This window comes from Pecten maximus, chromosome 3, assembly GCF_902652985.1.
Source record: "Pecten maximus chromosome 3, xPecMax1.1, whole genome shotgun sequence".
NCBI lineage: Eukaryota > Metazoa > Mollusca > Bivalvia > Pectinida > Pectinidae > Pecten > Pecten maximus.
The window spans coordinates 41,085,558-41,207,453 of record NC_047017.1 but is presented as its reverse complement, the minus strand read 5'-3'; the positions used below and the strand labels follow the sequence as shown (position 1 = coordinate 41,207,453).

At 34.9% G+C, this 121,896-nt stretch overlaps 5 protein-coding genes across 55 annotated transcripts in view; 2 read left to right on the top strand and 3 right to left on the bottom strand.

Annotated features, from left to right (window-relative positions):
* Positions 1-3,616: 3,616 nt before the first annotated feature.
* On the bottom strand, positions 3,617-7,056 carry LOC117324190 (protein dpy-30 homolog). The gene is made up of 4 exons (XM_033879930.1): positions 6,972-7,056; positions 5,240-5,331; positions 4,530-4,672; positions 3,617-4,160 (listed from the first exon to the last, which is right to left on the bottom strand). The coding sequence occupies exons 1-4, from the start codon at positions 6,979-6,981 to the stop codon at positions 4,094-4,096; spliced, it is 312 nt and encodes a 103-aa protein (XP_033735821.1). The 5' UTR covers positions 6,982-7,056; the 3' UTR covers positions 3,617-4,093.
* Positions 7,057-22,882: 15,826 nt separating this feature from the next.
* On the top strand, positions 22,883-37,719 carry LOC117324189 (GTP-binding protein 2-like). Of its 2 annotated transcripts, none has more exons than XR_004531934.1 (12): positions 22,883-23,108; positions 23,890-23,916; positions 27,879-28,063; positions 28,739-28,853; positions 29,300-29,497; positions 29,638-29,812; positions 30,526-30,742; positions 31,033-31,168; positions 31,477-31,535; positions 33,279-33,451; positions 34,418-34,582; positions 35,816-37,719. XR_004531934.1 is itself a non-coding variant. In XM_033879929.1 (12 exons), exons 1-12 carry the CDS (start codon positions 23,040-23,042, stop codon positions 35,978-35,980), a joined length of 1,674 nt encoding a protein of 557 aa, XP_033735820.1. In that variant the 5' UTR covers positions 22,883-23,039; the 3' UTR covers positions 35,981-37,719. The 2 variants fall into 2 exon arrangements, 1 of the variants encoding a protein (XP_033735820.1); XM_033879929.1 differs by having other exon boundaries at positions 33,279-33,441.
* Positions 37,720-37,838: 119 nt separating this feature from the next.
* On the bottom strand, positions 37,839-65,529 carry LOC117324188 (kinesin-like protein KIF6). The gene is made up of 21 exons (XM_033879928.1): positions 65,403-65,529; positions 64,563-64,672; positions 64,201-64,275; positions 63,790-63,832; positions 62,157-62,261; positions 61,708-61,817; positions 60,369-60,498; positions 60,005-60,123; positions 50,585-50,672; positions 50,261-50,404; positions 49,825-50,015; positions 49,495-49,600; positions 48,498-48,639; positions 47,485-47,700; positions 46,730-46,888; positions 46,082-46,132; positions 44,365-44,443; positions 43,006-43,141; positions 42,223-42,536; positions 41,824-41,930; positions 37,839-41,516 (listed from the first exon to the last, which is right to left on the bottom strand). Exons 1-21 carry the CDS (start codon positions 65,460-65,462, stop codon positions 41,500-41,502), a joined length of 2,502 nt encoding a protein of 833 aa, XP_033735819.1. The 5' UTR covers positions 65,463-65,529; the 3' UTR covers positions 37,839-41,499.
* A 184-nt stretch (positions 65,530-65,713) lies between these two features.
* On the top strand, positions 65,714-111,680 carry LOC117324187 (disheveled-associated activator of morphogenesis 1-like). 50 transcript variants are annotated; one of them, XM_033879918.1, is made up of 29 exons: positions 82,413-82,571; positions 86,797-86,886; positions 88,664-88,720; positions 89,676-89,764; positions 89,939-90,074; positions 90,619-90,816; positions 91,107-91,217; positions 93,834-93,937; positions 94,713-94,779; positions 95,210-95,327; positions 95,625-95,760; positions 96,033-96,159; positions 96,278-96,400; positions 96,566-96,782; positions 97,012-97,115; positions 97,656-97,700; positions 98,186-98,437; positions 98,985-99,091; positions 99,539-99,627; positions 101,071-101,285; positions 101,484-101,545; positions 102,265-102,325; positions 102,623-102,757; positions 103,068-103,241; positions 103,655-103,739; positions 104,126-110,646; positions 110,706-110,730; positions 110,823-110,872; positions 110,969-111,680. In XM_033879918.1, exons 1-26 carry the CDS (start codon positions 82,413-82,415, stop codon positions 104,257-104,259), a joined length of 3,195 nt encoding a protein of 1,064 aa, XP_033735809.1. In that variant the 3' UTR covers positions 104,260-110,646; positions 110,706-110,730; positions 110,823-110,872; positions 110,969-111,680. The 50 variants fall into 50 exon arrangements, with proteins under 50 accessions (XP_033735769.1, XP_033735809.1, XP_033735808.1 ...); XM_033879917.1 differs by having other exon boundaries at positions 110,773-110,872; XM_033879924.1 differs by having other exon boundaries at positions 110,706-110,755; positions 110,848-110,872; positions 111,161-111,680.
* A 5,768-nt stretch (positions 111,681-117,448) lies between these two features.
* LOC117324186 (stress response protein NST1-like) overlaps positions 117,449-121,896 on the bottom strand; it is a 12,191-nt gene continuing 7,743 nt past the window's right edge. The window contains exons 3-4 of the mRNA XM_033879877.1: positions 121,473-121,896; positions 117,449-121,369 (exon numbers count right to left, since the gene is read on the bottom strand). The exon at positions 121,473-121,896 is cut by the window's right edge and continues 5,824 nt beyond it. The gene's annotated coding sequence lies outside the window, so the exon portion shown is untranslated. The remainder of the gene's footprint in view (positions 121,370-121,472) is intronic.

Below are 121,896 nucleotides of genomic sequence, written 5' to 3'. Positions count from 1 at the left end.
TTGGATTTTTCTTGGTTTCCTATTTTTAAGGTTAGTAAGAGGTTAATTGTAGATGGTCAGTTTAGTGGTAATAGGGAAGTGGTCTCTAATTGGCCTTGGCGACTGTGAAGATCAGAGATAAGGTTTTAAGTAGTAATTGATAGAGTTAACACCAGTGGAGGTTATTTAAGCCTGTGGTGTAATTATTAGGTCTGAAGTATGTTAGATGTGAATAGTTGTCAGTTCCTTCTGGGGATGATTTATTGTACCTTGGCGGTCATTCTCAGAGGCTGGTGTATATATATTATCAGTCCCCCAGACTGACCAGGCGGCTCTGCATATACCAGTCCTGGAGACTGACCACATGTCCATTTATAAACCACCCATACGGACCTAACCCAGCCTCTGGTTTATAAATATGCGATCATCCAGGGGGCTGCACTGAAATAGATTCTCAGCTCTGGTATAAATAGGTATGTGGTCATTGGGTGGACTGCCTTAAAATAGATTCTCAGGCTGTGGTATAAATAGGTATGAGGTTATGATCTGTTTATAGTCGGTTCCTAGAGGTTGTATATATAGAACTTGACCGTGATGTCATTCTTTTATTTAGACTATGTTGGTGTTTAAGTTTAGCATCTATAGCATAGGTACATATGTAGTTGGGTTTAGTACGTGATGTCACTGGTCAAGCCATATATAAAGGCCTGTTAATTTAGAGTAGGGGCTACTTGTTGAGATTGAGTTGTTAGAAGACTTTTCAGAGTGAGACTTTGGAATAAGGAGTTAGTTTTAGAGATATTTTAGGGTTAGTGTTTGGAGTTGGTCTTATTAACAGAGATACTTTGGATTTTATGGACTTAGTTTAGAGAGTATTGAAATGTGTAGAGTAGTTTAGTCTATGGTTTTGAGTTGTTGTTTAGTTAAATATAATAAGGAACAGTAAGAAACTTTTATTGTGCAGTCATTTTCTTCAATTTGGTCACTTCTAAAAGGAGTTGGAGTGGATTCTATTGGATACTGCTGGAATTGATCTGACTTAAGTCATTTGATATTTATTTGTGAATTATTTGTGAATTATTTGTGAATTAAAAAGTTCTACTCCTGGAGTATATATTGGATTGGAATTTGATATATCTTGATTGGCAAGTACTTTGAATGAAAGTCATATCTTAATAAACCTGAAGGAATTTTATATACCTGTGTATGTTTTTAATTTCATCGATTGACATAACGATGTGGTGTCAGAAGAAATAAAGGGTTAGCAGAAACACAACACATCCTTAAGTACCTGCTTCAATACGAGGCTCACAACATATCAATCATCCCTCGTAGGAATCCTCCCAAATATATTTACCTAAGGAGACTACATACATGTAGTACATGTATCCATGAAAGGTGTGCATGCAGTAATAAAACTAAGAAGTTACCTCGCAGACAATGGGTGGCCACAGTAAATTAAAAGTGTAGACCAGAACTAGCCCGAGTTTCCTCTGGCCCTGATACCATGTCTGGTGTAGGCATGGTGTCAGGGCCAGAGAAAACTCGGGCTAGACCAGAACCTGTTGTGGGACACACCACCTTGCTATTAACATACATATATGCATTTGACCTCATTGTGACTTTGACATTAACATACAGACCAGAAAGTGTTGTGCAGTACACTGCTTTTTTCCCCCTCTTCCTTATAAAAGTGTACTCTTTGCCAACCGACACGCCTATAACATTTTATTGACCTACACACAGCAGGTTATTGCCCATACAATGTTCATGTATAAACAGGGAGATCCCAGCACCAACCACTGTATGAATCTAAGATTCCTTTTATTATCTCAATGGGCCTATTGCTGACCTGGCATTCACTTCTTTGACGATTCTCTGTCTTTAGCCTTAGCAATAGATGGAGAGGATCATGAATATAGACTTTCGGAGAGATCTCTAATGTACTTTCAGAAAAATAGTAGAAACAATCTTCACCTACCAAAATGGCTGTATGTGGGTCATCAAAAGATGGATCAGTAGTGAGTACTGTATGGGGAAAAAAATAAGATACTTCAAACTTTCAAATTACAAGAAGTCTTTTAGCTGGATCTCTGTCCACCATAGTAAGGTCTTTTCTAGACTTTCATCCTCTTGCCTCTAATTATCTGTTCTAATGACAGAATATGACTGTCCTTCTATAAATAAATCTGAGGAAGATGGATGGACAAAGAATGATAACTGTCAAATTCCAAGATAGTTGTCTACTTGCCATTTTGTTTTACTGATCAGTCTCAAAATTGGTCAAACACAACATGGTGCCAAAAGAATCTACAATACAAAATTGAGTGATCCTTCCTGTATTTCTTCAGAAATAATTACTAACGTGTTACCGGTAAATTCCATCATGGCTGCTGTTTTTTTTCCATCAGTATTCTTATAACTTATAACCATTTTATAATTTAAGAGATCAATACTGTTCTTTCAGAAAATAATATAAATTCTTTGTCAAATGCCAAGATGGTTGTCTATTGTCCATTTTACTCATCGTTCAATCCCAAAATCAAACATTAAAATTTGACGAAGATCATTGCAGAACATTCTGAGAAATACATAACTAACTCATTCAAATCCAACACGGCCATCTGTTAATTTCGTTCATCAATTCCAAAATTTGCCATGCTTAACTAGGGTTGGGACTGAGTATTTGCTAGACCAATCTCTGTCAAATGGTTAGACAAAACTAGGACAAGATGAACCCTTAAATAACCAAGGAATCTTGGCATACTCCATCATGTACTACACTAGTTCCATGTACAATGTAACCTCAGGTGAAGATCTGAAGTGTATGTTAGATCCCTACCTAGGGTGGATTATGGTTCTCTTGGAAGCAGAGATCAGGAACATCCTATGATATTTGGCTGTGTCCTTGATTAAAGTGCATCTAACAAAATAATTAAAGGGGCATAACTCATAAGAAGGAAAAACAAATCACAGGCACATGTAACATCAGGTTCTGATCACATTCACCAAGATTCAAAGAAAAAAGGAGCATTATTTGTGACAACTTAGGTAGTGACATGAATATTATATGCCATGTATTGATGTTTGCCCTATAAAAACAAGGTTGTCCGTTTTTTTTTTGGTGGGGGTTCTGATGATATCTCAAGTACAACTGGGTTGATTGAAATTTTCCAGAATTTCTTTGTAGAAATTTCTTGCTTTTCAGACCCAAGGGTCAAGGTCAACTTTACTAAAAATAGAAAATCAGAATATGCACAAATTTCCAGTTCTTTTGGGCAGATTACATTCAGTGTTTACTTTGAGAAACCACCGGATGGGGATAACTTTTCATGCCTGGCAGTCAAAGGTCACAGTCACTTTCCAATACTATAAATAGTAAATCAAATTATGAACATTAGGGCCAATTGCACCTATACTTTATCCATTGCTTCTTCAAACAAAGTGTTTGTGCTTTAGATAGATGTTAAGGCATGTATATCAAAAGCTAAGGTCACTGTTACTATATCAGTTTATGCACAATATCTTATGAGTTCTGTAGGGCCTGGCCATGGTGTTACACACATTTCAGGGCTCTTTCTGATGTGTCAGTACTCTAGTTATCTTGAAAAGAATGAACTACATGAACACCATTAAATTGACATAATAAAATTTATATCTATTTACTAGTCAATATACAACATTATATAAACTGTTAACAATTGACAATACAATATAGAATCACTTATCACATAATGTTGCACTTGAAATTTCCTGAACTTCTGTCGTAAAATCCAGCTGTTTTCATAGAATTATCCACAGTCTCAGAATTATCCATCGTCTCTCTCGATACATCACAGTTGTGTATGTTCCCAAATTTTTCTTCTCATGATCAGCACTATTCCCTTCTGTGACAGAAGTTTTTTTAAAGGAAATTTGAAATAAATGTAGGTGAAACGAAAATGGGATATTCAGCTAATGTGTCCCCTAATTTGACTCTAAAAAATTTATAATGAAATAATCAATACTTTTCTTTTTTGAGGTGACCTTAATCTCAAAACTTATTTTTAACATTCCTAAAAATATCAATGCTTGTATATTAATGAAACATCCACATCATCCAGTCCATTTGTTTTTACTGATCAAACTGGTTCTTGTTTTTTAAAAGGTAGGCAGCAAGGTATTCAATTGGATTGGGTGGCCTGCAAATGAAAAATAAAATAATTGAAAAAAACTCACACAACTCTAAGATACAGATAAAACCATTCAGAGAGCAATATGGTGCACTAATAAACAGAACTGGAGACCATTCTACTTAAGTAGCATCTCTCAAACTGACTTTCAAGTGCGACTCCCTACACTGTATGTAACAAAATTCTTACTCACTTAGATCCCCAATATGTGTTCAACAGTTGAAAATGAATCTAGAGATTTGGCTATTTTTTTGCCACAGTTGAAATTAATAACAGAGAATTTTTTTGCAAACATCACTTTCAGGAAGCTAAAAGCTGCATAAGTTGAACATAAGTTGAACATAAGTTGAATTAAGTACATTTAAGAGTTTCCCTTACCGTTCTTTTGCTAAAACAGACATTCCGCTTAATAATATGGGGACAACTGTTTGGTCAAGGTATGCTCTTGTTGGCAGGGATTGAAGATCTACACGTGGGCGCTTTGCTGACATGTCAATATCTTTTTCACTGCTGATGATTTTCTGGAAGCAAAATTATGTTGAATGTTCAAGTGACCAAGATCACTGTATGCCAAGACAAAAATTCACTGGTTAAATATTAGGAAATGTACACCTAGTTTGGTGAAAATTACATCCATGTTTGACTCCATATTGATTTTTGTTGATGAGTATAGCTATTTGGTGGCTATAATACATAATTATTTAAACTATCATTTCTAAGAGTTTAAATGCCTTTTCTGATTTTTGTTTTGTTGATGCATGTCAGGGTACATAAGCCACTTGTTTACAATTCAAATGACATTGCTAATTTATCCCATCAGTCAAAACTGACAGTGGCACATATTGTCCAAACTAGTTGTCATAGCATCCATTAGACCCTTCAGAATATGTTTTTGACTTTCCTAAATAGACCCTTGAGAATATGTTTTTGACTTCCCTAAATAGGATCTTACTCCTGAAATTTAAGGGACATGTTTTCTAGACTATTTTATGACCCTTCAGATTTCTGAGAAATTGTGATTTGACTTCTGAAATTGCTAAAAATGAGGAGCCAACTGGATGCCCTGGTTATAATTAGAAGACACTTACTTGAACATTTTCTGGAACCTCTGAGGGTGTTGGTGTAGTTGTTTGTTCCATAACTGCCTCTCCTGTCACTGAACCACCTATATTTGCTTGATCTAAAATAAAAATACAAAAATATGAACTTGGCCTTGCCAAATGCCAGGTCAGACCGTCAAGGTCTTTTTGCCTCAATTGGGAACATGGAGGACATTTTCATGAGCCACATGCAAATTTGGCTTACTAAAGTGATTATAACAAAATATGGTTTGTGGTTCATGGTAGTCAACATCATATTGCATCTCACAATACTTCTCATCCTATTGATTACAGGTTGCACAAAGGATGTGTATACATATAGTCTCATGCATCCCTTGCAGAGATTCGAAATTACCACCCTTTACACAAAGTTTTCGACCAATTGAAACAAGTGCACCGTTGCAAACACACATTAAGGCTCATGTCATTTTGATGAGATATGTGATCAATAACTGTTTTTGGAGTGTAACGTAATGATCAGAAGCCTTGACTAGCAAAGATGAGTAACTTGATGGGGTGGCATGGTTGACCCAATGCATATTAAGTCAGGATTTAAAGTATTCAAAGTAGGAGAGTCTTTTTTGTGCAGATTTTTAAAGTTCCTCCTCAGGCTTGGAATTACAGTTGTCAATGGCAGGTAGGACTAACAAAAAAGGGGTTTAGTGATTGCATACTAATTCTAGTTTCTTCCATTTATTTTAATGGGACTTACATATATGTTATTAATAACTTATTATTATGTTAGAGTAGTGTTCTTAGCCTCTTAATTTCATCACTTGCTGTAAACTTCATAACCTTGTAAAAGTTCAAGTAGTAGTAGTGTGCAGCCAGCCGGGATCGAACCCACGACCCTCGGCTTACTGGTCCGTCGCTCTACCGACTGAGCTGAAGGGAAATTCCCCTTAGCCCGAAGCTAGAAAGGCAACCATACAACTATGTACAGTATTTACAATTAAAACCCGGCCTGCTACAATTTAAACTTTATATCAGTTTCATTACCAATAAAACTTTTAGAGTATACTTGGTTTGGTTTAATTTTGTAAAACGTCCTATTAACAGCAAGGGTCATTTAAGGCAGTGCCAGATTTTAGAGGTGGAGGAAAGCCGGAGTATTTTAATAAGCATTTATTTTACATTGATCTGTTTTATCGTGGATTCTGTGGTAATTTACGAATAAGATCTATCATAGTTTATATAAAGTGTTATTTAAAAAGATACCTTCACTGTATATTATTTATGCGTGTTATGTAGGCGCTACGCTCGTTTCAGGCATTGTCTGTTTTCAGATTCAGTTTAGCCTAGCCTAGTGAAATACATCCTTATACAAATTATAATGACTCGATATATGGCGTCAGTTGAAATTATCTCGGAACTATAGCGATTGAGACAGGGAAAACCAGTCTATTAAGTTTGTTTCTGTTTCATGTGAAAAAAAAAAGTTTTACATATATGAAACTACAAAGTTAAATCTTCAGAAACCTGTCATCGAGGTAAAGTTACAGAATCATAACATCGTAGTACAATGTCAACACCCGGCGCGCCAAACGCCATTCTCCCATCTACTGCGTAAGCCTCTAAATAAAAGTCCGTTGAACATTAAAATTCGCCCTGCTATTCAGATCATATTTGATTACAAGTTCTATCTTCCTAATATTGATATCAGTTCAGATTACGTATATATAATGAACTTTCGACCGAAGCAAAACCCAAAATTGCTCACCATCCGCCATTTTGGTCACCAATAGCAATTCACGTATTTCCTCGCGATATTACAAATACCGTATGATAATGAATGAACCGATCACGGGACTGGGTAATCTCCGTCTTTGCGGAAAGTCGCATTAGTCTATTTGTAGACAATTATCAGTATTCATTTTGGTATAAAGTATGATCAAATATATATTTCCGTTAAAATTTTGAATTATAAAATTTTGAATATTAGATTCTAAAACATTAGCACGACATGTTAGATAGGATCAATGTCAAAGAGTGAATGGGATTCAGCAGAGAAATGCCCTAGACGTACCTGTATAATAACATTTGATACATCTCTGATCTAACTCTACGTTAATATAAATATCTGGTATTATTTAAGATGCATTTCTGTGTCATTTAATTAATATAATAATATATGAAAGTATACATTTATATATGTAATATTGAATTTATTCACACCATAATATATATGGGGCGCCGTTTTACTATTTATTCCCATTTGGCGATATCACCTAATGAAACGAATAGGTGATATCACTTATTCGAATAGGTGATATCACTCCTTCGAATAGGTGATATCACCAATTGGAATAGGTGATATCACTTTAAAATATTCTTAAGTGCTATCACCTATTCGAATAGGTGATATCACTTATAAAATTATTAAGTGATATCACCTATTCGAATGAGTGATATCACATATGCGTTTCATTAAGTGATATCACCTATTCGAATAGGTGATATCACTTATAAAATTTGGAAAACTGTATGCTCCCCAATTCCATCATGTGTAACATGTCTATATTGATTCTAAAGTGATATCATTTATTTGAATAGGTGATATAATTTATGAAATTTTATAAGTGATATCACCTATTCGAATTGGTGATATCACCTATTCGTTTCATTAAGTGATATCACCTATTCGAATGAGTGATATCACCTATTCGAATTGGTGATATCACCTATTCGTTTCAATAAATGATATCACCTATTCGTTTCAATAAATGATATCACCTATTCGAATGGGTGATATCACTTAATGAAACGAATATGTGATATCATTTATTCGAATAGGTGATATCACTCATTCGAATAGGTGATATCATTTATTCGAATATGTGATATCACTTAAAAAAGTTCTTAAGTGATATCACCTATTCGAATAGGTGATATCACTGAATTTGAATAGGTAATATCACCAAATGGGAATAAATAGTAAAATGGCGCCCCATAATAATATGTATTAACATATATGTAGTAGGAGTGGGAAAATGCACGGCCAGACTGGGGTTCGAACCCGGGACCTCCGAACACTAGTCGGATGTTCTACCAATTGAGCTACCTGGTCGCTGACGATCGACCCTGTCCAGTTCCGCTACACTCTTCCATCCCTTTTAAAGTCTTCGACCCCGAAGACCTAACAACTCACAACCCAGGTTCGGGTATCCCCTTGTCAAGTATTCACCTCACTTGAAACAAGGTTTGGTCACAGGCACGAAAATGTAGTAGGAGTAGAAAAATGCACGACCAGACCAGGGTTCGAATCCGGGACCTCCGAATACCAGCCGGATGCCCTGCCAATTGAGCTACCTGGTCGCCGACGATCGACCCGGTCCAGTTCCGCTACATATATATCAGATTCTATTTATTTTATTTTATCTATTTATTTATTCATTATATGAAGAAGGAAGACTTTTGTTTATACTCTTGCCTTGGCCGGGCCTCGAACTCACGATCTACGGCACCAAAAATAAAAGTACAATGCAAAATATTGTTTGTGTATATATCTGAGGAGAGGAAATGTCTAGATATCATTTAGAATGTGGTAATTAACCTGACTAAGGTAGAATCAAATACTCTTCATAGATGACAAAACTGTGAATTTCCTGACCCTGTCGTCTCAAGTTTGCCCCTGGGACATTATCTTTATTTTGTCATTAGAATAAGTTAGAGTAGAAGAATAAGGTTGTCAATATTTTATACGTAAACAGGGGCGTAGCTAGGCCAATGGAAATGTGTTAGCTCAGGTGAGGGGTTTAGGGGCCGTTTTTTTTATAATCAGTAAAATATCAGTGTAATGCATATATAAGTTATATAAGGTTTCATGCTAATATATTGAAGGAATGTATATTTCAGAACTTAAATGTCAAATGTTAAACTACAAGTTTGTGCATAATATGATGTTTGTCATAATGATTTTTCACGACAACTGAAATCAGCTCGAAAATTCAACGATGAGAGAATTTATAAACAATCGAGAGTTATGTAGACAATCGACCATACTTACCTTTAATATTTCTGTATTATAGCAGCAGACTTGCTGTTTCTTTGATGTCAGCCGGTAATATTGATTTCCAGGATGTATTCATACACTTCCCGGCAATTTTCACGGCATCTCCAATAACATCGGATTAATTCAAGATAATCTTTTTATCTGCAAATTCCCCAAAGAACCAACAGTTTGCTGTCTTGTAATAACTGAACCAAACTTCGCTGTCTACTTAATACCTAATACCTAATACCGTTTTCATGACGGCATTTGATATAGAAGGAACAAACGGGTGGGTGAATTGAGGGAGAAAATCGTTACGTAAAACTGAAAATAGGATGTTCTTTCCAACAGACGGTCAATAACTGGCGTTGAACTAAGGGCATGTCCACAGATTCCATACTGAAATCAAAGGAGAGAGGTCCAGTTATTGGCGAAGGTGAAATGTTCACTAAGGTAGCACGTTTTCTGGTGGGCACGGTGGTCTACGTAACTATGACGTTTGGTGAGTAGAAACTTAGTAGCGAATGTTTCTAAATTGGAAAAAAATATCTTTACATGTATTCATTATTGAGTTTTTGAATCCTTGTAAGGTTGAAAAGTACAATATTTTAAAACTAAGGATATTCATTTTGATCAAAACTATTCCGGATCTGTGGAAACGAAATCCACCTAGCTTAGTAATTCAAAGGACAACGAACAAAATCCCGTTAAATTGATAAACTGACTAGCTGTATTTTATTGATGACAGTTAAATTTTTTTATTGTGTCTAATGAAACTTATAGAATATAAATTTTCTTAATAATAAATAACTGATAACGAAGAAAACGGTTAATTGAACTTCTTAATAGTGTCTACATGGTAACGGCCTAAAGTGATCAACTGTTTCTTGTTTGTTTTAAGTGATAGTGGTTAAACGCCTTAATGTGTCTGACAACGGTTAACATTAATTAAGTCTAATAATGTTGATGAAGGTTAAAATTGCATAACAATGTCGATTTAAAATGATAACGATGAAAACTCCTTAGTTGTGTGTAACTGACAATGGTCAAAATTACAGTAAAACTCGGATAAGTTGAAGTCGACGGGTCCTTATTTCAGTCAAATTGTTGACGGTCTAAACATTTTTATTGTGTCTATAAATGATAACGATTAAAATTCTTAACTGCATCTAATATTTCCATTGTGTCTAACCAATAACGGTAAGATATTTTACCTGTGTCTAATCAGTAACGGTAAGATATTTTTAACTCTGTCTAACCAATAACGGTAAGATATTTTAACTGTGTCTAACCAATAACGGTAAGATATTTTAACTCTGTCTAACCAATAACGGTAAGATATTTTAACTCTGTCTAACCAATAACGGTAAGATATTTTTAACTCTGTCTAACCAGTAACGGTAAGATATTTTAACTGGGTCTAACCAATAACGGTAAGATATTTTAACTGTGTCTAACCAGTAACGGTAAGATATTTTAACTGTGTCTAACCATTAACGGTAAGATATTTTAACTGTGTCTAACTAGTAACGGTAAGATATTTTAACTGTGTCTAACCAGTAACGGTAAGATATTTTTAACTCTGTCTAACCAATAACGGTAAGATATTTTAACTCTGTCTAACCGGTAACGGTAAGATATTTTAACTGTGTCTAACCAATAACGGTAAGATATTTTAACTGTGTCTTACCAATAACGGTACGATATTTTAACTCTGTCTTACCCATAACGGTTAGATATTTTTAACTGTGTCTAACCAATAACGGTAAGATATTTTAACTCTGTCTAACCAATAACGGTAAGATATTTTAACTTTGTCTAACCAATAACGGTAAGATATTTTTAACTCTGTCTAACCAATAACGGGAAGATATTTTAACTGTGTCTAACCAATAACGGTAAGATATTTTAACTCTGTCTAACCAATAACGGTAAGATATTTTAACGGTGTCTAACCAATAACGGTAAGATATTTTAACTGTGTCTAACCAATAACGGTAAGATATTTAACTCTGTCTAACCAATAACGGTAAGATATTTTAACTGTGTCTAACCAATAACGGTAAGATTTTTTTTAACTCTGTCTAACCAATAACGGTTAATGATTTAATTGTTTGCTGGGTTTATCGCCCCGAGAACAGCTAGGGTCATTTTGAGGCGTTGTAGAAGTTGGTGACTACCTCACTGAAAAAAATATAGGCGGCCCGTCTCATGCCATCAAGAGCAATAAAAGTAAAGTGTCACACGCATGACAGCACAGACATGAGCGAGCGTCAAACCACGCACCTAGGATATTCACACTGAAGTTTAACGTCTAAGCATTAACTGGCAAAATGTCTTTACTACGTTTGAGATCATACATGTTGTTACAGTTGCTGCTACCATCCCCGAAACGTCCCTTACAGAGTTCACGTTTCTCAGTAACCCAGTCTCCTGGAACGACGCATCCACCGTCTGTGAAGCAAATGGCGGGAAATTGGCAAATGTCGAAAACGAGGTCAAGGAAGCGTCCATGGTCAGCTCAGTTAAGCACTTGATTAGCCGAGGTCTCCTGTAAGTAACACGTTTTAAGTATTTACTGATGTCTCATTACTCGATGTTTGAGACAAAGGGATTTTCATATGAACTAACATTTCCATCATCCATCTTGGAAAGGTATTTCATTGCTTAGGGAGAATTCCATAAAAATATTATTTGGAAAATTCCGTTACTCTTATTGAAGAGATATTCCAACGTAAGAATATAATTATTCTAATTAAGGAATGCTTTCATTACTATTCTTTGAATCGGTACCATATATAAGGGTATTTTTATCATATACATGTACCTTAATTTATTAGCTCACTTGGTCGTGGAGTCTGTCTGTCGTCCGTAAATTAAAAAAAAAATTCCAATCGACTTCACTGATTGGAATTTACTGGAAGCATTCCTAGGTGGTGGTGATTAACAATTGTAGAAATAGTGGGGCTGACCCCCTAGGGGACTGAGGGGTGGGTAAAATGGGGACAATGGGAACCGATTTTGTATAAATGTTCAAGCTGTACACCTAAGGGCCTTTAAGGGGGTAGGCTCATGCAAATTCTTCAAAATCCTTCTTCCTTTTGAATAGTTCGATTATGAACCATCTTTTGGTAAAGGGAAACCATTTTAGTATAAACGGTGGGTTTGAAACCCCTGGAGCCAAAGGGACGGGGCCCAAAAAGGGTAAATATAGCAAATTCTTTAAAATCGTTCTTCTGTGGGAATGACAATTCAAAATTATGTAAAAAAGGATACTTCGGACCTGTAGGGATGACAGGGTTTTGGCCAAAGGTCTGAAGAATCATTTTGTGAAAGGGAAGCAATTTTGTATCAAAGTGATTGTTATATAAATAAATGGGAGTGTTTTGCTGTCATCACTGAAATATCCAAGTGAGTGATTCAAGCCCACTGGGCCTCTTGTTTGTATGGCGATATATTGAACTCTTAGCTCACGATTTGCGATATGGTCATCACATGACAATCCTGACTGACAGGCGGAACGTATAACGAATAGATCGTTGTGGCTATAGTGAGTTTGAATGTTGGATTCCTTGATCTGACATTAGAACATGATGAATGTCTCGTGCTGTGACAAGAACATCCGACATATTTCACTAAGTCGCAGATTAAAAGATTAAACAACGGATAGCTGTTATAAATCGAAGTACAAGTATAGACAATCACGGTCTCGGAAGGACATCCTGGGTAATCGACAGGGATTAACGCGCTGTATCGCGGCGATACCATTAAAAACCAGCGTCAATAGATTTATAGTTTTCGCTATCACCATTGTAAATATTAAGTTAATATGTATTGATTGATTTTGATTGAAACTGTGAGACTGGGTATTGCTTAAAAGAACTCCATTCAACCAAACGTATGTATATGAATACTCCATTCCACCAAACGCATGTATATGAATACTCCATTCCACCAAACGTATGTATATGAATACTCCATTCCACCAAACGTATGTATATGAATACTCCATTCCACCAAACGTATGTGTATGAATACTCCATTCCACCAAACGTATGGATATGAATACTCCATTCCACAAAACGTATGTGTATGAATACTCCAATCCACTAAACGTATGTATATGATTACTCCATTCCACCAAACGTATGTGTATGAATACTCCATTCCATCAAACGTATGGATATGAATACTCCAATCCACTAAACGTATGTATATGATTACTCCATTCCACTAAACGTATGGATATGAATACTCCATTCCACCAAACGTATGTGTATGAATACTCCATTCCACCAAACGTATGGATATGAATACTCCATTCCACCAAACGTATGTATATGAATACTCCATTCCACCAAACGTATGTGTATGGACACTCCAATCCACTAAACGTATGGATATGATTACTCCAATCCACTAAACGTATGTATATGATTACTCCATTCCATCAAACGTATGTGTATGAATACTCCATTCCATGAAACGTATGGATATGAATACCCCATTCCACCAAACGTATGTGTATGAATACTCCATTCCACTAAACGTATGGATATGAATACTCCATTCCATCAAACGTATGGATATGAATACTCCATTCCACCAAACGTATGTGTATGAATACTCCATTCCACTAAACGTGTGGATATGAATACTCCATTCAACTAAACGTGTGGATATGAATACTCCATTCAACTAAACGTGTGGATATGAATACTCCATTCAACTAAACGTGTGGATATGAATACTCCATTCCACTAAACGTTTGAATATAAATACTCCACTCCACCAAAAGAGTATGTACAGTTGAATAGTCCACTCCACCAAAAGTATGTACAGTTGAATACTCCACTCCACCAAAAGTATGTACAGTTGAATACTCCACTCCACCAAAAGTATGTACAGTTGAATACTCCACTCCACCAGAAGTATGTACAGTTGAATACTCCACTCCACCAAAAGTATGTACAGTTGAATAGTCCACTCCATCAAAAGTATGTACAGTTGAATACTCCACTCCACCAAAAGTATGTACAGTTGAATACTCCACTCCACCAAAAGTATGTACAGTTGAATACTCCACTCCACCAAAAGAGTATGTACAGTTGAATAGTCCACTCCACCAAAAGTATGTACAGTTGAATACTACACTCCACCAAAAGTATGTACAGTTGAATACTCTACTCCACCAAAAGAGTATGTACAGTTGAATACTCCACTCCACCAAAAGTATGTACAGTTGAATACTCCACTCCACCAAAAGTATGTACAGTTGAATACTCCACTCCACCAGAAGTATGTACAGTTGAATACTCCACTCCACCAAAAGTATGTACAGTTGAATACTCCACTCCACCAAAAGTATGTACAGTTGAATAGTCCACTCCACTCCACAAAAAGAATGTACAGTTGAATAGTCCACTCCAACAAAAGAGTATGTACAGTTGAATAGTCCACTCCACCAAAAGTATGTACAGTTGAATACTCCACTCCAACAAAAGTATGTACAGTTGAATAGTCCACTCCATTCCACAAAAAGTATGCACAGTTGAATACTCCACTCCATCAAAAGTATGTACAGTTGAATACTCCACTCCAACAAAAGTATGTACAGTTGAATACTCCACTCCAGTCCACAAAAAGAATGAACAGTTGAATACTCCACTCCATCAAAAGTATGTACAGTTGAATACTCAACTCCACTCCACAAAAAGTATGTACAGTTGAATACTCCACTCCACCAAAAGTATGTACAGTTGAATACTCCACTCCACTCCACAAAAAGTATGTACAGTTGAATACTCCACTCCACCAAAAGTATGTACAGTTGAATTCTCAACTCCACTCCACAAAAAGTATGTACAGTTGAATACTCCACCAAAAGTATGTACAGTTGAATATTCAACTCCACTCCAACAAAAGTATGTACAGTTGAATACTCCACTCCACCAAAAGTATGTACAGTTGAATACTCAACTCCACTCCACAAAAAGTATGTACAGTTGAATACTCCACTCCACCAAAAGTATGTACAGTTGAATACTCAACTCCACTCCACAAAAAGTATGTACAGTTGAATACTCAACTCCACTCCAACAAAAGTATGTACAGTTGAATACTCCACTCCAACAAAAGTATGTACAGTTGAATACTCCACTCCACTCCACCAAAAGTATGTACATGTATGAATAATCCAATCCACCAAAAGTATCAAAGGCAAATGTTCGGTATCCCTACGACCAAGTAAAGGTAAATAACGACGAGCTCAGGGTCATAGGTCAGCATACACTTGTTAGGTAGACATACGTAAGAGAACTTCATGACACTTCGTCACTCAGAGGTACAGACCCAAACAAAATCTCAGTTGTAGGTGAGGAATTTCCCGAATAACCACAACACACCGACTTGATCGCCTCTTTCAACTGCAGTGTTCTAAAATGACCATTATATAGCTGTTGTTAGGACGATACACAATGTGCGACAAACCTCTCATCTATGTATTTCTGTATTGTTTAATTTTGTTAATATCTTTGCAGCAGTTCTAACCTGGTATGGATAGGGCTCCACAAGGGAGATAACTCTAGTGACTACGTTTGGAGCGACTGTTCTAACCTTACGACATGGCAATCTTGGAATGACACCAATGTCAAAAACACGACTGACCACATGTGCGTCTCTTTGGATACAAACGTAAGATGGAATCCGACCAACTGTTCCGACAGTCTGCCAGCTCTATGTGAATCCTATCGACAATGTAAGTAACCCGATGTAAACAGGCCTCTCGGAAGTATTATGACAATGTAGCATCCCGGGTTTCATACCATTGATGGTATTGCGTGCCAAAATAAGGTCGTTGCGACATTTTGATAGTTAGGGTCTCATAGCTCAGTCGGTGAGAGCGCCGGCCACGTAAACTCAGGTGAAAATCCGAGGTTCGTGGTTCGCCCCTTTGCCCGTGTCGGTTTGTGTTACTTGGGAAGCTGAGAAACAGACTGGTTTGTGCTATCGTGTTTTTTTTTTCTTGGGCAAGACACTGTCTCCAAATTACTTTAGATGGCATGCAACTGGCCTCCCGTATGTTGTTCATTGAGGTAGTAATTGGTGACTACCTCAATGAACAACAGGGCGATAAACTCAGCAAACAAACAAACAGCGATAGTTGAAATCATTATGTAGACTGTTTTATTTACGGACACTTGGTATGAAGGTTCATGCCGGACATGTTCTATGCCATGCTCCAATACTAGGCAATTGTCATATTCTTCGTCTTGCTGACATTCAATATCATAATCATATTGACTTAATTCTCAAAACCAGGAAATCAAGGGTCGTCTACACAGGCAAAATGTTTTCATGTCAATTTCAAGTCAATTTTTACCCGAAGACATTTTGCCAGTATATCTCCCAAACATACCAGACTCGGGTCGTGACAGCCATACGTCATTGTTACTTTATATGAAAACAATGGCTACTGGTTGTCATGTTCGATGTGGAGTCCAGTTTAGTGATGGTGTTTACATTATAATAATGTCCTTCGTTTGTCACCGACTCGGGTTTTCTATACACAGGTGGGTGTAAAATGGGCGCGGGGCCGAACCAATGTGCGGACATGACTAAAACTCAAAGCACCATTGTGGCAACGTCGAGTCTTGGAAAATGTCAGACAAAATGTATGTACCACGTAAACGGAAATGACGAATGCTGGGCCATCACATACTATGCACATAACAACTCGTGCTACCTCCACGAACGCATGACGTACGCAGGTACATGTGTGCCGGAACTGGTATTCTACACAAAGAACTGCTTCACACGTAAGATATTATTCTCATATTTGATAAGAAATTCAAAAGAAAATGCCCTAGATGTCTCCTAGTAGATTGTCTGAATAAGGGCTTCATGTGTTCCATCTAACGAATGCTTGAATAGTTGCACCTATATTTTTTCAGTGACCTTCCCTGGTGCCGATTTTGTGAATCCAATAACTGTAATTGATATTTCATCTTCGCCGAAGAACAACTGTTCACGTGACGTAAGCTTTGACGTCACTCCTATTCCTTGTCTGTACGACTACGATATTTCGACAACACCAAGTGTAAGTGTTACAGTCCAAACTACAAGCTCTGTTTTGGCCTCCTCCACTGTCAGTCCGACGTCAGAACACTGCGTGTGCTACAGAGAAAGGAACACCACACTTGGTGACCGGCTAGAGTGGCTGAAGGCTGAAACCCGGGTCGACAAGCGCACCACATCTCAACACAAGCGAGGAAAGAGCAGTGCCACTGACTACAGGCTGAGCGCTTGTGGCATCGGGGCCGCCGGCCTTGTCATACTCATAATTGTCGTCGGTGGAATCGTCCTGCTTGACTTCGGCAGACTCCGACTTGACTTCAGCAGAGGAAGTAAAAATGTAGCGTTCTGCGTGTCAAAAACTAAGCGATATATCGAGTCTCGACAAAATGTAAACCAGTAAACTTTACGTGTACGTAGATGTTTGCTTGACATTGGACTCAATTACTGTATTCACGTAAAAAATGTAAAGTTTGACAAGGAATTTCTTTGCGTCAATAAATGTATGTAAAATGTTGCTGCTATCAGAGACGTCATTGGAGTAAGTGTTCGGATGTCAGTCATTGTAATCATTTGACCGGTGACGACGTGCCGGTATGTCATTCTAGTAGAATGTCCAATCATCGGCGATGTCATTTTAGTAAACGGATCGGCTGTTAACGACTTCATTGTAAGAAAGTGCCCGTCTGTCCGTGATATTGAAATGATCGGATGTCGGCATCGTCTTTGTCATAAACCGTCAGGCTGTGATGTCATTGTAAAAATCGCCTGTTGTTGGCGACGTCATTTTAGTAAACTGGTCGGCTGTCGGCGTCATAATATAGGAAATTAGTCGGATATCCATGGACTGTGATGTCATTGTTGTAAAGTGTCGATGGCGTCATTGTAGTAAAACTAGTCGGATGTCGGCACTGTCATTGTAATAATCTGAGCCCAAGTTTTCCCAAGGTCATTTGCTTACACGCTTGATTCGTGAGAATCTCGTTTCTCCTTTACTTCAAAACCTGTTTGTGCATTCCTTAAGAATAGACTGACGAGTGTTATAAAGTTTCATTTGTAATTTTAGAGCTGGTGTCTCTTGTAACTTAAAATAAGTAACTAACGAGAGTTAAATGAATACCTTTAAATATTCTACAACCATTCTACACCATTCGTACTGTTACCTATGTAGAAGATGGCCGGTCGTCGATGACGTATTGTAGAAAACTGGCCGCCTATCGGCGACGGTATTGTAATAAACCGCTCAGATGTGATGCCTTTGCACTAATTTTTTTTTTCAATTCCGGCCGTGTGTTCCTTTATTTGGTTCGTACCAGTTGTACTGAATAGGTTCGGTACCATATAATGGGACGCAATATTGAATCTCAAGTGAGTTCCCAAGATGGCGACCGTCTCTACAAAGTATACGCTTCAAACATAAAAAAAAAACGATTTTTTTTCTTTTCACAATGTAACGGATGTAAAATCAATACCAAATAAATTCCATCGTAAATGAAGATTCCTACGTCTCGGAAAACGAACCACGTGAACCGATTCGATTCAACGTGTTCCATTACGAGTACAGCAGATTCGTACCGGTGCAACTGGTACGAATCCGATAAAGGAACGCACGGGTAGGCTGTCGCCGACGTAATCGTAATTCGGCGCCATTCCTTTGTTATATACAATATGATTACTGTTGATTTTGTCCACCTAATCTTTTTTTTTTTTTTAAATGCATTTTTTCATGTTTTTACCTGGGAATGACGTCGGAGAGAGAAAAGCCGTTTGCGCAGGATTCAAGGGCGAACTTGATTCTGACGTGCCGCTTTCCCGGTGGCAAGGTGGCAAAGCGGTAAAATTACTTGATTGTGTCCAGAAAATGCGCGCGCAATTTCGGCACGTGCCAATCGGCGTAAATTCCTGCTGGTTTGGAAGCACTGGCACATCGGTAAACAAGATGGCGACGTGTTCAACCGAATGATTAGATTAAGTTAGAAGTTAAAGAATTTCAACTTGTTTTGAGTCTGTCAGGCTATTTTAGTCATTTATATTGCAAAATAAGTTGATTTTGAATATTCTGCAGCACTCAATACTTACAGTGCTTTTGTAATGTGTTTATTCATGTAAAGATATATAAAATAAATAGAAATAAATGAAAATAAATTTGTTTTGGTCTATGTCTGCCATATTGCAAGTGAGTCGCTTTGCTTGAATGTACGTGTCGTCGGCAAGCTCAAAACCGGCAAACGGCACAAACGGCAAGCTAGAATCAAGTTCGCCCAAAGTGTCAGACAATTCTTAGCACGATCTTAGCAACCGTCATGAAAACACAAACAAAATATGGTTCCATCTACATTTATTCTGTGATATTTTTTGGAGCTATTTTTATGTTTTGAACATTCAAGAGACCGTAACAACATTGGATTTATGTATACAACACTCCTACTGAAAATAGAATGGCGTAGGATTCCAGGTGTAAAAGGCGGGATTTCCCCAGTTGGGGGTTCCCCAGTATGTCATAATTAAATATTTTAAGCAAAAATAAAATTCGATTTCTGCTTAGGCAAAATTCAAAATTATTTTTGCCTAGGCAGAAATAATTTTGCCTAGGCAAAAATCGAATATTGCCTAGGCAGAAATAATTTTGCCGAGGCAATATTTTATTTTTGCCTAGGCAAAAATAATTAATTATGACATCCTTCCCGCGCCCTACTGTAAATGTCAGGGTTACTGTCTTTCGATTAGCCGATAGTAAACCTATACAATAAAAACTTTATCCGATTAGAAAAACTTCAAACTTTAATTTGATATAAATTTCACATCATTTGAACTTCAAACGAGCGAATGAAGAGATGGGGTCACTATTAATAACATATTGTGAATTAGCGCTATAATGTGGAGTGCGATAACTCCTCATTTTTAAATTGCCATACCGTCGTATGCCTACTCAATATCTTATGTCTGGACTAAAACGACTTTATTTCTCTAAAACACCATCAACCTTTATTCATGTTTTTTTGTGTGTTAATTAACTTCATCGAGCACAGAATTTAGATCCTGGTTGTGTTAACTCTCGGAATCTGACTGGTGCTCTCTTACCTGAAATTATAATCAACATTATTTTTAACAATCAAATCATTAAAAACTTCTGTAGCCACAGGCTTCATTCTAACAACGTGTAAAATGTTAGTTTGTTTCTGCATATATCTAGCACAGGTGAGGTAAAGCATTTTCGATAATCTTAAACCTTTTCCATCTTTCCGGTGTTTCTGAGACTACAAAAATGCCAGGCTAAGGGACAGTACGATTAAATAAAATTATAAGAAATAAAAATGTTTTGAAAATCGTGACCTTATCCATTTTGGTAAGATTATTTCCATTTTTTTCGAAATAGCTTATTGTTTGGAAGCCTTTCGACAGATCTTGGATACGTAGTCATCAAATTTCAAACGAGAGTCGATTTCCACCCAATCAATTTACCTGGTCTCCGATAGTTACGCGAGTTACCAAAGATGTTCTCGTCATTGTAAAAACTATACATATTGTGTACGTGAGAGGTTAAAGGTCAATAGATATGTCAATATTTGGTAAAGGTCCTTTTAATACTAAAGAACTTATATATGTTGGTGAACGGAGAGGGATGGAAAAGTTCATTAAGTGGAGTTTGGATGTAAACAGAGATCAGAGTAAGAAGGGGAGAAAGGGTGAAAATAAGTTGAGGTTTTACAAACTCTTTAAACATAATTACGAAACTGAGAAATATGTTCCATGTTTTAATGTTCAAAGCTCATACAAGTGCTCTCGCTAAGTTCAGGAGTGGTGTAGCCACGTTACGCATGGAAACAGGACGGTATGAGAGATTACCAATTGAGGACTTAATTGCGTTTTAATTGTGCAGACCACACATGTGGGTTAATGTTGCATTTATAATTAAAAAGAACAAAAAACGTCATGTTTTAATATAAATTCAATATTTAATGATTTCCCGGTTAGTTCTGTTTGTTTTTTTGATCGGACTACATTAACACTTGGTCGGTAAATATGGCCAGAGCACCCGACCAACGTATTTTGTCGTACAAACAAATATGATACACTTATTCATCGTGCTAAGAAACCGAGGAAAAGTGCTGTACATTCTTCTATTTATTCAAGTATGGTTACATAACGGCGTTATAAACTGGTGTTAATTGAAGAAGTGCCGATTAATTGACTACTTTTTAAGTAATTTTGACGATGTTTGTCATTTTCATAAGAATGTACAGCACTTTTCGTTGTTCTCATACAATTACCTTCACGCTCTTACCTTTTTCATCAGTATTGATTTAGGGTAGTCGGGTGCTCTAGGACGATTCATAGAGCAAGTGTTAATGTTCATTCTCCAATATTGGAACTCTTCAGTGTTTTAAGTATCGAAATCGGCATATAGAAACGAACAAACGTTAATAAACGAATGCAATGGATCTTAATTAATTCAATTAATTATTTATAGATGATTTAAAAAGACATAAGGTATAGTTAGAAGTTTTCGGCTGTACACATGCAAGTTTGTAAATTTGTCACTGTGATGAAACCACCGTCCTCGTCGTTGCCATGACAGCCGATCGAAGCTGCGATCACGAATGCACTGACAAAGTAAAAGTTGAAGTATTTTTCGCAACATGCGGTTTAAACTTAAAATTACATTCACACATCATATTGATTGGGGTTGTTTAATCATACCTGATCAATTGAATTATCAGACAACTAACAAAAACACTAAAAAACACACAATGAAGCCTTCGTTTCAGGCAGTGCAGACACAACGCGGGATCTGTAAACAATGTGACGTCATTGGAATGTACAAGTTGCAACAATGTACAACGATGTATATTTTACATGAATACACTAGGCCTAATGAGCAACAAAACGGGACGCAACATTAACCCACATGCGCATGTAGAATGTGAACAGCATGTTTTATTTGAATTTCCGGTGTATGCTGTCATAAGTAATGAGCTCCATGCCCATGTTATATCTTTTATTGATAATTTTAACTATGATGAATAATACAGATACAATGTCAGCGCTCCTCAGTAATCATAGTGTATAACGTTTTACTGCCAAAACCTGCTATAATATTTTACGTCGACGGAGACAAATTCTATATTAATTGTAATTAATTGTGTTTTGTTATTAAATAATTTTAACTGATGGTGTCTCATAATTCCAATGTATAATGGACGTCAGATTATAAGTACACACACTCTTAGAGTATGTGTAGGACTTAAAGAATGGTTGCTGATATGTGAAATGGTATTGTCATCAGCATTATTGTACAAACTGCAATCTTTTAAAAAGTACGGTTTCGTTAAGAAAGATATTACACGCCGAATTTAATTCAAATAGCAAGAAAATTATCAGAAAATTCTTACAATCTATTCAGGTATATTTGTTTCTATGTTAACAAAGCATCATGGTTTGTTAAATCCTACCGAAACATTGACAAACTTACTCAATGCCTAATGTTCTAAAATGATAATTTCCCGCCTATCGCCTTATAGGCCTAGAAGTGCAACATAAGGTAATTAAGTTAGAGTTACGTCCCTTCTCTGAAGTGATGCAATATGGCGCCGGAAAGTGGTAACAGCTGATTCGATATGCCAAGTTTCCGCGGCCGTTATTGCACAACTAGGGACGCAAACGAAGCAGTTGGTATATTGATGGACACATCAATTCATATACGATAGCTGTACATAGGTAAATATGGACGATCTCGTTGATTTGTTTGGCACCAGCTCTGCAGAGGAGCTACCTGCTTCACTACCGCCGGAGGTAAGAAACAACGTATACGTATTGTTTTGACATTTCTGACAGCCGGTGTCAGCTCAATGACAAATTCCCTCTTAACTTCATCCACTTTTTGCTATTATTGTTTGTATGTGGATGTTTAATACCATAATGTTACAGTTATGCTCATCTACTTAAGTATATTCTTGTTATGTTCACCGACTTAGATAGAAATTTGAACTTGTTCCAAAATATACCGCGTCATCATTTGTTTGTAAACAAACTAGATTCTATAACGGCCAATGAACGATAAGTGCAGATCTGATTTCAGCCGTCCAATAACACCTTTTTTACTTCTCAATATTGTTATTCTAAGTGTTGCTTTGTAATTAATTTCCTGTTGTAGTTTTACACTGTGTATATCATAAATCGGCTGTTATACATGTATCTATATAAGGAAGTATTGCAGCCAATATGTAAGTTATTAAGCCTTGCTGATCAGGTTCAGAGATACCTATAGATCTAGCTATTGGGTGGTAGAGATTGAGTTGCCTCGCTATGTTTTGCTATAAAATGTAATAAACAGAATATCTAACATGTACAGTATCTTCAGTATAATAAATATATTTCACTTGTATACATGTGAGGCTAATTCGTAAAAAATATCAAAATATTAACCCCATTCGTGATATATATTTGGTATTACTGAAGACGCTATTAGATATCCTCAATGTGTCATATATTTATGAAACTGTGTGATAGCTGGCAGAATCTCTGATAATGTGATTCAAATAGATTATGCATGATTTATTTCCTTTATTTGTAGATTGAGGAAGGAAACATAGAATATAAAGTAAGTATATAATGAAGTACACCTGTACATGTGTATAAATCCATTGTTTTTGAAGTTTTTCATTCAATCCATGCAGTGATTTAAATTTTCTTACCCTAATTATACAGGGGCCTGTACCTTTTCCTTTGGGAAAATATAGCCATATCTTTTTAATTTCGGCAAAAATGTACTTTCTTCCAAGCTTAAAAATAATCATAAAGTCAATGGTTTAATATCATTTTGAATAAGCATAATATAGCTATGATCAATCAATTATAGCATTGGCTTGTGAAAACATTATGTGAAATGTTATATGATAAACATTTCTTCATATTTATTAACAAACAAGGGAAAATATGAATTAAAAATTGGGAAAATACAGCAAATTTTCTCTAGGGGAATCGAAGGGGCCTGCATTCGGCCCCAAATCCATGCCAAAAAAATCACTGCCATGTCATAACATTTTTATCATTAATGCTATAATATTTTACTCCAACAAGTGGTGATGGGTTTCTGCCAAATAATTTGAGAACTTTTTTTTAAATTTCTAGTTTGATACAGATACAACTACATACAATGTATGAAGCAATTGCAACCTCTCAAAGGAACCATCCTACCACTATATATATAGCTAGCTATAGGCTGAAGGGAAATTTCCCCTAGTGTGAAGCTAAAAAAAAAGAAGTCAACTGTATCACTATATGTACACCGTACACTAGTCAACAAGACTCTGCTTATAGTTACATGGTCTATTGCTCTATCAACTGAGCTAAAGGGAAATTCCTGCTAGTATAGCCTGAGCTAGTAATTAGATGACCTATACTCTTCACTTTTACAACCTGGTACTGTCAACCCGGGTCTCTTAATACCGCCAATGTGGGATTCTAGTTGAGTGTCAATATGAAAGAACAGGGAAAAAAACATGCCTGCTGATCATGAGCGCCCAACAGGAATAGCACCCAGGTTTAATTTCTGGCTAGGTAATCCCAGGCTTCAGGTGGCTCTACCTCCTGATCATGAGTCAAAGAAGCAAGATCTGTCAGCTGAGTGACAGAGACCATATACTTAACACTATGTACAAGCCTCCCAAGAGTAAGACCATTTGTTCCACAAAGTTACTTAATAGGTGTTTTCTTCTTCATCAACACATTCCAATATAAATGGGTCAATTTCCAAGTTACATCATGTTCTCTAATTGAGAATTCAAGTAACAACTAAACTACCAGCCTTAAAACATGTATTATGCCATATGAAATGTATAGCTTCTTTCAAGTTAGTATGTGGTCTTTCTAAAAAAAAAAGTTAAAATGTATTTGTTTAATTAAATGGTATAACGAGTGAACTAATATTCAAAACAAACTAATTAGCAGATCAAGAGGGTAGTGTTACGTATGTATGAATAACAATGACTTAACATACTGTTTGATATAGTTTACCACCTTGACCTAATTACATTGTGTGTATATACCAAAATACATACCAATTGTAATGCCATTAGATGTGTATATGTACATATAATACTTAAGACAGCAGAGGATTTGATTCTGGGCCATTAATACAACAAATATGAAAACTGACCGAGTTGTTTTTATCAGAAACATAAATCTTCATGCTCCTATAAAATGCTATAGTAGTTTTAGTATTGGGTATAACTATTCGCATGAATTGTATTACAGTCAGACACACACAGTATACGCGTACATCCTTGTACCTACTGATGTTCTATCTCATATATGATATCATATTCTGTTAACAGAAGTTACTAATCAGTTTATCAGCCGATATTAGAGATAGGAGTTACATAACACTATTCAATTCAATTCATTTATTGACTTTAGGTCTATGACCCATCAGTACATAAATTAATATACATGTATTTATATATGTATATATATATATATGAATACAACATGAATTATAGTAAAATTACAAAACGTAATTGACTTATTATAATTTAATACGGAAACCGATTAACCGACATATGTACTATATTATGAGGAATATTAATCAACCATATTGTCTACTGGCAACATCAGCAAAAAAAAAAATACATTGTAACCACTTAATCTTACAAGGGCTGCGCCCAATCACAGAATTGATACTAATTATAATACACTGTTACAGAATAAGGATTCTAGGAGAACTTCTATAACAGTCAGTCAGAGAGACATGGAAAAAAAGTATCAGATAATACCATTTGGTAAACACGACAGACGGACACCGGGAGGTTCAACAATGTATAAGCACACTATTATGCAATAACGTGTTACATCAAAACTCAACACCTACACAAACCGAGTATATTTACACAATTCTGCAACTAAAAGCTTCTTTGATAAATCTTCCTAGCAAATTCAATTCTTTAAGACTATTTGTGTTCAGTAATTCTATTACTTTGAAGACTGAAGGTTTTTTCCAAAAATATTTTTTTATATATTTTCCTCTAAGAGTTGAATATTTTTGACATACGAGTAAAAAATGAAATTCATCCTCAACTTCTAAAGAATTACAGTTAATGCAATACCTATGACACCTGGGAATATTCCTATACCTTCCTGATTCTATAGCTAGATTGTGTGCTGAAAGTCTCAGTTTTGTTATCATTTTTCTCAATTGACTTGGTAATGATTTGGTGAGGTAGAATTGCAGTGTTACTTTATTAACCATATGTTTGTATAGATCACATTTACTCGACATATGTAATGAGTTAAACAATGTCTGAGAGGCCTGGTCATTAATTCTTTCTTTTATAATAGGCATATAAACAAAATCAGAAGGCAACTGACGTAACCATATATATCCAAATCCAAGTTCAAATAATTTGTGCTTCACATGCAAGAGCCAATTCTGTTTTGGATTCTCTTTCTCAATTTCCATGTAGAGCAAGTTGTAAGCCTCTCTTAGTATACAATTATCAGAATTCAACAATTTAAACCAAAATTTTAACATTCTATTAAGTTGCATATTCTTCAGTGGGAGTCGCCCAAGTTCGATATAAATCATAGCGTTACAGGTAGATTTTTTAACGCCCAGTAAGTTTTTACAAAATTCTAAATGTACCTTTTCAACTTCCAAAGCATTATGAGTACTCCATACTTCACAGGCATAGCAAAGAATACTGCTAATATAAGTATCAAACAAATGCAACATAGTTTTTATATTTAAGTTCAAATTATTACACTTTGAACGTAGGGCAAAAAGAGCTTTACGAGCTGATTGAACACTGATAACAGTAATCATTGCTGTTAACATTACTAATGTTTCTAAATCTATGATTTCGAGTTCGGTATAAGTACCTGTATATGTAGTTAATTCTGGGTTTTCCACACATCATTTTGGGTGGGAATTTTCAATATGTAAAACATAATTACTGGTAATGAGTGGCTTGTTTTTCTTTAAATATTTTAGTCTAAAAGGCTGTATGATTGATTAGTGACATGGGTTATGTAGGGAAATGGTAGCTTCAGAAAGTAATTTGATTACTCTTATTATTATTAATTAGATATAATACACTAGCTTACCGGTAATTGAATTTGATGATGGTAGCCAATCTCACTTCAGCTTATAATCATAGAGCAGAAAACAAAATCATATATACAGAACAAGTGCTCTGATTCATGATGTGACAGCTGGTCAGAAAACGCTTACACAGAACAAGTACTCTGATCATGATATGATCACGGATCAGAAAACACTCCCACAGAACAAGTACTCTGATCATGATATGATCACAGATCAGAAAATGCTCACACAGAACAAGTACTCTGATCATGATATGATCAAAGATCAGAAAACACTCCCACAGAACAAGTACTCTGATCATAATATGATCAAAGATCAGAAAATGCTCACACAGAGCAAGTACTCTGATCATAATATGATCAAAGATCAGTAGATACTTACACAGAATTTTTTTTTTTCATTTTTAGTTTGTTGTACGCGTATACGTACAGTAGACTTTATTTTTGTTCATTTTTTCACAGCTAAAGCTAGTCAACCCGTCAGACTTTCGATTAGAACACTTAGTAACTCAAATGAAATGGCGACTAGAGGAGGGACATGGGGAAGCCATTTACGAGATAGGAGTAGAAGACAATGGAATGTTGGTAGGCCTTACAGACGTGGAGCTGGAGGCTTCAGTACGGACTCTCAACAGAATGGCGGACAGGTATGCAAACAACAAAACATGGTGTCATATGGTCATGTAGCTAGCAAATGTACAATGCAGAACTATACAGTTTTTATTGATCATGATGTTTTACAAAGAAGTCATGATCACAACCTTGCAAATTTAAGTTGGTAGGATAGAATTTAAAATGGAGATGGAATGTTTGCATGTATTTAGTCATAGTGTGTGTATTCGTACCACAACGAAAATTTAACCATTGGATATGATAAGATTCCATTTGAAAATAAGTTACCATTGTCAGCAAATATCAACATGCACTTCAATTTATGAAGTAGGATCTCACTTACCACCTCCACTATTCTTTTGTAATAGCTATGTACTGAAAAAATATACATGTGTAATATTTACATTCTGCAGGTTAGAGATCACAACACAGTATGATAACTTAAAATGGTTGTGATCCTGTTCTGTGTACAAATAAGGGCTGCAACACAGTGATGTATGAAAAATGGTTGTGATCCTGTTCTTTGAACAGGTTATAATAAGGGGCCACAACACAATGTAAAACAAATGTGATCCTGTTCTTTGTACAGATTAGGGGGCCACAATACAGTGTTTTAATGTAAAATTGTTGTGATCCTGATCTGTGTACAGGTTAGGGGCCACAACACAGTGTTCTAATGTAAAATAGTTGTGATCCTGATCTATGTACAGGTTAGGGGCCACCACTTCGGTGTTGAGGGAGAGACTGGTGGACAGTGATGAAGGTGCTGGATGTCGTAAACGGGTGTTAGAAATCCTTGTTAGAAAAGTCCCAGATGACCAACAGGTAAAATAACGTGCCTTGTATAATTGTAAAATCTTCATTGTCGTAATTACATATGTATATAAATAAGAGCTAATTGGTACAAGTTGTTGAAGTATGTTAATATGAACTTGTACTGACCATCCCAGCCCCATCAAAAAAGATCTAAAAGACAGACTGGAAAGTATTATAGGATAATGCCCTTGATTTTCAAAAAGATTTTTGGTTTAGGTTCTGTATTTTACCTTTTCTTTGGGATATAAGATGTGTTGTTCAGTGATTTTACAGTACTATTTTAGCAGGATTTGTCAATAGGTGTGTTAAAGTGAAGTGCAGTTCAAAGCTGAACATTATTTATAAACATTTTTGCAGTTATTTTTCAGTTCTTATATGCTGCCATAGTAAATGAAGTTTATTCCCCAGAATCACTTGAGCTGTATTTCTATATAACCAAATATTTTTCTGTTCAGTTCATTGACCTGCGACTGGCAGTCCTAGGGAATGTAGATGCAGGCAAGAGTACACTGTTAGGTGTGCTTACTCAGGGCGAGCTAGACAACGGGAGGGGACGCGCCAGACTCAACCTCTTTCAACATCTGCACGAGATACAGTCTGGGCGAACCTCCAGCATCAGTCATGAAATCCTTGGGTTTAACAGCAAAGGGGAGGTAAGTCTGCCATATAGATCTGAACTATTGGTGTTTTGGACTGTTAATTGTTATGTTGATGTTGTACTGGGTTGTTGGAGAAATATCTAAGATTTTATGATTATAGTGTGAATTATGATAACGGATGATTTTTTTTCCAGATTGTGAATTACAGTGGATCTCGAACTGTAGAGGAAATTTGTGAGAATTCTTCCAAGCTTATCACTCTTATTGACCTTGCTGGACATCACAAGTATCTGAAGACCACTATATTTGGACTGACCGGTCATGCCCCAGACTTTGCCATGTTAGTGGTCAGTGCTAACACAGGAATGGGTAAGTTTCAAGGTGTCTGACCAAACACTTCCACACAGTTTGATTGGAATTACAAACTAATACTGACATAGAAAATTCATAATAATATTCTAATAAGTTTCTTGTGGTGTGCACTTACAGTTGATAAATGCAGGGAAAAGAGTACAGTACTATCACCAAGGAAGTATAGTCTATAAGTGTTGATTTTATAATCTCTGTTATAAACAATGTGATTTGCAAAAGGTCAAAATATGTTGGGTACCCAGGTACAGGTTGGGTTTTAAAATTTAGGTACTCTGGGATAAAATTCTCACCCATAACAGTCCAATTATTTCATTTCAGGTTGTTTAAATTACATGTTTTTAATCATGTCAAAATTGAAATGCCAAAATATAAATAAAAATACAATTACCAATTCAGTACAATAAATTATTTTTTCCACCAATATACTTCAAGTTAGTTCTGGTAGTGTATATTTGGGAATATTCACAGGGGATTTGATCAATTAATTTAATATTGTGCCAAAGTATATATCCATCGATTGTTTATATATACAAACAATTGCGTAGAAGTGTTAATCGCAAAATGGCTTGTTTATATGAAATTTAATACCTACGAACTAAATCTGACTGGGATAATCGCGAAATATTATCCCCATGTAACTTAACAACCATACAGTAACTGAATGATTTTGTTATATATTAGATAATTGGTATTCTGTACTGTGTTTGTAGCTGGGACGACAAAGGAACACCTTGGGTATGCCCTGGCCCTGAACGTGCCGATATTTGTTGTGATCAGTAAGATTGACATGTGTAGGAAGTACCTGATGGAGAGGACAGTATCTCAGCTAGAGAAGATCTTAAAGTCGCCAGGATGTAAACGAGTTCCACTGCGGATCAAAACTGAGGATGATGCTATCACAGCTGCCACAAACTTTGATACAGACAGGTAATATTGAATATCACAATTGATACAGACAGGTAATATTGAATATCACAATTGATACAGACAGGTAATATTGAATATCACAATTGATACAGACAGGTAATATTGAATATCACAATTGATACAGACAGGTAATATTGAATATCACAATTGATACAGATTTAATTGTCTATTTTCTGACTTGCCATAATCTGCATTACATGTTTGGGAAATAAATAGGCTGAGTATTTATTCCTGAAGAGATGTGGATTGTTGTTTTTAATTTTGATGTTTTTCATTTGATATTTTTTCAGAATAACTCCCATTTTCACCATATCAAGTGTGACAGGGAAAAGCTTAGATCTGCTAACAACATTTTTAAATGTACTTCCTTCCATGAAAAATGTCAAAGAACGAGAGAAACTTACACAAGACCTAACAGAATTCCAGGTAATGTTCCTTATAATAGCTAGTTTATAGTATAATCATGGACATAGAATGAATTCTTAAAACATTCAGCCATATTCCAGAGTGGCTTATATATGATTAGTTTAGGGAAGATAATTACTCAATTGTTATAAATTGCCTTGATCTGGAATTGATTAAGAAGAGGAGGCCTTATTACAAAAAACATCAAAAGAGCGAAGAGTACTTATAGGGGAGGGGTGATATATACAGCAAATATGGTAATCTTTTTGTGGAGTGTGGATGTTCTTATTCATGAACTGTAGCAATGAGGAGTATTGGGTATTTTTCAGATTGATACTCTGTTTTCGGTGCCAGGAGTAGGAAGTGTTGTAGGAGGAACAATTCACAGGTAAGATTGATAATCATAAACTATCACAAGTAAGATAGACAATCAGAGACAATCACAGGTAAGATAAACAATCATAGACAATCACAAGTAAGATAGACAATCATAGACAATCACAGGTAACATAGACATAGACAACACAGGTAAAATAGACATAGACAACACAGGTAAGATAAACAGTCATAGACAATCACAGGTAATACAGACAATCATAGACAACACAGGTAAGATAGACAGTCATAGACAATCACAGGTAAGATAGACAATCATAGACAACACAGGTAAGATAGACAATCATAAACAATCACAGGTAAGATATACAATCAGAGACAATCACAGGTAAGATAGACAATCAGAGACAATCACAGGTAAGATAGACAATCATAGACAGCACAGGTAATACAGACATAGACAACACAGGTAAGATAGACAATCATAGATACTCACAGGTAAGATAAACAATCAGAGACAATCACAGGTAAGATAGACAATCATAGACAACACAGGTAAGATAGACAATCATAGACAACACAGGTAAGATAGACAATCATAGATACTCACAGGTAAGATAAACAGTCATAGACAATCACAGGTAAGACAGACAATCATAGACAACACAGGTAAGATAGACATAGGCAACACAGGTAAGATAGACAATCATAGACAATCACAGGTAAGATAGACAATCATAGACAACACAGGTAAGATAGACAATCACAGGTATAAACAATCATAGACAACACAGGTAAGATAGACAATCATAGACAACACAGGTAAGACAGACAATCACAGGTATAAACAATCATAGACAACACAGGTAAGAAAGACAATTATAGACAACACAGGTAAGATAGACAATCATAGACAACACAGGTAAGATAAACAATCAGAGACAATCACAGGTAAGATAGACAATCAGAGACAATCACAGGTAAGATAGACAATCATAGACAACACAGGTAAGATAAACAATCAGAGACAATCACAGGTAAGATAGACAATCAGAGACAATCACAGGTAAGATAGACAATCATAGACAATCGCAGGTAAGATAAACAATCAGAGACAATCACAGGTAAGATAGACAATCATAAACAATTACAGGTAAGATAGACAATCAGAGACAATTACAGGCAAGATAGGCAATCATAGACAATCACAGGTATAAACAATTATAGGTAAGATAGACAATCATAGACAATCACAGGTAAGATAGACAATCATAGACAACACAGGTAAGATAGACAATCATAGACAATCATAGACATTCACAGGTAAGATAGACAATCACAGGTAAGATAAACAATCAGAGACAATCACAGGTATAAACAATTATAGGTAAGATAGACAATCATAGACAATCAGAGACAATCCCAGGTGAGATAGACAATCACAGGTAAGATAGACAATCAGAGACAATCACAGGTAAGATAGACATTCATAGACAATCACAGGTATAAACAATTATAGGTAAGATAGACAATCATAGACAATCAGAGACAATCACAGGTAAGATAGACAAGCATAGACAACACAGGTAAGATAGACAATCATAGACAATCACAAGTAAGATAAACAATCATAGAGTAAACAATCATAGGTAAAACAGGTTCATTGACGCAGACCAGCATCACGTTTCGGATTTTCAACAGTACACCATTATACATGTTGTAACAGTTATAAGTTAGAGAAGACTTCCATAGAATGCTAAATATAATTCTAAGTGGTAACTGTTTGTTTGTGTAGGGGATCCATCAAAGAGGGAGATTGTCTACAATTGGGGCCATTTGAAGGCGGAGAGTTCCGACATGCTGTAGTCAAAACTGTTCACAGAAACCGTCTGCCATGTCGCTTCATTCAGGCTGGACAGACAGCAACAGTGGCCCTGGCAAACATAGAGAGGGAAGCAGTTACGTAAGGTATGTCCACCAAAACAGGGAACATACAATCTTTTTGTAGCGTTGAATAGACTAAGTTTTGATGTATAAGACAAAACTTGGTTTTATGAGAGTTGATTGGAACACCTGGTAATTTGTTATAGTGCAAGACTGACTAAAGGATCTCGGAGTCATGCTTACCAGGGTTCATGTTGTAGGATATACTTGACCATGTATGATTTGTAGGTAATGGTTGACCATTTAGGATATGTAGGTAATGGTTGACCATTTAGGATCTGTAGGTGATGGTTGACTATGATTTGTAGGTAATGGTTGACCATATAGGATTTGTAGGTAATGGTTGACCATATAGGATTTGTAGGTAATGGTTGACCATATAGGATTTATAGGTAATGGTTGACCATATAGGATTTGTAGGTAATGGTTGACCATTTAGGATATGTAGGTAATGGTTGACCATTTAGGATCTGTAGGAGATGGTTGACTGTATGATTTGTAGGTAATGGTTGACCATATAGGATTTGTAGGTAATGGTTGACCATATAGGATTTGTAGGTAATGGTTGACCATTTAGGATCTGTAGGTGATGGTTGACTGTATGATTTGTAGGTAATGGTTGACCATATAGGATTTGTAGGTAATGGTTGACCATATAGGATTTATAGGTAATGGTTGACCATATAGGATTTGTAGGTAATGGTTGACCATTTAGGATTTGTAGGTAATGGTTGACCATATAGGATTTATAGGTAATGGTTGACCATATAGGATTTGTAGGTAATGGTTGACCATTTAGGATTTGTAGGTAATGGTTGACCATTTAGGATGTGTAGGTAATGGTTGACCATATAGGATTTGTAGGTAATGGTTGACCGTGTGTGTTTTCATAGATTTGTGGGTTATGGATGATGGTGTACATTTTGTACGGCATAGTCAACATTGGATACTGTAGAGTTTTTGACCATCATGATCATTTACATTTTGTAGGGTATGGTGCTTGTTAGTCAAGAGATGAGCATCAGTGCTTGTGAGGAATTTGAGGCGGACATTTATCTTCTATACCACTCCAAACAAATCACGATTGGATTTGAGGCCACCATACACGTGGGCAGTGTTTGTCAGACCTGTAAGATCATTGAGATAGAAGGAAAGGTGAGTATCAAACATGTGGACAGTGTTTGTCAGACCTGTAAGATCATTGAGATAGAAGGAAAGGTGAGTATCAAACATGTGGACAGTGTGTGTCAGACCTGTAAGATATAGACATGTGGGCAGTGTGTGTCAGACCTGTAAGATTACAGAGGTCAGAGGAAAAGTGAGTACCAAAACATGTGGGCAGTGTATGTCAGAACTGTAAGATCTTAGAGATAGAAGGAAAGGCGAGTACCATTGAAACATGTGAGCAGTGTTTGTCAGACCTGTAAGATCATAGAGGTCAGAGGAAAAGTGAGTACCAATACATGTAGGCAGTGTGTGTCAGACATGTAAGATATAGACATGTGGGCAGTGTATGTCAGACATGTGAGATATAGACATGTGGGCAGTGTATGTCAGACCTGTAAGATATAGACATGTGGGCAGTGTGTGTCAGACCTGTAAGATCATAGAGATAGAAGGAAAGGTGAGTACCAAATATGTGGGCAGTGTGTGTCAGACCTGTAAGATCATAGAGATAGAAGGAAAGATGAGTACCAAACATGTGGACAGTGTGTGTCAGACCTGTAAGATTACAGAGGTCTGATGAAAAGTGAGTACCAAACATGTGGGCAGTGTGTGTCAGACCTGTAAGATATAGACATGTAGGCAGTGTGTGTCAGACATGTAAGATATAGACATGTGGGCAGTGTTTGTCAGACCTGTAAGATCATAGAGATAGAAGGAAAGGTGAGTACCAAACATGTGGGCAGTGTTTGTCAGACCTGTAAGATCATAGAGATAGAAGGAAAGGTGAGTACCAAACATGTGGGCAGTGTTTGTCAGACCTGTAAGAGGTTGGAGGAAATAGAGGTACTTATGATCAAGGGGAAGCTGGTCATCTTACACATTAACATTATGTCTGTGGTGAGGGATTTCATGCCAAGTAATGTTTATTTGGACCAAAAGTTTCTGTCACCTGATGTTAATGTAATTATGCTAAAGCTTAATACAGTGACTGGAAAGTTCGTTGTGTAACACTCCAAGGTCTGAATGACAAAGGTGAAGGTCATGGCAAGAGCCCAAACACAATTACTCTATGTGGATGTCATTGTGGTGTGCAGCATAGATGTTTAAGCCTTATATATGTACTAATTTAACATTTAAAAAATACTAATGCTTTTTTCTGAGGGGATACAAGCTCCTTGTTCTCTATTTACCTGTATGGATAACAGTGACTTTTGTTTACAGGAATCCATTAAAACCAATGAGAAGGCCCGTGTCAAGTTCAGGCTGGTGAAACAACCCGAGTATATGAGAGTGGGATCGCGTCTTCTCTTCCGTCAGGGCACCACCAAGGGTATGGGGGAAATCGTCAAGACTATTCCATGGCAAAGTGAGGAGGCCATGCGATAAACAGAAACAAAGATAAACAGAAACAAAAGTGTCTGTAAATGTGAAACTTACATCAACCCAAAATCAAATACAAAAGTGTAGAGTGTAGTAACAAATACATTTTCCTGATACAACTTTCTCATGTTCAGCTCAAGTGTTAGAGACTTGTGTGTTATTTCGGCCAGTCACCAGCTGTACAGACACTTGTAAGATACTGTATGTTTATATTTCTCAGAAAATTTACTGATTTTGGAGTATCATATATCTAGTATTAACACCATTTTAAAACATTAGATTTTATCCAAATAAGAGAGCATTCTACAGTTTTAAATAATACCTTATTTCATGAACACCACTTTTAAACTTTTACTTCGTTTGCATGAAAATTGTATAAAACAAGTTTGTAATCAAAGTTTGTTTTAGGAAGTTGAAACCATTCCTTTTGTTTTTTCACAGTTATTGTTATTGTTTATACATTATTGTTATCGTTGTTGACATGTTTAAAAAGTTTAATCTATATATTGTTTGCTTCTATTGTCCGCCATGTATAGAACTATTACTAGTTTAATATTCCTATTTGCTTGGAGTTTTTGAAGTAAACTAGTTTTAAAGGTAGCTATTGTTTAGAGATGACAGTATGAATTATCTAGAGGTGTGTCCCGTGTTACAACTGTCTCCGTTTTAAGACTTGGGATATACAGATGAAGTTACATGTATCTTTTATACCAGTGCTTTTATTACCCCAGTACTTAAGATACCATCTTAATCCTAATATTAAAATCAGTACTTGTTACTGTTATTTAAATTATCATCAATTCATTTATGCATGCAATGATTTTTTACCAGATGTATAAAAATAAAAAAAAAGTAAACTTAAGCACCTCAGTGTAACTTAAATAAAATATTTTTTCTTTGGAATTTTAATATACCAGTACAATGAAATTGGTATTGATATTTTTATACTGACATTTCATTACTGGTTCTCATATCAGTTAGAATGTAGACAAAACCTGTGCAATAGTAGATCATGAGTAGATCTGTACATAGCTTCTGTACGTAGATAGTGTCCTAAAGCATTGTGGCTGTGATTTTGTATATAAAACGTTTTGCTGATACCGTATTTTGTATGTAGTTAACAAACCTCTGCTGATGTGTGGTTGTTGATTTATTTTAATTTATTGAGTAAAAGGAGTTTATGAATCTGCAGTCTCATGCGTGTAAAAACATTTGAAGCAATATGTTCATATATAGATTTTATTCATTCTGTTTAATCTGTACCATCGTTTAAATTGTATGTTATGTTAGTGATGATTTTTTGTTTACAGCTGATAATGCTGTAATGTATATCTGTCTTTTGGATAACCATGGGATTGTGGGTCTATAGACGAGGTGGAGCTGATCTGTAGACGATGTAGAACTGATCGGTATAGTCCAAGTGTCTAATTATAAGGGCAGAGTACCTTTATTGTCGTAAAAAGAACGAAATCGGGTATCAACTACTCATATATTCAAACCAAATGTAACCCGTTTCATTGTTTTCACATTTTATGTTCCTTTTGATTTTGTTATAACTGGCAAAATATAATATCATACATTATGATATAGTATTATGTTGTGTAATACCATTTTCAATATCAGCAGTAATACCATTTATCACAAGTGTTGCTTTGGAGTGTTTTTGAATTAGTTTTATAGTTCTTTTGTAGTTTGTAGCTGAATGTAATGCATTGATAGCAAAAATATTAAATTGACTAAAACAATGCCTTGTTTTGATTGTTTCTTTCAAAATTGGGACAACCAAGCTGTCAGTTGATAGTGAATGGTGTAGGTCAATCTTCAGACATCACCTATATTTTACAATGAAACAATGACATACAAGGCTCTATTAAAACCTGTTTATTCAATAGTTATATTAAATAGTAACAACCTGTTTACCTGATACTCTGAATTTCATTTTCTTCAATAGCCAGTTTTAAAGCAATACATGTATACACCACTTGCATACCATTAAATAAAATCTACAAATAAGATACTACAAATCATGCATTCTTCATTCCCAGACTCAGTTCTCAATCTTCCACATCATAAACAACATTTCTGCTATGTTGGTTGCGTATACTGTACCAATATCATTTCTGGCTATTACTATTTGTACCTCAGATTTGTGTAGTTGAACACCAGGGTATACAGTATACTTGTTAAATTCCTATTGGTTTACGTATGTACTTGTCTGTGTGAAGATTTAACTTGATATCAATATAAATGTACTTATCTATATACGAGATTACAGAAGTATTTAACTTCCTATCAGTCAGTATTGTTATCTGTGTGAAGATTTAACTTTATATTAGTGAAATCCTTAATTTGATATAAATATAAATTTACTTATGACCTTTATTGGATCTCTGTTAGACTGATCTTTTCTCTACTTTTCTCTTCCACTTAATCATTTGAAAACAAGCGGAACCAACATATTTAATCCGAGAAAGATCCATCAAGAAATCTCTCAAATAGGGTTCAACTAATACAAGGGAATCTTGAAAGAAATTCAAGAAATATCCATGAAGAAATTTCTAAGAAATAGCAATAACTTCAACTATCAAAATTCAAAGTGGCCACCTGTCAGCCATCTTGTTTTCCAAGCAGTCTCAAAATGAAACATGCACAATTACAGACAAAGCGGAACATACAGGTAAAATTTGAAAAAGATCCATGCAGAGTTTACTGAGAAATGGTGGTAACATTAATAGTTTACGGACGAAGGCTGATCATGGACGAAAGGAGATGACAGCCAACCATTATTTGTTGGTGGCTAAAATTTAAGGCTGTCCTTGATTTAGTATCTGTATACAATCCTACTTGTCACTTCGCTTAGTGAAGTCCTTGATTTAGTATCTGTATACAATCCTACTTGTCTCTTCGCTAAGTGAAGTCCTTGATTTAGTATCTGTATACAATCCTACTTGTCACTTCGCTTAGTGAAGTCCTTGATTTAGTATCTGTATACAATCCTACTTGTCTCTTCGCTAAGTGAAGTCCTTGATTTAGTATCTGTATACAATCGTACTCGTCTCTTCACTTAGTATCTGTATACAATCCTACTTGTCTCTTCACTAAGTGAAGTCCTAGACTTAGTATCCGTATACAATCGTACTCGTCTCTTCACTTAGTATCTGTATACAATCGTACTTGTCTCTTCACTAAGTGAAGTCCTTGACTTAGTATCCGTATACAATCGTACTCGTCTCTTCACTAAGTGAAGTCCTAGACTTAGTATCAGTATACAATCGTACTCGTCTCTTCACTAAGTGAAGTCCTTGACTTAGTATCCGTATACAATGGTACTCGTCTCTTCACTAAGTGAAGTCCTAGACTTAGTATCCGTATACAATCATACTCGTCTCTTCACTAAGTGAAGTCCTAGACTTAGTATCAGTATACAATGGTACTCGTCTCTTCACTAAGTGAAGTCCTAGAGTTAGTATCCGTATACAATCGTACTCGTCTCTTCACTTAGTGAAGTTCTGGACTTAGTATCCGTATACAATCGTACTTGTCTCTTCACTAAGTGAAGTCCTAGACTTAGTATCCATATACAATCGTACTTGTCTCTTCGCTAAGTGAAGTCCTTGACTTAGTATTTGTATACAATCATACTTGTCTTTAGTGAAGTCTTTGACTTAGTATCCGTATACAATCGTACTCGTCTCTTCGCTAAGTGAAGTCCTCGACTTAGTATCCGTATACAATCGTACTTGTCTCTTCACTAAGTTAAGTCCTTGACATCCTATTGGTATACTTGGCTGAGTGAAAACCCTAATATCCAACCAGTATGACTAAAGACATTTTAGCAGCTCTACTAGCGACCCAAACATATATACATGTACTGGTATATATTGACACAAGGACATCGCAAATCTAAAAGTAAACCAGAGTGTTGTCCTTTTTATTCTGGAACTATTAGTATCTGCTTCCCTATGTAATGGTATCATGTTTGATGTTCTCTTTATATTTATCATACTGAATTATAATTTCAACCAAATTACTAAATTAGATTTATTATTTTCATAATTTTGATATTAGTTACTGCAGTGCAAGTGCCAATGAATATTTCTATCTGTAGCAATGAGATACTTGTGACATACTTGTGTCCTAAATTACTCCAATGAAACAGTTGAATGACCAAAGAGAACTTAATACAATGTAACTGTGTATGCTTAACCAGATGATGGAATGAAAAAAAAAATAAAAAAAAATAAATAAAAAAACTTAAAAATTAAAAAGGTAGATAATAATACATAAAAGATAATTACATGATTATAAATACAAATATCAGCAAATATGTCAGCAGTATTGACACTTTCATGTACGGTATCGCAGGGATTTGGCAAAAATACATAATACATATATATAATTATTTATATGGACTGTGTGTTATAAATTCCTGCCAAGTCCCTGTGCTGTAGATATATAGAAATATATACATCCCAACTGTATATCATACAGAGATGTCTGTTCACATGTCCCTGTGCCGTACGGTAGATATATAGAAATATATACATCCCAACTGTATATCATACAGAGATGTCTGTTCACAAGTCCCTGTGCCGTAGATATATAGAAATATATAAATCCCAACTGTATATCATACAGAGATGTCTGTTCACATGTCCCTGTGCCGTACGGTAGATATATAGAAATATATAAATCCCAACTGTATATCATACAGAGATGTCTGTTCACAGAACAAAGATAGAGATGGAGACATAAATACAGATACTGAAGCTGGGTAGTATTACTGTACAAAGGCACATTACTGAGTAGTAAGGACTATACATATAATTTACAATGTTAGACATCAAAAAGTGTAAATAACGTCTGTAAATGTGGACATATTGTTGGTACAGTTTGTATCAATCTGGAATGTTTGTTAGTATCAGTTTTATGTCTATGGACGGAATAAATCAAATGCAATAAATAATTTAAAAATAGATGGTGATGGTACCTACCAACTTTTGTAAATTCTTCAAATAACTTTTCAGTTAATAGAAATTTTGGAATGCTAAAACACCATTTTTTCTCAATACCAGGTAAAATGGTAAGAATGGCAGTACAATATTTACATAGTAAAGCTGAAGCAAATCTGGAAAACAAATGTCACATTTAACTGCATGTTTGAGCACTACAATGATAGTCTCCATGATAGCACAAGCTGTAAGGCGTAGTCCATGATGCATCATTCAGCGTTCCAGGCGAGAAGTTGGTATACATTTCAGTAGATCTCACTATACTTTACCAAAGTTTACAGGTTCTAGCCAGAATGATTTTATATGGGACTGGAAACCATTCCGAAATGATTATTTTATGGATGTCAACATTGTTGATGTATATAGACTTTGGAATCACTGAACAGCCTCAGGGAAATCAACTACAGCTGTTTGGACTGGGGAATACTGAAACAGCCTATAGATAATATGAGACAGAAGTGTCTGGATGGAATGGTTACAATAACTAGGAGCCACACACAGCACAGGCTACTGTCATCTGTTCCCATTGGCTGAAACATGAAATAAAGAACCAATAACAGGAAAGTATTAAACATTTGAAAAAAAAATCAGTTACACCAAAGCAATTTGAAATAAATACTTTTATATCCAAGGAAATATCAATGAACTTAAGGTAAATCTGACAATGAAAACCCCAAAGATATCCAAATTCTCTTTTTATTAATTTTTTTTTTAAATATTTATTTCTACCTTAAAACATTTGAAAAAATAATTAAAAATTTTCATAATTTATTACTTGAATAAACTGAGACAAATTTTCCTGTAAAAAGGTAAACAGGTACAAGGGATAGGGTTTACCTTGTTTGAGTATGTTCTGGCGAGCTTTAACAAATGCCATGATATCTGCATCAGCCTTGGAATCCCCAGTTAGAGGTATACCTGCCTTCTGGTCATTCCCAGCTGATCTGAGGTGTAATCAATCAAAACTACATAAGTTCATAGGATCATTATACAAAATGTATTCTATGATAAACAGTTGATATTAAACCGAGTTGATTACATTCCAGTAAAAACTTCTGCTAAATAATATGATGGGGTAATAGTCTAATAGATATATCTTACAAATTTTACTCAATGCATGATTTCTTTAGATTTTTTAATAAAAAACAACATTCACATCAAAGGATGACAATGACCATTTAACGACATACAATAATGGTGATCAAAGTCACAGCGCCATGAGCTTGTCATAGTTACCTGGGTAGCCTATAGCCATTCTTTTCCACTGGAGGCTGAGGTTGAGATGGTGGCTGTGAGTAGAAGCTGGAGAGCTGTACAGCCACCTTCTGTCTATGGTGACCGACCTGTGGAGGTTGTGAGTGTGAGGCTGGCTGGTATGACTGTAGGGGTAGCGAGTGGGAGGCAGGCTGGTATAAACTAGAGGCTGAGGAGGACTGAGATAGCGTAGAATTACCCGGGGATACATGATCTGGGGGTAGGGCCTTCCTGGATTGTTTGGGGGTCGGAGTCCTCCACGCTGACTTCATACTGCCACCCACAGACTGGGTATTCTGTAAAACAACAGTATGATGTGATGAATACTAGCTATTTACAGAAATATTTTCATGGTGCTGATGATACACCATTTTATAACTATACTGACACCAAATCTAGTACATATATGTATATGATTTACGGACACAAGCTAATGTACCTGTACTATGTGCAGTATTTTACTTTAAATTTGTACTATACCATAGTCATATTAAAACATATAACATTTATACATTTTGTCAAGTGTCTCATAAATCAATAATGGCTTGGCACCATTTTGCAAAATCATTACAGTTGTATATATATCATATTTTTTATGATTGTATTTAAATTTAACAATGCATGACACTGTATAATAAAGTATTGTTTGTGAAGTTTGTTTACCTGTGAAGTTTGTTTACCTGTGAAGTTTGTTAACCTGTGAAGTTTGTTTACCTGTGAAGTTTGTTTACCTGTGAAGTTTGTTTACCTGTGAAGTTTGTTTACCTGTGATATGAGAGCTTGCTCCGCCCACCACATTTCAAAGTCCTTCATAAGTTTCACCTTGGATTTCTCTAGTAAGTGTTGTAGGTGCTCTATCTCAGTTTTAAGTGTCTTCAGACGGTTAAATGAATGCTTATAGCTGGAAAAAAAGACGAACCATGCTTCAATAAAGTCCATTTGATGCAAAAGTTTGTCTTTCAGTAAATGGAAAAAAGTCTTAGAGAGTTAATAACCACTGTATATATAGCTGAGAGTTAATTTCACATACAAATAATAAGGTACCCCATATTAATAAACTAGGTTCTATAAACCAAGGAAACAGGACCATCAACAAGTCATGACGAGCCGCGCTATGTACCTTAGACTGTATATCACCTGTACTGTAAGGATTGTAACTTGACAGAAAATATTGAATTCCCCTGTTCTAATGTCAAACAGGTACCTTGACCTTAGGAACAAATTTAAACCTATTGAACAATACAGTGTATCACAAAAAAATTTGGGATTCAAATTTCTGGATTCTGAAAAATTAACATAAAAAACATAAGGGACATTACCACAATTAACTCACTGAAACCCTTAGCTCATCAAAACCCTGAGCTCAATGGTACTCTGATTAGCTAACTATACCCTCATGAGCACATCATTATGATCATCATTCTTCACTACCTCAAAGGCACCATGATTATCTCACTATACCCTTATCGGGGTCACCAGTATGTTCACCACTCTTCACTAGCTCACCCAAATTAGCTCACCAATACAATGATAAGCTCACTATACCTTCATGAGCTCACCACTGTCTTCATCATCCTATGAGCACATCAGTATGATCATCATCCTTCACTACCTCAAAGGCACCATGATTATCTCACTACACCGTTATCGGGGTCACCAGTATGTTCACCACCCTTCACTAGCTCACCCAAAATAGCTCACTGGTACTGTGATTAGCTCACTATACCTTCATGAGTTCACCAATATAATCATCATCCTTCACTAGCTCACCTAAATTAACTCACTGGTACTGTGATTAGCTCACTAAACCTTCATGAGCTCGCCACTGTGTTGATCATACTTCACTAGCTCACCAACACCCAGAATAGCTCACTATACCTTCATCAGCACATCAGTATGATTCTTCACTAGCTCACTGACACCCTGAATAGCTCACTATACCCTCCTGAGCTTACCAGTATGATCATCATCCTTAACTAGCTCACCAGTACAATGATAAGTTTATTGACACCCTGATTAGCTCACTATACCCTCACGAGCTCAACAATTTGATCATCATCCTTAACTAGCTCACCAGTACAATGTTTACCTTACCACTACCATAACTGGTGCTTCTGTCCTTACCTATCCTTTTCCTCCTCCATATCTGCCCTCAGCTCCTGTTCCTCCTCGTCTGGTTCTGGATTGTTAGGGTCTACCAAGCCTTCACAGGACAAAACATACATGTGACAGACTTTAAGTGCTGGTACTTAACTTACAAGAATACTTCTGCCTTTTTCTGAAACTCTTTCTCAGTTTGCTTTTATTGTTTTACTTCCAATGTTTTTTTTTTACTTAAACCCAACACTAACAAGTCTAAATACAAACAAGACAATTCCAGGATGCATAAGGCTGATGAAAATGAAATAGTTCACCCATATTGATATGTTATAAGAATATTACCTATCACCACCCATATTGGTATGTTATATAGTATATTACCTATCACCACCCATATTGGTATGTTATATAGTATATTACCTATCACCACCCATATTGGTATGTTATATAGTATATTACCTATCACCACCCATATTGGTATGTTATACAGTATATTACCTATCACCACCCATATTGGTATGTTATATAGTATATTACCTATCACCACCCATATTGGTATGTTATATAGTATATTACCTATCACCACCCATATTGGTATGTTATACAGTATATTACCTATCACCATCCATATTGGTATGTTATACAGTATATTACCTATCACCACCCATATTGGTATGTTATATAGTATATTACCTATCACCACCCATATTGGTATGTTATATAGTATATTACCTATCACCACCCATATTGGTATGTTATACAGTATATTACCTATCACCACCCATATTGGTATGTTATATAGTATATTACCTATCACCACCCATATTGGTATGTTATAAGAATATTACCTATCACCACCCATATTGGTATGTTATAAGTATATTACCTATCACCACCCATATTGGTATGTTATATAGTATATTACCTATCACCACCCATATTGGTATGTTATATAGTATATTACCTATCACCACCCATATTGCTATGTTATATAGTATATTACCTATCACCACCCATATTGGTATGTTATATAGTATATTACCTATCACCACCCATATTGGTATGTTATAAGAATATTACCTATCACCACCCATATTGGTATGTTATACGGTATATTACCTATCACCATCCATATTGGTATGTTATATAGTATATTAACTATCACCACCCATATTGGTATGTTATATAGAATATTACCTATCACCACCCATATTGGTATGTTATACAGTATATTACCTATCACCACCCATACTGGTATATTATATAGTATATTACCTATCACCACCCATATTGGTATGTTATATAGTATATTACCTATCACCACCCATATTGGTATGTTATATAGTATATTACCTATCACCGCCCATATTGGTATGTTATAAGAATATTACCTATCACCACCCATACTGGTATGTTATAAGAGTATTACCTATCACCACCCATACTGGTATATTATATAGTATATTACATATCACCACCCATATTGGTATGTTATAAGAATATTACATATCATCTAATATATGAAGTATGGGTAGACTTCAGTCTGCTGATATTATCTATGTACAGAAAAATCACTATTTTAAGCTATCGCACAGAGGATGCATGAAAAACAGTTTAACACACTTATTTTACTGAAGATACAGATTTACCATCTTTTACTCAGCAGGATTTAAAATCTATCCAATCAATGAAGTAAAATAACAATGAATTACTACTCTAACAGATGGTGATTCATGTGTACCTTGCATTGCCAACTGCATTCGATGTTGTTCTATCTGTCCTTTCAAATGATCTACAAGAAAATGTTTAACATCATGAACAAATAAGCCAATGAAACCATGTTGTCAACTGAAAAGTTACTGTTATTGAATACAGGGAAAGTTTCATTGCCATTTAACTTTCATCCTTTACACTCTCTATATCTAGTCTAGAGCTTACTATACACAACATTTCCATTGGATATTAACATACAGCTAATTGTACATCACATCACACTGTGAATGTTAGTACATGACTTACAATTATAATACATGTTTGGTATTTCCTTCTTAAACAAAACACTGAGTGAATCACAGTTTTACCAGTGAAGTAAAAGTGTTTCTACTTCCCAAAGCAGATTAGTAGATACGGCCAAGGTTTAACTACAAATTTTTTTTTACAATATACCCACCCAAACCATTTATCAAATCATTCAGAATGAAGCATGGAATTTACTAGATATCTAATTTACATATTTCGTAAACAGTAACACTTCATCCCTTATTTCAAGAATTACATATCTTGGTAAACATCCATTTCCTGAACCAGCTATCAGCATAAGAGATAGGAACAACCAACTGACACACATTATAGTCTTCACTTTCTCCTCCTCAAGTCAGATAGCACTTACTTATTTTTTTGCGAGTTTTGTTGACTTTTTCTCCTAAACTTTTAGCCTCTGCATAACGTTGTTTGAGATGAACCTTATTCTGCTCTATTGTCTCTTTCTGTGGGTAATCCCGCCGGAAAATCTCAAACGCTTCCTGTCTTCCTTGAGACATATCTCCCACTGAAAAAGATTCAACAATATCCTGAATCATGACAAAATGAATAATTCAACAAAATATTAAATGTTATGGTGTGCGAGATATGAATCGTATAAAAATATGCAACCATAAAATGGGAGTGCTGCTTTAGATTTCACAAAGTTACGGCCCCTTCTTATCCTTACTGAACCTTGTCAGGCCAATATGGCCCCTTTTTATCCTTCTAGAACCTAGTCAGGCCAACATGGACTCTTCTTATCTTTCTAGAACCCAGTCAGGCCAATATGGCCCCTTCTGATCCTTCTAGAACCCAGTTAGGCCAACATAAGTCTTCAGGTCGCCATTCTTAATACCCTTTGCCCTTTTTGTATGTAACAATTATTACATATATCATGAGAATGTATGGTTAAATAAGGTGGGAAATTTAACTCAGTATAGACTTTTCAGAACTATTTCAGTTTGATGGTGACTTAAAAATGTGTAGCAGGAGAACAAAGAAAAAACAACCAGACTGGGATTCGAACTATGTACCCATGAATTCAGGACAGATATCCGATTGAGGTGGCTGACCTCTAGAAATTTACTCTAGTTCTGCTACTAACTGAAATAAAGCACTCACATATCTTATTTTTGGCCTGTTCCTCCCTGCGACGAGAACTATTTGGCCTGCTGTTGCGAGAGCCTGTAGACTCGCGACTCATTGCCACATTGTTGTAGCTGGGTGCTTCTCCTGCCACTGATGATGTTCTAACAGCAAACTTCCCCATGTTGGTCAGTTCTGATTCTGCATTAGATGCACGCTTTTTCTCCTTCTTCAACATATTCACAAGAATGTCTTTGGTTGGTAAAGGATTATTTTGTTAACTTGATATTCATATTGTGTTTAGGACTACTTGGATAAGAGTAAGACTACATCTAATTCCTTTTAGTTTAACTTTATAAGGTTTCAGCCATGTTAGTTACTCCAACAATGTTAGTGGATAACATGGCGCCATGTAACCTCTAACTTCCCAAGGCGGACTTACACTGCACAGAATGTCAGGATTTTGATCATGTCAGCAGCTAATTTACGTTTAAGTGTTTAATGGAGTCATGTTATTACCTCTTTTTCATGAATCCATCACTACATCCAAGTTTTGTGTCAAAGTATTATTAATTTGGTGTGAACTAGTGATTGGACTATTTAAATGGGATATATAATAAACTGTAAGTACACACCGTTGTCACCAAGTTTAGACCGATATTATCGTCTCTTTCTTTCCGCCCTGGAATCAGGTCGGAACCTGCACAGTGTCAAATAGGGTTCAGTTGCTAAAGGTCGGTTGGTGTCAGCACCAAAAAAATAGCCAGAAACCTTTAGCTAGCTGAAGTACCATATTAGTGTGAACACCCCATGCCCTAGATATTTAATCATGGTGTTCTGTTTGAATGTATAATTGCAAACTGACCTCCTGGGCTAGGCCTGACCCGAGAGCTTATCCTGATAGCTTGACAGGTATCTCCAGCTATGACCCAGGGTATTTCTTTCCTAAATATGGTGCCAATGAATCCAAATTACACCTTTTTTATTTGAAAGTTGATAGAGCAATATGGTATCTGATTATCTTTAGACCATGTGACCAAAAAAGATACTGATTTCGTTGTCTCTCTGCTGTACGAGTTCCTTCAGCTTACTGTTCTCTGCATCACTGTAAGGTCCTGTATCAGGGGGCGGGGCCTCTGGAGGTGGAGACCGAATCACTTCGGTCACAGATGGCTTTTCTAACACATGTTTCTGTCAATACAAGACAAAGTCAGAATACACTAGCCTTCTGGACAGCTATATTAAGATTTCCTGCTCAAACTTTCACTTTTTCTCTTCAAGACCAAATCAAATACTGTAAAAGTGGAAATGTTCGCATCGAGGAAATTTTCACTTTAATTATTTCACAACCATTAAATTGCCATGAAATCATCCACACGCGAACATAATAACACATGAAAGTATTGACACCGCGAAGTTTGGAAGCTGACTTAGCGAACATTTCAACAAGCGAAAATATCCACTTTTACAGTATTCTGTAAGTCTCAGTATTGAACATGCACAGCAAGGAAACTTGGGGAACCTACATATCAAGTTTGAGAAAGATCCATTCAGTGACATTCCACAAATAGTAATAAGAAGCTTCAACTGTCAAAATACAAGACAATTGGGTGAAAAATGTGTAGAATTAAAATATGAAATTTGCATAAATTGTCTGCAATATTTCAATATTCAAGAAATACAATTTTCTTGACCTCTGCTTACCCTGTACACACACAATTGACAGTGGCTTTTTTGCTATAATATTTTGAAAAACAGATGTTACTAATTATAGTTAGGCTACTGCACTGAAATGTCTTTACAACAGGGTTGTTTTCATTTATCACTGTTTATCACTGTTTATGCTTATTTTACTTTCTGGCAGTCTGAACGAAGACTTCCAATACCTTGTTTACATTTGCAGGTTCATTCAACAAATGTCCTTTGGTGTTGCTCCATTTCATATTCATTTTGACATTGCATTTTGTCAAGATCTCATGAAGAGGTCTCAACCCACTAGGAGAAAAAAAAAAGAAGGAAAACCATAGTCATGTAAGAATATGTTACCTTTAGAATACGAAAGCATGTCTGGATTTTTCTCATGTCTGCCCCGATACTGAGGATCACATCAGGATCAGTGTCCTCAAGATACTGCTCCACCGCCTTCTGACACCTACAGCAGACACATGTCAGTTAGATATATAGATATAATGTAGCAACCTTCATCTTTGACCCTGAACTTCCAAGATACCATTTATTTATTATCAATAGAAAAACTTCTGAACATAAGTATTAACACAGAACATGAATACTAATTGTCAAAATTACTAAGTGTAACTATAGAATTAATGCAGCACATTTCTATTGTTGACATGTGTACAGCTGTCAGTGTGGTACCTCTCTAGATCCTCATCTGTTAAGTCGTCAGTCCGCTGCTCTCCCGTTGCCATGGCAAGTTCCTCCTTCAGCTGCTGAATCTCCCTTTTAAGTTTCTGAATCATTAACTTTGGATCAAGCTCTTCATTGACCATAACATCATTCTTGATCATGGCAACTCTTTGAGCAAAACGACAAGTAGATATGGATTCCTAGCAACAAATAGATGTAAATTCCATTAATAAACAACAGACAAAGTCCATGCAATAGGCAAAATGCAAACTAAGCAATTAATTGTTGATGTATATACAATTTTCTTTATCAAATTAATCTTCATATAATAATAATCATTTTAATGAAAGGGCATTACTATAGTAAAAAAAACCTGTGCAATAATGCAGGGAAAACAACCTTTATTAACAACATGTTTTGTCACTGCAGATCTATCCTTACTTACATCTAGGTTACGTTTCTCGATGGAGCATGTGGCAATCATGGTGGTCATACAGTTCCCCCCTAGACTGTCTCGAAGGACGGATGTCATCATTGAGTTCCTGTAAGGAATATGCTGTCGGTTCTTATCAGACAGGGCTGTAATCACCTGGAAAAAGTCAGGACGTTTAATAATATGTGACTCGAAAAATAAAAAAAGACAAATGTACACATATCTCCTGTGTTAGGTAGCAAAAACAGGTTGTTATATTTAGTTTATGGTACATATCTCACCTGTTCTAGGTAGTACAGACAGGTTGTTATATTTAGCGTATGATGCGTATCTCACCTGTTCGAGGAAGTGCAGTGACAGGTTGATGTACTTGGCCTCTGTCAGAAGTGTACCAGCAACTCCACTCTTACCCACTCTCTCAGACCTGTGTATAGAATACAGATAATTACCAAACTGCCACAAACCTCCGATTAATAGGATTATAACATAATTCTGTAGTACTATGGTCTACATAAATATGCATCATTATATTCTGTGTAAGTACAGCCTGTATCATTATAGACTGTATTAATAGTCTGAATCAGTATAGTCTGTGTTAGTATAAATCTGTATCATTATAGTCCAAATCAGTATAGTCTGTGTTAGTATAAATCTGTATCATTATAGTCCGAATCAGTATAGTCTGTGTTAGTATAAATCTGTATCATTACAGACTGTATTAATAGTCTGAATCAGTATAGTCTGTGTTAGTATAAATCTGTATCATTATAGTCCAAATCAGTATAGTCTGTGTTAGTATAAATCTGTATCATTATAGTCCGAATCAGTATAAATCTGTGTTAGTATAAATCTGTATCATTATAGACTGTATTAATAGTCTGAATCAGTATAGTCTGTGTTAGTATAAATCTGTATCATTACAGACTGTATCAATATAGTCTGTGTTAGTATAAATCTGTATCATTACAGACTGTATCAATATAGTCTGAATCAGTATAGTCTGTGTTAGTATAAATCTGTATCATTATAGACTGTATCAATATAGTCTGTGTTAGTATAAATCTGTATCATTACAGACTGTATTAATAGTCTGTGTTAGTATAAATCTGTATCATTACAGACTATCAATAGTCTGAATCAGTATAAATCTGTATCATTACAGACTGTATTAATAGTCTGTGTTAGTATAAATCTGTATCATTACAGACTGTATTAATAGTCTGAATCAGTATAGTTTGTGTTAGTATAAATCTGTATCATTACAGACTGTATTAATAGTCTGAATCAGTATAGTTTGTGTTAGTATAAATCTGTATCATTACAGACTGTATTAATAGTCTGAATCAGTATAGTCTGTGTTAGTATAAATCTGTATCATTACAGACTGTATTAATAGTCTGAATCAGTATAGTCTGTGTTAGTATAAATCTGTATCATTACAGACTGTATTAATAGTCTGTGTTAGTATAGTCTGTGTTAGTATAAATCTGTATCATTACAGACTGTATCAATAGTCTGAATCAGTATAAATCTGTATCATTACAGACTGTATTAATAGTCTGAATCAGTATAGTTTGTGTAAGTATAAATCTGTATCATTATAGACTGAATCAGTATAGTCTGTGTTAGTATAAATCTGTATCATTACAGACTGTATTAATAGTCCGAATCAGTATAAATCTGTGTTAGTATAAATCTGTATCATTACAGACTGTATTAATAGTCTGAATCAATATAGTGTGTGTTAGTATAAATCTGTATTATTACAGACTGTATTAATATAGTTTGTGTTAGTATAAATCTGTATCATTATAGACTGTATCAATAGTCTGAATCAGTATAGTCTGTGTTAGTATAAATCTGTATCATTATAGACTGTATCAATAGTCTGAATCAGTATAGTCTGTGTTAGTATCAATCTGTATCATTAGTCTGAATCAGTATAGTTTGTGTTAGTATAAATTTGTATCATTATAGACTGTATTAATAGTCTGTATTAATATAGTCTGTGTTAGTATCAATCTGTATCATTATAGACTGTATCAATAGTCTGAATCAGTATAGTCTGTGTTAGTATAAATCTGTATCATTAGTCTGAATCAGTATAGTCTGTGTTAGTATAAATCTGTATCATTACAGACTGTATCAATAGTCTGTGTTAGTATAAATCTGTATCATTATAGTCTGTATCAATAGTCTGTGTTAGTATAAATCTGTATCATTATAGTCCGAATCAGTATAGTCTGTGTTAGTATAAATCTGTATTATTATAGACTGTATCAATATAGTCTCTGTTAGTATAAATCTGTATCATTACAGACTGTATTAATAGTCTGTGTTAGTATAGTCTGTGTTAGTATAAATCTGTATCATTACAGACTGTATTAATAATCTGAATCAGTATAGTCTGTGTTAGTATAAATCTGTATCATTATAGACTGTATTAATAGTCTGAATCAGTATAAATCTGTGTTAGTATAAATCTGTATCATTACAGACTGTATCAATAGTCTGAATCAGTATAGTCTGTGTTAGTATAAATCTGTATCATTACAGACTGTATTAATAGTCTGTGTTAGTATAAATCTGTATCATTACAGACTGTATTAATAGTCTGAATCAGTATAGTCTGTGTTAGTATAAATCTGTATCATTATAGACTGTATCAATATAGTCTGTGTTAGTATAAATCTGTATCATTACAGACTGTATTAATATAGTCTGAATCAGTATAGTCTGTGTTAGTATAAATCTGTATCATTACAGACTGTATCAATATAGTCTGAATCAGTATAGTCTGTGTTAGTATAAATCTGTATCATTATAGACTGTATTAATAGTCTGAATCAGTATAGTCTGTGTTAGTATAAATCTGTATCATTACAGACTGTATCAATATAGTCTGAATCAGTATAGTCTGTGTTAGTATAAATCTGTATCATTATAGTCTGTATTAATAGTCTGTGTTAGTATAAATCTGTATCATTACAGACTGTATTAATAGTCTGTGTTAGTATAAATCTGTATCATTACAGACTGCATTAATAGTCTGAATCAGTATAGTCTGTTTTAGTATAAATCTGTATCAATAGTCTGAATCAGTATAGTTTGTGTTAGTATAAATCTGTATCATTACAGACTGTATCAATAGTCTGAATCAGTATAGTTTGTGTTAGTATAAATCTGTATCAATAGTCTGAATCAGTATAGTTTGTGTTAGTATAAATCTGTATCATTATAGACTGTATTAATATAGTCTGTGTTAGTATAGTCTGTGTTAGTATAAATCTGTATCATTATAGACTGTATTAATAGTCTGAATCAGTATAGTCTGTGTTAGTATAAATCTGTATCATTAGTCTGAATCAGTATAGTCTGTGTTAGTATAAATCTGTATCATTATAGACTGTATCAATAGTCTGAATCAGTATAGTCTGTGTTAGTATAAATCTGTATCATTATAGACTGTATTAATAGTCTGAATCAGTATAGTCTGTATTAGTATAAATCTGTATCATTACAGACTGTATTAATAGTCTGAATCAGTATAGTCTGTGTTAGTATAAATCTGTATCATTACAGACTGTATTAATAGTCTGAATCAGTATAGTCTGTGTTAGTATAAATCTGTATCATTACAGACTGTATTAATATAGTCTGTGTTAGTATAAATCTTTATCATTACAGACTGTATTAATAGTCTGAATCAGTATAGTCTGTGTTAGTATAAATCTGTATCATTACAGACTGTATTAATAAAGTCTGTGTTAGTATAAATCTGTATCATTATAGACTGTATTAATAGTCTGAATCAGTATAGTCTGTGTTAGTATAAATCTGTATCATTAGTCTGAATCAGTATAGTCTGTGTTAGTATAAATCTGTATCATTATAGACTGTATCAATAGTCTGAATCAGTATAGTCTGTGTTAGTATAAATCTGTATCATTATAGACTGTATTAATAGTCTGAATCAGTATAGTCTGTGTTAGTATAAATCTGTATCATTATAGACTGTATCAATATAGTCTGTGTTAGTATAAATCTGTATCATTACAGACTGTATTAATAGTCTGTGTTAGTATAAATCTGTATCATTACAGACTGTATCAATAGTCTGTGTTAGTATAGTCTGTGTTAGTATAAATCTGTATCATTATAGACTGTATTAATAGTCTGAATCAGTATAGTTTGTGTTAGTATAAATCTGTATCATTAGTCTGAATCAGTATAGTCTGTGTTAGTATAAATCTGTATCATTACAGACTGTATCAATAGTCTGTGTTAGTATAAATCTGTATCATTATAGTCTGTATCAATAGTCTGTGTTAGTATAAATCTGTATCATTATAGTCCGAATCAGTATAGTCTGTGTTAGTATAAATCTGTATCATTATAGACTGTATCAATATAGTCTCTGTTAGTATAAATCTGTATCATTACAGACTGTATTAATAGTCTGTGTTAGTATAGTCTGTGTTAGTATAAATCTGTATCATTACAGACTGTATTAATAATCTGAATCAGTATAGTCTGTGTTAGTATAAATCTGTATCATTATAGACTGTATTAATAGTCTGAATCAGTATAAATCTGTGTTAGTATAAATCTGTATCATTACAGACTGTATCAATAGTCTGAATCAGTATAGTCTGTGTTAGTATAAATCTGTATCATTACAGACTGTATTAATAGTCTGTGTTAGTATAAATCTGTATCATTACAGACTGTATTAATAGTCTGAATCAGTATAGTCTATGTTAGTATAAATCTGTATCATTATAGACTGTATCAATATAGTCTGTGTTAGTATAAATCTGTATCATTACAGACTGTATTAATATAGTCTGAATCAGTATAGTCTGTGTTAGTATAAATCTGTATCATTACAGACTGTATCAATATAGTCTGAATCAGTATAGTCTGTGTTAGTATAAATCTGTATCATTACAGACTGTATCAATATAGTCTGAATCAGTATAGTCTGTGTTAGTATAAATCTGTATCATTATAGTCTGTATTAATAGTCTGTGTTAGTATAAATCTGTATCATTACAGACTGTATTAATAGTCTGTGTTAGTATAAATCTGTATCATTACAGACTGCATTAATAGTCTGAATCAGTATAGTCTGTTTTAGTATAAATCTGTATCATTACAGACTGTATTAATAGTCTGAATCAGTATAGTCTGTGTTTAATAGTATAAATCTGTATCATTACAGACTGTATTAATAGTCTGTGTTAGTATAGTCTGTGTTAGTATAAATCTGTATCATTATAGTCTGTGTTAGTATAGTCTGTGTTAGTATAAATTTGTATCATTATAGACTGTATCAATAGTCTGTGTTAGTATAGTTTGTGTTAGTATAAATCTGTATCATTACAGACTGTATCAATAGTCTGAATCAGTATAAATCTGTATCATTACAGACTGTATTACTAGTCTGAATCAGTATAGTTTGTGTTAGTATAAATCTGTATTATTATAGTCTGAATCAGTATAGTTTGTGTTAGTATAAATCTGTATCAATAGTCTGAATCAGTATAGTTTGTGTTAGTATAAATCTGTATCATTACAGACTGTATCAATAGTCTGAATCAGTATAGTTTGTGTTAGTATAAATCTGTATCAATAGTCTGAATCAGTATAGTTTGTGTTAGTATAAATCTGTATCATTACAGACTGTATCAATAGTCTGAATCAGTATAGTTTGTGTTAGTATAAATCTGTATCAATAGTCTGAATCAGTATAGTTTGTGTTAGTATAAATCTGTATCATTATAGACTGTATTAATATAGTCTGTGTTAGTATAGTCTGTGTTAGTATAAATCTGTATCATTATAGACTGTATTAATAGTCTGAATCAGTATAGTCTGTGTTAGTATAAATCTGTATCATTATAGACTGTATCAATAGTCTGAATCAGTATAGTCTGTGTTAGTATAAATCTGTATCATTATAGACTGTATTAATAGTCTGAATCAGTATAGTCTGTGTTAGTATAAATCTGTATCATTACAGACTGTATTAATAGTCTGAATCAGTATAGTCTGTGTTAGTATAAATCTGTATCATTACAGACTGTATTAATAGTCTGAATCAGTATAGTCTGTGTTAGTATAAATCTGTATCATTACAGACTGTATTAATATAGTCTGTGTTAGTATAAATCTGTATCATTACAGACTGTATTAATAGTCTGAATCAGTATAGTCTGTGTTAGTATAAATCTGTATCATTACAGACTGTATTAATAAAGTCTGTGTTAGTATCAATCTGTATCATTATAGACTGTATTAATAGTCTGAATCAGTATAGTCTGTGTTAGTATAAATCTGTATCATTAGTCTGAATCAGTATAGTCTGTGTTAGTATAAATCTGTATCATTATAGACTGTATCAATAGTCTGAATCAGTATAGTCTGTGTTAGTATAAATCTGTATCATTACAGACTGTATTAATAGTCTGAATCAGTATAGTCTGTGTTAGTATAAATCTGTATCATTACAGACTGTATTAATATAGTCTGTGTTAGTATAAATCTGTATCATTACAGACTGTATTAATAGTCTGAATCAGTATAGTCTGTGTTAGTATAAATCTGTATCATTACAGACTGTATTAATATAGTCTGTGTTAGTATAAATCTGTATCATTATAGACTGTATTAATAGTCTGAATCAGTATAGTCTGTGTTAGTATAAATCTGTATCATTAGTCTGAATCAGTATAGTCTGTGTTAGTATAAATCTGTATCATTATAGACTGTATCAATAGTCTGAATCAGTATAGTCTGTGTTAGTATAAATCTGTATCATTATAGACTGTATTAATAGTCTGAATCAGTATAGTCTGTGTTAGTATAAATCTGTATCATTATAGACTGTATCAATATAGTCTGTGTTAGTATAAATCTGTATCATTACAGACTGTATTAATAGTCTGTGTTAGTATAAATCTGTATCATTACAGACTGTATCAATAGTCTGTGTTAGTATAGTCTGTGTTAGTATAAATCTGTATCATTATAGACTGTATTAATAGTCTGAATCAGTATAGTTTGTGTTAGTATAAATCTGTATCATTAGTCTGAATCAGTATAGTCTGTGTTAGTATAAATCTGTATCATTATAGACTGTATCAATATAGTCTGTGTTAGTATAAATCTGTATCATTACAGACTGTATTAATAGTCTGTGTTAGTATAAATCTGTATCATTACAGACTGTATCAATAGTCTGTGTTAGTATAAATCTGTATCATTACAGACTGTATTAATAGTCTGAATCAGTATAGTCTGTGTTAGTATAAATCTGTATCATTACAGACTGTATCAATAGTCTGTGTTAGTATAAATCTGTATCATTACAGACTGTATCAATAGTCTGAATCAGTATAGTCTGTGTTAGTATAAATCTGTATCATTACAGACTGTATCAATATAGTCTGTGTTAGTATAAATCTGTATCATTATAGACTGTATCAATATAGTCTGTGTTAGTATAAATCTGTATCATTACAGACTGTATTAATAGTCTGTGTTAGTATAAATCTGTATCATTACAGACTGTATCAATAGTCTGTGTTAGTATAGTCTGTGTTAGTATAAATCTGTATCATTATAGACTGTATTAATAGTCTGAATCAGTATAAATCTGTATCATTACAGACTGTATTAATAGTCTGAATCAGTATAGTCTGTGTTAGTATAAATCTGTATCATTATAGACTGTATTAATATAGTCTGTGTTAGTATAAATCTGTATCATTACAGACTGTATTAATAGTTTGAATCAGTATAGTCTGTGTTAGTATAAATCTGTATCATTACAGACTGTATCAATATAGTCTGTGTTAGTATAAATCTGTATCATTACAGACTGTATTAATAGTCTGTGTTAGTATAAATCTGTATCATTACAGACTGTATCAATAGTCTGTGTTAGTATAGTCTGTGTTAGTATAAATCTGTATCATTATAGACTGTATTAATAGTCTGAATCAGTATAGTTTGTGTTAGTATAAATCTGTATCAATAGTCTGAATCAGTATAGTCTGCGTTAGTATAAATCTGTATCATTACAGACTGTATTAATAGTCTGTGTTAGTATAAATCTGTATCATTATAGACTGTATCATTAGTCTGAATCAGTATAGTCTGTGTTAGTATAAATCTGTATCAATAGTCTGAATCAGTATAAATTTGTATCATTATAGACTGTATTAATAGTCTGAATCAGTATAGTCTGTGTTAGTATAAATCTGTATCATTAGTCTGAATCAGTATAGTCTGTGTTAGTATAAATCTGTATCATTATAGACTGTATTAATAGTCTGAATCAGTATAGTTTGTGTTAGTATAAATCTGTATCATTACAGACTGTATTAATAGTCTGAATCAGTATAGTCTGTGTTAGTATAAATCTGTATCATTACAGACTGTATTAATAGTCTGAATCAGTATAAATCTGTGTTAGTATAAATCTGTATCATTACAGACTGTATCAATAGTCTGAATCAGTATAAATCTGTATCATTACAGACTGTATTAATAGTCTGAATCAGTATAGTCTGTGTTAGTATAAATCTGTATCATTATAGACTGTATTAATATAGTCTGTGTTAGTATAAATCTGTATCATTACAGACTGTATTAATAGTTTGAATCAGTATAGTCTGTGTTAGTATAAATCTGTATCATTACAGACTGTATTAATAGTCTGAATCAGTATAGTCTGTGTTAGTATAAATCTGTATCATTACAGACTGTATTAATAGTCTGAATCAGTATAGTCTGTGTTAGTATAAATCTGTATCATTATAGTCTGTATTAATATAGTCTGTGTTAGTATAAATCTGTATCAATAGTCTGAATCAGTATAAATCTGTGTTAGTATAAATCTGTATCATTACAGACTGTATTAATAGTCTGAATCAGTATAAATCTGTATCATTATAGACTGTATTAATAGTCTGAATCAGTATAAATCTGTATCATTACAGACTGTATTAATAGTCTGTGTTAGTATAAATCTGTATCATTATAGACTGTATTAATAGTCTGAATCAGTATAGTCTGTGTTAGTATAAATCTGTATCATTACAGACTGTATCAATAGTCTGAATCAGTATAGTTTGTGTTAGTATAAATCTGTATCATTACAGACTGTATTAATAGTCTGAATCAGTATAGTTTGTGTTAGTATAAATCTGTATCATTATAGACTGTATTAATAGTCTGAATCAGTATAGTCTGTGTTAGTATAAATCTGTATCATTACAGACTGTATTAATAGTCTGAATCAGTATAGTCTGTGTTAGTATAAATCTGTATCATTACAGACTGTATTAATAGTCTGAATCAGTATAGTCTGTGTTAGTATAAATCTGTATCATTACAGACTGTATTAATAGTCTGAATCAGTATAGTCTGTGTTAGTATAAATCTGTATCATTACAGACTGTATTAATAGTCTGAATCAGTATAGTCTGTGTTAGTATAAATCTGTATCATTACAGACTGTATTAATATAGTCTGTGTTAGTATAAATCTGTATCATTACAGACTGTATCAATAGTCTGAATCAGTATAGTCTGTGTTAGTATAAATCTGTATCATTACAGACTGTATAAGATTGATAGTCTACATTAATCTTGCCCAGTACAGTAACAAATCAATTATTTACTGTGTTTAAGAAAATGCTTATGAAATCAACATTGAGTAATATTTAAAATGAGTTCCGAATCTTACCCAGCTAGATCCACCAGATGGAGTTTAGCTCTGCGGATGGTGGCCGAGCCTGTTTCTCTGGATGTCACATGGATGGTGAAGATACAATGTGACCGTGTTGATGCTTGATTCATGGGTGTCTAGTGATAAAAACATGTTTTAGATTCATCAAAATTTTAACTGCATCAACAATGAACTATTTATATTGGAATCTGTGTTGACAAACTTTTAATCTTTCTCTGTTTGGATCACATACAGCTTTAGAATGTATACCCAGTACTTTTTATCAAATCAATAAAATATTTGACATTCTTTATTACTACTGGCAGGGGATTCTTTAGTGATGTCTATAAAACAGCTGCCCACAGGAGACTAGGGCCCATACCTCAGCTATCATCCTGTTGGTGTCTCCAAGGAAGAGCAGGTTGAGGGCTTCCTCTTCAGAACTGGCCTGGTGTACAGACAGATTTTTGAGGTGGATGTTCTGGTCAGAATCCTCCATCAGGCCAACTTTCCTGCAAAGGCAAAAGGCAAATATTGATTATATAACAAATTCTAAATATAGACTGATCTTGCATACATGTACAGTATGATGTTCAGCAATTTTGTCTTCCCCTTTCTTTACCAAGACAAGATAATCTAAATGTAATCACAAGCAGAACTCCATTTATATTATTATGGTATCACTTTTATCAGTTCCCTGCTCTATGACTTTGAATGCAATAAAAATCAACCCCTATCTCTATTTCATACAAAGAGCATTTTGTCATACCTGGTACATGCTTTTCTTCTTGGAAAGACATATGATATTATTCCTCAGGTGTAGATGAATTTTGTAAAAGACATCTTAATTGTTTGCCTCTATTTTCACTAATTGGTGCTATATGAAAGTCAAATGTCAAAATATAGGTTGAAATGGCCAACTTTTAGCACACAGCACACTTTTTGAGTTTAGAAGATGTGTTATTAAGTGTCAGTGACATATCAGGTATTTCACATGTGATGTAATGTTGACATGATGATACAATATGCCGACTTTGGTTACTGTATGATAGCTCCTTCAGCTATAACCAAATATGGCACAAAATTTCCTTTGATGTCAACCACATTCATTGGCGAAACGAAACCCAGAGAAAAGGATTCATCCAACTAAATGTGACTACATATACCTATTCTGAAGCACAGAAGGAATTGACTTTGAACAAGCTATTCCTTGTACCACACCTTTCTATAAAAGAAATAGCTAAGGTCTATTACATAGCTCCTGTGGAGTCTGCTGTATGTCACACACTTCAGTAAAAAAAGGAGGTCAATATACTGAGGAAATATGAACCCCAAAGGGATCAAAAAGGGTTCCTTGATGGAGAAGCACTTCAGAGAATTCCTTCTACACATCTATAATGTTAAAACTATCCTTTAGAACTGAATTTCATACAAAATAAGTAGTTTTTGTTATTCCCAAAACCTGAAGCAATGATTTTTGAAAATTATTACAGCTTTTATTAGGACATCACTATTCATCCCAATTTTTTTTTCTTGTGTAAAATCAATTTGATCATTAACTTTGGTAAGGGTGTCATGGAAGCAATGATAAACTTAAAAGTTATCTCTTTATAATATGTTTCATGCTGCCTGTGGATCATTCTTACACTTGATTCCCTGCCCTTAGACCATCTACCAAATATACCAGGTAAGTTCTTAATATCTTAATGTATGAAACTTACGGCAAATCTTCCAGTTTTGAAGCCTCATGCTTTGGATCAAGAAGATCAAACCCATTTTCATTGTAGATTTCCAGGTAAGAAATGTGTAGATCGTAAGTTCTTTCCGTGTCCTGTCACACAAAAACTATACATTGAATCACACATTAAGAAGCATAGTCATCCTAAATTTGGTTAAATGTACAGATTTAACACCTAAATGGTTAACAATAATTATGTTTACCATACACAAGCTGTGATACAACATTCTCGTACAGGTATGAATTTCTGATACCAGGTATGGAATCTATAATACATTGTACTTATGATGTTATCAGATACAAAACAGTGATTTACAAATGGAATTGATACTATAGCTAATTGATACCAATTGAGAAAATCACTAAAGCTTGTTTCACACATAATAATAATTGGGACTCATCTGAGATCCTGTACATATGAAAACATTTTACCTTTTCAAACTGTTCATACAGGTAGGATATTGATCTGGGTATGATGCCCCTGTCTGCATACCTCTCGGCCCCGCCTGTGATGGTAAACGTCTTACCGCTTCCTGTCTATCAGTGGCAAATACAAATCTCATGTGAATTACAAATTCAGGAATAGTCCAACTTATATCTAAGGCCACTCCCCTTGATTAATTTATCATGTCTTACCAGTTAAAACATTTTATCTGTAAATTATCTTATCTGTTTATGTCTTCTCTGTCTATATGTCTTCTCTGTCTACATATCTTACCTGTCTACATATCTTACCTGTCTACATATCTTACCTGTCTATATGTCTTACCTGTCTATATTTCTTACCTGTCCATATGTCTTACCTGTCTATATGTCTTACCTGTCTACATGTCGTACCTGTCTATATGTCTTACCTGTCTACATGTCTTACCTGTCTACATATCTTACCTGTCTACATATCTTACCTATCTATATGTCTTACCTGTCTACACATCTTACCTGTCTACACGTCTTACCTGTCTACATATCTTACCTGTCTACATATCTTACCTGTCTACACGTCTTACCTGTCTATACGGCTTACCTGTCTATATGTCTTACTTGTCTATATGTCTTACCTTTCTATATGTCTTACCTGTCTATATGTCTTACCTGTCTACATATCTTACCTGTCTACATATCTTACCTGTCTACACATCTTACCTGTCTATATGTCTTACCTGTCTATATGTCTTACCTGTCTATATGTCTTACCTGTCTATATGTCTTACCTGTCTACATATCTTACCTGTCTATATGTCTTACCTATCTACATGTCTTACCTGTCTACATATCTTACCTGTCTACACATCTTACCTGTCTATATGTCTTACCTGTCTATATGTCTTACCTGTCTATATGTCTTACCTATCTATATGTCTTACCTGTCTATTTGTCCTACTTGTCTACACATGTTACATTTCTATATGTCTTACCTATCTATATATCTTATCTGTCTATATGTCTTACCTGTCTACATGTCTTACCTGTCTACATGTCTTACCTGTCTACATATCTTACCTGTCTACATATCTTACCTGTCTACATGTCTTACCTGTCTACATGTCTTACCTGTCTACATATCTTACCTGTCTACATATCTTACCTGTCTACACATCTTACCTGTCTACATGTCTTACCTGTCTACATATCTTACCTGTCTATGTCTTACCTGTCTACACATCTTACCTGTCTATATGTCTTACCTATCTACATGTCTTACCTGTCTACATATCTTACCTGTCTACACATCTTACCTATCTATATGTCTTACCTGTCTATATGTCTTACCTGTCTATATGTCTTACCTATCTATATGTCTTACCTGTCTATATGTCTTACCTGTCTATATGTCTTACCTGTCTATATGTCTTACCTGTCTATTTGTCCTACTTGTCTACACATGTTACATTTCTATATATCTTACCTATCTACATGTCTTACCTGTCTACATGTCTTACCTGTCTACCGGTATATGTCTTACCTGTCTATACATCTGACTTGTCTATGCATCTTAACTGTATAATGTCTTATCTGTCTATATGTCTTAACTAACTACACATCTGACCTGTCTATATCATCTCACCTGTCCATAAGCAAATATGGTTCCATTGTAGCCTGATAATACACTAAAACAGAAAACAAATAATATCCATTAGTATTAACAGTTCATCACTGCATTTTTTAACAATCCATAAAGAATTAAGTTCAATAAACACCGTTTAAAATTACACATTACTAAACCATCACAATTAAAAAAATTCTACCAATGAAATATCTGAATTTAAAAAAAATAAGATTTACTGTTGTATAAGATACATTGAATTCAAAGTGTATTGATGCTATTTATCTGATAAGTTAAGAAACGCAATATAGTATAAGAAGAATTTACATTTTTTTTTAAATGTCATGTCATTATGGTTGGTAATATTAAACTATACAAGCTTTTTTATTCCCCTACAATCATCCCATGTCTAAATAAATATGTTTTTCTTACTTGTCGACCACTGGTTTGGAAACTGCTACAAATATATCATCTTGTTTTGAAGTTTGGTCAAAAACCTGCTTAAATCTGACAATGTAATAAAAACAAAAGAGATTTATACTAAAATACTATGTTTTATAAGAATATTCAACTGTTAAAGTGCCATTATATGTAATAAGAACAATATCAACAATGTTAACTTTATAAAACCAAAGATTTTTTTGTTTATTTTGGAAAATGTACACAAAAACTATTAAAATTGAATAATCACAACATGGAATCGATGTTAGTGATTATCATGGCAGAATTTATTTGAACTTAAGACAGCTAAACATATAACAACTATATGTAGATATCAAAAATCAATACTTTACCTGAATTTGTAATTCTCTTTCTTGTTGTTGATAAAGCCTTTTGCCAAATCACGAGGAACAGTGAATGTCAGTCTTGGCTGTCCATCATCATCATCATCCAAATCATACAACTAAAGCATGAAAACATGAGTTATTATGTAGCGTCATTTGGTCTCCATGGAGCATTTTAAAATGTATTTAACAAATTGCAAAGTGTCTGCTCTCAAACACTGCTTCCCAATACAAGTTGACCAGAGGTCATCCTTAATTGGTATAATATGCATCAGGATGACACTACCTGCTAATTTTTTTGGGGGGAGTGGGGGGATTGTAATATTTCTGGTTTTAATATTGGGAGCTGTCTAATTGTCAACTGTGAGAGTCGGACCAAAGGTAAATTTAGGCTAAATAGTCAGAACCAGAGTTAGAGTATATCATGCCCGCCCCCCCCCCCCCCCCCCCCCCCCCCCCCAAAAAAAAGGTGATAGCTAGTAGTTTAAGGTCCAATAACTACAGTCCAGATATATACGGGAGGTGGGAGCTCGAGATCCAACGCATGTTATAACTTATACCTGAATGTTTGTATTTAAAATTTGTTCTAATGACGACACGCCCAAGTGTCGAAACTAGTCAACTTCTTGATTAAAGCTGATCCTCCCAGAACGACATTTTTATGGTCATCTTTACCCTTTGGCTAAAGTAAAGATAGTAATCTGTACTGTATGTAACCTGTCTCGAGACAGCTAACGTTATACTGCTGACTAAAGTAAACCACTTCTCTTTAGCCTTACGAACAATTTCGATCCGGTCGACAGCGATACAACTAAAGAGTACTCTGATATCAAATATGGGTAGTCTTACCCCTGCTTTCGAGCGAGTAGGTTTCACTCGAGCAAATATCTGAATTGTATGCTTAACCATGTTGTTTTTCACACATGTCTCTCCAACAACAAACAAGATTCCAATGTGATGTTCGCCATTGTTAAACAAAACGCACCGAGTGTTTTCATTGGTCAGATTTTATCCCATCGTGGTCATCAGACTGTTTGGATAGGATTGTCTCTCTTTCCTTAAATTGTCAAGCTTCTGCGTCATGAGAGCATATCATCGGAATTATTTTGATTTTTCTTAATCGCTATAGATAAAACCCGAGAGCTAATGTAATGCATGAAAGTGACAGACGGCAAGAAATATTGGGTACAGGTGCTTCTTTCTTTCAGTCTACTCGGATTTTAAAATGATGTTTCACACCGGTTTTTCCCCAAGTGAAGTATAATTGCCGTAAATTATCGATTACAGATGGTTTTACATACATATATGATTGAAAGGATACATACAAAGACAGGTAACACCATCCCATTCTGATTTTTCTGGTCAGTGTCGAGTTAATCACACGCATCAATAATCAGTCGATATTTTAGTTATGAGGACAATTTTATTTTCTCTCTTTAAATTGACAAATGATCACTGCTATCGTTTTTGAACAAACCCTTTTTTATTCCACTGGCTATTTAGCATATTGTGTTGAACTGTGCATTTTGCTACGGCAGCTGACAAGTGGTTGGTTGCAGTATAAATTAGTGATTCATGCAAGCGTTTCTGTAAGTAGTATAGGCAACACAGAGGTAGACTTATACCGTATATACGTATATATCATTACATTCATGTGTTGGTAATTTTTTTCAGCGTACAAATAGTTTTATGCTGATTTTTTTCAGATAATGTCCAATATAAACGAAAAAATATCCATTAAATATTAATAAGACATTTTACTACAATCAGAAACATGTGTTAGGTATTAAGCTTAGCAAAGAAAAAATATTAATGAAAATGAATGTTATATATTTCTTAGATATATACATGTATATGCTTAAAATAATACATGTATTAGAAATAAATCTTATTTTGATTTCAGAGAATTAAAAAACAGTTGAAAGACAGAAATATATTTATATAGTTGTGAGATGATGAAAAATAAGTTATTCATCAGAATGTGCATTGAAGCTGGAATTAATGTTGTGTTATAATTATTTAACATGATTTAATTTCATTATCATGCTGTTGTCAGTATTTTGTGATCATTCACTATATAGATATGCTCAGCACTGTTGGGCATTTTTTCTTATTTGGTTGGGATAGGGGTATTTTGTCTCTTGGGAGGGGGGAAGAAAATAAGTGAATTGTGTAACTGCAGGAAACATTGGAAATTTGGGAATTTAATTGTCATATAAAATAACTTCATGTGATAATGAGCTTGAGGACCATTGTCACGCCCACAAAGCCCTTTGAGAAAAAAATGAGAAAAAAATGTACATTTTGTACCTATCCAACTTCAAATTTTGATTTTTAATACCATTCATGTTCTCATGTTAGAATTCACTTTTAAATCAAATAGTAATGTTGCACAATGGAATATAATTTATACTTAATCACCGGCCATTATAATTTACATTTGATCATCAGCCGTTCAGGGAATGAGTTTCTTGTATTCATTTGGTTGGAATGTATGAGAATAGTCTAGGGATGGCTAATGATTGACCACACTCTGGCCTACCTGTGGTATATAGCTATAGCTAGCTGGTACTGTTGTACTGGTCCCATCTGACCACATTTGGTGTGATGGACTGGATTACTATATGAAGATGTTCACACCCACCTAAGTAGTTATTAGCTCATATTCTGTGAAATAAACACGCACCTAACCCCTATTTAGTCATCCTAACACTTCTGTCATTAGCCGTCATCTGCCTTTCTTGCTGGACATTTAGGGCCATTTAGAGGTGTATAATGTCTGTGTACTGCCCATACCTGTGCCCCTATTTATTACCCAATTGACAGTTTGATGTAATGACACAGAAAGTCACTGAGGCATGCATTGGTCACACTTCAGTTGTTCACCACCTGTATGTAGTACTGTGCCATACAGATGACCCATTGTGGTTTATCAAGAGACTATTTTCATACATATATACCTGGTATTTAGGTTATCCTATGTCACTGTCAGGTGTCTTTTACTCTGTCAGTGTTAAATTATTTGGAAATCTTTCTGTCATGAATAGAGAGACATAAAAAAATATAATCTACATGTGTGTTGAGTCCTGGTATGGGATTACTGAGCTACCCTGTGTACATGACATTCCTGTGAGAGATGTGGAGCTGACCTAGATGTGAGATACAACATTAAGCCCTAAAACTTATTTACGTTGAGTTCATTTTTCCCAGGGTATGTACATGTTTTGTTAGTGTTTATGAGAAGATTGTTTCTTTTGGATATGACCTTTTCATTGACCTTGTCACAGCTCATGACAGACAAGCTTTATTTTAGTAGCTACTGCTTTAAAAGAAACCTCACATGTTTTTGACATCAACAAGAAACATGGGGAAACCCACACTTCATTACCAGATCTGTTAACACAGCTATTTCCAAAACTGCTCTGAGTCATTGACTCAATGTAAAATGAATACAGAGTTTAAAATAATGAGTGAAATAATAAGTTAACTCGTCAAATAGATTTTTACAGATTATTGAAAAGGGATTTTTCCCTTTTCAATAATTCAATAATAAATAAGTTCATAGAGTAATGCATGGTCAAATTAAGATATATTATGCTTATAATAGGTCAATGAATTCTTGTAAACAAGTTAAAGTGTTTTTTGATTGTAATGTTATACACATTGCATTACGTGAAAAACTATTTAATTTAATATTTTGCTTAATTTGTAATGAATACATTGTAAATTTATACTTGTGTATTTGATTTAATGTCATGATATTTCTAAATGCAACATAAAGTCTTACAAATTCAATTAAATTTCAATTAGAACAAATTCAATTGAATTTCAATTAGTCTTAATTAGATTGTTACAAATGATGACTAGTTCAGTGAACTGAAAAATCATGTTTTCATGTATATGTGTGTAGTTATGAACGTCAAACTTGAAAAATAGTCACCCGTGGTTGTACATATTACATGTAATGATATGTAAATCGGTGAAAGAATTATTTTGTTCTTGTTGGAAAGTAAGATATATATATTTTCTGATACTTTTATGCCAAAAAAACTATTTCTGTGCTTAAATTGGTCAGTATATGGAATGATAATTCTTATGATAAAAAAAAAGAAGAAAAAACAACAAATGTGACAGCAACAGCTACAGAAGAGTTATGACACTGCTCCATTTTAATGTTGGTAGTCAAATATATTACTCACCCATCAATGGATGAAAAAAGGTGAGTTTATGAATTGAGAAAGGTTCTTCTGAAAAATTTTAGTTGAAGGTGGTCCTATTTTTGGGCGTTATCAATAGGCCCTGTCTATCAGGTATAGACAGTTCTTTGTGTTAATGACATGATGTCAGTGACCTGTAGCTAACAAGGTACTAAAATGTTGGTGTCCAGTCAATCATTATGAGCCTTTCACACCTGTGTGATCCTCAGGTAGTCTTATCGATTAGTCTGATCTATGTAGTCTGGCCATGGTCAAAAGGTCAGAAAACACCAGGTTTTTGGCTGTTGGTGTAAAGTCATGAATGCCTTTGTTGGTATACGTATATGTAGATCTGATGTTATTGTTATGTTTTTTTTCCTAGCATTATTCTTTTAGGTATAAGTAAATTTTTCATTTTATCATTGCTTTATGTATCATGTGATCCTGAAACTAATGGTTAGCATCAGTGGCCATGGCTAGTGTGAGGTTATTTATGGCATTTACATTATACTATCTTATCATCAGAGTCATCATAAAAACATAGGGTATGTTTGTAAACCACCGGTCAAACAAACACTAGTGCTCAAGTTTAACTTGTACTTGTCAACTGACTAAGTGTATACGTACCTGTCCATATTTTTAGAGAGAGAATTTTTCACTGGCAGTTTTTACTATTGAAGTTGGTTGACCTCCCTAAATCTTGTTTTTAAATTCATATAAATTTGAAGCCTAAACTATTTAAATATGCAAAAATTATGCTTTTGTCACATTTTGTTCTACTCTATACAAGGCAAAATTACATGTTAATTTGAAAAATTGGCAAGACTTTTGACATACGCTATACATTTTGTATACAGAACACAATAGTATATACCAGCTAGAATTTACTGTTAAATATGGATTTTGTCGAGAGCATACAGTGCTATGGGGTTAGGGGAGCTGTGTATCAAGTGTTCAGAAGATACTTGTTATATAACTAGTAAACATATGATATTGTCACCAATAAAAATCAGTCATATTATTTTACCATGTATACTTCTTGCTAAATATAATTATAATGCCAAAGCATTAACAATTTCCACTCCAAATTCCTGTCTGAGAGGAAATTGAGGCAACAGACTTCCTGTCTCTCTAAGTTTATTGTGGAATGAAGGCAATTCAAATTTCTTTAGCTGATTTAATTTTTGTCAGACATTGATAGTTTGATCTAATCCTTACACTTGTTAGTAAGTTATGTATATTTAGTTTAGTTATGTTTTACAACAGGGATACCTAATACACATTTTCATTGGTGACAATATGTAATGTTAAGCTAATACTAGTAGGATCTTCTAGACATTACCTTAGTTATGGTTTAATGATTGTGACAGACAGACGAGTCACTTTAATAACATTAAAAATTCTAATACATAATACCTTGCTATTGATTTTCAAGTCTCATTTCCATGTGCATGCCTATTTTCTACTGACAAGACCCTCCTAGCACATGTAAAGTATGGTAGAGCTATATTGGTAAATTGATTTAAGTGTCCTAAGGATATTCCGTTTTTAGTTTGAACAAGAAATCGGCACTCTGTGCACTGTTGACTTGGAGCCTCTTTGGAAGTCAGCCATCTGCTGATATATTGGGACCACTAGACACAAACCTTGAATTTTTCAAGTAGGCCTAGCTCATGCAAACAAATACAAACTGAAACTAAGTATTGCAACTAAGTATTACAGTTATTCCTTCAAAATGCATGTGCATTACATGTATTATTGATTTTATCTGTTGGGATGTAATATTATGCTAGGTTGATCAGAGGTATATTATAATCAGTATTGCAATTTAATTCAAACAATATAATAAGTTGTTAAAGGAAAAAAGTCCTTCATATATTAGAAGAATATTCTTACCAAAAATATCACAATTCACCTATTTGACACAAGTATATTCCCGTGTAATTTTGATAGGTTGCATTTGTTTCAGATTGATGAGACAGCCTTAATTTCCGTGAATATATCCATCAAAACAGCAAAAGTTAAAAAGCATTTACCGTAAGATTTGTGTTGCATTGTGTCACAGTACCTGGGCGATGATGAGGGTTATTGATCTTGTGAATACATTATATAATTAGGACAAGGTAGAACCAGCAGGTTTCATTAGACCTTCTGTCAGCAAATATTACACAGCCAGGGGAGGTAGGTGGTTTTAAATACTTCTGCCAAGTTTTCAATTGTTAGACACTAGAACTAGTTTCACAGAAATACAATTATAATACTTAGTAGTACTTTTCTGATATCAATAGAATTAAATGACAGCTGTTAGTTGTTGCATGTTCTGTAAGTACTCTCTGTATACACTGGTGGAGTGGAATGTAGATGACTTTACCACAGTATCATGCTCAGACGATGACTTTATGTTGATTGATAATATATAAGTATCTGCTAATAACATTGGGAATTACAGAAATATGTATGGCACATGTAAAAATATCACTAGACACGATCATTTATAAAACTTGTATGGTTGTATCAGTTAGGTTTACATCGTGGAGAGGAGTGATAGACTTCCTCACGTTCACGCTGTGGACTGACACTGGACTGACGTTTACCAGTACATACAAGGTATATATAGTCTAGTGCTTCACGGTACATGATACCATCCCGGTTTGTGGTGAGGATATTGACAACATGACTATTTGTGGTTATTTTAGATACAGATATGTTCACACCCTATAATTAGATAGTAAATCAACCATTAATTGGATTGATGGTGGTGCCTATTATTTGCACACATTATATAGTCAGTGACTTGCAATTTTTCTAAATATTCATCTATTTATTCAAATATTTGTGTTCACAAATAGACTATTGACATTTTACCTTGTCATCCTTACGGTCGGATTGACAGCATACACTGACTTTGTATGGTATATATATATGCAAATACAAATGTATACATATATATATATATACTAGTTAATTGCGTGTTGCCATTGAAATGTGTTTCCACTAGCTGTGATGATGCGTTAAATCAGGGAGATGATGATTCCAAGGTATATGTCTTCCTTATTATATGTTGTTTGGTATAGATAATCCGGTCGTAAACGTACACCTACCCTGTTATTATTATGTTATTCCTGGTATAGACTTAGTAGGGTATACATAGCTGGTGTATGTGTTGTACATACCTGTACTGGGGTAGCTGGTGTATGTGTTGTACATACCTGTACTGGGGTAGCTGGTGTATGTGTTGTACATACCTGTACTGTTGTAGCTGGTGTATGTGTTACGTTGTACATACCTGTACTGGGGTAGCTGGTGTATGTGTTGTACATACCTGTACTGGGGTAGCTGGTGTATGTGTTGTACATACCTGTACTGGGGTAGCTGGTGTATGTGTTGTACATACCTGTACTGGGGTAGCTGGTGTGTGTTACGTTGTACATACCTGTACTGGGGTAGCTGGTGTATGTGTTGTACATACCTGTACTGGGGTAGCTGGTGTATGTGTTGTACATACCTGTACTGGGGTAGCTGGTGTATGTGTTGTACATACCTGTACTGGGGTAGCTGGTGTATGTGTTGTACATACCTGTACTGGGGTAGCTGGTGTGTGTATTGTACATACCTGTACTGGGGTAGCTGGTGTATGTGTTGTACATACCTGTACTGATACTGTCACCAAGTAGAATTTTAAACAGCTATGTTTATAGGTACAATATAATTATTTTTAGGTGTTAAAATGATGTACACAATACATATATTGTTTATTATTATATTACAAGCTGGTTTATTCATTATACAGTGGATCTCTTATTGTGTTTTTCATTTCACGTGAGATTTATGAAAAGTTTCTGGCAAGTTAAATAGAAATGTAATGAGTTTCATTATTGAAACAGGTGTAAAATTCTGTAAGAAATGAAGACTTAGGAACAAAAAGAAAAGAAAGAATGAAAATCCCATGAAAATCCCAAGCATTGCATGGAAAGAGCAGTAAAGATCAAACTTGGTCTCTTCCATGTAGATCTAGAGAAGACAGAATAAAACCTGTGATATTGCAGAGTTCTTGTATTAGTTGTCTCTCACGTAACAGCAAAGTTTTTTTTATGTCCTTATGTAATACTTCAGATCTAGAGAAACCATTGGACCACCCTCAATTCTGTAGGGGCCCACATTAGTTGTCTGATGACACGCAAGTATAAAATTGCCTTGAGCAATATATAGCATGTATAATGTTCCATATTCCTGGTACATATTTCAGATTAGAAATAATTTAATTTCTATATCTAAAGCCATTATCATCCAGTTTGCTAAGAAATGAATACAGTGTCTTTAAAAGTAATTGGAGTGATATACTTTCTTTGTATATATATATACAATCTTTAATGTCACCACCACTGACCAAATGGTATAGCTGTAAGCCTATCAAAGTTTGATTCTTTGCTTATGTCACACTAAACATTAGTACTGGCGTATGAAAGCTTTTCCGGTGAATTTAGCTTTCCTTCTCTCATCTGCTATGATTAACCAATGGCTAATGCCTTGCACATGTAGATAACCAGCTTTATTTTACTTTTTCATGCTGATGTTTTATATAAAAATCTGGAGTGGTAATCTAAACTGTAATTGGTATGTATTATACACATGTTGTGTATAATCTCTCTAATACTTTTAGAGGCAGGAAATTTTCATCAGGGCTATTGGGTTACATTAGAATATCGTTAAATGTGAACAAAGCATGTCGAGGAAACCTAGAGGCAAAGTCTTTATTAATTGTGTAAGTTATGAGATAAGTATTTATAATCTGCCTCCTTGTACCAGTTACATTAGGTGGTGACACACATTCTCTCGGGCCATTGTTAAGCTACGGAACAACTGGTACAATCTAGATAAAGGATGTGTACGCTTGATTTCTTTCTTCTGTGTAGACTGTGTTTCAGGGTATGTGATTATTGAAGTGGCCACACCTCTGTGTATTGTATTTTTGTTGGAGATTCCACAAGGATGTTGTGTATTTTTTAGAGGAAACCAGGTGTATTGATTGACATTCCTGTTGGTATATGTCTCTATCACTCGTAAAGGAAACAGGTTATAGACTGGATTATTCTTTCAAAATATATTGAATTTATCTTGAGAGTGGCCATGTAGCATTCTGTGTAATAGATTTGCTGTAGACATGGTAAGTACCCACAGAAGATCCAGACCAATACATCTGTGTTTGCCTTTACGTCAACCTGTACAAATATTACCCAATGTTTACCTTTGTATTATGCAAAAAAGTTGAATTGGTTTTTACATGTTTAATATCGGACCAAAAATGTATGTTTGAACTATTACAATAGCTTTGCATTTCTGTTTAATATACACCTCAATGTTGAGCTGTTAATTGCTTATTTTGGGTTTGATATTGGTTATGTAGTAATTCATATGATTTCAATACTTGTTCACCTAAAAGGAGAATAAACTCTCATCAAGTCTTCCCCTGTATAGATATATGACTGGTCCCCTTTTGAAAATTACAAATAAAAATCAGACATATATGTTTTGTTCTATTGAAGTTCTATCTAATTATAAATTATAATCCTACATGAAAGTTTCAAACTAGGGGAGATAATCTTGTATTAGAATTTAGCAGGGCAGCACTTTACAAAAACCTTTAAAGGGGCTGGTATGGCTAGTGGGACTGTATAAAAACTTTAAAGAGGCACCTGGTAGGGCTAGTGGGGCTGTATAAAAACTTTAAAGGGGCTGGTACGACTAGTGGGGCTGTATAAAAACTTTAAAGAGGCTGGTAGGACTAGTGGGGCTGTATAAAAACTTTAAAGGGGCTGGTAGGACTAGTTGGGCTGTATAAAAACTTTAAAGGGGCTGGTAGGGCTAGTGGGACTGTATAAAAACTTAACAGAGGCTGGTAGGACTAGTGGGACTGTATAAAAACTTTAAAGGGGCTGGTAGGGCTAGTGGGACTGTATAAAAACTTTAAAGAGGCTGGTAGGACTAGTGGGGCTGCATAAAAACTTTAAAGGGGCTGGTTGGGCTAGTGGGACTGTATAAAAACTTTACAGAGGCTGGTATGGCTAGTGGGGCTGTATAAAAACTTTAAAGGGGCTGGTATGGCTAGTGGGGCTGTATAAAAACTTTAAAGGGGCTGGTAGGACTAGTGGGACTGTATAAAAACTTTAAAGGGGCTGGTAGGACTAGTGGGGCTGTATAAAAACTTTAAAGGGGCTGGTATGGCTAGTGGGGCTGTATAAAAACTTTAAAGGGGCTGGTAGGACTAGTGGGGCTGTATAAAAACTTTAAAGGGGCTGGTAGGACTAGTGGGACTGTATAAAAACTTTAAAGAGGCTGGTAGGACTAGTGGAGCTGTATAAAAACTTTAAAGGGGCTGGTATGGCTAGTGGGGCTGTATAAAAACTTTAAAGGGGCTGGTAGGGCTAGTGGGACTGTATAAAAACTTTAAAGGGGCTGGTAGGACTAGTGGGACTGTATAAAAACTTTAAAGGGGCTGGTAGGACTAGTGGGACTGTATAAAAACTTTAAAGGGGCTGGTAGGACTAGTGGGGCTGTATAAAAACTTTAAAGGGGCTGGTAGGGCTAGTGGGACTGTATAAAAACTTTAAAGGGGCTGGTAGGACTAGTGGGACTGTATAAAAACTTTAAAGGGGCTGGTAGGGCTAGTGGGACTGTATAAAAACTTTAAAGGGGCTGGTAGGGCTAGTGGGACTGTATAAAAACTTTAAAGGGCTGGTAGGGCTAGTGGGACTGTATAAAAACTTTAAAGGGGCTGGTATGGCTAGTGGGGCTGTATAAAAACTTTAAAGGGGCTGGTAGGACTAGTGGGACTGTATAAAAACTTTAAAGGGGCTGGTAGGACTAGTGGGGCTGTATAAAAACTTTAAAGGGGCTGGTATGGCTAGTGGGGCTGTATAAAAACTTTAAAGGGGCTGGTAGGACTAGTGGGACTGTATAAAAACTTTAAAGAGGCTGGTAGGACTAGTGGAGCTGTATAAAAACTTTAAAGAGGCTGGTAGGACTAGTGGAGCTGTATAAAAACTTTAAAGGGGCTGGTATGGCTAGTGGGGCTGTATAAAAACTTTAAAGGGGCTGGTAGGACTAGTGGGACTGTATAAAAACTTTAAAGGGGCTGGTAGGACTAGTGGGACTGTATAAAAACTTTAAAGGGGCTGGTATGGCTAGTGGGACTGTATAAAAACTTTAAAGGGGCTGGTATGGCTAGTGGGACTGTATAAAAACTTTAAAGGGGCTGGTAGGGCTAGTGGGACTGTATAAAAACTTTAAAGGGGCTGGTATGGCTAGTGGGACTGTATAAAAACTTTAAAGGGGCTGGTAGGACTAGTGGGGCTGTATAAAAACTTTAAAGAGGCTGGTATGACTAGTGGGACTGTATAAAAACTTTAAAGAGGCTGGTATGGCTAGTGGGGCTGTATAAAAACTTTACAGAGGCTGGTATGACTAGTGGGACTATAAAAACTTTAAAGGGGCTGGTAGGACTAGTGGAACTGTATAAAAACTTTAAAGAGGCTGGTAGGACTAGTGGAACTGTATAAAAACTTTAAAGAGGCTGGTATGGCTAGTGGGGCTGTATAAAAACTTTAAAGAGGCTGGTAGGACTAGTGGGACTGTATAAAAACTTTAAAGAGGCTGGTAGGGCTAGTGGGACTGTATAAAAAACTTTAAGAGGGCTTGGTAGGGCTAGTGGGACTGTATAAAACTTTAAAGGGGCTGGTATGGCTAGTGGGGCTGTATAAAAACTTTAAGAGGGCTGGTAGGACTAGTGGGGCTGTATAAAAACTTTAAAGAGGGCTGGTAGGACCTAGTGGGACTGTATAAAAACTTTAAAGAGGGCTGGTAGGGCTAGTGGGGCTGTATAAAAACTTTAAAGGGGCTGGTATGGCTAGTGGGACTGTATAAAAACTTTAAAGGGGCTGGTATGGCTAGTGGGGCTGTATAAAAACTTTAAAGGGGCTGGTAGGACTAGTGGGGCTGTATAAAAACTTTAAGGGGCTGGTAGGGCTAGTGGGGCTGTATAAAAACTTTAAAGGGGCTGGTATGGCTAGTGGGGCTGTATAAAAACTTTAAAGGGGCTGGTATGGCTAGTGGGGCTGTATAAAAACTTAAAAAGGGGCTGGTAGGGCTAGTGGGGCTGTATAAAAACTTTAAAGGGGCTGGTACAACTAGTGGGACTGTATAAAAACTTTAAAGGGGCTTGTAGGGCTAGTGGGACTGTATAAAAACTTTAAAGGGGCTGGTAGGACTAGTGGGGCTGTATAAAAACTTTAAAGGGGCTGGTATGGCTAGTGGGGCTGTATAAAAACTTTAAAGGGGCTGGTAGGGCTAGTGGGGCTGTATAAAAACTTTACAGAGGCTGGTAGGGCTAGTGGGACTGTATAAAAACTTTAAAGGGGCTTGTAGGGCTAGTGGGACTGTATAAAAACTTTAAAGGGGCTGGTAGGACTAGTGGGGCTGTATAAAAACTTTAAAGGGGCTGGTATGGCTAGTGGGGCTGTATAAAAACTTTAAAGGGGCTGGTAGGGCTAGTGGGACTGTATAAAAACTTTAAAGGGGCTGGTAGGGCTAGTGGAGCTATATAAAAACTTTAAAGGGGCTGGTAGGGCTAGTGGAGCTGTATAAAAACTTTAAAGGGGCTGGTAGGGCTAGTGGGGCAGGTGGTCAGTAACTATATAGTACTAAGGTTATATGTTACCTTTCAGTGGTATTTCTCTTATTCAGATGATTTGAATGCTTTATAAATGTCTTGGTGATTTATATGGGTGGATGTGTAATGTTGGAAGTGTTTAATAGTTATTAATGATGATACTGCTATGATGTATGTCATGATGTTTCTTGGTATAGAGTTTATACAATATACAATGCTAGAAGAACCTCAGTACATGACATGGGTGTTTGTGGGAACACATGTTGATACATCAACAAATAGCCTAGCCCAGGCTCCGTAGTAATAGTCTGTGTTTCATTATGTTATTAAATTGTCTTCAGGCCAAACATGTTCACAAGTGTGTTAGGTGTTCACTGTAAATTGAGATGACTCACAAAAACAATTATTTCCACTGTTTTAGTTAACATAAATGATGTGAAATTTCTCCAGGCTATTCTACAGACATTGTTGAAAAAATGTTTTATTCAATTAGATTTGAACTTTTTGCCTGTTAGGCATTGTTGAAATGTTTGTACATCAATTTTTGTAGGTATAGTATTCAGGGTTTGTACATGTTTTGAATATGGATATTGATAATAATGGGACAACACAATTTTTACATTAGAAAAAAAACAGTATGGTTTCCAGGTAAATATATAGGATTACAGGTGAAAACAGAAACAAGATCTAGATAAACAGCCACTACAGACAACAGTGACAGACAGTCTAACATTTAGGAGAAATACAATCGGATGTCCTTTCATTCTTGTGTTCAGATCTGATTTCCATGAAATGTCTCCACAGAAGAAATACTATATGATTATATGGTTGTTATAACCAGTTATTCAGCATTTGCACAAATATACCTGAAAATGTATACATATATGTATATGTATAAGGTATACTCATTTCTCCTTTAAAGCTCCAACCTCTTGGTCATCGTCTCCCTCCAATCAAGACTGTTAATGCAAACCAATATTTGATGACTTCCTTGCTGTATATCTCTAAGTGAAACCTGTGAAAACTGCTTAATGTAATTAGTTCCTGTATCAAAGTCAAGCTGAACCTCTCAGTTAGTGACATACTATACTGTGTGATCTTCTCTCTCCAACTGTCAAACCAAACCTGTCAAAGTGACCCACAGTATTGTGACCTTCTCTCTCCAATAGTCACACCAAACCTGTCAAAGTGACCACTGTATTGTGACCTTCTCTCTCCAACAGTCAAACCAAACCTGTCAAAGTGACCCACTGTATTGTGTGACCTGCTTTCTCCAACACCCAAACCAAACCTGTCAAAGTGACCGACTGTATTGTGTGACCTGCTTTCTCCAACACTCAAACCAAACCTGTCAAAGTAACCCACTGTATTGTGACCTTCTCTCTCCAACTGTCAAACCAAACCTGTCAAAAGTGACCACTGTATTGTGTGACCTTCTCTCTCTAACAGTCAAACCAAACCTGTCAAAGTGACCACTGTATTGTGTGACCTTCTCTCGCCAACTGTCAAACCAAACCTGTCAAAGTGACCCACTGTGTTGTGACCTTCTCTCTCCAACAGTCAAACCAAACCTGTCAAAGTAACCCACTGTATTGTGACCTTCTCTCTCCAACTGTCAAACCAAACCTGTCAAAGTGACCCACTGTATTGTGTGACATTCTCTCTCCAACAGTCAAACCAAACCTGTCAAAAGTAACCCACTGTATTGTGACCTTCTCTCTCCAACAGTCAAACCAAACCTGTCAAAGTGACCACTGTATTGTGACCTTCTCTCTCCAACAGTCAAACCAAACCTGTCAAAAGTGACCACTGTATTGTGTGACCTCTCTCCAACAGTCAAACCAAACCTGTCAAAGTGACCCACTGTATTGTGTGAACTTCTCTCTCCAACAGTCAAACCAAACCTGTCAAAGTTACCCACTGTGTTGTGTGACCTTCTCTCTCCAACAGTCAAACCAAACCTGTCAAAGTAACCCACTGTATTGTGACCTTCTCTCTCCAACAGTCACACCAAACCTGTCAAAGTGACCCACTGTATTGTGTGACCTCCCTCCAACTGTCAAACCAAACCTGTCAAAAGTGACGACTGTATTGTGTGACCTTCTCTCTCCAACAGTCAAACCAAACCTGTCAAAAGTGACCCACTGTATTTTGTGACTTTCTTTCTCCAACTGTCAAACCAAACCTGTCAAAGTTACCCACTGTATTGTGTGATCTTCTCTCTCCAACAGTCAAACCAAACCTGTCAAAAGTGACCACTGTATTGTGTGACCTCTCTCCAACAGTCAAACCAAACCTGTCAAAGTGACCCACTGTATTGTGTGATCTTCTCTCTCCAATAGTCAAACCAAGCCTGTCAAAGTGGCCCACTGTATTGTGACCTTCTCTCTCCAACAGTCAAACCAAACCTGTCAAAGTGGCCCACTGTATTGTGACCTTCTCTCTCCAACAGTCAAACCAAACCTGTCAAAAGTGACCACTGTATTGTGTGACCTTCTCTCTCCAACAGTCAAACCAAACCTGTCAAAGTGACCCTTGTATTGTGTGACCTTCTCCCTCCAACAGTCAAACCAAACCTGTCAAAAGTGACCACTGTATTGTGTGACCTCCCTCCAACAGTCAAACCAAACCTGTCAAAGTGACCACTGTATTGTGTGACCTTCTCTCTTCAACAGCCACACCAAACCTGTCAAAGTGACCCACTGTATTGTGACCTTCTCTCTCCAACAGTCAAACCAAACCTGTCAAAGTGACCCCTGTATTGTGTGACCTCCCTCCAACTGTCAAACCAAACCTGTCAGATTGATGACCCATAATATCATGTACATGTAGTTTCCTCCAACTACCTGTCACAAAACCCTGACTTTTGTAATTCTTCCTTCCAACCAAGACATTTTGATAAAATTATTGTTGAATCAATTGATTTTCCGGGGTTAGTTAACATTTCTGCTCCAGGAAATGTTTATCCAACCTGAGATATGTTGATCCAAAATGAAAAATATTGTTGATAGTTTTTCATTGTGCTTGGGTTGCTTTTGTCTTATTTTGGCCTCCTCATTGATTTCCATCTCTGGTTGACCGGGTCATGTCCTGACCATAGCCACTGATACAGTATAAATGTGGTCAGCAGTATGTTTGGTCCCCAGTGGTTGATGGAGATGTTTTGCTGCTCTAGGTGATGGATCACTGTGTTTACTCCAACAGTGTTTGAATTGTAGGGATCTAACTGATACCAACACCTATATTGTCAAGATAAATGGGAAGTTTTACAGTGATATACTGAGGAATCGTGCTGTTAAAGAGGATCCCTTTGTTAACTCTGCTCTTCCCTTTGTTAACACTGCTCTTTCATGTTTTGCTATGCTACAATGTCATTTTTATTAATGCTACTTGAAATATTCTGTAAAATAACTATTGATTATGGTTTAGTTAACGTTGAGACTTGAACAAATGTCCTTGACTAGAAAATTGAATTATGTATAACCAGTTGATCATATTCTGTATCATATTTATAAGATGTGATCTCCCAGGAATGTCTAGTCACTTTTTCATCAATCATTTATTAAGTTGAACCATATAGATAGAGTTTACTGTGTAGTTGTTCAGTCAAACTGTCCTGATAGTGTGTGGTAAATGTGATTAAATTGTACTTTCTAATATCTTAAAGGTGATTTAAGAATCATGTTATATGAATTTAAGTGAAATACTTTAACATAGAATAACAGAATAATTCAAGTTTTCAAGATAAAAATTTACAGAAATTAATTGACATGATGTGTAATGTTTCAATTGAGATGAATCCTAGTATGCACTGTTTGACAAGAATCAATTTATTATTCAAACACAATTACAAGCGCGACCAATTAAACGTAAACTTGTATAGGCCTGGTAGTCCTTTTTTGTAGCATTATGGTGTGAGCTTGAGGGTAACATACAATTTCAGACATCCTTTAGTACTTAACCGAAACGAAAGTCATAGACCAAGGTCAAGTTTTTATTTCCTTTTTATGAATTAGCCCAAGTCTGCACGTCATGCCCTTGTTTCCTGCATGTCTATGTAGCGTATCTGCGATACATAAAAATATATAGTTGTCAAGTATACAAGTCCAGCATTGCCTCTTTGATACTACATACACAGATATACACAAGATACATCCTGCTTGTGCTCATCGAGGAAGTTAAGTGAATAAATGTGCTGGTCTTCTTTATGTTAATGTTTCTGGTCAACGTGTAATACAGGTACAAAGGTTTAAACGCTTGTCACTCACTTTCTTTATGTTATGAGAGTGGAAAAAAATGTGCAGATTAAATTATGTACCAGGAGTGTAGTTTATGGTCACTGGAATATATTTTTGTTATAGACATAGTCAACAAGGTAAATCTGTTGTAGGTGTGGGTCATTACGATGTGTTTTAGACATGACTAACCTGCTGTCAGTCTAAGAACCAGTGTGAACATTGTAATTGTGTAAGTATTGGGTGTACAGTGTAACTTACACTCGAAGCTCTCCTAGTTCTATTTCGTGGTTGGTTCTTGCAGTCCAAGTCCACAGCACTTTGCAAAGAAGACTGAAGTGTATGTGTTAAAACATTTTACTCCAGGCAACAAGCTTCAATCTAATGAGTGCCTAAAGTTCACAGTTTTCTTAGGAATTAATGTGGTGACCGATTGAAAGAAAAGTATGTAGGAAAGTTCTGCCTGTGGGTCTCTGGGAAACACATACATGAGGAAATATTTTATTGTTGTTAAGTTTGATAACATCTAGACAATATCCACAGACAAGAATACTCTGACAACTAGTACAGAGTTCGGCTAGAAGTGCTGAGTAAGTTTTACTTTCATTGCTCACAGGATTTTCTCTACTTACTGTGATTTCTTCTCCATTTCTTGGACTTGTACTCTCATATATTTAGTAGATACCCATGTACACAAGATTTTCTTGGTACCAATTTTTCAGATACTGAACGGTGAGAAAGTTGTGAACTAGATACCACAGATATGCCAGGAAAGCAAAAGTCCTTCTGTTGGTGTTTTGGAGGACGGCCTCCAGAAATCACATATGGGATAGAAAATGGTGCACCCCTCAAGGCCATGGCCGTGGATGTACCCATGCCAACCGACGAGGATGAACTCAATGCAAAATTTGACGAAATAGTTGTAAGTATATATTTTTTCGATGTTTGTCTGTTATGATAAATCAGATGTATAATTTATCTCTAATTTGTGTTATTCATGCGATCATAATTAATATGTCAATTCTGAAGTTATTTTTTGATATCCATTAAATCAAGACTAGATATATATTAGTTATGATTTCTGCATATTTAAAGAATTTCTAAAATGCTGGTTGTTTTTAGAAAAAGTTGACAGCAAAGATTTAAGGTGAAAAATGGAGTTCATTTTCTTAAAATGTTGAAATTTGATTAATATAGAGTTTGTATGTGTTCATTAGATCACATTGGCCTTTTGTAGACATTCATAATGAAGAAATTAATTGGATAACCATAATCTCTCTTGTGCATGGTCTTTCAGTTATAGACATACAATGTACATAAACTAATAGATATGGATAATTTTGTGTGTCTTTGTGTGATAGTAGAATAGTTCATGGCTGATACTGATGCTTTAGAAAAAATAACAGGCCAGCAGGTGCTCTGAGTAAGTGTGATAAACTCGGACTGTAAACTGATAAGTAGACATTGAGTTTTTCCATACCTAATTGGTTAATATGCATTGATGAGGTACAGTACCCATACTAGGACCTCTAATTAATCTAGCCTGTCTGTTTTCATACATTTCTTGCCTGCAAGTTTTAAGGTTAATTAAATTCCAGATCTTGATGAAGAGTAGATGAAGTAGTCAGATTGATGGGGGCTGAACAGGTGTCAGTATAGATTACACAAAAACAAAAAAAATATTTCTCAGGAGGGCAGTGCACGGCATGGAGTTTTAAACCACAAAATGTTGGTAAATGTCACTGACATGTGTGTGCTGATAAAAACCTTACAGACTTTCAAGGTATCCTTACAATAATTGAAATTTCAGACATTGACAGTTACCGTATGTTTGACGGCTATGGTAGTGACTTTGGCTACATCTGTAACATAAATAGAGCTGAATGCTCTCAAAAATTAAGGAATATTTGTGTATGTTGTATTGTTTAGCTCACATGTCTAAATGATAAGTGAGTGTTATAGATGCCATTCTGTGTCCTCCATCATCAATCCATCCCTGAGGCATCAACATTTATCATTAGAATTATTCTTAGAAACCAGAAGGTTTTAACTCATGACACCATTGGCATGCTAGGATGAATGGCTACCAAGTTTTTTAAACAAATCTGATCCACTTTCAATAACTTATTCTGAATTATCCAAGAGTTCTAGGGTCTATCCAGTCAAATGCTGTGGTGAATGGCCAGCAAGTATGATCAGATATATACCACCTTCAAGGTCACACAAAGCAATATTAGCCAAGAGACGCAGGATCATGATATTAGACCTGTAGTAGAAAGGGTTGAAGCTTAAAGCTATGAAGTTTGTTTCAGTGAATGACCTTGATTCATTTCAAGGTCACATGGGTCAAATGTGTTAAAACTTAATAAGGAACAGACACTGGGAGTTTGCTGTAATGAAGTTTTATCATATTTTGGTATTCAAATGAACTACAAAAGAAATACTTTAAAGGCCACATCAGTAAAATATGTTAATACTTAATTCAACATTGGTTCTAGAAGTGGAGTAATACACTGTAATTGAATTATTATTCAAAATGCAAATTAAGGAGTAAATATACCCTGGTATACGTAGTGTATATGATAGTCACTCTGTCACTATTAACTGTTACAGGCCCTTTAGGTCTCTTGTGTTTTTTAACATCTGTACATTTTTCTTTAAATTTTTACAGTACTTGGTATGTAGTGGCTATCATCTCTTATGTGGTGAAGACAGGATGTCGACTAACATGCAGTTTACAGTAATTTAAGAACATGCTCATGCAGCCAAATTTAAATTACAATATTATAAATTTTTCATTTTAAAAAAAAATACTTTTTCAGAAGTCTGAGTCATTTTCATGTTTTTTGATGCAAAGTAAATATTTTTATTGCTAGGACATTTGACCTATTTTGTGTTAAATTTCACTGATATATAATTAATCAAGGACTGTAGGTACTGCATATATATGCATGCACTGCATTCATGAATTTCTATTTAATTGGAGATTAAAAAATGAAAATATATGTAAGTCAAAAAAAGTTTTAATCTTAGCGAGTTAAAATGAAAAGTTTATGACCGATTTATCAGTCTCATATGACGTGAAAGCAAATGTTTATTTTTCTGTTGATCATATAACCTAAGATTATATTTCTGAAAATTGTTTTCTCAGTCTGATTTGAATTACAAAATATTAGTATTTTGTCTCCAGATAAGCATTTTTCTTTGAAAGCTGTAAAGGTGATAAGTTTGTGTCACATAATTGAAACAATGCACATCTGCAAGATATTAAACTTTTTGACCATAACAGAATTTATGTCAGTGGTGTTAATTATATGGTAAAGAAAATTAAGTTGATTGAGCTTTTGCCCTATGTCTAGATTAAACAAGAAAAGTTCCAAAAAGTGAAGGGCAAAGATGTAAAATTTTTGCTTGAGGAATTGAGATGTAATCAAAATTGAGGGCATGCACTACATGTAGAAAACTTGTCTTACAAATCAGAAGTTATTTAAAATGCTGTAAAGTTAAGGTGATCAAAATGCAAGAACATTTACCATATCACTTTATTGAAGTTGCTATATAAAGAATATTGACCATTAAGTGTTGTAAAGTCTCTCCCTATGGGAGATTCATTCCTCATAACTCAGCCACCTCCATGGATGGAATAGTTTATGGTGGAGCTGCACATCAGTGTATATAAATGTCACTGCCAAGGGTCGGAAGAGCAATAACCCATGGCCTGGCCAGATATCAGTGTTGACTCACGCCTTCAGTGTTGGCATTAGGCTATGTTATATCCTACAAAAAACACTTGAAAATTATACAAATAAAAAGCCCTGTAATATATATCTAGAACAGCTGTTTATAACCAAATCTGATACTAATGTCTGACCTGGCTGGAATCTTATGGTATCACATATCATGTTGTGTTAGAAATACCACACACAGATATATAGATACTTGACCAACAACAGAAATCGGTACTAATTGTTCATTAAAGGAGAATGGTTAGTATAAGTCCCACTAGGCCAGTCATTATAAGGTTTTGGTAAAACATTTCAGCTCAAAGCTCCCTTAAGTTCAATGCAGAAAGATTTGTGGTAATGGGCTAATCAGTTCCGAAACATTGACCTCCAGGAAGCTGAGTTTAACAGCACCTGAAAATACAGCTAGCTGTACATGGAACATTTGTCTTAGATCATAAAGTTAACGCTAATGAGCCTTTAGAATAATGTATTTTACTAAAAAGGATTGGAAAATTGAAAATGAATAGAAGAAATAAAGACCATCCCCTGCTGATTAAAATATATCATTTTATCATTTTTTCTAAAGCCTGTGCAAAAACAGATTGTCTCTATGGAATGTATTGCATTTGAATATAATGAAATGGTAATCTTATGGAAAGATAAGGCATCCTTCTCGAGTAGAATAAATTCTTTTACAAGAGGGATAAAAACTTGACATCAACATTGAATGAAAAATGCAGACTGAAAATAGACAGATAAGAAATTGAATGTAAACATTGACTAGACGATATTGTATCACTTACCTTTTGTTAGGAATGAATAAAAAAACAACTCTTAAAGATGTCTTGTTCAGCCTAAAAATAGTGACCATTGTAGTCGTCAGAGAAGGCAGACACTGTATACTTTATGTATGTGGTCGGCTGCAGACACACCCTCCAAAGATGGAATCAAACAATACCTGTTTATGTAACTGGTATAGCTGTTATCTGTTATTGTCAGACTGATCATTATACAACCCACCACACCATGGTTGTATTTGTTTTACAAAATATTAAATGATATGTAAAAGAAAAAAAAAATATTTTCATTTGATTTTCATTGATTTAGATCAAACTTTAATGCAAATGTAGAGTACTTTGGGTGTTCATTTGATTTTGTTTTACATGTATAGAATTATTTAAGATTATTATTTTTCCTCACACAGATAATTGTGGATACCCAAAGTCTGTAGTTTCCTTCAGTCCGACTTTATACAGTTCAGATGAAAACATCTTTATTGCAGGCACATTAACACTATTTCACTTAGATCAGGAATTAATTTGAGAAGACTTATGATATTTTTGTTTCAAAATAAAGAAATTTCTGAAAAAAGTATGAGAATTAAGTAAAAGATATTGGATATTTGGGATGTTTGTGTTACAGGCCGAGTTAGATGTTGACAAACCACACAGGGATGCCTTGTACAGCTTACCCCCAGAGAAGAAATGGCAGCTCTACTGTAGTAGAGTACAGGTGGGTGAATCTTATCTGATCACTGATAAAAGAGTAGGGTCAGGGACTCCTTATCATATATCTAATGGAGAACTTCAGGATTGACAGCTCCAGCATCTGAGGAAATTATGAAGCTGTAATATTTCTGATTACAATTTTTTATAGATGGCTTTCATGAACTCAACTTGCCTTTGGCATGACAACTAGGAAGGAGATCCGATATCCATAATATAATCCATTTGTGGGACAGATGGTGTATAGAACCTTGAATAATTCCATCCAGGTGTTAGCTTGCTGTTATTCCTGCATCAAGGGGATATTGTTATCATATATGTCTGTTTATTTGGAACTCCAGTTGGTGTATCTAAACAAATCCACATGGACATGTGAGTTTCATGACAATATTTCTCCCAATCCCTGATGCAGGCATTCAAATGGTTTCCTTTTTGAGTAAAAATGCCAGTGTCAGATCCAAGGTTACATTTTACTATTAAATGAAAACAAGTATCTGACCAAAACCTTTTGTGCTGTGGGCCTTTTAAAAATCATACAACCCAAATTTTCCAAAATCAATGCCTGGGATTGGATTGCCTTTCATAAGGTCAAGGTCACTACAAATGAGTTTTTGGTTTATTACTGTAGTTCAGTTAATTTCTTACTTCAGAAAAAAACTTTTTTGTGCTTGCTTGAGATTGTGAAGTTTCTGCACAATACCTTCATTTTCTCTTGCTCAATCAAAAGATTGCTTTTCAGTGTGAAGGACAAGGTCATTGCTACAAGAGAAAGAAAATAAGTTTCCATGCAATATTTTTAGCTTCCTTAATTCCACTTTACACAAAAGTTCACTAAGGAGTTTTCCAAAGTGGTTCCTTTGGATTGCTTTTAAAAAACTTACTATACTGTACGATCATTGGTAATATGTTTCCATGAATACAATATGTCGGTAATGAATACTAAACTGTTTATCAAAGCAATAGAGAATGAATAAGACAATATTGATTTTAATATTACACATCTAATGGTGATCAAATATCAGCTTTATAGTAACATCCATGCATATATACACAAAATGAAATTACAGTTGAAAAAACCTCAGCCTCATTTACATATACATCATGTTATATTGACAATCAAATTACAGTGACCTTGATGATTAAAATTCTCAGTATCAATTTATATATCTGCTTTCGTTGCTGTCAGATATCCATTGATTTGTCTATGTCGGCAGATCAGAAAGGTAATTTTGCAGATGTTTAATAATTGAATTCATTCTAATTATTGATTGACTTTGAAATACTACATTTAATTATCCTAACAGCTTACCATTGTTTGCGGCTATTAAATTTGTATTTTTCATCAACTCTGTTTAATTTCATGTTTCCAGTCTATATGTATTGGTTTTGACTATAAAAATACAAGTTTGCTGCATTTAATTTTGGTGGATTTAATGCTCTGTAAATACAGCCAAAGCTAACAGCAGGGGAACATCAGTAGGTCTACCATATATAAATTAACTTGTAAAAAAATACTTTCTAGCAGTAATCTTGGTTAAGAGATTTTCATGCACTAAATTATAATTGCACTAATTGTAGTTTCTGTAGATTTTTTTCTATGACAAACATCATGGTAGCACCAATTCACCATGGAACTTATGTAATTTGATTGTGGGCTAAAAAACTTAATGCACCAAAATAGGTAACAGTATTTTAATTTGTTTAATAAACTCATGGATTCATGCTCTATAATTCCTTGTTAATTAATTTGCAACTTCAGTCACAGAGATCTGATTGTGTTTTAGGACAGAGATAATATGTCAGCAGACAGTTATGTGGACAAAATCAAGGCATTATCTCCGGTAAGTGTCAGACAAAGTTATGTGGACAAAATCAAGGCATTATCTCCGGTAAGTGTCAGACAAAGTTATGTGGACAAAATCAAGGCATTATCTCCGGTAAGTGTCAGACAAAGGTATGTGGACAAAATCAAGGCATTATCTCTGGTAAGTGTCAGACAAAGTTATGTGGACAAAATCAAGGCATTATCTCCGGTAAGTGTCAGACAAAGTTATGTGGACAAAATCAAGGCATTATCTCCGGTAAGTGTCAGACAAAGTTATGTGGACAAAATCAAGGCATTATCTCCTGTAAGTGTCAGACAAAGTTATGTGGACAAAATCAAGGCATTATCTCCGGTAAGTGTCAGACAAAGTTATGTGGACAAAATCAAGGCATTATCTCCGGTAAGTGTCAGACAAAGTTATGTGGACAAAATCAAGGCATTATCTCCGGTAAGTGTCAGACAAAGTTATGTGGACAAAATCAAGGCATTATCTCCGGTAAGTGTCAGACAAAGTTATGTGGACAAAATCAAGGCATTATCTCCGGTAAGTGTCAGACAAATATAGAGCGGATTGAGAAAGGTGGAGATTTGTCGTGGATCAATAAAATGATGTTGTTTCCATTGTTTGTCTTTTAGTAATGGCAAGTATTCAATGTTAATGAGTATCAAGATATGTACATCTAATTACAGGTATACACAACAAATAATTATTTTGGTTCGATAAATGGTAAACATGTTTAGAGTAAAATATTTGTATCTCCAGATTTTATTATATACAGTGTTGGTTCTGTATATGAACTTAGGCATTTCCTGAAAACTTTTGAAATAGTTTTCATTGATGCTCTGTCTATTAAAGCTACTGTAACAAAGTCACAGTGACACATTAACAAATATAAATTAAAAATTATCGTTTTCATGTAAAATGTTGGTCTAATGTTTTACATTGCCAAGTGTTGATGTACTTTTGACAGAATCATATGAGCTTTGATATGGAGGAGGAAGATGCCCGACACAAACAGATGGACAACCTGAAAACTGCTCTCCGTACCCAGCCAATGAGGTAGGAAGCCATTAGTCTAAAACTTAATCACACGTTATGATACATTTTTCCCAAAAACTTCCAAATTATGAATTGGATTTTAACATCACAGAGAGGAATATTTTGTCCTATATTGATAAAAAAAATTATTGATAAAAAATAGAAAAGGGTTACATTAAACACTTTATGTTCCAGTTTTGTGACTCGATTTATCGAGTTGGATGGTCTGCAGAGTCTTCTGAACTTCCTGGAGAAAATGAATTATGAAACAATGCAGGGCAGCACCCATACTGCTGCTATTGGCTGCATCAAGGCACTCATGAACAACTCGGTATGTGTGAGGGAGGTTACAACAGGAAATCATGTCTCTTGTGATCTAGGCTCTGACTCTGAACTCTGAAATGATTCTTATGATAAGTCACATATCTGGTAACACAACTTATCAATAGTAATTGAAAGCACATATGCTAGTTCATGTGTGTAATTAATGTTATTATTTCAGTGATATTTTTTGCTTTTAGAAAAATAAATGTATGTATATATAGATGCACCAGGCTAATACATCAAATAATCTTTATTTTCTGATTATAAATACATGTTAAGTCTAAGGGCTTATCTAACACAAAGTGGTCCTCTTATTAGTAAAACATACATATACAACAATGGGTTGGTAAAAACAAGGTATAAGGGGAAGATAACATACAAATATTCCATATGAAATACACAATACATACACTGTTAACTGTTTGAAAGAGACAGTCACTGTTACAATAGATGATGTAAGTAACAGTGTCATGTAATGTCCGATAGAAAAATAAGATGAATTTAATTTACAGAATCTGTATGTGTGATTGGTCTCTATTTGTGTTTTGTAGCAAGGGCGAGCGCATGTGTTGGCCCATCCCAACTGTATCAATATCATCGCCCAGAGCCTGTCCACAGAGAACATCAGGACCAAGGTGGCAGTACTGGAGATCTGTGGTGCTGTCTGCCTTGTACCTGGTGGCCATAAAAAGGTTCTGGAAGCAATGCTTCACTTCCAGAAATTCTCAGCAGAACGCACCAGGTTTCAGGTAATTATTGCATGTGATTTTAAAAATAAATGTTTTCAAAATTTTACTTTGATTCTGTTGTAATGATGGTAATCCAGTGTTTGGTAATTTAAATGTATCTAATTTTAAATGTATTTTTAGCCATTTTTAAATTGTGAATACATCAAAATAATAGTTATCGTGTTATAAATGTAAGCATGTTAATTGAAGCAGAGAAGAAAAGAAAAAAAGTGGCTTTCATTCCATGTAGAAATATATTCTATGTCTGTACAATATCTGATTTGCTTATGAGATCTATAATTTACCTGCAGACCTTGGTAAATGACCTTGACCGCAGTACAGGTGTTTATAAAGAGGAAGTGAGTCTGAAAACGGCCATCATGTCATTCATCAATGCTGCACTGCGATATGGATCAGGACAGGTAGAATTGATTCTGTTTTAGATTGTGTTGTGAGATTGTATAGATATATACACTACCATAGGCCTAAATGGAAGAAAAAATTGGGGCCATATTAGTTCAGTAGAGCTGAGTTAATGCAAATGCTGGTAAATATCCAAGGTATTGTTAAATAATTATGCAACGTGGTTTGCATTTCTCGATAAGCTGAGATATGAACCATTCGTTGTCATCATAGTTTTGTCCTTGGACAAGACACTACCCCAATTTCTCCAGCCTCCCATATGATGTTAAATGAAGTAGCCACCAACTTTCCACCTAAAAGTGACCAGAGTTGTTCATGGAGAAATTTGAGAGCGTCCCTTTTTGTTTCAAAACTAATATTAATAATTTCTGCCTATTACAATGTAGGTCTATAAAGTATTTCACATTAAACTTTAAGTATTTAGCACAAAATGCCTAATGTGAAATGATTTTTTTATGAAAAAGTCTTACAGTATGTAAGCCTTAATATTTGAAATTAATGCTCTTCAACTGTCAAAGTAGAAATATTCGTTTTGTATGATTAACATCAGTTACTGTAACAAAAGAACATTTTTCTACATTAACAATGTTTTTTTAATATGTATAGTTCTAAGGGAAGAATCCAAAACAACATATTTAGCATGTGGGACCAGTTTTCTATAACATTGATATGGAAAACACATCTAAGTGGAGGGAAAAACAGCAATGTAATCTCTTCAAAATATTAAAATGTTTGTAAAATAACATGATTTATATATAGATATTACAAATACTTTTGAACATGACAATGATTAACATGTGTGATGATTCAGATTTATATCAAACTGAGTGATGTTTATCTAAAGATATGGAAATTTTAAAACACAATGTAAGAGTGTCATAACAGTGCTGTGGTGATATCATCCACTCCATGAGTATCGCGCTGTGATTGGCTAGATGACAGGAAGGTTATCCTTGCCTTGTGATTGGCAAGCTGACAGGAAGGTTATCCTTGCCTTGTGATTGGCTATCTGACAGGAAGGCTATCCTTGTGATTGGTTAGAGGAGTTAGTGTGAAGTACAACCACTGTACATCACCCATCTGTCCACTTTCAATATCTGCCACACTCCAATTCAAGTGGCAGGTTCCTGTTCTCTCTCACATCAATGTCTGGTTTCACACGTTTAGGTGAGATCAGCTACAAAAGTAATTCAGGAAGTTTTTATTATTCATCAGCTTCAGATACATTCTTTAGGGGTTTTCAGGGTTGTGACCTCTGGGTTTTGTCCCTTGATCAATTGGTATTCTTTATTTAAAATTTCAGTAAGACATACATGTGTTGAAATATGATTGGAATTTGTATAAGACAGACATGTAGTTTGTGGGGGTAAAAACCTTGACACAAGCACTGTATTTATTTCACATTTATCTTCCTAATTTACTTAATGCTATGGATATTTTTTTTTGATAGGAGAACAGTACTTTTGCCCAAAAGTATCTTTCCAACAGTTCTATATTTTATTTCACTCATAGCAATGTGAAGCTGATAATCTTTCAGGATGAAGGCTGCTCAACAATAAACAATATCAGTATCTATACAGTTATCCGAAGAATCTTTGGCTCCCACCTGGGCTACGTACATTTGAAATCAGGACTGTAACCCCCTCCTACCAATGCCTGTTACTTGTCAGTTGTATTGGATAGTTGACCCTACAACTGTCTAAAGGCGGTTGTATTGGATAGTTGACCCTACAACTGTCTAAAGGCGGTTGTATTGGATAGTTGACCCTACAACTGTCTAAAGGCGGTTGTATTGGATAGTTGACCCTACAACTGTCTAAAGGCGGTTGTATTGGATAGTTGACCCTACAACTGTGTAAAGATGGTTGTATTGGATAGTTGACCCTACAACTGTCTAAAGGCGGTTGTATTGGATAGTTGACCCTACAAATGTGTAAAGGCGGTTGTATTGGATAGTTGACACTACAACTGTCTGAAGATGGTTGAAGTTGTGAAAGATAGCTGATGATACTTTGTCCCCAGATGTTACACAGTGAAATGCAATTCCATCAATGACATGTGTTACATTGCCTGTACAATCAGTTGAGATGTTAATGGATGTGTATTTAGCTACAACACTGTCTGTAATGAATTGAGATGTTAATTGATGTGTATTTTGTTACAACACTGTCTGTAATGAGACACTCAATGTTATTGGTTATTTTCATATCTATATAGAAATGTCTTTTCTATTACTGCTGGATCACAGATTCCTTTGAAGCCATCCCTTTAGCCTTTTTGAGTTCAGAAAATCAGCAAATCCATTCAAAATGTATACAGAGGAATCCTAGGCTATTTAACCTGAAAAGGATACCATGATAAGTTAAATGCGAACCCTGTGGATGTTTGTTGTGGTTTAAACCATCAGAAAACAAATAGATCTTGTAAGGGGATGTTTGACAAATCAAAAGTTTATAAAATCATCTTAAAAAATCTCTTGATTTTCACTGCTAGTGTCCTTCAAGTTTAGGGTAAAATGTATATATAGGCATACATGTGTTTCACTGTGTAATTTAACAGTGATCTACTTGATATTCATGCAGTGATACAGAACCTTGGCAAATATGTTGTTTCAGGATCACCTTGAGTTTCGTTTACACCTACGTTATGAGTTCCTGATGTTGGGAATCCAACCAATTATAGATAAGCTGAGAAAACATGACAATGCCACATTAGACAGGTGAGAAATAAAATCATTTCCTTTGTATGATTTAGACTGGACAAAGGATGACCAGGTAAACATTTTAATATCACATTGGACAGGTCACTGGACAGGTAAACATGGCAATGTCACTCTGGATAAATTAACATGACAATACCACTCAGGACAAATTAACATGACAATACCACTCAAGACAAATAAACATGGCATGTTACTCCGGACAGGTAAAGGTAAACATGACAATATCACTCAAGACAAATTTACATGACAATACACTCAAGACAAATAAACATGACATGCTACTCAGGACTGGTAAACATGACATGCCACTCGGGACAGGTAAACATGACAATGCTACTCGGGTCGTGAAACATGACAATATCACTCGGGACAGGTAAAAATGACAATGCCACTCGGGACAGGTAAACATGACAATGTCACTCGGGACAGGTAAACATGACAATGTCACTCGGGACAGGTAAAAATGCCAATACCATTCAGGACAGGTGAACAATACAACACATGACAGGTCAACATGACAAAGTCACTCGGGAGAGGTAAGCATGACAATGTCACCCGTGACAGGTAAACATGACAATACCACTCGAGACAGCTGAAGAATAAATATCAATTGTAATGAGTTTCTGATACTTCCACTGCTAACTTATTTGATTGGTATAATAGAAACTCTTATTTTTACAAAACTGCTGAGTTTGCTCTTCACCGTAATTTGACTGTAGTTGTTTTTAACAGTATTTATGTGATATTTTAATGTACAATGATCTTTTTCCAGACATTTAGATTTCTTTGAAATGATGAGAAGTGAAGATGAAAAACAAATGGCAAAGAAATTTGAAAATGTGAGTATTTGATAATGGTATGTAATCATGAGGCCCATACAGATGGCAGCACTTTCTGTAATTTTCTATGTGTTCATCATTCAAGGTTAAAGGGTCAAGGTCACACTTAAACACTTTTGAAAAAAAAGTCTGTGTACATTAATTCAACATGATTTCAACATCATATCTAAAGCATGTTTATGTTGTTATTTAAAAAATATATGGAGCTTAATTCTAAATCATTGTAACACTTGGGTTAGGCTCAGGTTTGGAGACAGAGAGTGGAGAAGGGGGAAGGGGGGGGGGGGGGGGGGGGGGGGGCGTCCTTTATGATACTCATATGTATGGATTTCAGTTTTATACATTTCATACATTGTTACTCTATGATTTTTGCACTCTTACTTTGATAACAATCTATAAACATTACAGTAAGGTAATCCTAATGTTTTAGGTACACGTGGACACAAAGAGTGCCTATGGAATGTTTGATGTGCTGAGGAAGAAGTTGACCATGTCAACAGCATACTCTCACTTCATGTCTCTACTGCAGCATCTCCTCTTATTCCCCTGTAAGTACAGAGTGATGACACATTACACTCCTCCTCCTCCTCCTCCTCCTCCTCTTCCTCACCATCATTATCCTCACCATCATCATCCTCATCATCATCATCAGTACAAAGTGATGACACACTCCCCCCGTATCTTACACTTGTCCCTGCTACAACATTTCCTCCTCCTCCTCCTCCCCTGTAAATACAGTTTTATGATAATTCTCAATATGTTTTCCTCGTCTTTAAAATAACAGTGTCATTGGGAATAAAGATATATTTGTAAGGACTACTTGAATGTCATCATTTTGTTTTCAGTTGGCAATGATGCTAATGTGGTGGCGGTATGGCAGATTGTTGATAGGATTGTCCAGCAGGTCGCACTACAGCAGAAAAGTGGACAGGACCCAGACTGCACAGTCGTGGAAATGAATGTCAAGGGACTTATTCGACAGTATGTATCAAACCATTTTTGGTTTGTTTGTGTTAACAAATGATTAAGTTTTTAGAAGGTAACTTGAGCCATAAGCTACTAATAAACATTTTCAAACTCTTTTATCATTTTATCAGTAAACAACAAAATAATCTTGTTAAGATTTGAGAAATAGCTCATAATGGCAATGTGTTAATATCATGAAAATGTAGTGCTTCTTCAACTGATTCAATGGAAGTTAACAGGATATGTTCTTTGAAAGATTCATTAAAGGAAGACAAATTTCATTACAGGATGAGTAGCGAGTATGATATAAAGACTTGGCAGCAAAAGATACGTGATTTGGAGAAAACGACAGACGACCTTCAGAACAAGGTCACCAAGAAGGAGCGGGAATGTGAAATCAAAGCAGAGGAAAAGGTTTGTAATTTTGTTACACATTCAGGAAGATAGGAAACTGCAATTCACAAGAAGGACAAAATAATATAAGCTATCAAGTTTGAACAAACATAATTTTTAATCTATTTTCTTTTGTTAGGATGAATTGTCATCCACAGTGACGAGAATGAAGAACAAGTTGGAGAAGGAAATGCAAGCACAGCAGGAAATGAAACAGACGATAGCAGAATACTCTGCTCAAATAGAGGCTTTGAGGAACCAGGTAAGTTGTCTGAACACAACTCCTGTGTCTTTAAATGAAGGAAAGTTTTCTGTGAAACTCAGATTTTGCTTTGAAGTTCTAAATCATCTAACATATTTTGAAAAAATCTTCTATTTGACGGAATAAATATTGTTAAAAGGTATATTTTCAATATTGGTAATTCAGCTATCTGCTGAGCGGGGTGAGAGACAGAAACTGACACATCTTGTGAAGACAGGCAGTCTTCCAGATGATGCAAAGGTGGGGTTGTCAACCGCAGCCATCATGGACATAGGCACTAACGGAATATTACCTGATATTAGTTCTATTGGGGCCAAGCCTGCTGGTCCTCCTCCTCCACCCCCTCCTGGCCCTCCTCCACCACCACCACCCTCTGCTCCAGGTCAGTACATAAGTCATTACACACTAAACACTACTTAACCTTAGAATATGATGTATTTGATTTTCATTTCAATGACTTCAAGCATAAATATATATTTTTGAAGATAAAAGATTGATTTTATGAAGGTAAATTTTGATATTTGATATGATGTACTTTAATTGTTACTAAAAACCATAACTGAATAAAGGAATTCCATATTACCTGGTAATACGATTAAATTAATTTTCAGGTGCACCACCCCCACCTCCCCCAGGTGGTGGATTCTCCAGCAAGCCATCAGGACCTAAGCCTAAAAACCCAATGAAGTCATTTAACTGGACCAAGATACCTGATGTAAGTGTTTGGATATACTGGTGATGGGACGTCAGTGTCTGTTGGTAATCAGTACATTAACTCTGTGGTGTGGTGTAATGATAGTATTCAATGTAGACATACCAAAAAATCCCCACTAATTATGATTAATATATTACAGGTATGAGAGCTTACTACCATACCTGAGTTTCTGATTCTGTAGTCCATAGTAAATGGTTTAAACGTAGAACTTAAGTGGATTCTGAATGTTCTGGCAATCATATAATACAATATCTATATTCTTACTAACACATACTGGTGCAGTATGAAATTTATTCATTCCTTACTGTTATTCATACGTTATCTCTTGTAGATTTTACATTTTTATGTTCTCGCCATGAAATGGGGGAGGGGGCGGGGGCCATAGTGTTACCCTTGTCAGTCATGTCTTGTCCCATCCCGTCCTGTCAGTGTAACTAGCTAATCTCAGGCAGGGTTTCAAATGGCAGCGGAGGCATTTATGTCTTACTGACATTTTCTAGTTTTAATTGATGTATATAAGAATATTTTGTTATTTTTCAGATGAAACTAACAGGAACAGTCTGGTCTCATCTGGACACAAAAAAGGTCAGTATTTGGATGTCAGGACAATTAGTCATGTGATGAAGGAGGGATCCTCTTGTATGAATAGAAATGTTGGGGATGTGGAATTAATGCTGTACCTGCCTCACATTTTGTATATTTAATGAGTTTAGTGTTGGTTGGATGGTGAGACTCATATCTCTCATACAGTAAATTCTGTAACACCCCTAATTACCTAGAAACCTGTCTCAGTTCAAACTTTCTGTATGTACATGTAACCAGTTCTGTGATTGTTTATTACTTCCTTTAATTTTGATTGAAACAAGCAAGGGTAAAGAACATATGTCAAAGAAATACAGGGGATATTAATCCATTCACAGTTTATCACAATTAGCTTTGAGTATAGAATTATTAGGCTGGTGTCAAATAGAGATGAATTTTATCTAACTGCTTGCTACTTATCATTATATTTGTTTTTTGAGGGATAATATGTATTAAGATAATATTCTATTAAATGTAAAATGTTGCAGACATTGAAGATCTTGGACCTGGAAGACTTTGAACACAAGTTTTCAGCATACCAGAAGAAACAGAATGAGGATGGTGAGGACACAAACTCGACCAATAAGGCCAAGGCCAAGGAGCTATGTGTGATTGACGGGCGCCGGGCTCAGAACTGTACCATATTGTTATCTAAGCTTAAACTGACCAATGACGAGGTGATGAAGGCCATTTTATCTGTGGACTCTCAGGAGGACCTCCCCAGGGACATGGTGGAACAGGTACGTCCCCATCAATTTTTTAGACCATTCCAGAGGTCAACAAGAGTTAAACCCATGCACCCCTGAGATGCAGAGATGGTGTTTTGCCTGCCTATATAAAATGACTTGAAGAATTTTATTATGTTAGACCATAGATTAAGAATGCTTGGTTAATCAGTGCTGTGACAGGCAGACTTTGAAACTCTTAAGAATGCTTGGTTAATCAGTGCTGTGACAGGCAGACTTTGAAACTCTTAAGTATGCTTGGTTAATCAGTGCTGTGACAGGCAGACTTTGAAACTCAACATTATGAGCAACATATATATTATGCTTTGTAAGCAAAATATTTACTGTAGTCTTGAAAATTGATGTATTCATTTCTATCAACGTGTGTCTTATCATTTAACAAGAATAGTTAATACAGCAGACATTATGATGTTAATATAGTAGACATTATGATGTTGAATGCATCCTAGGATTGGAAAACAGATTTTGATACCTTTTGACTGTGGACAAGTCCAGGCATTTGTGCAATGAGCCAGCTTGTCATGAAATTGTTCTTTTCCAGTTACTGAAGTTCATTCCTACAACAGAGGAGGTCCAGTTACTAGCAGAACATTCCAGGGAGGTTGAGCAATTGGCACGGGCAGACCGGTTCCTGTTCGAGGCCACCAGGTCAGATTCATTATCACTAATAAGGGTTAAAGGACTACATGTCATGGTATTGTCTGTTTGCTTGTAAAAGCATGAGGTAAAATTCTTGTTCTAACAAGTTGGCATTTTTTCTATATAAAAAAATTTTCTTCCAAAAGGTATTACAATACATTTGATGAGCAAAATATGTTTTAATATATAAATTTTATCTTAACTTTTTCAAAAAATTTTTCAAATTTTATGCATAATTTGTGCAATCGATGATGTGTTCAGCATATAGGCAACATGCTATAATCTTATATTTCATTTGATTCCCCTCCCTTAGTAAGCATTTTCTATTGTCATCACACTAGATTGATGAGAGAATAAAAAAATAAAAGACATACATATTGTGACAATAGTAAGCAGTCATTCCACATTCTCTAATGTCATGTTGAAAATCTAACAAGATTTTGATTTTGATTTTAGGATATCCCATTATGAACAAAGACTTAATGCATTGTACTTCAAGAAAAAATTCCAGGAAAGAATGGGCGATATAAGGCCAAAGATAAGTGGTAAGTTAATCATGGTGTTGGCAAAAAAACAACTTTGTCAGATACCTTGTGATAATTTTTCATTGTAAATACCCTTCAATCACTGTTCAATATATAAACTTTATGTCATAATTATGATTGTCAGTTATGTTTAATTTTACATGTCGTTATAAGGAGTTATTCTTGGCATTTTGATAAAATTGATAAAGGTTTATGCAGCACCCCTCTCTAATAGAATTTGCTGATGATATCAAGTCATTGGAAGCAAATAATATTGTGTTCATATCACTATGAATGGGGTATCATTGTTTATTTGTTGTTTGTAATTTTCACAGATTTTATTTAAGAAATAATTAACGATGATTCGTGTATTGTTGCAGGATATACAACGAGGACGAGGATATTTTGCAATTAAATTAATAACGAAGGCCGCAGGCCTGAGTTCTTAATTAAAATTGCAAAATATCCGAGTCCGAGTTGTATATAATGCAACAATACACGATTCAAAGTTGATTATTTCTATTCTACCATGTACTGTTTAATTCTGAGATCGACCTCTTTCTAAAAGAAAAACAGCAAAGAAACCCCGAGAAAACCTTGTAATTTATTTCTTGAGTATTGCATTATTTGCTGATGAAATATACAGGCAATACAGTACTACGATCAAGAGCATCTATCATATGGCATTGATTTTGAAAAAAAAAGAAAAAGGATTAAAAAAAAAAAGAAAACAAAGAAAAAAAAAAAGAAAAATAAAAGGAGGGCCTCCGTAGGATTCGAACTCACGTCGTGATAAAAAATTATTGAAAGACTAACCCATTAGCCCACTCGGCTATAGTTACCTTTTATGAAACGGGTGAATATTAGGTATATAAAATTGTAACAGCCTTGACTCACGAGCGTGTATTATTGGCACGAGCGAGGGTTATTGGAAAATAATACATGGTTTTAAACCAATCAAAACTGGCGTTGCATAGCAAACATGGTAGAATATTGCATTGTTCATGGTGTGATAAAAACATTAAAATAATATGATGCATTTGTTGTCATTGTCACTGCTATGACCATTGGTGAAGCATAGGATTTTAACCCCGTTAAATTAGTTCCAGGTACTACCAGTGTTAAATTAGTTCCAGGTACTACCAGTGTTAAATTAGTTCCAGGTACTACCAGTGTTAAATTAGTTCCAGGTACTACCAGTGTTTAAGCCATAAAATTTTCTCTCACAAAAGTTAAACTCATTTGTACTTCTAACAACAAAGCCTTCCTCCTTGTTTCCAGAGCTATATGAGATCAATTCAGCTGTTTGTTTTAATCCTTCCCAGAGTTTAAACCTTTAATAACATGATACAGAGAAAGAGTTGATGCACATTGACATCCTTTCATTTCAATACACTCTTACTATATTCCCTATCACTGTAATTTTTTGTTCAAGCTTTATATAAGACATCTGCTATGTTTCAGCTGTTGTAAAGTCCTCACAAGACCTTCCAACAAATAAAAAGTTTAAACAGTTATTGGAGATAGTTTTGGTCTTCGGAAATTTTATGAACCGAGGACAAAGAGGAAATGCAGGAGGATTCAGACTAGAAAGTCTGAACAAGATGTTGGACACAAAATCAAGTGTTAATAGGAACATAACACTTCTCCACTACATGGTGGAAGTTGTAGAGAAACAGGTATTTATATTTGTTATTTAGATATCAAGTCATTCTTGTATAGTCAATGCTTATTTGATTAAAGATTTTGATCATAACACATTACTGCATATATTTCATTTGGTTCCAAATATCGGAACCATATCATTTCATCTAACTACATAATTGAAATTGATAAAGTATAGGTTTCCATAATGACTTTTTTCTACCTTTCTTCAGTTCCCTGCCTTATTGAAGTTGGAAGATGAAATGAGCTGTGTAAAGCTTGCTGCTAAAGTGAAGTGAGTATAAAACTGAACTAGTAATATGCACACTGTAAAATACTTTGTTTCATGCTGTGTAAGACAGAGTTGGATATTAGATATTGTAACACTGTAAGATATCATAGGAATCTTCTTTCAGGTGGAATAAGGATATTGTAACACTAAGATATATATGTAGAGATCTACTTTCAATTTGACAGAGCTGGATATTAGATATTGTAACACTTTAAGATATATATTTATAGATCAAGGGCCTGTTCGTTCCTGAGGACTAACCAGTTTGTCAATTTTGAATTGTGTCATTTCAGACATGAATCTTGACAGACCTGTAAATATTAAAACAGGCCTTGAAAGTCTTCATCAAGGCTCCTCCCAAGGCAACATAAAATCACTAGGTCCATCATCATTTCACAAATAAACCCTGATACAAACGGTCCAACTGTTTGTACGATGATAAACGAAAATGGCCCTACTTAAAGTTTGACAGAGCTGGCTATTAGATCTTGTCAAACTTTAAGTTATAATGTATCTACCTGATACTTTCAGTTTAACAAGGCTGGATAAGATTGTAACTTGGTGTAAGATATATATATATATCTCTACTTTCAGTTTAACAGAGCTGGATAAGATTGTAACTTGGTGTAAGATATATATATATATTTCTCTACTTTCAGTTTAACAAGGCTGGATAAGATTGTAACTTGGTGTAAGATATATATATATTTCTCTACTTTCAGTTTAACAGAGCTGGATAAGGATATTGCTGTTATAAAAGCTGGCCTAGAAGAAATAGAAAAAGTATGGTCCTTTATTGAATCAATAAACTGCTGTATAAGTCAATAAATGTTTCAGAGTTGCTAACCATCAAGTACAAGTTTCTTAACATCCAACTCCATCATATTTCAGTTACATAATGGAGTAAGTTCTGTTGCTATGGACATACTTTTATTTCTTCACTATGCACATATTTCAAAAAAAGGTTTTCATCATGTAGATCCAATTAGATTGGTGCAAGCATTCCTTTGTTGAAATTTTGATCAGTACAGTACTTTGCCATAACATTTATGTAATAACATGCAATATTTACAATTACAGGAACTGAAATTTTTCCGAAACCAGCCTTCTCAGGATAAACGTGACAAATTTGTGAATGTAATGAATGATTTCATTTCTGTGGCATCATATAATTTCTCAGAAGTGGAAGAACACCGAGATGAAATGCTTCAAAAGGTAACAAAGCAGACTTTACCTTGTTGGTTGGTTAATGCTCGGTCACATGTGGAAATGACTTCAGATTATCATGTCACTGTGAAATATGTTCTGATTCTTGTTCTGAATAAATGGCAACAATGCATGAAATAAATAATAGTAAAAGAATTCTATTGTCATCAGAAATTGTTAGAATTTGTACTTCAATACTAGAAATGAAATTTAATTTTCAATTAAATGGAAACCATTTTTATTGAAATATTTTGAAATGGATTGTCGATCATATTTTACTATCAATGAGTGTTACCAAGGTATGTTTTAACTATTGCAGTTTAGTAAATCCTTGAAGCAATTCTGCGAGCAGGATGCCTTTGACAGCAAACCCGATGAGTTTTTCAGCATTATAGATTCATTCCTTACTTCTCTAACTGAAGCAAAGATAGAGAATGAACGGATAAAAAAACAGAAAGAGGAAGAGGAGAAAAAAGCTCTTTTTGAGGAATCCGTAAGTGATACCATTATATTATGATATTCACATCCGAAGTTGAACCTTGTTTTGTGATGGTTAAAACCCATGGCTATGTCATATATGACAGTGATGTTGATTTTGATGTGGACTAAGGATACAAAAACACTAGTACTGTTATATATTTTTCGACATTTTAACACAGATTAAAAAAGACACGTGATAATTGAATTTGTGTTATGAAATGATTTTCAATCTTTCTCTTGCTAAAGAAAAAAAAATCTGAATTTCAATTTGAATGTAAAAGACAAAATGAAAAGTACACCTAATAAACAGGAAATGGGAGGAATTTGCAAAACAAAAAGTGGCCGGTTTCCTTTTAAATCAGGTACAAAAGAGTGTAATTTGATCTTGATAGAAAAAATGCCCCTACAATGGTGTGTGTTTTACAGATTAAGAAAGAGCGTGAGAGACTGAGGAGCAGAAGAGCTGACAGTCCCATCAGAAACGGTGTAGAGGCTAAAAAATCTAACAAAGGTAAAGGAGACCCTTGGTCTTAAGTTCACCTTGTGTACTTTAATAGTCTAGCTTTTTTATTAAGCTTGAACACAATAGTAAATACTGATGTATAGATAAGTGTGGTGTTGTGTGACTCTTTACAAACAGATGATACAATGATAACAAATATGATGGTACATATTGGTGGTGTCGAGTGTTGATAAACATCTCATCAAATTATAAACTACAAACAAGTCCAAGGCTATACATGTAGTTTGTCTGTTTACAAAAAAGATAACTAAAATGCTTTCAGATGATGGATATAATAAAAGCTACTGAGGTGTATTCATGAAATGCATATTGTTGAATAATCTTCTTTCTTTTATCTTTGGCTGTGCTCTAGTTACATTCTTTTCTTATCGCAGGTGAATTCGATGAGCTTATCTCTGCACTAAGGACAGGTGATGTGTTTGGGGATGAATTCAAAGCCAGGCGCATTAGGAAGAAACAAACACCAAACAAAGATGATACAAGGGAGAGAACTGGTCCAGTTTCCTAACAATTTGTTAAAATAAAGGGAGACAACTGGCACAGGCTTGGCTGTTAACACGAGTGAGGCACATAATTGAGTGTCAGTTCAAATTAAAAGAGAGATGTTTGATAATCTAATAGAAGAAAAAGAGAAATGGTGTTGCAGGACTTAAGAAGCTGATATCACAAAAGAAGCAGATCCTGCATGATCCAATGAAGTGTCATGTGTCAGAATCAACATTAATCTTTAATGGTATAGGTGCCTCTATATCACAACCTAGACAGATTAAGTTGGGTAAAAACAACCATGATAAGAACATATTAGAGGTAAAAAATCTCTCAAGAGCAATTGGGGAAGATTTATCTCATTGATAGTGGAAAAGTGTTTGATCTGGAAGACTTGGGTTTTTTTTTACAATGTAAGTGTATGAACTGTTCATAGGAGGCATGAAACTTAGCATTTATTAATAATGGAAGTGTAGGATCTTTTTGAGGTCGGCAAAGACTTAACTTATATTTAAGTTTCTTTCTCCTTACTGTGATTAACACAGATTGTCATTCCCGCAGTAGGATTTTCATGTTTTAATGGGAATTTCTTTTCACTGCAATATTGAATTAAATTCCAATTACATCAGTAACACTGTACAATAGTAAGGTTTAGGATCATGTGGAAGTGACACTTTGTACCAAGATAAAATGTTAGGGCTTAAACACACACAAACTGAAGTGAAAGTTGATATCATAATCAAAACGGTTCATAGTTCGGTGAACAATGTTGTTAAAGTACAATGAACTGATAAAAGGCTGTACAGTAAACTACAACATCTGATGGTCTACTCACCAGGAGAACTGATAAAAGGCAGTACGGTAAACTACAACATCTGATGGTCTACTCACCAGGAGAACTGATAAAAGGCAGTACGGTAAACTACAACATCTGATGGTCTACTCACCAGGAGAACTGATAAAAGGCAGTACAGTAAACTACAACATCTGATGGTCTACTCACCAGGAGAACTGATAAAAGGCAGTACAGTAAACTACAACATCTGATGGTCTACTCACCAGGAGAACTGATAAAAGGCAGTACAGTAAACTACAACATCTGATGGTCTACTCACCAGGAGAACTGATAAAAGGCAGTACAGTAAACTACAACATCTGATGGTCTACTCACCAGGAGAACTGATAAAAGGCAGTACAGTAAACTACAACATCTGATGGTCTACTCACCAGGAGAACTGATAAAAGGCAGTACGGTAAACTACAACATCTGATGGTCTACTCACCAGGAGAACTGATAAAAGGCAGTACGGTAAACTACAACATCTGATGGTCTACTCACCAGGAGAACTGATAAAAGGCAGTACAGTAAACTACAACATCTGATGGTCTACTCACCAGGAGAACTGATAAAAGGCAGTACAGTAAACTACAACATCTGATGGTCTACTCACCAGGAGAACTGATAAAAGGCAGTACAGTAAACTACAACATCTGATGGTCTACTCACCAGGAGAACTGATAAAAGGCAGTACAGTAAACTACAACATCTGATGGTCTACTCACCAGGAGAACTGATAAAAGGCAGTACAGTAAACTACAACATCTGATGGTCTACTCACCAGGAGAACTGATAAAAGGCAGTACAGTAAACTACAACATCTGATGGTCTACTCACCAGGAGAACTGATAAAAGGCAGTACAGTAAACTACAACATCTGATGGTCTACTCACCAGGAGAACTGATAAAAGGCAGTACAGTAAACTACAACATCTGATGGTCTACTCACCAGGAGAACTGATAAAAGGCAGTACAGTAAACTACAACATCTGATGGTCTACTCACCAGGAGAACTGATAAAAGGCAGTACAGTAAACTACAACATCTGATGGTCTACTCACCAGGAGAACTGATAAAAGGCAGTACAGTAAACTACAACATCTGATGGTCTACTCACCAGGAGAACTGATAAAAGGCAGTACAGTAAACTACAACATCTGATGGTCTACTCACCAGGAGAACTGATAAAAGGCAGTACAGTAAACTACAACATCTGATGGTCTACTCACCAGGGAGACGGTTTTCTGTAATCAATATTTTCCCTTCTGTCATCAGTCTTCCTCTTGTCACCTGTCTTTCTGTATGACATCAGACGATGTAAAGACATTATAACCTGGCCAAAAACGAAATAATATATGTCGGTATACATCACCTCATTCCTACCATTCTGCTGGCACTTACACCAACGTTCCATCATTAGATGTTATGAAGCTCCAGATAACCTACATAAAAGACTTTGTAATTGGGAAGGATGTTTTTATAATTTAATTTTCTGAAGACAGTTGAATTCGTAATTGTCTCTGACAAATTAATACAAAATAAACTATTAACAATAATCACACAGATGCATTTATCAGGAACAAGTTTTTCTTAATGGTACATCTTTCCAGAATTTAGCAATTTGTTTTGTGCTATGGCAATATCTTGGTTTGATGAAGTGTTCACCAAAGACATCGGAAAGCAGAAGAGATTCATAAGCATAGACATTTCCTCTCATCTGAAATGGGAGTTGCAGTGTCATATCACAGGGTGATGTGAAGTGAATAACAGTATATCATAGCCAGGTAATACTACATGAATAAGAGATGTTACTTTTCTAACTTAACTCTGAGATCACTCACAGTTTTATTTATATTGATGTAGAATTTGTTAGAAGCTGGATCAGATCTGATTAGTATTTTGACTTTGTAAGAAGCTGATAATGGTCCCATATTGTACAGTGAGAACAGTGTGTGTTAGTGACTAAGATTACATTTATTTCAGCTGATACATGTAGCCTTGATGCCTTGTATAAACCCTGGTACCACAATCCTTGTGAGGACCTCCAAATGAAGTAAGACAGGACACTACATTCTAATAGGATGTTGGCAGTCCAGTGATATTTATTGTACCTAGAGATGTGTTCATTTTCTTCCATTTCTGTCTGGAAATGATACAATTCGTAAACAAAAAGCAAAATACATCTGACACTATGTGTAGTTTCAATGGTTATCTTTCTTATTGAAGATTCTTTTATTTCTACTTTGGAATACTAGTAGCTTATGTCTTGGTAAAATGGTCATAATGGCTACCACAGTACGTGAAGAAAATGATGTCATCAGCGTCAAATCAATTGGCATTTTCAGCTAAGTGGATAAAGCGTAGTTGATTAGTACAGACAATATTCGCATTCCTAATATAACCTTGAAGTGTGTTGATATACTTGATTATGGATGCAGAATAAGAATAGGACATGACCAAGAGTTAAATGATAACAATGTACTGAATAATGTAGTGTTTTTTGTAGGGTTTTCCAGCAAAGATTGATTACGTTATCATGTTCAGGTATATGTGTAGGGATGGTGTTTTCTGTAAGGGATTTTGAAAATAGTTTTTACTGATACTCAATTCCCAACACAGACCGTTTCTGCGAAGAATCTCCTAACAGACTTTTCCTGCTGCAGTTTTCATAACGAAAATGGAAGTAGCAGTTTCGGTTAGGTATTTCTATCCCAGATATGTCCCGATATTATTATGTAACAGATGTAGAAAGGGCAGATTCTTGACCTGGTGTAGTTTTTCTAACAGGTCTAGGAATAGCAATTTATTAAGGTATTCTCAACTCTGATAGTTTTCCAAACTAAACTATAATCTACCTATTACAGCGGTTATATTTCGTTTGATGAAATGTTCCTGTACCAACTGTACCAAAACTGTAATTGGAACTTTATATTTTATATTTTAAAGAACGATAAATTTGTAGTCCATGGTGAAGTGAGACATTTAATTAAAATCAGCATACTTTGTTCAGAGAAGCTAACTACTATCATATTAAGGGCTTACAATGAGTAATTTCTTTGAAACAGTAGATTGTAGGATTAATCATATAAAATCTTAAACCAGATCTATCATTGCCCCTCATCAAATGTAAAGAAACGAAGAAAAACGAAGTGCAATTGGGAATATTGTTTAAGTTATTATTGTTTTTTTTTTCTGTGTGTATTATTTTTTTTCGATGTGTATTACACTGGTGGAAGCCCAGGTACCTGAGATGGTACTACAGTGTTATTCCAGAATGTCTATTGAAATTATGACTAATTAAGTTATCGTAGTAGGTATAACCCCCTAACCAGTATTATCAAACTCTTCCTGTCTGTGCTATCGTATACAGGTAGTAGCATATCTGTTGTTAAGTTGATGAATGTGATTCTGACAATGTTTCAGTCAATATATTAATTAGAATGTAGTCCCTTATTAACGTACGGATGTAGTTTATATATCTAAAACGTGCAATAACAATGATCTTTTCTGAAAATATTTTAACATGTCGTTGGTGTAGTTTGGGGATATTGGTATTTACAGTCATACTGTAATGTATCACATGTATTATGTCACATCATAATTATTGTTACGTTTAAAATGTCACGTGATTCCTCCGCAAGATTTCCAAAAACAGCTAATAGATCATAAATGTCCGTTTCATTCCAGAAGTGGGCAGTGTTCTGAGTAGGCAGAGCTAATTATAGTTAACCAGTCGATATGAATGGTTTTTCCAAGACTAGACGTAACTGTTTTGTGGGACGAGTTCGGAGTAATAACACATACTTCCTTGTTTTTTTTTATGACAATGTCACATGCCTGTGAATACAATCGATAATCAAACACATGTTTACAAAAGAGAAGACGCATTGGTTCACAATTGACGTGACAATATTTTACTGTAAAACACACTTTTTATGACTAGATGTTCATACATATTTACTGTTCATATGTTATATTTAAATATTATATGAAAGGCTTCCAGTAACGTGTTTGACAGTGGCTACTTCCTAGATATGATTCTTATAAATGTTCATCACACATATTGGTGATGTTACACAGTTTTGTAGCGTACAGTGTGTGTTCTGTGGTTTAGTGGTGACAATGTCATGTGTAGGCTTTAGCCGGTATAGTGTTGTGAGTGATGTGTTATGGTTTTATTGTGTGACCTTTATGAAGGTCGAATGCTATTGTTACATATATGTCATTATTTTTCTCTTCGCCTTGCAAAATACATTGCAAGGTTACAAAGAGGGAATGTAATAGGGAGTACGGACGTTAGTGTGCAAGATATCTAGCTCAAAAGTGATATTGCCTAAAATCTTCAAGAAACTCTTAAAAACCCGTTTATCTTGTATTTGTCTTTTTACAGACATCGTGAACAATTTACTCTTTTTTTTTTACTGGAGATGTTATCTTGGCATGTTATACTTTTCAGTATAAACAGTAGGTTTTTTTTGCATGAAACACAATGCACACTCAGAACAATTAAGTTGATCATCCGAGCTGGCTGTATTCATTGTCTGTGTGTGTCCGGGTATAGACTAAAATTATTATTATTTGTGCCGCGAGATAGTGCTGATATGACTGATTCAGATTGTTTGTTGTTTTGTTTTGTTGTCGGCTAACACATGTTAGGGTTTCTCTGTACAATGTAAATACAAGGTGTAACTTCATTTCATGGAATATAAAATCATATTATTTTTTCCCAATCCTTACGCAGCCGATACTATTCTATGTATTTTTATATACGTCATATTTGTCATTCATTACGATTTATCGTTATTTTCATATTTTAGAATACCTATACTTTAAATGATCAAAATGTTAAAAACTAAGACTACAATGATAATATTACAATTCGTATTATATTACTTTATACATGCATTACATACCTCTTTTAGACGGGGATGAGAGACCGTGATGTACGCATATCCAACGAGAAATACACAATTTCAAATAACTATTCTTAAAATCTAATCTATGTTCCGAAAATTAGGGAAGACGTCTACCGTCTCAAAATTCGCCATCATGTAAATTATTCTCCAAAAAGTGTAAAGGAAGATTAACTGATTGTCCAGATTTTGAAATTCTTTTTTAAGTTACTTTTATTTTCCGATTTTTCACTTTCAAAATATTCATTTTCATCAGTCAAATAAACCAAGAAAGCAGAGAGAAACGCGACCAAATTGATATTATTTTTAAATTAAGAGACCAACGTCTACAATCAAATATCATATTCATACTGTTTTTGGACATCGTTTTATCTTATTTTGATCAATCTTTGATTATTATTTCATATTCTGTAATCGAATATTTTCCAGTAATTAAAATTTCAAAAACAGTACACATTAAAACATTCCACTTGAATATTGTGGATGAATGAAGTGATTGAGGAAGTACTATGTTTAGAGTAGATTATGTAAAGTTACGTCGCAGTGTTTGTGTGATTTGTTTGTATCAGTACGTAAAGGATAACATGTAACGGTAAGAGAGTCGTATAACAAACAGGTCCATACTACAAACAGGTCCATACTATTGTATTACAAACAGGTCCATACTACAAACAGGTCCATACTATTGTATTACAAACAGGTCCATACTACAAACAGGTCCATACTATCGTATTACAAACAGGTCCATACTATCGTATTACAAACAGGTCCATACTACAAACAGGTCCATACTATTGTATTACAAACAGGGCCATACTATTGTATTAAAAACAGGTCCATACTATCGTATTACAAACAGGTCCATACTATTGTATTACAAACAGGTCCATACTATTGTATTACAAACATCCATACTATCGTATTACAAACAGGTCCATACTATCGTATTACAAACATCCATACTATCGTATTACAAACAGGTCCATACTATCGTATTACAAACAGGTCCATACTATTGTATTACAAACAGGTCCATACAATTGTATTACAAACAGGTCCATACTATTGTATTACAAACAGGTCCATACAATTGTATTACAAACAGGTCCATACTATTGTATTACAAACAGGTCCATACTATCGTATTACAAACAGGTCCATACTACAAACAGGTCCATACTATCGTATTACAAACAGGTCCATACAATTGTATTACAAACAGGTCCATACTATTGTATTACAAACAGGTCCATACTATCGTATTACAAACAGGTCCATACTATCGTATTACAAACAGGTCCATACTATTGTATTACAAACATCCATACTATCGTATTACAAACAGGTCCATACTATCGTATTACAAACAGGTCCATACTATTGTATTACAAACAGGTCCATACTATCGTATTACAAACAGGTCCATACTACAAACAGGTCCATACTATCGTATTACAAACATCCATACTATCGTATTACAAACAGGTCCATACTATCGTATTACAAACAGGTCCATACTATTGTATTACAAACATCCATACTATCGTATTACAAACAGGTCCATACTATCGTATTACAAACAGGTCCATACTATTGTATTACAAACAGGTCTATACTATCGTATTACAAACAGGTCCATACTATCGTATTACAAACAGGTCCATACTATCGTATTACAAACAGGTCCGTACTCATAGTAACTAGTATCATAAACGATCTTATATTCAACACACAACTTATCATAAATGGCGTTAAATGGTAGTTCAAATGATATCATTATAGAATATAAAAATGAGATAATAGTAGGCACACGTTATTGTGTTTAAATATACCTTACATTACGTAATCACAACATCTCTTACCCTGGCATGAGTATATATATATGTACGAGTTATCTTATAGATGTTGGCTGTACTCGTTTTCATTGTGTTTTTCACCGTTGATAGTAACCAGTTTTCGGTGGTGTCGATTTTCGTTGTAATTATCATTACTTTTTATTAATGCTTACAGTGTATATCAATGTATCTATCGGGAATCTAGGTTATTCCACGCGTTCTCATTTTAATATAAAGTAGTATCAGCTGTCTACAGGAAATTAACAAAACTTCCTTATGTCATAATATCTATTTTTAGCTGTTGGTGATTTAACTCCACCCCTTGATTACACAATGATTATTCAAGATCTGGTAACAAGCGACATATGGTGATTTTCAGTTTTATTACGTTATCTAAACAAGACAGGACTCTGTTATGTTTACGTTAGCCTTGTTAAACAATCATCTCGATTCCGAAATACGTTATTTATACAAATTTAAAAACGAAAGAAATAACGTTTGTAATGGCGTCTCATTTATCTAAATAAGAGTAAAACTACATCAAGGACTATTTATAATTATATATTGTTATGTATTTGAATAAAGCACAACATGAAACACGATAAGGTACTCCGTTTACATAACAGACACAAATAGTTTATTGTTAAATACGCTATAGATAAAACTTTGTCATTGTACGATACAAACGCCACGAAGGCCTGGACCCGTTTAGTGCTTGTCTGTAAAGGGGTTGGTAACCCTCTTCTATCCACCCCGCGCACTTGCTATTTTAATCCTTAAAACAAGGAGAAATAACTAAAATATATTTAATATAAAAATGAACATTTCATTATTACTAAAGTATTAATGAAGTAATTTGGTTTCTCTGTATTATATTCTCATTGTTTTAATGATCAAATAGAAAGTGCCGGTGCTTTCACATAAATAGGAACGGATATACTTTCACCTCCGTTTATTTCCTTCGGCCATGTTTACTTACATACATCATAACTATGCTACAGTTGCAATATCGACATAATTATTTTGTACACATTTTATTTTATATACATTTATATTTACATCCATTGATTTTTTTTGGTAATATTATGTTATTTTGACTTGAAATAAATGTTATGTTCATGAATGTGATAGTTTTGTTATTTTATTCATTGTCATTAAAAAAATACCAATGACACGATACGACATGAAATAAACATCAGAATCACAAAGGGCACCGACCAAATATGACAAGTGTACGAAATACTGCCGGTTACCTCCTGTAAATGAGTATGTCCGGCATATTGTTCAGTGTATGATTAATTTGTCGAGAATGACTGCATAGCCATTTCTAATGATATCAATTTAAATACAATCTCCATCTTTTATGTCTCTAGTGTCCTTATAAGCTTACAATTGTCGGCCAAGTTCTGGACGTAATTAAGGGCAGATATTTAAGAAAAAACAGTGTAAATGGTCGGGCGACTTTGACATTAATTTCTATGCAGATAATGTTTGAATAATGTACATACATCATTCATATTATCAAATAACCAATTAAGCTGTGTTAAAGATAAGGGCAATCGTTTATTTTTTTCCGATCACTTACATAGTTTGTACATACATTGGTGAAAGGCGGATTCATTGTAAATATACTAAATGCTGCATCATAGTATTGTTCCATCCTTTTAAGAGACTTGGGGATGCAAGTAAGAAAGTCCGTGACGAAATAAAGGCAACGAACGGGATATGTACCCCAAATATTGATCAACTCGATTCCAGCAGCAAATGTCTCTATTATGAACAAGTGATATTAAGCATTAAACTGTAATAATGCAACGTCCTATTTCGGAAATGCCTTCTTTCGTTTGGTGAATACAGCAATTTCATTTTTGACGTTGACAATTCAGAACTATAACTGTTGAGTTCCATCACTTTCAGTCACTGCCCTGTAGGTAAGGAGTAAGAATTGTACCTTTGGCCCCCATTGCATGATCGTAAAAGGCGACTTAATTTAGGATCTTTTCTCTTCTTTCCACGTCTTCCTTGACACTGCCTCACTTTGGCCATCAATTGAGCGATCGCCCCTGTGAGGAAGGTTTTGTCTCCCGGCTGAGACAATTGCTACTCCTGCTTTCTCTCAGCATTTTAGGGAAGAGACGACTCGTTCCCCTTTTGTCAGTAAAAGGATTTTCGACACAAAATTTTTTAAGTTGTCATAGATTGGTTTTCTGAAAAGCCGGTCAAAATACCCCCACATTACAAGGGTGGTGTATAGCATGGGTCAATCTGGACAGCTGGCCTATATGCAAAATTTCATTTCGATAACGAGGTAGGTCAGCCTCCTACGTCATTGGTTCACTGCTGCTGAGACGAGTTAAAACTAACGTTAAAAACACCTAATTGTGTCGCATTAAATCATTTTGACACATTAAGTCACTATTTACACACGATCTACCATTGAAACGGTTTTGTAATGTTGGAATACTTTACATTAATATATTGGGTTACAACAGTGAATTAGAGTAGTGTTTGTATAGGATATTGGTTACATGTACTCCAGTGATGATCCCGTTATTCATCAAACAACTGTATCCAATTCAACTTTATTCTATTATTCTATTATTTTAGAAGTTTTTCAACTTATTGGATAACATAGTATATAACATTAATGGATAAAATCATTCTACAAAATAGTTCTTACTGTCGTCACATAATTTACATTCAACAAAATATTTCTTACTACATAATGTACTTGATCTTAAAGAGCAATAACAATTCATATATTATCAATTCAATAACGAAACAGAGAGATAATCATTAAAAATGAGGATATTCTAATTAAAATCCGATAAAAAAATCTTTTCCGTGTTTATTTGCTAGTGATCAATATTTTCCTAAATTATTAAGTTCTTTTATATTTTCTACTTTGAGTAACTGAATAAGTTTAAACATCCTAGGGTATTTAAACTGATATGGTTTAATCAAATTAATACGAATGTCTGCGCAACATTTTCACCACATAAAATACTTTTCCTTCATAACCTTCATAAAACATTCTTGCTGGAAACTGTCAAAACAAAAACCGCTGTTTAAATAAATTGCTGTAAAATTGATAAGAACAGTTACTGATTTCTTCAAACATATACCCAAGACCGACATTTCAAAGTTCCTGATTTAAATAAAGAATCCAAGGTTCTTTTAGTTTCCAACATGTCATCATGACATGCTTTCAGTGTACAATTATCTGAACGCTTTAATTTCAACCAATATTTAAAAATTCTACATTTAATATGTACAAGGGAAATGTACAAAAAACATGTACATGTATCATCTTAGATAAAAAAAAATTAAACTCAGTGTTTACGTACTATCTAATTAAATTACATCACGGTGAGACAACAGCATTTCATACTACTGTATTTTTATCAAATCTTTATCTAAAAAAACTAAGAAATTGTATATGTATTCTAATATTACGCCAGGAAAGGGTAAAGCATGTTCGTAAAAGTGTATAAGATTTTATAAAAAATAAGCCAAAAAAATTGGTTAACAAGGTTAGGAAAATTGATCACCGTGAAATGACGGCGCAAGTAGGATCATTTTGTTACCTCACTGTATAGTAGACCAGAGGCGTATAGATCACATATTTGATATTTACGTCTCTGAGTAGACCTACAGTGTATATACCAATGTTTGAGCTTTCAAAATTGGGATATATGGAAAGATGACATGTGATAATAGTAAATTACCAAGGTTATGGTATTGTCCGCTGGTCTGCTATTTCGATTATATATTTACAGACACGAGGAGTAGAAAGAAAATCTAAACATGTAAGATGGTAAAATCAGGAACATCAATGTCATTGCTTTCAATGTTTACAATATAGTATGGGGCTCTTTGAAGTTTCCCTCTATAAATTCATATTACGAGGCAGATTCTAGCCTAGTCATATTGTTGAAGTGAACCAGATGACGCGTCGGATCACGTGACCACCTAGCTAGAAGTTTTTTAGAAGGCGAGGTTGAAACCTGTGTCCGCCAACATTAATGGAGTCGGGCTAACAGAAAATGGAAAAAATACCCTATGTGTCGAAAACCTTTTAAGTATTTATAGTAAAAAATAATATTAGCCCCTACTCCTACTAATTTTTCCTATGAATACCAAACAAATTCATATGCCTGTGGTATGTTACCAGGTGGTGTGTCCTGCTGGGTGTCTTCGGCGTTAAGCTTCAGTGAGGTAGCACTATAAAGTCTATCAGTTACGCGCTATCACAAGGAGACAAACACATACACTACAGACATACATCTCACATTCAGGCAGGAAAGGCCGTCTTTGAATGATCTATGCTGTTGATAGGACGTTAAGCAATACTGAACCAAACCAAATGTTCAGTCTTTCGGCTCATCAGTAATAACGATCATAGTTTGAATGCTTTAATTTCAACCAATATTTAAAAAATTCTACATTTAATATGTACAAGGGAAATGTACAAAAAACATGTACATGTATCATCTTAGATAAAAAAAAAATTAAACTCAGTGTTTACGTACTATCTAATTAAATTACATCACGGTGAGACAACAGCATTTCATACTACTGTATTTTTATCAAATCTTTATCTAAAAAAACTAAGAAATTGTATATGTATTCTAATATTACGCCAGGAAAGGGTAAAGCATGTTCGTAAAAGTGTATAAGATTTTATAAAAATATGCCAAAAAAATTGGTTAACAAGGTTAGGAAAATTGATCACCGTGAAATGACGGCGCAAGTAGGATCATTTTGTTACCTCACTGTATAGTAGACCAGAGGCGTATAGATCACATATTTGATATTTACGTCTCTGAGTAGACCTACAGTGTATATACCAATGTTTGAGCTTTCAAAATTGGGATATATGGAAAGATGACATGTGATAATAGTAAATTACCAAGGTTATGGTATTGTCCGCTGGTCTGCTATTTCGATTATATATTTACAGACACGAGGAGTAGAAAGAAAATCTAAACATGTAAGATGGTAAAATCAGGAACATCAATGTCATTGCTTTCAATGTTTACAATATAGTATGGGGCTCTTTGAAGTTTCCCTCTATAAATTCATATTACGAGGCAGATTCTAGCCTAGTCATATTGTTGAAGTGAACCAGATGACGCGTCGGATCACGTGACCACCTAGCTAGAAGTTTTTTAGAAGGCGAGGTTGAAACCTGTGTCCGCCAACATTAATGGAGTCGGGCTAACAGAAAATGGAAAAAATACCCTATGTGTCGAAAACCTTTTAAGTATTTATAGTAAAAAATAATATTAGCCCCTACTCCTACTAATTTTTCCTATGAATACCAAACAAATTCATATGCCTGTGGTATGTTACCAGGTGGTGTGTCCTGCTGGGTGTCTTCGGCGTTAAGCTTCAGTGAGGTAGCACTATAAAGTCTATCAGTTACGCGCTATCACAAGGAGACAAACACATACACTACAGACATACATCTCACATTCAGGCAGGAAAGGCCGTCTTTGAATGATCTATGCTGTTGATAGGACGTTAAGCAATACTGAACCAAACCAAATGTTCAGTCTTTCGGCTCATCAGTAATAACGATCATAGTTTGAAACGCTACTGGGAAAGATGATAAACACGGGGTGTAGCTGAGTAACTTGAAAAGTTTATTTTAACATGGAAATATTTACATAATTTACATACATTTAAAGCAATACAGCACATATTAACAGCGGTTTTATGTGTCTCCTATTGTTCAGTAGACGAGCAAGTTCAAATAGTGTATAGTTAGGTCAAGATTGCTACATCACTCGGTGTAGTGAGGTAACTGATAAAATAATATATGTCGGTGTGTGTATATTCAAAGGTAAAACTTACTGGAAATTGACTACAAATGAGCAGAAGCCACGGTTATTTATATACATTCACAAAACCATATGCAGATATACTCCGAAATCAACCAACACCAGATATCATATCTGCGTCATCCGCCAACTTACGATTAACACACGTCTACAAATATACGTGTATAGACCAATTCACTGCATATCACACGAAGTGCGATAAAACAACGATTAGGACGATGTCAGGACAGATATTTTTTCTTCAATAGCGGCTTGAAGTGATATCTTGCAGAGGCATAATCTATTCAAATGTAAATACTTACCTATATCCATCCTTGAAATCAAAACAGTCCGTTCTCAGTGTACATATCTTGCCTGCACCCTTGGACTATGTCATGGCCTATTCAAAGCATTCGGTTAGTCATTCGATTGGTTCTCGACATAAAACTGCCCAATCGCATGGCTGGAAAAGTACATAGTAGGAGGAGCTATGTTCTCATCAACTTTACCATAATGTATTCCCGACCAGTAAAACAACCATGGCGGCGCATACTTCACTTTCGCCATGATACATTCCAAGGGTAAGGAAAAGACAATAACATTGATAGCGGAACCGTTAGATTTCGAATATGACTTGCATCCAAGGGTTGACAACAATGTCATATACTGTAATCAGCGAATATACTGCATAGTTTTATCGATATGTTCTAGTGCCTCGAAAACAGTCTCTTGAAAACGAAACATATACATGTATGCTTTCTGTTACAATGCACAGGAGTATTGAAGGTAGAAACATATCTTAAATCCTAGAATAACATGCATATTAGAATGTTTATAGAAATTCCACCAAGACTAATATATGTTAATTACTCCTTTATCCAATCAGTAATAATTACACCATGTAAACCGTGTGCAAGGATGTGACCTGGTTGTTAACCGACACTGATAGGATATTTTCATTTCCATCTGGATTTCAATGTAATATTATCAAGATATGAACAATATACAGTGAACAGACAATAACGGGTACACCAGGACATACAGTTCCATACACAGTTGTATTTGTCGCAAAATCAGCTCAATATCTGGTACATAGGTATCGTGATACATCATACCCCGACTGGTTTCAGCTGTGGAATTAATAGTTATAAATAACATAACGTTTTCTGCAGATTATTAAACGTCTAATATCAGAAACCTGCATTTTTTCTTAAACAGTTACTGATAAATCCGTCTATACTTAAAGAAAAAAATACATTATAGAAAAGAGTAATAATAAAGTATTTATGTAGCAAGATGGTTTTCTGTGCCATCTTCCATACTCAGCGGTTACGACCACTTATCCTCTCTTCAGAAGATTTGAGGATGCTTATTGGCAGGCTTGAAATGTTCAAACAGTAAAAATAAATACAAAAAAAATACAACAATCGAAAGACAAAATCTAAGTTCTAAAAGCAACAGGTATCGATGAGATATAATCACACAGGTCAGAAGAGCTCCGGAAGAGTAAATATTTCATATATCTCATTTAACGCTAGTTATGTTATATCTAGCGTATCCAGGATTTAGACCGACTTGCTACAGCCCATTTCATTATAAAACACACAGAATTAAGATCGGTATTGCTATAATTCCAAATCGTGACATTTCTTAATTCCTGCAAGTATTCGTGGGGACACTTCTTTGTCTGGTTTGACTTTGATGCCAACAATCCATACTTTCAACAAAGGTTACCCTTAAACATATACAAATTTAAAAGTATTGAATCAAATCCACGATCTTTAGCACATTTTACATAACTGCAAACAAACCATTTGCACTTTGACATTAATCAAAACTAACGATTGATTTTTTTATCGTTCTCGTATTTGTTTGGGTAACCTTTTTGAAGGTTGTAATTTAGCATGTTTTGAGATGGAATGGACCGTCAAGTCTAACGCTATATACAGACTGTATACAGACCAAAAGCTTTGATATTAACAGTTGTACAAATCGATGGACCTTCTCCGAGTTCCACATTCCGATTCAAAAGCAGTTGATAAGAAAATCAAACAAACAAAACATATCCCCGGAGAATTAACTATGGAACTGAAAAAATTTAGGAAAATAAAAAAAGAGTGTCATGTTACCTGAAAACCGCGAAAAATCAACTATCATGTACTCATTCAAACTATATACAATAGAAAGTATAATTAACAAGAATTCTGATGGATTACTTCTAAATACGTTAACACGTACAAGATTTAAATGCACTAATACCCGAAGAAAAATCCTTAAAAAAAAACAAAAAAAAAACATGAGGACTAATCCGACATTGACCCAACTCTTGGAATGTAAGCCAACATTCTAAACAAAACTGCCACACAAATAAAGCACTTAGAAATAACAAAACCACATCATAATATTAATCAGTATGAACATTAACCTCCGCAATATCTACATTATATATACAAATTCTTCATGGCGACAGCTTTAGGCTACAACAGAAAATTCAATATCCACAGCACCATGCGAATGTATCACAGCAAAGTCTACAGATAATTAACAGGCGGAACAGTGATGCAATCAGTCGTTAATAAGATAATATTTGTGCATTCATTAATTTTCTGCGCAACTTTGTGAAAAAAAGGAATTAATGAAAAATCATATACACAAAAACCATTTGATTTCCGACGCCGCTTAACTCTTGCTGCCCTGTTTGCTTTCTACACTAGTAAACCATTTTCAGGTGAAACATACATCATACAATAACTGCATTTTAGAATAAAAGATTTACAGTGACATATTTATAACAGGAATAGATAGTGATTATACTACACGTGAGTTAAGTGTGACTGTGTAAAAGTCGGGAATATAGAAATAACAAGACAATATGTACAGTGAATACAGGGGGAAACAAATGTAATTTAAACCATTAGATTGTAATGATTCTCATGTAAAGAATGCTTAGCTTAATTGTGACACATTTGGATTCATAATTCAATTATCATTGGTTAATGTATCAAAACTATCTTCAATCGAGAACACTAGTATTCCTATTTACCGACACAGTATTTTTGACTGGCTAGTACAATATTCTAACTGTAGGTATACACAAGGACATCATTATAAAATATTAATTCATAATTTCCAGGACTTAGTTCGTATAAAACCGATACACTAAATATGTTTGTGTAGTATTGCTACCTTATCACTACATTATCATAAGCCGATTGTTCGACCAATAGAAAATTTTCAGTTTTCAATATAATGGCCGATATTTTTTAATGCGTCTGTATCACATGACGTCATCTGTAGTGTAAACATTGTGTACATAAAGATACTGTAACACTGCATAATTAGTGCATAATTAATGTACCAATAAAAAATGTTTACAAAAGATTCAAATGCGAAAACAAACCATTAATTTTAACTCAACACTGATGATACAATGGCAAAATGTAAAGGATACAAAAATTTCTGAAAAAGAGAACAAGTCCATGTGTCCAGAAAATGTCACTCAAAGCAAAACATCTAATCTAACATCGAAACAAATGTTGATGATACATTTGTGATTAGATAACTCGGGATGGGATCAAATTAAGCTGTATTTGATTTTGACCTTCAATGTTTTAAGGAAAGAAAACCCTTTTACTGTACTAATATCAATATATTAAAGTATTTCAGCGAACGCTCAAGGACAAGGACCTGATAATTTATTACAGTTTACGTGTATTGCGACCTTTGCTTTTTTTTTTTTTCCTCCCCCCCCCCCCCCCCCCCCCCCCATTTTTTGGGGGGGGGGGGGGGGGGGGGGCTTTATCTAAATTCGATAAAAAGACGACCCTGGTGTTCAGCTCATTATAATGAACATCGACGTTTGTCATTTTTACCGAATTTTATCCTAGCCACCGCAAAATGTTTGAAAATGTGCTATACACACCTGGGAAGGTCCAAATACACGTGGACTGTAACAAATTTGCAGGTTCCTATGGCATAGGCGTCTTCATATGGACACACCTGTACAGTACGTGCGAGTATAAGGGGGCTCGCGATCGTTACGTGGCATGAGATATATAGCCTGGCGACTGGTCGTTTATAGTGTTCCATGTTTTAACTAAAATGTAAATACCATCTTCCTAACCCGACTGTTAACTTGGCCCTCCTTTGTAAAAAGTCCACTACTACTACTACTCTCTCTCTGTCTCTCTCTCTCTCTCTATATATATACAACGTATTTGACAATCTCTATATATATATACAACGTAT

Coding starts and splice junctions, on each gene's coding strand:
- LOC117324187 (XM_033879878.1), top strand. CDS start 82,413: ATGCCAGGAAAGCAAAAGTCCTTCTGTTGGTGTTTTGGAGGACGGCCT. Junction 99,628..101,070: donor TATAAGGCCAAAGATAAGTG/GTAAGTTAATCA, acceptor GCTATGTTTCAG/CTGTTGTAAAGTCCTCACAA. Junction 102,326..102,622: donor GCCTAGAAGAAATAGAAAAA/GTATGGTCCTTT, acceptor TTACAATTACAG/GAACTGAAATTTTTCCGAAA.
- LOC117324188 (XM_033879928.1), bottom strand. CDS start 65,462: ATGGTTAAGCATACAATTCAGATATTTGCTCGAGTGAAACCTACTCGC. Junction 47,701..48,497: donor GCAGAGAGACAACGAAATCA/GTATCTTTTTTG, acceptor TACCAACCAAAG/ACATTCTTGTGAATATGTTG. Junction 46,889..47,484: donor ACAGGCCAAAAATAAGATAT/GTGAGTGCTTTA, acceptor AATCTTTTTCAG/TGGGAGATATGTCTCAAGGA.
- LOC117324190 (XM_033879930.1), bottom strand. Junction 4,673..5,239: donor AGGTTCCAGAAAATGTTCAA/GTAAGTGTCTTC, acceptor TTTTGCTTCCAG/AAAATCATCAGCAGTGAAAA. Junction 4,161..4,529: donor TCTGTTTTAGCAAAAGAACG/GTAAGGGAAACT, acceptor TTTCATTTGCAG/GCCACCCAATCCAATTGAAT.
- LOC117324189 (XM_033879929.1), top strand. CDS start 23,040: ATGGACGATCTCGTTGATTTGTTTGGCACCAGCTCTGCAGAGGAGCTA. Junction 23,109..23,889: donor CTGCTTCACTACCGCCGGAG/GTAAGAAACAAC, acceptor CTTTATTTGTAG/ATTGAGGAAGGAAACATAGA. Junction 33,442..34,417: donor CAAACATAGAGAGGGAAGCA/GTTACGTAAGGT, acceptor TACATTTTGTAG/GGTATGGTGCTTGTTAGTCA.